The 144,179-nt window shown below is 44.4% G+C and overlaps 3 protein-coding genes across 3 annotated transcripts in view; 2 read left to right on the top strand and 1 right to left on the bottom strand.

Annotated features, from left to right (window-relative positions):
• The first annotated feature begins 5,376 nt into the window (after window positions 1-5,376).
• Window positions 5,377-12,402, top strand: LOC122938961 (M-phase specific PLK1 interacting protein). The gene is made up of 2 exons (XM_044294852.1): window positions 5,377-5,832; window positions 11,070-12,402. Exons 1-2 carry the CDS (start codon window positions 5,452-5,454, stop codon window positions 11,271-11,273), a joined length of 585 nt encoding a protein of 194 aa, XP_044150787.1. The 5' UTR covers window positions 5,377-5,451; the 3' UTR covers window positions 11,274-12,402.
• Window positions 12,403-43,316: 30,914 nt separating this feature from the next.
• CDK13 (cyclin dependent kinase 13) lies at window positions 43,317-103,913 on the bottom strand. Its single transcript, XM_044293130.1, has 14 exons — window positions 102,566-103,913; window positions 95,415-95,990; window positions 92,870-93,034; window positions 90,202-90,341; window positions 65,161-65,331; window positions 64,077-64,266; window positions 58,234-58,290; window positions 57,283-57,384; window positions 56,564-56,641; window positions 55,473-55,589; window positions 53,274-53,405; window positions 49,385-49,587; window positions 48,022-48,474; window positions 43,317-44,750 (listed from the first exon to the last, which is right to left on the bottom strand). The coding sequence occupies exons 1-14, from the start codon at window positions 103,543-103,545 to the stop codon at window positions 43,933-43,935; spliced, it is 4,182 nt and encodes a 1,393-aa protein (XP_044149065.1). The 5' UTR covers window positions 103,546-103,913; the 3' UTR covers window positions 43,317-43,932.
• A 38,160-nt stretch (window positions 103,914-142,073) lies between these two features.
• Window positions 142,074-144,179, top strand: part of LOC122939218 — a 2,838-nt gene continuing 732 nt past the window's right edge. Inside the window, exons 1-2 of the mRNA XM_044295256.1 lie at window positions 142,074-143,156; window positions 143,900-144,179. The exon at window positions 143,900-144,179 is cut by the window's right edge and continues 732 nt beyond it. Coding sequence (XP_044151191.1) covers window positions 142,534-143,156; window positions 143,900-143,915 — 639 coding nt within the window. The 5' untranslated portion in view covers window positions 142,074-142,533 and the 3' untranslated portion in view covers window positions 143,916-144,179. The remainder of the gene's footprint in view (window positions 143,157-143,899) is intronic.

The raw sequence follows: 144,179 nt of genomic DNA, 5'->3' as shown, positions 1-144,179 counted from the left end.
CTTCCCTCCGTAGCCAGTTTTGTCAAGGGTTATCAGAGAGCCTGAAGGACGCTTTAGCCTTTCATAAAACCCCAGTGTCTCTGGAGGCTACTATGTCTCTTGCTATATGCATTGATAGACGCCTGAGAGAGAGAGATCTAGGGGCCCCCACTCTCAGGACATACTATCACATGTTGTATCGTCCTCCTCTGACACTTTGGGTGAAGCTACTCCTGGGTTTATGTCTGGGGACGAACCCATGCAATTAGGGGGAGCTACTCCTGGATCCGCTTTTAAGCATACTGGTAATAGGAAGGCAGTGTGTTTTTTCTGCGGACAGAAGGGACATTTTATCAGAGTATGTCCATACATTCAACAGCAAAAAGAAAAAAGAGGGAAACTTAATTCCCATCTGACTCTTGTAGGGGTGAGAGGAGAGTCAGAAAATGTGCATTTGTCTTTGACTGGTAGTACCCGATTTCTCCTGACTGCTGAGGTGGCGCTAGAATCAAAAACTATGGGGATTGAGGTGTTTAACGACAGCTGGGCTGGGGTGAACCTGATTGATGCTCAGTTCGCCTGTATGCACGGGTTGTCACTGAGTGCATTACATAAAAACATTTCCGTTTTTGCTATTGATTCTGCACCTCTAATTTAGAAGTGTTTATCTCAAGTGGTGCATGATATTAGATTAAGAGTGGGTGACTTTCATCAAGAATTTATCTTGTTTTGTATTAGAGGGACTCACTGCTCTGGTGGTTCTGGGTTTACCGTGGTTAAGCAAGCACAATCCCACCATCGATTGGCAAGCTAGACAGATTCTGGATTGGGGTGATTATTGCATTGCATTGACAATTGTCTAAATACATCTATTTCTGTTTTAACTACTAAGACATTACCCTCTTTTTTATCTGATTTCCCCAATGTATTTTCTGAGAGTGGATGCCAGGACTTACCACCGCATCGGGAATATATTTGTCCTATCAACCTTATTCCCGGAGCTACTGTAAGTTCCCAAAATATAGATTGTATAACCTTTCTGGACCTGAAAGATTGGCCATGAGAGAGTATATTGCAGAGAGTTTGGCTAATGGACGCATAAGACCTTCCAAATCTCCAGTGGCAGCAGGGTTCCTTTTTGTTAAAAAAAAGGACGGAGGTCTTCGGCCTTGTCTGGATTTCCGTGAACTCAATCAGATTACTGTCCATGATCCTTACCCTATTCCTTTGATTCCCGATTTGTTTAACCAGATAATTGGTGCCAAGGTGTTCTCCAAGTTGGACTTAAGGGGGGTATATAATCTGGTTAGGATCAAGGAAGGGGATGAATGGAAGACTGCTTTTAATATTCCTGAGGGTCACTTTGAGAACCTGGTCATGCCTTTTGGGTTGGCCAATGCTCCGACGGTTTTCCAGCATTTTCTATGACATTTTTCATCACCTTGTGGGAAGGTTTGTAGTCGTGTATTTGGATGACTCTCTAATTTATTCTCCAGACGTGGAGATACATCAGGATCACATTAGACAGGTGTTACAGATCCTAAGAGATAATAAATTGTACGCAAAATTAGAGAAGTGTGTTTTTGCGGTACACGAGGTGCAGTTTTTGGGCTACCTGCTGTCATCTTCAGGTTTTTGAATGGATCCAGAGAAAGTCTGTGCTGTGTTAGACTGGGATCAACCAGAAAATCTGAAGGGGTTTTTGGGGTTCACCAACTATTACCGAAATGTTATTCGGAACTATTCGACAATAGTAAAACCCTTAACTGACATGACTAAGAAAGGGACAGATGTTTTAGTGTGGTCTGATTCGGCGTTGCGAGTATTTTGTGCTCCTAAGGAATGTTTCTCTTCCGTCCCTATATTGGTGCAGCCGGCTGGATCACAACCTTTCATTGTGGAAGTGGATGCGTCTGAGGTGGGGGTAGGAGCAGTTTTATCGCAGGGCCCATCACCTGGTAAATAGCGTCCATGTGCCTTCTCTAAAAAACTCTCTTCCGCAAAGAGAAATTATGATGTGGGGAACAGAGAGTTACTGGCCATTAAGTTGGCTTTTGAGGAATGGCGTCATTGATTGGAAGGGGTGATTTATCCGATGACTGTGTTCACAGATCACAAAAAACTGGCTTACCTGGGGTCGGTTAAATGACTGAACCCAAGGCAAGCCAGATGGTCTTTGTTTTTCACCAGATTCAATTTCACTGTCAACTATCGTCCTGGGGTTAAGAACGTCAAGGCAGATGCCTTGTCATGCAGTTTTCCTGGAGGTGGTGATTTTGAAAATTCAAGTCCTATACTGTCGGAAGAGGTGGTTATATTCTCTCTTTACTCTGACCTAGAGGTGAAGGTGTTAGAGGCCCAGGGTGATGCACCAGATTCTTGTCTCTCTGGGAAACTGTTTGCGCCATCGGAATTGCATCACAAGGTGTTTGAGGAACATCACTGTACGGTTCTTACAGGACACCCTGGGAGCAGATCCACTGCTGACCCCATCTCTCGTAGATTCTGGTGGCCGGGGTTGCGTAAGTGTGTTGAGGACTATGTGTCAGCCTGTAGTACGTGTGCATGTGCTAAGGTGACACATACTCGGATCTTTACTTCCGTTGCCCATCACGTCCAGTCCATGGACTCATTTATCCATGGATTTTATCACTGATCTACCTAATTCTTCAGGAAAGACAGTTATTCTGGTGGTAGTTGATCGTTTTATTAAAATGGTGGCCTTTATAGCGTTGCCGGGCCTACCTAATGCTAAAACATTTGCACAAGTGTTTGTTGACAACATTGTGAAACTCCATGGCATTCCATCTGACGTGGTTTGTTTCCAGATTCTGAAAAGCGTTCTGTACTCGGCTGGGTGTACAACTGTCCTTTTCTTCTGCTTTTCATCCTCAGTCAAACGGACAGACGGAGCCCACTAATCAGAGTCTGGAGACTTACTTGAGATGTTTTATCTCTGAGAACCAGGAGGAGTGGTCTTCATTTTTGTCTTCAGCAGAGTTTGCCATAAATAATCGTAGACACGAATCCATTGGGAAGTCGCCGTTTTTGGGGGCATATGGGTTTCTCCCGCAGTTTGGCACATTTTCTGGTTCAGATACTTGAGGGGGAACGTTTTTCATCATCATTGCCATCTATATGGCGGAAAATTCAAGATCGCTTGATGAATATGGGCAACAAGTATAAATGTGTGGCTGACAGGAAACATATGAAAGGTCCGGACCTAAGAGTGGGTGATTTTGTGTGGCTGTCCACAAGAAACATTAAGTTGACGGTACCTTCTTAGAAGTTGGGTCCAAGATTTATTGGTCCTAAGATCACTGTCATTATTAATCCTGTAGCTTTTCGTCTTGAACTCCCTCAGGCACTGAAAATTCATAATGTGTTTCATAAATCTTTGTTGAAGAGATATGTTGAATCTTTGGAGGAGTCTTCCTTGCCACCCCCTCCTGTCATTGTGGACGGTAGTTTGGAATTTCAGATCGCCAAGATAACTGACTCTCAAGTTCTCCGTAGATCTCTTCAGTATCTTGTTCACTGGAAGGGTTATGGACTAGAGGAGAGGATGTAGGTAGCGGCATCTGAAGCTTTTCACAGGTCTCATCCTGGATAAGGAGGTCACCCGTAGAAGGGGGGGTACTGTCATGGACATTCCCACGACAGATGGCAGGAGATCAGTAAGACTGGCAACACATGGTTTGATCTGACATGTTTTCCGTTTGGATCAAATGACGTCTGTGTTGTTTCTGGTGCTTGCCACACCTTCTTTCCCCAGGTGTGGCTATTAGGGTAATTTAACCTTCTGAATTTATAGTTGGTTATCCCACAATGCGGTGCAGTTTATAGCTTCTGTTTGGACAGATTGTGGTTGGATCTCGGTTGAGTTCCTGGTGCTTCCATTGCTCCTTTGAAGTTAAGTTTTTCCTTTCCCTTTTGTATGGGTTCTGTTTGTTGCATTTCCCTATTTTTTGTATTAGGCCTGAATGAGACTCCTGTTTGTCCTTCCTTTTGGAGGAACACATAGTCTCGTCCTTGCCATTAGTACCAGGGTCCTATAGGGTATACGCTAGGTATTCCTGCGTATGAACTCACCTACCTTTGAGGTCTGTTCATACTGGTAGTCAGTCAGGATTTTGGTTAGTGTTTTCACTAGGTGTCCATTTTTCTTCCCTAGTTCTCAGGCCTGATTGCTTGTTCCCCCCTTCCCTCCTATGCTTGGTGTGGTGTTTCCCTCCCACACCAAAGCGTGACAATAATGCTGTCAGTATAATTCTGTAGAAGTAAGGTCATACAGAGGCACACAGCATTATAAATCCATACCTCCTAACTGTCCAGAATCCAGCAGGACAGTCCCGGATTTCAGTGGCTGTCCCGCTGTCCTGGTACGGGGAAGGTATGTCCTCTGATGATGAAGCAGAGAGCCAGCTGTCGGCTCTCTACTTCATCATTCCTACCCGCTGCTGGCGCTCCACACTGCAGGTCTGGGTAGCGGTCAGGGCCGAGGGCAGGGCCTGCCGGGAGCTCCGTGTATTCTGCTGCTGCTGGTGGCGGCCTCTGCTCCCTGCCGGCTTCCACGCTCTAGTGTTCCGTGTGGCGCCCGCCCCCTAGAAGTATGTACCCTGCTTTAGTGACCCCCTGAAATATTCTGGGGTGTAATAAATGTATAGAAAACATCCCTGTCAATTATAGTCCCTGATCAAATAATACAACAGTTCAAGGACCTGAGTAAACAACCCCCCCCCCCCCCCACACACACACATTACACTGCCATAATCCCCACCAGTGCACCCTAATAATCCCTTTGCAGTTTACCCCCATAATCCTGCCTGTGAATGGGGCACTGTACTCAGCATATTACTGTGAGGGGGCACATATCTGGTATAATTAGTGTGAGGAGGCAGAAAAGGTGGAATAATTACTATTTGGGGGCATTTAGGGGACTGGTTGGAATTAGGTAGTGGCGTCGCTAGAGGGGGCGAGGGGCCACCCGGGTGCCCCCCTGCTGATTCCCCCAGGTGAATACTAATGAGCGCTTCCAATTAGTACCGAAGGACCAGAAAGTGGTGAACGCTCTGTTCTCACCACTTCCTGGTCCTCGGCTGTCGGCTGTGCAGGGCTGCGCACAGCGTGAGGTCGCTCTGTGACCTCGGTACAGTATTAATCCAAAGTTTTGAAGGAAGCAACTTCAGATGAAGCATCCAAAGCTCACTAATTGTGATAGTAAATGAGGACTATGGCTGGACAACAAGGAACCATTTTATTGGTGGATTCTGCTAACATTCCGGGAGTGACGTCAATGAGAGAAGCCACTCAGTATCCCGGAACCTTTCTCTCCAGGGGAGGCCGGAAAGACGGGCGTTGCACACAGGCCGGAAGTTCCTGCTCTCGTAGGTACGCTGCGTGTGAGTGAGGACGCTGTACTGCCATCCTGGAAGTCGCGCTACATTTGACCGCGGGCGGTTGTTTTTAACGATGTACAGGCAGAGTTTTAGGTCTCCGAACCCTTCCGGAGCAGGCGGCGGTGAAGGGAGCCCGGGGTCCTTCCGAAGCCCACCGCCGTACCCAGGTCCCGGGGGCCCCATGCTTCCTCCACCGCTGCCGGCCTGGGGGTATGGCTCTCCCCACACACCCACCTACGGACACAGGCCGTACGGCAGCGGGCACTCGTCGCCCTCTCAGAGTCCTTACGGGGGCAGGCCCGGCGGCCATTCCCCAGGTAACACTCCGCCTCGGCGGCCCAGCCCTCGCTATAATTCGTCTCCTTACAGCAAGTCTCCTGGAGGAAGCGTGCAGCATTACCAGCAGCATCACGGCCGCGGCTACTCTTCTCCCCGGCAGCCCATGAACTACCAGGTAATAGGGAGAGAAGCTGCAGCAGCATAAGCATGTCGTGTCTCACGGCGGCCTCTAGGTGGCGCACACCAGCAGCCTGGAAGGGTGTCATAGGCTTAGTCTGTATACATAGAAATACTAGAGGGTGTAATTCGGCTCCGTGCTTTGACCAGCCTGTGTGGGACTTTACTAAAAATGAATTCTTTCTACAGGACAGGCCTTTTCCAGATGTCCGACCTGGTACCCCCTAGGGTGCCTTCTGCCCGCTAGGCTTTGGTGCAACCAGAAGTTACTTGGTCCCCCTTTCATGAGACGCTTAGGGGTTGGCAGATTACCTGTACCGATGACCTAACCTCAGGATAGGCCATTAATATCAGAATGGTGGGGGTTTGAATCCCAGCTTCCCGCCGCTGATCAGCTGTTCGGAGTGCGTCCTGCTCGCTGTTGACATCTGCCTGCTCCGTCCCATTGCTGTAATTACATCTCCTCAGCACTGCGAGCAGGTAACCGGTGAAGAGAAGGCAGTGCTCATGTGAGCACTGCGTTTTCTTTAAACAGTTGATCGGCGGGGTGCCAGGAGTCGGACCTAAGGATAGGTAATCGATATAGGAAGCTGACCAACCACTTTAAAGAGGTATTCCCACCTGGGACATCAATGGCATGTCGCTAGTGTCATGAGACCCCGCTCCTATCTCCTGAATGGAACCCCGAATAGAAGAGAGAGAGAAGCTACACATGTGTGGTCACAGTTACTGGCAGTCACATAGTGGTGAGCGGAGGCCGCACTTTCACAGTTCACTATTCATTCACTGCTAAGGGACTGAATGCGCTTACTCAGCTATTTTTGGAAGTCCCGTAGTGCTGAATGGACAGCAAACTGTGCATGCACTGCGTGGTTCACTTCAGTGGCCCAGCTCTCTAAATATGAGCTTTTCCCGGAGGTGGGATCTGCTCCTGTCTAATATTGATGGCATTTCCAAGCGATATACCATAAATGTCCCAGATGAGCCAGCCCCTTTAAAGCCTTATGAACCCCCCCCCTTTTTTTTATTTATTGCATTTTACTTATTTTGTGCTGAAATCCTTTTTTTTTTTTTTTTTTTCCAATTGGCCTTTATTCAAAATTTTCTGCAGATTTTGTCCTACAGGGTTAAATTTCAGTCTGATTTCAGTCTGTTTTCAGACTTTCAGACGAGCGTGTGCAGACCGGAAATCACACTCCGTGTGTGAGCGTGATCCTCTGTACTGGACACTGGGGCGCACAGCATTGTACTGATTTATAATGCTGTGTGTCTCTGCATGACCATACTGTTACAGAATCATACTGACAGCTTTATGTCATGATCAGTAAGGCCATGCAGAGAGACACGGCATTATAAATCAGTACAATGCCGTGCGCTCCTGCAAGACGAGCAGTGTCCAGTACCGAGGATCACACATGAAGTGATTTCTGGACTGCATACACTCGTCTGAAACAGCCTTACACTGACCCCCATTGTGACAGTGCATGTGTAGCCCATATCTCTAAATTCCTGACTGCTCACGAAACACGTAGTTAAAATCTTACCAAACCACTAAGAATTTAGCTTAAATAAGTATGTATGAATTGTCAGGAGTTCAGAGATGAGGGCTACACATGAGCAATTGGGGCTTATCGACGGGACTCACTAGGAACATAATCCTTTAACCATATCTTATTGGTATGTGCATCTTTAAGAGCAGTAACTTTTTTTTCCCCCTCTTTTGGTTGTGAATAATTTTTTTGCCTTTCTTCTTAAATGGGGCTTTATTTTTGTAATTTATGTCCCCTTACCATAGCGGTTGTTTTGATGTATGAGCTATGGAGGCCAAGGGCAGGGCTACAAGCTGCAGAGCGGCATGCAGTGGCAGTTTTTATTTGTGCCCTCGATGAGGTTAGGGTTACAAGTCCTTTGGGATAGATTGAACTTTACACTTTTTTTTTTTTTTTTATATTGCTAGTTTCTCCTCTAACTTGGGCTGATCTGGGTTTGATAAGGCCCAGAAGGTCACAGACTTCCAGCGATCACATGACCCCTGGGGCCAGAGCAGGAAGCGGCATTGCAACTTCCTGATCCCTATACAATGAAGTCATTGAGAATGATGGGGAAGATGGGTGCGATGAAAAATCATCCCTACCTTCTCTGTGGCGATCAATGCTGTCACTGACCGCTGCCTCCTGATTCTGCAGAAATGGTAAAAATTCACCCCCATTTTCTATGCAAAATAAACATAATTGGCATTGTTACATCTGAAAAGGTCCAAACAGCCTAAAGATAATCTGTCACCACATACCTGGAGATGATTTTTTATTTTAGGCTAATAAACCCAAGGCTCCACTCCTCTTGATTGTTGGCCACGCCTCCACCAGTGAAGAGGGGTGGAAATGACTGGGCACTCATCCATGTACAGAGCCTGATGTCAGTGGTGGAGGCGCAGCCAGCAGGGAAATTGATTGGAGCCTTGGTTGCAACGGTACCACCCTTGTTGCACCCTGGGCTGAATTGGTATAAATTAAAATGCTTGTTTTCTCCACACTGGGGCCACCGATAGACATTGGACAAAGACAATAAGGCCTCTTTCACACAGGCGAGTTTTCCACGCGGGTGCAATGCGTTAGGTGAAATGATTGCACCCGCACGGAATCCGGACCCATCAATTTCTATGGGGCTATGCACATGAGTGGTGATTTTCACGCATCACTTATGCGTTGCGTGAAAATCACAGCATGCTCTATATTGTGCATTATCACACGCAGGCCCCATATGTGAATGGGGCTGTGTGAAAATCGCAAGCATCTGCAAGCAAGTGCGGATGCGGTGCGATTTTCACGCACGGTTGCTAGTAGACGATCGGGATGGGGACCCAATCATTATTTCCCCTTATAACATGGTTATAAGGGACAATAATAGCATTCTTAATGCAGAATACATAGTAAAATAGCGCTGGAGGGGTTAAAAATAAATAATTTAACTAACCTTAATCCACTTGCTCGTGCAGCCCGACTTCTCTTCTGGGTTTGGGTACAAAACATGCCGATTTTTCTCATGCACGTGCAAAACGCATTACAATGTTTTGCACTCGCAACGCACCCGCACCTTTTCAAAAAGTCATATATACTGTAAATTGGTACCACAATCGAAGAACGTCATTTTTTAAAAAAATTTTTTGTGAAGGCCGTAAAAACAACCATGGGGCGGATTTTTTTTATTTTTTTTTACCAAATTTTTTTCATGTTTTCCAACTCAGGATAAAAGAAATGTCTGCATTACAAAATACAACTCGTTCTGCAAAAAACACAGTCATATGTGAACAGAAAAGTAAAAAAAAAATATGCCTCTTGGCGGGGAAGAAAAAGAGAATTGCCAGAGTTCTTAAAGGGTTAAAATTGTTGTGGTGTATCTGTAACAAAATAGGACATTTAACTCTGAGTACTGGTGCCATACAGGTATCATAGAAGAAGATGGTTTAAATAAGGTGCCTGCAAGCAGGTGCCATAGCCTGCAAGTCTTTTCTGTTTCAAACAACGGGCCAAGTCTTAAACCGGCAATAATGCCAATCGTGTGCATTTAACACTTTAGATGCCGTGGTCAAGTGTTACGACTGCATCTAAATGCCGAAAAACCAGAATCACACCCTTCTGGGTAAGAACCAACTCCCCCCACGTGGCAATCGGGAGCAGATCCTTCTCTAAAGAAATTGTGTATCAGAGCTGCAGTTCCTGTAGAGACCTGCAGGTGTCAGGCCTCAATAGGATAACCGCAGATAAAGCTTAGGCTACTTTCACACTGGCGTTTTTCTTTTCTGGCGCTGAGTTCCGTCCTAGGGGCTCAAATCCGGAAAAGAACTGATCAGTTTTATCTTTTTGATTGATCAGGCTTTTCAGAAAACCGTAGCATGTTGTATTTTTACCTCCGGCCAAAAATCCGGAACACTTTGACTGAATGCTGGATCCGGCCTTTTCCACATTGACTTACATTACCTACGGATCTGGCGCCGTGTGTTCCATCAAAACGGATCCGGCTCTTGCATGTTAAACCTGAAAAATGTTAAAGTCCATAAATGGCGGATCCGTCTTTTCCAATGCATTTTTTCATTGTGATGAGTTTTCACACGTTTTTCCGGATCCGGCGGGCAGTTCTGTTGACTGACTTGAACGCCGGATTCAAACAACGCTAGTGTGAAAGTAGCCTTAGACTGTAGTTCTATTAAACTACAGTCTAAGCTGAAATAAATTTGAATGTTTCATATTGTAGCCTCCAGGGGGAAGGAGCCTGAAAAAGTTGTTTTAAAAAAAAAAGATTAAAACTTGTCACCCACTTTCCCCAGAATTAAAATAAAAATATGATCGTGGGCATCACCTTATCCCAAAACATTATTAAAATGTAAAAATATTTATCCTGAATGGCGAAATGAAAAAAAATCACATTTTTTTTTACATCATTTCACTTATCGTCAATAATTGAATAAAATGTGATCAAAACTCACACTCCAAAATGGTATAAATAGAAACTACAAATCGTCCTGCAAAAATTTAGCCCCTACACATCTCGGTAGACATAACTATAAAAAAAAGTGGGTCAGAATATGGTGATAAAAAGAAAAACTTTTTATTTTTTCAAATAGTTTTTTTTAATGTATTTTTTCAGTAAAAGCATATAAATATGGTATCGTATTGTACTAGCCCAGAGAATGAAGCGCACAGTGTAGGGAACGCAGTTATCGGGACTGAACCAAATGTCCCTCATAATTGATCGCCCGCGGAGATGAGAGCTGCATTTACGTGCAGCGATGAAGACGAGAAATTGCTGTTTACACGGCATAATCTGCTGCACAGACGCAACCATTTTAGGTGCCGGCTGAAATACAGGACCACCGCTGGCACCTTTTCCACAAGCGGTCATCACCGATAATTCGCCTGATTGCCGGTCCACGTAAAGGACCCTAACCTTATTTGTAGGAAACGCTTCCCTGTTGTGTGTTGCATGGAAGTTAGAAAAGGGGCGGATTGTCATTTCTGTACATTTATAAACCTCACTGTCTTCTCTCATGTAAGATTAGACGCTACAATATAAGGTAGACATCTCACCTATATATACACCTTTACACCACATTGCACAATTGCTATTTTTAATATACTTTTTATTTTATTTTTTTAACTAAAACTTGATATCAGTTAATACATATGCGCTTGGAAAAGATTATTGAATATTTCTTTACATGATGATTTTTTTTCGAAGGGTTCACCCAGGACATCTTCACCATATGGTGCACCGCATGGCAGAGAGAAAAGAGTGTCTAATGATGTGGAAAACTATTACAGACCTTCAATGCTTGAGGACCCCTGGGCTAACCTAAAGCCATTATCCCTAGCTGACATAGACCAACAAAAGAGCAATGAGCAAACAACATATACTGGTAAAAAAGGGCGCTATTTTAGCTAACACCTAAAATCCAAAGCTTTTCTGGGTAGACTAAAACATAGCAATTGGTCAAGGACTCAGAGTTGCAGCTTTTTTTTTTTTGAACTTAAAACCTTTTAGCAGATTTATTTTTTTATGGCATCAGATAATAACAACGTAAAACGTTGTGGAAGTCTAGAGCTGTGGTAAACAATCAAAGGCCACCAGCAACGAAGAACAAGTTGTTCTATCACCAGCGTATGTCTAGTGACTGTTTTACCTGGGTTTCAGATTCCAAGACTGGTTCCGACGCGGCATGGGTTAGGCTTGTCTTTAAAGCCTAATGTTTTTTTTACTATTTCTTCCAATCGATGGTTTTTATTTTTAGAGATCTCGTACAAAATAGGTTTGTAATTCTTTGTTTATACTGCAAGTTTACAATTTGTAAGCCATTTTGATGTGATAGTTTTTTGTATATGAACATGTCACGTGGCATCATGGTGTCCCCTGGTGCCTTTTTTTTTTTTTTTTTTTCCTCCCCGTAGGTTTAGTTTTAAACATCTTGGAAGGTTGTCTACACTCACCGCAGGACTTGTCATGTACAGAATAGTATTGTAGAAGCCACGTTCCTCCGATATTGACACTGTCAGTGCTGTACACATTTGCTATCTTGTTAACAAGGGAGTGTTAAATTGAGGCTCCTGTATTCTTTGAGATAGAGTATGTATATGGTTACGTATATATTTTGTGTTCTTGGCATTTTTAATTTATAAAATACTATAAGAAAATTGTGTGTTATAAGGCAAAACTGTTCCTTGATTTCTTAATGTTAAAGAAAGCTTTTAAATCTGAAGTGAAGATGGAAACTCCTCTACATACAATGTGTTACTTTGAAAATGACAAATTGGTTATAATTTTAATTGTCTGACAAGTATTTTGTCTTTGGATGTGTCGTCTCTTTAAATGTTGGTCATTATTATTTTTTGCACATTTGCCCCAATTTTAATGACCACAGGCACAGTCCATTTGCAGTGGTGCATGATGACTTGTAAACCATTTAGTGTTTTTTTTTTTTTTTTTGTTTAAATATCCACATACATTTTCCAGATATATATTTTTCCAGTGTTTGTCCAATAAAGTATGATGACCTTATCTGTTTTTTGGACCTTACCTATGCTCTGGATAGATCAGCATCTGATCTGGGACCCCTATAGATCAGCTACTTGAGAAAGCCCCAGCACTCCTGTGAGCGAAGCAGCCTTCTTGCTGCTTAGCCTTGGCCGTTGGTCACATGGCCCCCCTTTAAGTGAAGGGTAAGCAGCGAGAAGGCCACTGTGCTCACAAGAGTGCTGGTGCCTTCTCAACCAGCTAATCAGCAGGTGTCTGATCAGTTACAAAATGTTGGATAACAGCCTTTAAAGTGGCTGTACACAAGGATCGTTTTTGCAGATACTCATTTTAGGCCCGTTCTAGGCATTCAAGCTGGCCGTACATGTTCAGTTACACTGGCTAAAGGACGACGCTCTTTTTGGGTACTTTCTTTCACAGAAGAATTGTTTGCAGAAAAAAAATTGAAAACCTGCAGACTTCTGATGGTAGTCTGTCATCTGTTGGCTAAATTGTCAGTTGTTAAATTTCATCCGATGAACAATTATTATTTTTTAAATCTTTTATGAACTTTAGTGTAAATTATTTGGGCTCAGTTAAAGAGGTTGTCCTATCTGGACTTCTATGTCACATCTACAGGAACCCAACAATGTCTCAAGAATGAGGACCTGTTGTATGCCACCAGGAATGGAGGCTCTGTTTGTGTGGCTCTCTGCATTCACTGTTATGGGTCTAGGTACCATGGCAGTGACATTAGTGTCTATATTCACAACAGCTGTGCTATTACATGAACTTAGACCATGAAAAGGCCCTGTAAGGGTATAAACGTGGTTCTGTAGAACGTGTGCATGTCTTCTTACATCTGTCCTATGAATATTAATGTAGCTGTCCGAAATCAGCCTGAGCCAATGTCTTTCTAGACAAAGTACCCTGGACTGAATGAAGTTAGAACCAGGTAAGTCCAAGGCTGCAGTCGGTTTGGATTTTGACAACATAATTACAGTACACTACCAATAATGTAGTCATAAAGAAACACATCTGTTTAGTAATAAATATAAATGCAGCTGTCCCCTGCAAAAAAAAAAAAAAATCCCCACAAGAATACCTACTTACATGTGCTCCTGAGATAGAGATATAATCAAATAGGCAGATCTAGATAAATACTGATTTGACTAGGAGTGCTTGGGCCTTTAAAGCAAAATTGTGTGGGAGGAGATGGGTGAAATGAAAGCCCTCAGCAGTTTAAAATGGATATGACATGTCATCAGAAAATGACCTATTGTTTAAATAACATTTTTATGTTTAACATTTCTAGGTGTTATTTTCCCATGTCTATAGCTAGATTTAAACACAAACCATAAGTTCTTGCCGTTTTAGCACTGCCCACTAAGCCTAATGGGCACAACTAGCTAGTCTGTACAGATCATATAGCTCCTCTGTGCACAGATAAGACGGGATCCACCATTCACAATAGGTGATTGTCAGAGCTGATCTATTATTTCCTTCTACAATGACCTCAGCACAGGTCACAGAGCATGCCTGGAAAACTACCATAGAAGTCAATAGGGTCTCCTCCTGTCCACTGGGTCTATGGCCCATGGGGCTGCTAGAAAGCATTAAGGAAACTGCTTTACAACTGTTGTTAAAGGGATTCTGTCAGCACAGCAAGATTACGCAAATACACCTTATTACATGTTGTTGGAGGTCTCAGAGCATGTCAGAAATATACCAGTATGAAACTTATGATTTCTGTAGTTTTGCTGAAAAAACTATTTTATATACATGTATATGGAAAACACTTGTGAAGAGAGCCCAAGGGACTGTCCTAATCAACCAGTACCCTCCGTTCCAACTTTACTCTGAGGCCACATTGTAATCTCGTGTGTGCAGGTTTACTTGTCACCTAAGCGTCCGCATGGTCACTTATCCCTGTGCTGGCATCTGCCTCATTGATAGAAGTGCACATAAAGCTGGTGCCAGCACAGGGGTGGGAGCTTAGATGATTTAGAATGGCGTTGGAGGAGCTAGGAGGGAGCTTGAGGATTAGGGGACTATGTGAAGTTAGCCTTAAAGGATTACAGCTATTGATGGACCTATCCTCAGGATCGGTCATTATGACAATCCCTACTCTCGGGTCACGTCACGGGGTTGAATTATACTGGTGAGCTCATCAATTTACCACATAAATTCCCACCCACCCATTCTAGATGACGGAATTATGCTAACTTACTCTCCTAGATTCTAACATCCCAATATTTTCTATCACAATTGATGTTACCACCTATACTATAAGGCAATAGGGGCCTATACTCAGATATTCTATCAACCCCAAATTAACACTATAACACGAGTTATCTATCTGGGACCTAAACTCTTGAAAAACTACTAGTAACGTTATTCCCTCTGAAAGAGCAAGTTCTATAAGACAACAAGGAAGGGACATACCAATTTTTTTATTTAATACACAATAGTGCAGTGCAATACAAAAAGAAAGTGTCAGATAAAAGATAAAAAACTAAAATATCCATACAATAACAATGCAGTAAACAGATGAAATGAAAGGGATAAAATACAGAATATTGGCTTACTAAGGTGCAGTTTTATATTCTGGCTGTGGGGACAGCTGAAGATATGGGCAGTCACGCCAAACGATGCGGATCCCCAAAATGGCTGACAATTACCTGTTCCCAAACAACCCATTCCCCCTCCCCGCTTAGCTGAGGGGGGAGGGGGGGGGGGGGGGCTGTGAGGGAACTTCCCTCCTTTCGGTCTGGCCTTCTGGGACGTCCGATATTCAGGTTTTTTTCCCCACCTTCACAAACAGGTGACCGATGTGGCAATATGAATCATGGCAATTTATCGCCATATGACAGGGACTGCGGGTACAGGTAAAATCCCATAAGCTGAGTCGTCCCGATCATGCAGACACCAAATATGTTCGGGTTATGATTTCCAGAAGGCCAGATCCTGAATACTGAGTAAAGCTGGAGGATGCCTGGTCTAGACTCTCCCCGAAGCCCATGTCAGGCTGAACACAATTACTAGGGTTCTGAGGATGTGGGTGTTATGAGGTCCGAGTTATGGCTTCTGATATTATTTCATTCATCTACTTTATGGCTTAGACCACCTGCTGGTTTGCAGCCACCATGTCTGGGGTTGCCCTGCATTTTTAGTGTCCCCTTCCAGGTCTTCATTAGTATGCCCATATGGCTTGTAAGTAGCAGGCCAGTGCTGAATAGAGTTTCCTCTGAGAAGGTAGTGTGTCACCCTTTTGCAGACTGGTTGGCATCTAGAGGAACAATTTGCATAAGTCCTTAATATATCAAAATACACTGACATACAATCAGCTATTGATAATGCAAGCTGAGGAAAATCTGTCTACTTTAGATTTTGTTAGTTATCAATATCAGATCAGTGCCGGAGACCCAAAAAGTCACCTAATTAAGGAAAACCTCTATGGCTTAAAGAAAAAAAAATTGTGACTGACAGCGCTTATGCAGAGATTTCGGCAAAGCCAGCTAAACTGCCGGTTGTCAGTCACAGCGAAGGGACTGGGAAGGGGGCGCGGTTATCTTGACTTCAAGCATGACTAGAGAAGCGTGCCGGCAGGGGATAAAAGAACGTTTTCTGAGCTTTAGCCGCATCTGCCTTTAGGAAGAAAATTATCGTCTGAAACACGCTGCTGGTCCTGTTGGGTACTGCTGGCGACTTGGGATGGTTTTTGGCGGTGACAGATTCCCTTAAAATTTTATGTAATGGACCTGACAATTGTTACAGTGATATAAAAAAAATATAATCCTTGTTTGAAAAAGAAATTCTGAAAAATTGCAGGTACATGTGTATTGCTATGAAACCCTAATTATGGTCTGGTGCCACCAATTAACATCCTAAGTGACCTAATTAGTTGAATATGGTCCCCCTGTGTGCAGTCAAAGTATGACAAGAGGTGAGTATAAGGGCTGTTTCACACGAGCGGATGCCGTGCGTGACATCTGCTCCGTGAATGACAGCCAAGACCCGATGCAGACTGCAGAGGCACGGAGCAGTAACATGACTGATAATGCTCCGTGCCTCTGTGATCCCTTTACTACGAAATCACAGTGACAACTTTATCTCACTGTGATTTCGTAGTAAAGAGGGCACGGAGCATTATCAATCATGTTACTGCTCCGTGCTTCTGCTGTCCGCATCGGGTCTTGGCTGTCATTCACGCAGCGGATGTCACGCACGGCATCCGCTCGTATGTCAGTTCTGAACGGCCACTAAGCAAGCAACAAGAAGAGTCAAATAGACCAGGGTTGGTCTGTATATCTAATCTCCTGAACGTTGGAACATCCCACGGAGCTCTATTAAATCCATTATAACAGAAGGGAAAGAGTATAATACAATGAAAAAACTTGATAAAACCCGGCAAGGTGACCAAACCAAAGATCAGAAGGAGCTCCAGACATCCACAGGAGACATGAAAGAATTTGTTCAAAGGACCACGATGAGCTGTACACTCCACAAAATAGACTTTTATGGAAGTGAGGGCAGAAGAAAAGTAAATTTCTAAAGAAAAAAAAAAAACATAAGAAAACAGCTAGAGTTTGGCAAATCATATGTGGCACCTTCCCAAGCACATACACCAGTCCTGCAGTGAAGCTTGGTGTTAGGAGCAGCATGTAGGGATCTGCTTCACTGACCTGCCCGGTACTAGAAAACTGTTCACGATTTTAGGACAGCAGTAAATGCAGGACAATTATTGTTTCAGTCTTTCAGAGATTTGAGAACAGGATGGTGGTTCATCTTCGAGCACGAAATTTATCCTAAACGTTCTGCTAAAGTTTTTTTCCTGTTTCCCACCACATTTTATGCAACCGTAAATGGTGCCATTAGTAAGTGCCTCTTATGGCTAAGTGAAAGAAAAAATAAAGTTATGGCTTTGGGAGAAATAAACGAACAAATGGAAAACTTCCTGGTCATTAAAGGCTTAGGCCTCATGCACACAGCCGTGTTCCGCGGCCGAGAGCGGACCGTGGAAACCCGGCCGGGATTCCTCCTGGAAGCATGAGTGCACAGCGTCATTGGTTGCTATGACGCCGTGCGCTTCATGCAGCCGCTCCTGTACAGTAATACAAACGGCGTCATAGCAACCAATGATGCCGTGCGCTCATGCTGTCAGGAGGAATCCCGGCCGGGTTTCCACGGTCCGCTCTCAGCCGCGGAACACGGCCGTGGTGCATGAGGCCTTAAGGGGACATGTTTAAATGACCTGGACTTGTCTACTTAAACCTCAATCTGTGGCATGGCGTGAAGATAGCTGTACCCCAGTGCTTGAAATAATGGCCAAAAATCTCACTGTCTTCATGTGCTAAGCTAATAGAGACATACACCAGGGCAGCAGAAGGTGGCTCCACCACATATCGACTCTCACAGGGGTGTGAGTACTTAGTTTATGTCTTAATTATTGTGTCACAGTAAAGAAAAAAAAAGTATTTTGAAAGTGGCAGGCATGATGTGCAAGTCCAAATTGTAACAACCCCCCTCCCCCTTTCAAAATTTTAATGCAATTTTTTTACATGCAAGTGCAAAAATGCTGCAAGTGCAAGTGTTTTTACATCTCTTTTACTATAGGGGCAAAAAAAGCGCAGTTCACACAACCGTTTAGATTCCATTTTGTAGTGCACTGATGGACTGTAAGGGCTGTTTCACACGAGCGGATGCCGAGCATGATATCCACTGCGTGAAAGAGTGCCAAGACCCGATGCGGACAGCAGAAGCACGGAGCATTAACATGACTGATAATGCTCCGTGTCTCTCTGTGACCTCTTTACTACGAAATCACAGAGACAACTTTATCTCACTGTGATTTCGTAGTAAAGAGGTCACAGAGAGGCACAGAGCATTATCAATTATGTTAATGCTCCGTGCTTCTGCTGTCCACATCGGGTTTTGGCACTCTTTCACGCAGCGGATGTCACGCACGGCATCCGCTCGTGTGAAACAGTCCTAATAAATTTGTCACATCTTATGCCAGCACACTTAAGATTAAGACCGTCTTTTGTGTTTCTTACCATTTTCAACATATTTGATTGCTGTCTGTGAGATTCTTCTATACACTCAGTGGCCTGCACCCTACTGTGATGGTGCGATGAAGAGGAGCAGGACTGTGGCAGATCTCAGCACACAAGGGGAGGGCAAAGGAGAGATTTCCCCCTTTTGATTGCATCACATGGATTTGTAGAGGCAGATAGCTAGCGGTTGATCCTTGCGCTGTCTGTTCAGGATTACTGTAGTTAGGACATATGTCTGAAAAGCCTGTGTACTTTGCATAATAATGTCCTTGCATATATACATATTAAAAGTCATAATTATTAAAATTCTGATTTTGGGATTCATAAATGTTAATAAAATCTGTAAAATATCTGAAAAAAGTACAAATAAAATATATCTTATTTGCTTATAATATATTTTATAGTTAACAGCTACAAACAAATAATATAAACATTGAACATCGTATAATCGTGTCCATCAGTTCTATAAATCTATTACATTATTTAAAGGGCATCTGTGAGCAGATTTGTACCCATGACACTGGCTGACCTGTTATATGTGCACTTGAAGGCACAGCTGAAGGCATCTGTGTTGGTCTGATGTTAATATGTTCCCGCATTGCTGAGAAAAATTATGTTTTAATATATGCGAATGAGCCTCTAGGAGCAACGGGGGGCATAGCCATTACTCCTAAAGGCTCTGCTCTCTCTGCAAGTGCTGCACCATCTCTACTGTGATTGACAGGACCAGGCAGTGAAAACATCAGAGGATGCAGCAGTTGAGAGAACAGAGGCTCCTTTGCATAAATTGAAACTTTTTTCTTAGCAATGCGGGCACTTTAAATATGGAACCAACACAGATGCCTTCAGCTGCCAAGCACACGAGCAATAGGTCAGCCAGATGCCCTTTAAAGGGAATGTCATCAGAAAATGATCTACTGTTTAAGGATACTTTCACACTTGCGTTAAATTTTTCCGGTATTGAGTTCCATCACAGGGGCTCAATACCAGAAAAAAAAACGCTTCAGTTTTATACTAATGCATTCTGAATGGAGAGCATTCCGTTCAGTATGCATCAGGATGTCTTCAGTTCAGTTCAGAATGCTGCAGTATTTTCTCCGGCCAAAATTCCGGAACACTTACCGGAATGCCGAATCCGGCATTAATTTCCATTGAAATGTATTAATGCCAGATCTGGTACCAAGTGTTCCAGAAAACCGGATCTGGTTTCCCGGTCTGCGTATTCGCAGACCTTTAACCATCCCAGGACCGCCGCACGCAGGATTGTGTCCTGGCGGCGGCCCTGTTATTCCTCCTAGACGCGCCGGTGCGTCATCTCACGAGAGGCGAGATTTGAACCGAAGGTAAACCAGTGGATCTACAGCCTGCCAGTGGCGATCATTCGGCTTACAAATGCATCCTTCATTACAAACAGGATTACGTGATGAGATATATCACCTCTGTATAGAAAACACAGAATTCACAATAGGGGATATCACAGCTTACATGCTCCCTCCTGACCGGTCACAGAGCATGCCTAGAAAACTCTTCCACATAAGTCAATGAGGTCCCCTCCCGTGTTTATGGCCCATATGGCTGCTGTAAAAGCATATCTCTAAATGCTGTTAAAGGGATATGCCACCAATGTCAGATAGGTGCAGGTCCCGAGTGACACTATCTCTAGAACTGGGCTCCCAAAGTTAACAAGGGTTCACTGTGCTAGCATGGCCACCCTCTATTCATTTCTATGGGAGTGCTATTTCCAGAACTGTCATAGAAGTGAATGGAGAGTTGGCCGTGCTTGTACTGTGCACTCTCCATTCACCTCCATGGGAGTTCCAGAAATAGCCAAGTGCCCTGGCTTTGCTCTTTTTGGAACTCCTTTACAAGTGAATGTAGCAGGCTGTGCATGTGCAGTGCGCCCTCCTTTGCTTTGGGGGCCCCCATTCTAGAGATACTGTAGGTGTGGGTCCAACAGGTGAGACCCACACCTAATTTAGGGTACTTTCACATTTGCGGCAGAGGATTCCAGGGGTGTTTATTTTTTCCCACTGTTCCTGCCTTCCACATCAATCTATGAGCTTTGTGTATAACGAGAAGTAAGAGGCAAGGCCACTTGCTGCTCCAGTCCCTGCAGTCATGTGTTTGCTGGGGATCAAGAGTCTGCATGAGCTGCTGGGTCTATGTAGACCCAGATCAGCTCTGCAGTAAGTTTGTACTATGATGTACAACCTTTCTAGGAGCTGTATTCCCCTTGTAACTAGGACTAATGTCAGAAATCAGCAATAAATGTAAAAAAAATAAAAATTCAATGGTAAATTTCCCCCAAACGTCTTGTATGATCTTAGGAGGAGGGCACAAAGTATAAAATGAAATAAAAAATGCCACCACAATGCAGCTTTTAGCACAGCCACAATAACGCATACATCCCAGATCTCAAAATAAGCATTGTAGACAGGGGACATAATTTAAAAATATTATATATTTTTGCTGCACATTGTGCTATTACAAATGTGAAACACAGCTTTCCCCCCTTCAACCCCTACTACCTCAGGACAGTTTTCACCTTCCTGCCCATGCCATTTTTTGGCAAATCTGACATGTGTCACTTTATGCGGTAGTAACTTTGGAACGCTTTTACTTACCCAAGCCATTCTGAGATTGTTTTCTCGGGACACATTGTACTTCATGACAGTCATAAATTTTAGTCAATATAGTTCACCTTTATTTATGAAAAAATCCCAAATTTACCAAAAATGTTGAAAAATTTGCAGTTTTCTAAATTTCTATTTTTCTGCTTTTGAAACAGATACCTCATAAAATATTTATTACTTCAAGGATAACTGTCACACTTAGACCCTAATTTCAATTTTCATATATGTAGTTACTAATAACATGATATTCCAGAATCAGTTACTATTAGACTGACTTACCCCATATTTAATAAGTTTCAGTCCTTAGCAACCAGTCTGCATAAAACTGAAATTTCACAATTCAGTTAAGATGGCCGCCACTGCCCTCACCCTGAGGCTAATCCCGCCTGCACTCACTAGCCAGTAACAATAGCCCCCCAAAAGTGTCAGTGACCAGAGCCCTCCCCCTAAAGGGTTAATCTCCTGCAGCACAAAGGGGTCCTCTTACCACATGTTGCTTTCATTTATACACTGAGCAGACGGCAGATCTCCCTTCCCTGCTCTGCGCTGATTCAGCTCTGCATTCTCCAGCTTTGCTGAGTGAGGGAGCGTCTGCCAAGCACAGGGACAGGGAGAAGTGCACACAGCCCAGGCACTGTTATCAGCTGCTGGAGAGGAACTGGCTTTAACCATTTACTTACAGTCCCTGGCTGTCAGTAATGTGACCTTGCAGGCTGCCTGCTTCTGCGTCCTCCGTCCTTTAACAGATAGACTGACCATGCCTAGCAACCTTATTTTAAGCACAGGTAAAAGTAGGCAGTACAGGGAACAAATATGTGGAATTAAGGGGTAATTGAATACACAGTGAAAAGTTGAAATAGGGCCACCAAGGAGATATTAATCACCACAAACCAATACTCAAAAAAATAAATAAAAATATGACAGTTATACTTTAACATTCCCCATATGTCTACTTTATGTTTGCATCATTTTATAAATGTCATTGTATTTTTTGGGGACGATAGAAGGCTTAGAATTTTAGAAGCAATTCTAAAAAAAATTAAGAAAACTTCCAAAACCCAATTTTTAAGGACCAGTTCAGGTCTGAAGTCACTTTGTGGGGCCTACATAATAGAAACCCTCCATAAATTACCCCATTGTAGAAACTACACCCCTCAAGTTACTCAAAACTGATTTTACAAACTTTGTTAATCCTTTAGGTGTTCCACAAGAATTAAAGGAAAATGGAGATAAAATGACTAAATTTAACTTTTTTTTTCCATTTTAATCCATTTCTTCTTTAACACATCAAGGGTTAACAGCCAAACAAAACTCAACATTTATTACCCTGATTCTGGGGTTTACAGAAACACCCCACATGTGGTCGTAAACTGATGTAAGGGCACAGAAGGAAAGGAATGTCGCATGGTTTTTGGAAGGCAGATTTTGCTGGACTGGTTTTTAGACACCATGTCCCATTTGAAGCCCCCCATGCGACAGTAGAAACTCCCAAAAGTGACCCCATTTTGGAAACTAGGGGATAAGGTGACAGTTTTATTGGTACTATTTTGGGGCACATATGACCTCTCTATATTATGTTTTTTGTTAGGCAAAGTAACCAAAAAATAGCTGTTTTGGCACTTTTTATTTCTTACAACGTTCATGCACTATTTTTATAGAGCAGGTTGTTACGGATGCGGTGATATCAAATATGTCTACTTTGTTTCAGTTTTACATAATAAAGCATTTTTTAAATGCCATTTTTTTTTTATTTTTCTGCCAATCGTCTTGTGCAGGGGCTTATTTTTTGTAGGAAGAGTTGACATTTTTATTGGCACCATTTTTGATCATTCATTATTAGACTTTATGAGGCAAGGTGACCCCAAAAAAATGGTTGTTTTGGGCACAGTTTTTATTTATTTTTACAGCGTTCACCTGAGGGGTTACGTCATGTGATATTTTTATAGAGCAGGTCGTTACAGACGTGGCAATACCTAATATGTATACTTTTTCTTATTTATTTAAGTTTTACACAATAATAGCATTTTTGAAACAAAAAAAAATGATCTTTTAGTGTCTCCATAGTCTGAGAGCCATAGCTTTTTTTATTTTTTGACTGATTGTCTTAGGTAGGGGCTATTTTTTTGCGGGATGAGATGACTGTTTGATTAGTTCTATTTCGCTTGGTGTTGCACTTTAAATGATGTTAGGTGACAAAAAATGGCTTTTTTAGCACTGTTTTTATGTAATTATTTTTACGGTGTTCATCTGAGGAGTTAGGTCATGTGATATATTTATAGAGAAGGCTGTTACGGGCACGGAAATATCTAACATATCAAATTTTTTTTACCTAATATGTATACTTTTTTTTATTTTACTTTAACACAATAATTGCATTTTTGAAACCCAAAATATTTTCAGTGTCTCCATGTTCTGAGAGCTATAGTTTTTTTTTATTTTTTGGGCGATTGTCTTAGCAAGGATCTCATGTTTTGCGGGATGAGGTGACGGTTTGATTGGTACTATTTTGGGGGGCATACGCCTTTTTGATCACTTAGCGTTGCAATTTTTGTGATGTAAGGTGACAAAAATGGCTTATTTTTTTTTACAGTTTTAATTTAAAAAAATTACGGTGTTTATCGGACGGGGTGGATCATGTGATATATTTATAGAGCCGGTCATTACGGACGTGGTGATACCTAATATGTGTTTTCTTTTTTTTCCTTTTATTTTAATATAAAATCAGGGGAAAGGGGAGTTTCCTTTATTAGAAACTCTTTTTTAGACTTTTTATTTTTTTAAACTTTATTTCTGTCCCACTCTGGGAGTTTACTTTTGGGGGTCTGATCCCATCTGTATTGTAATGCATTTCTTGTTAGTGTATTACACTGAGTCATACACTAACAGGTTGCCTAGGCGACCAAGCCTGTGGCTGGATCTCTTGGGCACTCATAGAAGGCAGGGCTGCCTTCTCACCCATCAGGGCCCTGCCACAGCAGCGCGGGGACTCGATGGGCTCCCTCACCCGCCTCACATCCCTTCTATGTCGCGGTCAGCACTGACCGTCGCATAGAAGGGGTTAATCCCCCGGCATCGGCTTGTACAGCGATGACGGCGGATACAGCAGGGGCCTGGCTTTCAGGGACTGCTGGACCCCTGCACTGATCTGGTGCGTAATAGTACGTCAAAATGCGGGAACACACCTGCCGCCATGACGTACTATTACGTCATATGTCGGGAAGGGGTTCAAAAATAAAGTACAAATAAAGCCCCATGTATAACAAAACAAAGGTACAAAAATTAAATACCCGATGATTATTTGGAGTCAGTTTTGACTCTGTGTTGCCACATTTATCAATTGTCACATTTTGTTTAATAAATTTGTCTTATCCTAAGGCTACATTCACACGACCGTATGTAATCCGTTCCGTTTGGCGGATCCGCAAATAACGGATCTGCATGTCCGCAATGAGTATATGATGAGTATAAAAAAAAAACCTGAGGGCAGAGCCTTCATTAAAATATTTAAATAAAAAAACAGAAACGGATCCGCAAAAATCGGATGACATACGGAAACCATTCCGTATGTCATCCGATATTTGCGGATCCATTAACTTCTATGGGGGAGCGGACCGATTTCTACGGACAATAATAGGACATGCTTCATATTTTTGCGGTGGATAAAATCGGAAACACGGTGGCGGACAACATACTGAATGTTGTCCGCTAATTTAATTCACCCATAGGAATGAATGGGGCCGATTTTATTCAGCAAAATACTGAACGGATGCGGATCGGACACGGAAACAAATAATACGGTCGTGTGAATGTACCCTTAAACCTAGCACTTTTGTCTAGAAAAGCTACTCCAGTTTTCCTACTTCACCCCCCTCCCCTTTACTGGGAGTGAAATTGCTATTATTTTTATGTTTCAGTGATAAATCTAGAGTTAGGGCTTGTTCACACAACTGTTGCCATATTGCGGACTTATTCACTTGAATGGGTCTGCAAATCCGGAGATGCTGTGCGGAATGGAACCCTATGGAAGCAGTACGGAGTGCTTCCGTGGGTTCCGTTCCGTGCCTCTGCACCGCAAAAAGATAGAACTTGCTCTATCTTTTTGTGGAACGGACGGATCGCGGACACCATTTAAGTTAATAGGGTCGCGATCTGCATGCGGCAGCCCCACGGCCGCTGCCCGTGCATTGCGGACTGCAATTTGCGGTCCACAGCATGGGCACGGAGGGGCAACGTCGTGTGAACAAGTGCTTAAACTCATGAAACTGGAGTGAGTGGAGTAAAAATGAAAAAAAATCTCTTTTGGGCAAAAGCCCCATTTTGCTCCTATTTGAAACCAGAATTCTGGAGAAACAGCATGGTAAATCAAGGCCATAGAGCAGGAATCTGAGGGCATATGACCTGGAGATGTCTTCATGAGACAGCCTGTTTAAACACTTAGGGCCGCTTCACACGAGCGGATGCCGTGCGTGGCATCCGCTCCGTGAAAGAGTGCCAAGACCCGCTGCAGACTGCAGAGGCACGGAGCGGTAACATGACTGTTAATGCTCCGTGCCTCTCTGTGATCTCTTTACTACGAAATCACAGTTGTCACTGTGATTTCGTAGTAAAGAGATCACAGAGAGGCACGGAGCATTAACAGTCATGTTACCGCTCCGTGCCTCTGCAGTCTGCAGCGGGTCTTGGCACTCTTTCACGGAGCGGATGCCACGCACGGCATCCGCTCGTGTGAAGCGGCCCTTAGAGGTTGTCCAGGCTTTTTAATATTGATGACCTATCCTGAGGATAGGTCATCAATATCAAATCAGCGATGGTCCGACACTCGGCACCCCCTCTGATCAGTTGTATGGGGAGACGGTGCTTATTCTTATAGGTGTACAGCTGATTGGCGGGGATGCCGGGTGTAGGCAAATCATGTCCACAATGCCCGCAGGTATCAGCCGACAGCAGGGCATGGTGGGAGCTCTAGTTTTACAACAGCTGGACAGCCTCAGGTTGGCCATCCCTGTTCTAGACACAGAGGACCACTGTGGACATCAAAACAGAGAGTGGTAAAAAGTGAATTGAAGATGAAAGATATTTGAGCCCACTGTGAATGTTAGCCAAAGAAATCTCCTGTGGACTTGCGGGATTGGCATATACAGGTAAAAACCATAAAGGTATATAAGTTGCCAGATAGTACAGCTCTTTCGTGGTGCCCTTCTGGGAAAATTTAAGATTCTCTGTCTTAGGCCTCTTGCACACGAACGTGCCGTGTTTTGCAGTCTGCAAAACACAGATGTCCCCTGTGTGCATTTCGCAATTTGCGGAACAGAAAAGACGGCCCATTATAGAAATGCCTATTCTTGTCCGCAAAACGGACAAGAACATGACATGATCTATAATTTTTGCAGGGCCACGGAACGAATGCGGACAGCAAACAGTGAATAGGTCTGCACCCAAGCCACAAAAAAAATCAGTCTCGGATGCGGAACCAAACCATGTTCGTGTGCAAGAGGCCTTACTCTGAATAAATGATCTGGGAGAAACCTTAGATCCAGACAGTGCCCTATTGGCTTCATGTTTGGTCAAGTTTTATGAATCATTAAAGAGGACTTTTCATGGGTCCAGACTTAAACTAGGTATCAGGGTATGTAGAACATTCAGCGGGGATCTAATAGCGCTTACTATTTTTTCTGGGCGCCGCTCTGTCTGCTCTCCGTAACGCTCTCCGCTGAGATTGGACAGCGCTACAGCCAGGGAGAAGGAGACGCCAATTGAGAAACAGGGCAGTGTCCTCCTCCCTGTTCTCATGCGAAAATTAGCATACAGGGCGGGAGAATTTAACAGGGGCCACAGTGGACAAACGGAGCGGCGCCCAGAAGAAATAGTAAGCACTATTAGATCCCCGCTGTATGCCCTACATACCCTGATCCTTAGTTTATAAAGTCTGGACCCATGAAAGGTCTTCTTTAAAAAGGGTCTCCGGGCTTTTAATATTGATGACCTATTTTCCTGCCGATCAGCTGTTTGAAGAGGAGGCGCACATCGTGCCAGCGATGCCTCCTCTTCACTGTTTACCTTCTCGCCGTCGCCTCTGCATACAAGTGTATGAATGGGACGGCAAGGTAAACAGTGAAGAGGAGGCAGCGCTGGCACTGCACGCGCCTCCTCTTCAAACAGCTGACCGGTGGGGGTGATGGGTGTCGGACCCCCGCCGATCTTATATTGATGACCTATCCTGAGGATAGGTCATCAATATTAAAAGCCCGGAGAACCCCTTTAAGGACCTCAGCATCAAACATGGCAGAGTTTACATGTGTCCAATTCCATGTCAAAGCTGTATTTCCACTTACTGAAAACTAATAAATATGACGTTTTATAAATACATAGAAGTGCTGGTCTTCGCCTTCATTTATAGTAACATTTTATTTTATTTTTATAAAAGTAGATTTTTTTAAAACTATTTTCCTAAAGCATGTGTAATAAGAAAATAATAAACGCTTGGTAATTCTGATGGTTCTCAATGTTCTTCTAGGGCAGGGAGCAGCAAATTGTGAATATAGCTTAAATTCAACTCTAGTAGATGCTTGATCCTAGAGCAGAGATCAGCAACCTTTGGCACTCCAGCTTCTGTGACACTACAACTCCTAGCATACAAATATACTTGGCTGTTCTGACTCCCATAGAAGTAAATGGAATGTTCTTGGAGTTGTACTTTCAGAACAGCTGGAATACCAGAGGTTGCTGATCCCTGCTCTAGGATCAAGCATGTACTAGAGTTGCTTTGAGGCTATATTCACAATTTGCTGCTCCCTGCCCTAAAAGAACATTGAGAACTTTCAGAATTACCAAGCATTTATCATTTTCTTACTACACGTGCTTTAGGAAAACAGTTTTTACACAACTTCACTGTGGTTTTTTTTTATGAATGGAAGCCATGGCTCTGCTGAATCTTACATGCCACCATGTCACATTAGCTAGGGGCATTAGTGGTACCTATTGCAACAAATGAACAATATTAAAAAAATATATACGGCTGGGCTCTGTGACTGGGTAACTTCACCAAGTCCTTCTCACTCTCCAATTGGAGTACTATATTTACTCATAGGGAATAACCGTAGGGATATTGCTGCATATCCCCTAGGTTGCAATGTGGATGCTGCCTAATTGGGATTCGCTATCGCAGCAACCATTTACCCCTATAAATTGTCAGTGTTAGGGGATCAATAGGGTATTATCATTTTCAGGTTCCTCAGCTTGCTGGCTAGATGCCCCTTTGCTTATGGAGTTCTTGACTAGATACCCCTCTACTTTGTTGGCTTAGAGGAGCTATTTTCTGGTTCCTGCGTTTCTATCCTAGGATTGTTTCTATCCTCGCTGCTCTTCCCCTATGAGTACGTTTCCCTGTCGCCTATGTCTGCATACTGTATGCCTGCAGTGCACACAGATGCCTACGCGTCACAGCACAGCCATACAATTTAAAACCTAAATTGCAGCTCCCAGACATGTTTCGCCACAACTGTGGCGTCCTCAGGGGAAATGGATCTACTATCAACACGAGGATGACTTGAAGCTGGATTTTTAACTACTGTGGGCTCCCCAATTTATGGTCACCGCTCGTTTGACAGACAGTGCAATCAGGCCAATGGTCCACGGTCAAGGTGGTTCCACAGTACACTGGATCACCAAAGCTTTAAAAACATATGCGCTTGAACTTATACTCTACAGTAATATTCAGCACTCACTAGGTAGAATACTACCTTAGCACTAGAAGCAAAAATGTCAAACAGCACAATGAGCTTGTTTTATCTTCGCAGAATTTTTTTTTTGAGCACAATTTTTTACAAACAAACCAATGGGACCGCGGTGGGGACCTAACATGCCCCAACTTATGCAAACCTTTTTTTAGGGTGGTGGGAAGATAACAAGGTGTTCATGGAGGGGATGTCGTCATATGTCTGCCACATCGTCTTTTGGGGCAGATATATCGACGACATCCTTATGCTTTGGGACGGGGGTTATTCACTTTTTCATGAATTTACCCAAGCATTAAACGATAATGATATAAGGATGACATACACATATTAAATTCAGGATAAGGAAATAGTGTTCCTAGATCTGAAAATAAAGATAAGACTGGTACTTACCCCAAATCTGTCTATAACATATAGGAGAGGTCCAAATCTGAGGGATCAATTGGTCGATAGTCATCTGTGCGAAGTGAAAACCAGGAACAAGGAAACAAGGGAGAAACATCGAGGCTCAGCACCCTGTGGAGATTGCTCCTTCTGCAAATATATACCCCGCATTAAGAAATGTATCAATCCTGGGGATAAAACGGAATATGAAATTAGACAGATTCTTACATGCAGAACACAGGGTGTTATTTATATAGCCTCCTGCCCATGTTCTAAACTATATGTGGGCAAAACCATACAGGAATTGAGACGTCGCATTTCAGACCACCTAAGTACAATAGAAACTGATAAAGATACATCTATTGCGAGACATTAAATACATACATGGTAATAAGAACTCCCTTCTACGTTTCTGGGGTATCGAAAAAATATCCCTGGGACAAAAACCTCCTACGAAGCAAAGCATGTTGGATTCATAGACTTAATACCATGAGTCCACAGGGTTTGAATGAATGATTTTCCTTCACAAAAATGCATTAACAAAAGTAAAAACTAAATAAAACCTATAATACCAGTTTTTAATAATAGATATAGGTTTACTTAATGAGTTAACAGTGAAGAAGGAAGGAGAGGGCCTATAGTGATCCACGGTCAATATTTGATATACAGCTTATAAAACAACATATCATAAAATAAATAGCAGCAATACATGAAGGTACTATGACAGTATTAGTTCACCCTGGTCATCGAAGGCCGCATTGTCACATCTACATAGGGTATGCTGTACCAGTAATAATTGTTATACACATATCACTTAAATATTTAAAAGTACGCCTATGTACCCATCTAGCTACAAAAAAATATTGCACAAGTCCCATAAGTAGCCATACCAGTAGCTACTGTAACCTTGCAGAGAGAAATCCCAACAGGAATTAACCTGAAGTTGGAATACTATCCCATATACCCTGGTAAGGACAAAACCATCATCAATTGAGAAATAAGTGCAAAAAGTAGCATAAAAGAGCAATACAGACCAGAGGCCAGGAGTGAACAAACCAACCATTGTAGATGTGACAATGACCAGGGTGAACTAATACTGTCATAGTACCTTCATGTATTGCTGCTATTTATTTTATTTTATGATGTTTGTTGTATGATTTGTTCTACTAATACATTTTTGTGTAATATCATATGTGTTCTTTTGAATTGGTGTTTTGTTATACATTTCCGCACATATTGCAGTCCCCTTAGATTGCTATATTTGGTGGTTCTAATAAGGCCTATAAATAAAACAGACCTTATTTCCATATAGGTAAATATATAGAAGAATACTGGGATAAAGTTACCCATCCCTGATAACATGCGCATGAAACCACATAAAAACATACTGAAGGTTAAGCTGGCAATATAATGTATTAAAGAATTTTGAAAAGAAGAGTGGGATTTAAGTCCCTAGGCATGTGTAGTGAATGCTTGAGATGCGAGATATGTTCTAGAATATGTCATCTTGCTGAAAGCTTACCGATGGTTAAGTCAGCATTCATGCGTAATAAAATAACTAGGAAAGGAGGAAGGAGATCTAAGTCCCTGAACATGTGCAATGTATCATGGAGATTAGCGCATGCCATCTCATTGAAGTCTACCGATGGCTAAGTCAGCATTCATGCGCATTAAAGAACTGGGAATGGATGAATGAAACCTAAGTCCCCGAACATGCGCAATGTATCCTAGAGACATGAGATATACTTCAAGTTCTAGCACATGCGCCTTCATCCCTTATCGGGAGATTAAGAGAAAAGACATGCGCAGTAAGGATTATATCCTAGTAGGAGACTAAGTCAATAGACATGTGCAAAAGAAATGACATAATGATATAATTTTATCGGGAGACTAAGACAGAAGACATGGGCAGCAAGAACGATATCCCCCAATAGGAGATTAAGTCAAGAGACTTTCGCAATAGAAATGACATAAATTTGTCTAAGTCTTGGCGCATGTGACCCTACTTTGAAGTGAGAGACTAAGTTGGGAGACGTGCAGTTGGAAGATTAAGACAGAAGACATGTGCAGTAAGAACGATATCCCCTAGTAGGAGACTAAGTCAAGTGACATGCGCAATAGAAATGACATAAATTTGTCTAAGTCTTGGCGCATGTGTCCCTACCTTGAAGAGAGTGACTAAGTTATGAGACATGCGCAGTTGGAAAAAAGAAACTTTAAAGACATGCGCATAGAGCCGAGGACATGGTAATCATATTATAAGTTCGAGCACAAGCGCATATGTTTTAAATGCATTGGCGATCCATTGCACTGTGGAACCACCTTGACCGTGGACCATTGCACTGTCTGTCAAACGAGCGGTGACCATACATTGGGAATTAGAAGAGTAAAAACCGTAGTTAAAAATCCAGCCTTAAGTCACGCTCGTGTTGATAGTAGCTCCAATTCCCCTGAGGACGCCACAGTTGTGGTGAAACATGTCGGGGGTGCTGCAATTTAGGTTTTAAATTGTATGGCTGTGCTGTGACGTGTAGGCATCTGTGTGCACTGCAGGCATACAGTATGCAGACATAGGCGACAGGGAAACGTACTCCTAGGGGAAGAGCAACGAGGATAGGAACAATCTTAGGATAGAATCGCAGGAACCAGAAAATAGCTCCTCTAAGCCAACAAAGTAGAGGGGTATCTAGTCGAGAACACTATAAGCAAAGGGGCATCTAGTCAGCAAGCTGAGGAGCCTGATAATACCCTATTGATCCCCTAACACTGATATACAATTTATAGGGGTACAACTGTATTTATAGGTCCGCATCTGTTCTGCAATTTTGCTGCAAAAGATGCAGACAGCACACCGTGTGCTATCCACATCTGTACTTCCGTTCCACGTGGCTCCGCAAAATAAAATACTGGATTTTTGTACTTACCGTAAAATCATTTTCTCGTAGGATGCATTGTGGTACACAGCACCATGGGTATATGCCCAGCTGACACTAGAAGTAAAAAGTGTTGGCTCCTCCTATCTGGGCTATACCCACTGCACATGCAGGAGCAAACCAGTAGGGAGAAAAGCAGCAGAGGCACAACTGAAAAAAATTAGAAGCCAACAAGTCCTAAACCAGAGAGGATCAACAAAGAGGGTGGGATCTGTGTCCCCCAATGCATCCTATGAGAAAAAATTTTTGCGGTGAGTACAAAAATCCAGTTTTCTCGAGAATGGCATTGGGGGACACAGCACTATCGGATGTCCTAAAGCAGTCCACGAGGGAGGGCAGAAAACAGCCATGCAACGCAACTAACTCACGGCTGCTTTCAGAACCCTGCAACCTAAACTGGCATCAGCAGAAGCCAAGGCGTGGATGTAGTAAAACTTGGAAAACGTATGCACCGAGGCCCAGGTGGCGGCCTTGCAGACCTGGGAAGCCAAGGCCTGATGTCAAACCGCCCAAGAAGCCCCGACCGCCCTAGTGGCGTGAGCGGTCAACCGAAAGAGAGGAACACTACCCTTTGCATCACAGGCCTCCTTGACAGCCGACCGAATCCAACGGGATATGGCGGCCTTGGAGGCTTGTAGGCCCTTGTGAGGGAGGCCCGCAGGGACTACAAAAAGGGAGTCCAACCGGCGGAAGGACTCCGTCAACCGAAGGTAGAGACGAAGTGCCCTAACAACATCCAAACGTTGAAGAGAACGCTCTCTAGGATGAGAGGGGTTATAGCAGAAGGATGGAAGGACAATCTCCTCATTAATATGGAAAGAGGACACCCCCTTAGGGAGAAAGGAAGGGACCAGACGCAGATCCACCTTGTCCTGATGAACCACCAGGAAAGGGGAGCTGCAAGAGAGCGCAGCAAGTTCAGAGACTCTGCGGACGGAAGTAATCACCACAAGAAAAGCTACCTTAAAAGAAATGAATGAAAGAGAAATATCCTGCAAGGGCTCAAAGGGAGAGGTTCAAGTCCCATGGTTCCACAGGAGAACGAAAAGGCGGAACACGGTGAGAAACCCCATGGAGAAAGGTTCTCACTTGGCGGCGAAAAGCCAGGGGTTTCTGGAAGAGAACAGAGAGGGCCAAAATCTGACCCTTGAGAGAGGCCAGCCGAAGACCCTTGTCAAAACCAGCCTGGAGAAAAGACAATATTCTGGGAATAGAAAGGGTGAAACTGACCAGCTTCACGACAGGAAAAATAAGCCCTCCAGGTACAGTGATAAATCTTGGATGATTGGGGCTTGTATGCGTGGAGCATAGTCTGGATAACCGACTCCGAGAGACCGCGGAACCTCAGAAGCGCGGCTTCAACAGCAACGCCGTTAAACTCAACTGAGGTAAACTCGGGTGGAGGGTTGGACCTTGGGAAAGGAGGTTGGGATGTAGAGCAAGACGCCACGGAGCGTCGGCGAGCAGAAACTGAAGATCCGCGTACCATGCTCTGCGATACCAGTACGGAGCCACCAGAATCGTCGGGACCCGGGCCGCCTTCAGGTGTTTGAGGACCCTGGGAAGGAGTGGAATGGGAGGAAAGAGATATAAGAGGCTGAACTGGGACCAAGGAAGGACCAGAGCATCTGAGGCCAGCGCCAGAAGGTCCTAGGACCTTGCGACGTAAGGCGGAAGCTTGTGGTTCAGATGGGAGGTGAAGAGGTCCATGTCCGGTGAGCCCCAACGCTGACAGAGTTGTAGGAACACCTCTGGGTGAAGGGACCACTCGCCCGGGGCGTTGGCTGCCCAATTGTCGACCCTGGGAATATGAACTTCGGAGAGGACCGCAACAAAGTCCTCCGCCCACCGTAGTATGCATGAGGCCTCTTCCATGAACCTCACGCTTCTGGTGCACCCCCCCTGGTGGTTCAGGTAAGCCACCGCAGGGGAGTTGTCCGTCTGGATCTGGACCATGAGACTGGTGAGAAGGTGCGTCCAGTGGGAGAGAGCCAGAAAAATCGCCATGAGCTCCAGGATGTTGATGTGCAGGGAAGATTCCACCGCTGACCACAGGCCCTGAGCAGTGAGGGACCCGAAAACAGCTCCCCAACCCATCAGGCTGGAGTCTGGAAATCACCCGCCAACATGGGGGAAGAAAAGACTTGCCGAGAGAAAGCGTGCAAGGTCGCAGCCACCAGCACAATTCCTTGTGGACAAGAGGGGAGAGTCGAACCAGGCGGTCGAGGCCCGACTGGGACTTGTCCCAGCTGGACAGGATCGCCAGCTGAAGACACCGAGAGTGGAATTGTGCAAAGGGGATCGTAAGGATTCAGGAACACTTGACCGAGGAGAGTATCGAAGATCATGCCCAGGAAATCCATCCTCTCGAGGGGAGCCAGAGAGGACTTGGGATAGTTTACCAACCACCCAAACTGAGACAGGACCGACAGGGTGATATGAAGGCTGGCCAGGTTGTCCTCTAGGGACAGAGCCTTCACCAGCAGCTCATCCAGGTAAGGACTTAACCGCCACTCCCTGAGTACAGAGGAGAGCGATAAGAGGAGCCAGGAGCTTTGTGAAGACCCTCGGGGCAGACGCTAAACCGAAGGGTAGAGCCATGAACTGAAAATGCAGAGAACCCACCGCGAAGCGAAGAAACCTCTGATGGGCCAAAGCAATGGGGACGTGAAGATACGAGTCCTGTATGTCAACAGAAACTCACCCTCCTCCAGGAAGGCAATTACTGACCTGAGCGATTCGATGCGGAAGTGCCGGATCCGGACAAGGCGGTTGAGCGCCTTCAGATCCAGGATAGGGCGGAGGGAACCATTCTTCTTGGGAAGAGTGAAGAAATTTGAGTAAAATCCCTGGAAGTGTTCAGAATCGGGGACTGGAACAATTACTCCGAGGGACTGAAGGGAATGAATAGCCTGAAAAAATATTTGTAATGTTAGGAGTGCGGGTTACAGATGGTGTCAGTGTGAGGGATTTCACAGTAGACAGTCACCCACCGCTAAGTGAAGACTGGAGGGGAAGGGGAAGGGGAGAGTGAGCGCCACTCCAATAAAGAGTACTACTAACTTAAATTGACAGTAGTCCAGTTAGGCAGGTCCATATAGATGAGATAAAAATTGAAATTAAACCGAAATCCAATATACAAGGATGTGGTATAACGTGGTAAAACAATTACTAATTTAAGTCACTTGGTGCCAAGAAGTAGAAATCGTACTGGACATCAGGGGTCGTGTTGATAATGGAATATATATATATTAAATGAAAAAGACATATACAATCATAAAGTATTTAAATGTTAAATTAATAAAATGTTAGATTATTAAAATAATTATGCACTCACTTCACTAGGGGGGTGGTCATCAGGATAAGCACATGACACCTGTGACCTAAAACCCCCTGGCCAGGATCGCATGTAGAGTAGCGGTGACAGATGGCAGCACTTTAGGGAATAACATCCCTAAAGTCCCCAACTTGAACTTTAGGAGGGCTAAAACACTGAAAGAGACCCTAGCACCATGTTGCCCAAAATTAGAGGGAATACAGGACAATCTGCCATCTTCAAAAGGCCTCAAAACCAATTGCAAAATGGGATCCTATAGGTGCGGAAAATCAAGTGTTGCACCATGATTTCCACAACACTAAGGAAGTGAGTGTCACCACCCTTAAAGACCTTATCCGCTCATGACATGAAGTGTAACACCTCATATGTGGCATACCTTTTACACTGCTCTTGCAATATATACTGTGGGATGCACTACCCAAACGTTGCGTGAACGCATGAATGAGCATAGGTCCAACATAAACAGAAAAGTCACTACCCATAGTGTCTTCCACCATTTCTTTACGCATCATGACGGGGATCCCAGCTCTCTCAGAGTAACCCCCATGGAATGGGTGCCTCACTCATACCAGACACTGTGCCGTAAAGAAATGTTTTGGATCTACAAACTCAATACTCTGGTTCCCTTTGGCCTTAATGAGTCCCTAGAGCAGTGTTTCCCAACCAGTGTCCCTCCAGCTGTTGCAAAACTACAACTCTCAGCATGCCCGCACAACCAAAGGCTGTCCGGGCATGCTGGGAGTTGTAGTTTTGCAACAGCTGGAGGCACACTGGTTGGGAAACACTGTCCTAGAGTATGTAAAATAAGACCTTGAGAGGAACACACAAAATGAATTTCAGATGAGGCCTCATAGAGACATATCACTTTTAATGCATTCTAAGGGCCTTTTTTCTCCCTCCATCGAATTTCATTAGGATGATGTTTTCACCCTGATTGAGCTCAGGCCTACAAGCATCTCTATACATCAGTTCAGGTGGAGTTACCCAACATACCCACCACACATGTGAACATGTAGTGCCTCTAATTTGGTGGGATGGTCGTATCTATCCCACACCGAACACTTTATAAATTAAGCTGCATGACTATTAATATATATTTTATGCTATTATGACTCCTCTAGCTAGATATTGCCCCTCTTTTACTATGGTCATGACCCTATAGATTTTTTATTATGCTTGTTATATAGACGCTATTGGTCTGTCGATAGTTTGGGGTGTTTATTTTTTATCCACATTAGTTAGGGTAAGATCCCGCACCAAATCCGAATATGTGCATTGATACACGTGTATAGATGTAAATTCCCTTATCACATGGCTATGGATGCAATTGTAGGCATGGAGATATCCTGCCTCCAATCCTTTGCTCTGACCCTATCTTACTTCATTTTATCGAATGTGATAGTATGACTCTGTACCATAAGCCTGATTTTACTATTGTCCCATTTATATATATTTTATGGTCTAGCTTGTAGCAAATAGACCTTGATATATCCGAATAGATTCCACTATTGATGTTATAATAACATGATTGATATTAATAATATGGAAATATTGTGGATATTATATCACGACTACCACAAGCTCAGTTTTATCCTTTTCTCCCCCTAATGGTATATCTTATATTGTACATTCTGGCCCCTGGTATTTTCTAATAGATTCCATCATTGCCCCATTTTTCCCTTTTCTATTGAAGGGAGCTATCCTCATTTGAGTTCCAGCCTGATTCCGCTACGCCAATTCCAGCTAGTGAAGCGCTTCCTTGCGTTCCACCGGCTGGCTGGGTTGGCACACATACTCCAACCCTCCACTTCTGGTCCGGGTGAGTACTCATGTGTTCCACCCCGAACGGAAGTGATGGATCGTGGTAACAGGGAGACGGCCTCCCGGTCGGGCCGCCATTCCCCTTTCATCTGCTAAAAAACAGTACTGCCCATAACAGGTTATGGACGGTGTCCCTTTAAAATATGTAATTCTTTTTTTACGCCTTTCGATCCAAACCTTGGTGGGGAAGCTTTTGCGTTCCACCATTGATGTCGAGCGGGAGGAGTCATCCTGGAAGGAATTCAAATTTTTCGACCACAAAGCCACCAACGGAAGGCGAGGGCGGCTTTGGGGGAGGAGAGCGCTTTTTCCTACCGTGGCTTCGAAAATAAGTTCCCCCAGGCATTTCCCCATAAAATTTTTCGCCCTGAAAAGGGAGAGTAATGAGCGTCTTCTTGGAGGCAGCATCTGCCGTCCATGTACGGAGCCAGACCATACAGTGGATGGCCACAGAATTAGCAGCTGCCCTGCTAGATTGACAAGCCAATTCCAGGGAGGTATCACATAGGTACTGGGATGCCTGGAGAAGCAGAGAGGCAAGAATGACTTGGGATAGTGAGGCGGCCCAATCAGGAGGGACCAACACCGCAGAGGGGGCCAGGGCATCAGGAGATGGCATGGGGTCAAGGCACTTGGCACAGAGAGTTGGGTTGCGGGGAAGGGCATAAAATGCGGCCGGTATCAGTGTTGCGCAGATCTGCAATTTGCAGACTGCAAAACACATACGGTTGTGTGAATGTACTCTAATAGTATGAAAAATATGGCAATTCAGTTTCAAAGACCTATTTTAGGCTTGAAGGAAGCTATGAGGGTTTATTTATTTCCCACGTATGCACCTGGTAAGATTTAGTGAATGTGTGTAAGGGGGCCCAGTAGCGGCTTTACACAACTGTGCAGCCGAAGCGCGATTCCTCCGACCCCAAGAAGCGCGCACCGCTCTAGTGGAGCGAGCCGTGACACCTAAGGGCGGAACCCTGCTCCTGGTGCGGTATGGTTCAGCACTTGCAGACCGTAGCTATTGTGCAATTGCCACCTTGGAGGCCACCCACCCCTTTCGAGGACCCTCCGGAATGACAAAAAGGGGATCTATACGGCGGAAGGAACCAGAGGCTGCTAAATAGAGCTTCAGAGCTCTGACAACATCCAAATGGTGCAACTCCTTTTCCTTATGGTGTAAAGGAGATGGGCACAGTGAGGGAAGGACAAAATTCTCGTTAAAATGGAAGTCAGAGACCACCTTTGGAAGAAAGGGGGGGGGGAGAAAAAAAAAGTGGCGGAACATTTCGACTTCCACACAAACCCAGAAAGGACCTCCAGGTCCTGAATAGATCCTGGACGATGCAGGCTTGCGGATGACATCCGCCAAAAAAACTATTCGCGTAGAATGGCAGTCTAAATAGCCACGCCGGCAAACGAAGAGACCTGAAATACTAATGGAAGACCGGACTCTGTGAAAAAAGGCAATTTCTGAGTGGCAGTGACCAAGGACGTCTCCTAGAAGGAGAACGAGGTCGGCGTACCACGTGTGACAGCCAATCTCCAGGGCAACTAGGATAGTCAAAATACCCTCCATTCTGATCTTCCGTAGAACTCGTGGTAGGAGAGGGAAGGGGGGAAACCGCAAAGGAGGGAGAGCCCCTGCCAAGGGGAAATCAGGGCTCTGGGCAAGCTTCCTGACCTCTTGCTCAGGAGAGGAAGGTGGGAAGCTTCCGAGTTAGTCTTGAAGCCAACAAGTCCACGTCCGGGCGACCCCAACGCAGACAGATCGCCTTGAACACCTTCCGCAGTCCCAGAATACAAAAGGGAGAGGCCCATAGCCATTTTGTCCGAGGAGGAAGAAGAAACAGAAGGGTGTTCCGTTCCAGGAATGGAATGTCTATCAGCATGGCAAGATGTGACAGCAACTCTGCTCCATCTGGTGTGGGGAGTCTCGTAGCCTACCAAAGGGATGGGTGGTGGAAAGTATGACCACCAGAGGGCTGATGTGACCTAGACATTAGTCATGTCTTAAGGAAGGTAATGTAGATACAAGTAGCACACCCAAGGATTCACCTGTAGAAGGAAAGATGTGGAGTGCGCCACAACCCACCAGCCAGGGTCGGAACTCTGAAATAGAAGGCCACAAAAGGAACACTCCGTGCAAATGCCGATGCAACCAGGCGTTTAGTGACTGTGCCAAAACTCCGCCAGAGGAGGAAGTCAAGCAAGGGGAGCCACAACTGTATCGCTAGCGGAATTCACCACCTGACGAAGGAGCTGAGCAGTGAGAACCATAGTATTCAGTGGCAACACAAATACCACTCCCCCAGAAGTAGCCAGCGCCTGCCCCGTCAGCGCAAAACTGGGGGGGGTTTAGCGAGTGAGGCTATCCTGTAGAAGTCAATGCACTATACTGCCCCAGTTAAGTAGAGCTAGCCTTAAACACTTTACCTCGGAAGGGCTCTGAACAGGAGCAACAGCAATGCTAGCGTGAGGGTAGAACCCCCAGCTGAGGGGGACTACAGAGCCAGTGAACCCTCGACTATACATAAGTGTTGGCAACCCCTGAGACAGAGGATGTCACAACCATGCACCAAGCCAGCACTGAAAGATAAGGAGCACATGTGGAAACAGCTACTGTATCCCCCGGAGGCACCCATACACCAGAGAGGCAGAGCACCAGCACCCGCGGGTATCGGCTGTTGCCACGCCCCACTGTGAAAGAAGCTAAGGCATCTAGAGCCGTGGCGTAATTCAACTGCAGCACAAGATACTTAGGTATGGCAGAAGCTAATGCATACGGTACGTACTGTACCTAGTGGAAATGCAATTCCGTCCCCTCTGGAAGGGGAAATGCCTACGGGCGTCACTGAAAACAGCGCTCTAGCAGTTATAATGCTTAAGGTAGGTATGGTATGCAGCAATGGTGCAAATACTCCACCTTATGAAAGGGGGTAATGCAGACGACAAGAACTGCTGGCTACTGTGGACGCAATCTTGGAAGATTGCAAGGGATTCGAGTTAGAGCCCAAATCACTGATCCCCTCTCCAGGGATGGAAGGGCGCATCTGAGCGGGACCCTTGGGGGTGTGCAGGTGACCGAGAAATGTTCTGCTCTGGCCCGCTAGCGCGCAGTTCTACCTTTCAAAAATGCCGGTGGCAGAGTAGGCCACACCGGTGGGGATATATCAACCAACGACCCAGAGGGTGGAGTGGGAATCTAAAGGTCCATCCACCAGATTGCGTAGGTAGAGCTTATCAACCAAACGACCCTGGAGGGTGGAGTGGGAACTTCCAGAGGTTCTCCATGGGATCGTGCAGGTGGAGAATTATCAACCAAACGGCCCCGGAGGGCGGATTGGGAATCCAGAGGTCCTGTACTGGAGTGTGCTGGAGAATTATCAACCAAACGGTCCTGGAGGACGGATTGGGAATCCAGAGGTCCTGTGCTGGAGAACTGTCAACCACATGACCCGGAGGGTGGATTGGGAATACTCCAGCTGTCCTCCCTGGATCTGCGCAGGTGGAGGAATATCAACCAACGACCCAGGAGGGCTGATTGGGAACTATGAGATGTCCTCCTTTGTCCGCTATAGGACACGGGCCCAGACTGGTACCACACAGACAGGGTGTTCCTGCGGTGATGAGGGGGGCCGTATGAATGCACATTTGACTTTTTTTTTAAATGAAACTAGGATGCCCAAGTGGGCAGAGGCAGGAAGGGGTTAACTGTTAACATTTAAAGGCACATTGTACTGGAGATAAGATCACATAATCTGGTGCCAGTTGCAAAGGTGGCTGGCCAGCTAGAGCGGCTGGTGGTAGAGGGAAGTGAGGTGGGAAGAATTTGCGCCACAGCGCATCCCCCACCCCCTGTCCAGAGATGCGATTAACCCCCTAAGTGCCTAGACATGAGCGGATCGCATATAGGGGAGTGTGGGACCTCCTCCGCATGGTCCCGGTCCACAGCGGCTGAAGCTGCGGCCGGGCCTAAGTTTTTGCACACAGCCGACTGGGAGCTGTCGGTCAGCCGAGGCGTAGAGGGACTGAGAACAGAGAGCGGAAGCGGCCGCATTCGCCCACTGGCCGGGGGATGTCACCCCGGACTGGAAAGATCACGGGCCGAAAATCCTTGCGGCGGCCGGCATCATACCTGCGTTAACCCTTCCGGAGCGGCGCTTGTTGGTGCCGGTCCCTGAGAGGGTAGACGTGGCTGGCCGAGACAGCAGCGCTACGAGGATGTTATCAACCCCTTAAGTGGCCGCGTAGCGGGCGGCCTAGAAGGGAAGTGAGAGGTGGTCCTGGTGCCACAACATAGTGTGGCGCAGATCTGCTGAAATCTAATAACTGAGGGCCCTCAGATCCTGTCTGCTCTCATACTTGGCAGAACCTAGTGAGGCCCCGTGAACAGCAGCAAGTCCGCCCCATATCCTGAGGCAGAGACCCCTCTAATTCTATAATAAAGCTATTGCCACCACGATGGAGGGGGAGACCAACCCAGAAGGTTGAATACTCACCTAGTCCAGTGTACTCGCCTCTCTTCTCTTTCCTGCCGCCATCTTTACCCGTCCTCTGGTCCAGCAGGATCACCCCTTCAGCTACTGGCACCGAAGTGGCAGGCCGCTGGAAAAGGGGGGCTTGGATGGGTGACCCCTTGGCTGGCAGGATGCAGGTGAGCCAGGCTGCCCTGGTCCACCTTGTCTTCTGTGGGGGAGGCAGCAGTGCGGGTGACCGGCGCTGGCGCAACTCGACCCCGGGAGAACAGGGAGGCGAGGCGTCCACCGTTTTCCCATCTGAAAAAGGAAAAAAATAAACTAAAATAAAAAAATCTTCAGGAGCTTCCCTGCAGGGAGGTCTTGCCTCCTATTGACACTAGAAAAAACTGAAGCTCTCTCTCCAGGCTGGAGGGGGTATAGCTGCCAGGGGAGGAGCTAACAGCTTTTAATAGTGTCAACGCCTCCTAGAGGACATAGCTATACCCACGGTTCCTGTGTCCCCCAATGAATGTGGGCGAGAAAGGACAAGTATAGAGCAGTACGGAACAGTATTGATGTGCATAAAACCCTTGAGATAGAAAACTTACTAGTAGCTGCAACAGCCATTGTGCGAGTCTCTGCTTCTCTCTCACTTGGCTCCACTTCCTCCTCCACACTCCATAGACAGTATGTAATTCAAACTTTCAGTGAGCTAACAATCTGTCTGGGGAGGCCAAGACTTCCACTGAACAAAATATGAGCCTGATAAGTGAAGAAGTTTTTTTCTCCGATAAGACAAATTATAATGTCTTATACCATTGATTTATGCAAAGTTTGTTTAAAGTAAAGTATAGTGACCATTTAAATAGTTTAGGCTACTTTCACATCTGCGCTTTCCCTTTGCGATATTAAGATCCGTCATAGGATCTCAATAGAAGAAGAAAACGCTTCAGTTTTGTCCCAATTTATTGTCAATTGGGACAAAACTGAAGGCATCAGAGTGCAACAGAATGCATTCCATTCCGTTCCTAAGTCACACACAAATGCACTGCAAGCAGCGTTTTTGAGTGCGTCCTGGGATGCGGAGCAAGACTGATCCTCACAATGTAAGACACAAAAGAAAACGGATCCATCCCCCATTGACTTACAATGGTTTTAGAGACAAATCCGTCTTGGCTATTTTAGAGACAATACAATCATATCAGTTCACAACGGATGCAGACGGTTGCATTATCATGACGGAAGCGTTTTTGCTGCTTCATGACGGATCCAGCAAAAACACAGATGTGAAAGTAGCCTTATTCACTTTGAGTAATCTTTTTGTTAGAGGAGCCTCTGACAATAAGTTGCTCAAAAATTAGCATACATGTAAAGCAATCATTATATTGTTGCAAAGCAACGGCAGCTGATGTACTGTGTCCCACAGCAATGTACAGAGTATGTAATCCTGCTAAGATGTCCTTGTGAATTTCCAATTCAATGCTTTATTAAAATTGATAAATTATATATACACATATATGCATCTTGTAATGTGCTATAACTGCTACTATGCTATTATAAAAATGGATCACAGTTAAAAAGTGTGAGTGCAATAAAACACTATGTAAGATCAGACTTCAGAATCATGGGCGTTTTAATCAACGTTTATTTCCTTACTTGATAGAAGAAAACAGTTGATAAAACGTTTGCATTACAAGAAAAAAAAAATTGTTTTTTTGTCTGAAATGAGCACAAGTTTCACAATGACACAGAAAGCTGTGAAAGAACTGACAGTGACCTTTGACTAAAGGACTAAAGATAGTTTTGTACAAAGAAAACATATCAAGGAATTAAAGCACTGCCCTGGCGTTACCAACATTGGTCCAAATGTACAAAAAATAAGCACAAGTGTGCTGGATTCTTCAAAATTTCTGCAAGTGCGAGGGGACAAAACTAAAGACGACATCCTTAAAATTAATATCTAACTAAAAATGAAAGTACAAAATAAAGATTTCTGCTAATATTTGTCAAGGTGTAAATTACTTGCTTTCAAACGTAGAATCAATTGCATTTATCCCCTTTCAGTACCTCCCACTGTTGGCTGTTGTATTGCAAGACCATTTTTTTATTTTATTTTTTTACATAAAAATAAAGCTGTTGTCCAATCAGTTATCAAGTCTAGTATACAGCTGCTGTAAAACGCAGCCATGCTGAAAAGTAAAAAGTCATTCCAGATAGAAATATTTTGCCTGAGGGAACAAAAATTAGAATGGTAAACCCCTCCCCCGTCCTCTGATATAGGTACCCATATGTCCTCCATGTCCTTGAGAGAAGGGTGGACCATGGTGAGGAGATGCCCACGCAGGTCTGTGCATTATAGCAGGTAAACCAAGATGCTCTGGTACATTAGTGCTGAAACCAAAGTTAGGCATTTTTGTTGGCAAATTTTGACTGTCCAACCCTGCAGAGAGATTGTTTCCCAGAAGTATTGTAGGGCTTTGACTGTACTCAAATCGGTGGTCTTTGTCACCACTGAACAACATAGAGCCAGCACTGAGGTAGCTGTCCCTGTAAGTGGTGGCAGAGTTACAAAAGGGCTCAGGAAAAGCCGTATGTACTGGGAGCTGGTTACTAATCTGAGATGAAGAAGTACTGTAATTGTCGACAGGTTGATTTTCAAGATGTCCTTCCAAAACAGCAACACCAGGCACATTAGCAGCCAGGTCATTACTGTACGTGGCTGGCAGGAAAGTTTGTCCAAAATTTTCAGTGCAGTCTGGTGCCTTCAGAAAAGATGCTCCCCCAGTGTAATCTGTACCAATTGTGTCCTGTTCCTGAGCCTGGTGCTGAGCAATAATCTGCAAGAGTGCCGCTTTCACTTCTGCATGAGGGTCACCAGCAGGATTGCTAGTGTTCTGCACCTGCTGCCTCTCTGTCCGGTAATCAAGGTCTTCTTCGCCTACAGGAGGTGGTTCTGGTGGCTCAGGAGGCCGCTGATCTGGAGGCAAGATGTGAGTAAAGTTTTGTTCATTTGGTAGATCTTCGAGAGTCGGCTGAAGGCTGGCCTCACTGGCATCTTCAACTAAATAAGGAAAAAAAAAAATTATATATATATATATATATACACATTTTGTAGACAATATTGTACAACTAAGGCTACTTTCAACTAGCGTTGCCTTTTTCCAGTTCTGAGGTCCGTCATAGCGTCTCAATACCGGGAAAAAAAACGCTTCTGGATTAATTGTCAATGGGGAAAAAAATGTAACTGAACAAAATGGAATGCTCCAAAATTCCGTTCCGTTTAGTTCTCATACCGGAGAGGAAACCACAGCATGCAGCAGTTTTCTTTCCGTCATGGGATGCAGAGCAAGACGGATCAGTCACAATGCAAGTCAATGGGGGACAGATCCGTTTTCTATTGTGTCAGAGTTAAAAGAGGACCCTTCATGTGTTTTTTTTTTTTTTTTTTTTGTTTAGATAAATACCTTTCTTTGCGGGGAACTGATGCTGCCACCCTGCATGTTTTTTCTTTTAAATATCGCTCTTATGCCCCCCTGCAGTTTTCCCCGCTCAGTATGTTAATACTGAGCATCAGTACAGGGAGGAGGAGACGCCAGGGTTTCTCAATGTGCCACGATCCAATCACAGAGGAGAGTGCCAGGGAGAGAAAAAAAAGCTCACCTTCTCCCTGGCTGTGACGCTCTCCGCTGTGATTGGATCGCAGCACAGCCGGGGAGAATAAAAAGCCCAGTTAGATACCCTGGCATCTCCTCCCTGTACTGATGCTTAGTATTAACATACTGAGCGGGAAAACTGCAGGGGGGGGGGGGGGGGGGGGGGGGGGTCTGAGAAACATTTATAATATAATATTTATAATAAAAAATAAAATAAAAAAAAGGCAGGGTGGCAGCATCAGCAGTGTGTACCCTGCAAGGAAAGGTATTTATCTGAGCTACAAAAAAAAAATGTAAACATACATGAAAGGTCCTCTTTAACTCTGACAATTTAACACAATAGAAAACTGATCTGTCCCCCGTTGACTTTCAATAGAATTCATGACGGATCCGTCTTGGCAATGTTAAAGATAATACAAGCGGATCCATTCATAACGGATGCAGATTGTTGTATTATCAGTAACTGAAGGGTTTTTGCTGAACCCTGCCAGATCCAGCAAAAACGCTAGTGTGAAAGTAGCCCAAGCCACATTCAGACTTGGTGGAATTGCTGCAGATTTTACACACCAAAACCACAGCAATTTACAGTTTAATACACGTGGATGTGGGGAAAAACTTACTAATCTGCAGCATGCTCATTATTTGGCAGAAAAGCCATTGGTTTTCCCTGAAGATTTCACCTTTTGCAATGAATAAGGCGAACTCTGTGACAACATTTGCATGAAACATCCCTTAAAATCTCAATTAGGGCTCATTCAGATGGGACAGATGCCGGCCCGTGTGCTTTCCGCATTTTGCAGACTGCACATGGCCGGCACTATGATAGAAAATGCCTATTCTTGTCTGGACAAGAATAGGACATGCTCTAAATTTTTTGCAGGGCCGCAGAAAGGAACAACGAATGCGGGCAGCACACAGTGTGCTGTCCGCATCTTTTGCTGCCCCATTGAAATTAATGGGTCTGCACCTGTTCCGCAAAATTGTCAAGCAGATGCGGGCACGTTCATACGTTCATGTGAATGGGTCAGTTGGCACCTAAGGGCTCAATCTTTAGAACCTGTGCAAAAAAATAAAATAAAAAAGTCCTCGGTCACACCCCCTTCTGGTCCCCGCTGGAACATAAGTTGCTTGGTCCTGTGCACGGCAGTCAATTAATGGACTCAGCAGTCACATGCTAGAATAGTACATTGTTAGCATGTCACAAGCAGTGATTCGCCACAGTGGTCATTGGACGCAAAGCGACACACAACAGTCGCGGTTGCGGAATGGCGGGACTGCGGATTAGGGATCGACCGATTATCGGATTTACCGATATTATCGGCCGATATTCAGGATTTTGAACACTATCGGTATCGGCATTTATTTTGCCGATATTCCGATAGTGTATGGGGAACACAGATCGCGCTGCTGACAGCGCTCTCCGTGTTCCCTCAGCAGCAGCACAGGGGAGAAGGAGCAGTGTCTCCTCCCCCTGTGCTGCTCCTGCCGCTGCAGCCAATGAAAGTACAGGGGACAGGAGGAGGGGAGGAGCTATGGCCACTGCGCCACCAATGAAGATTAATCTATCATTCATTCATATACAGGAGGCGGGAGCTGCAGAATCACATAGCCGGCTCCCGGCCTCTATGAGCTGTAGCTGCGATCTGCGGTAGTTAACTCCTCAGGTGCCGCGGATCGCAGCTACTGCTCATAGAGGTCGGGAGCCGGCTATGTGATCCTGCAGCCAGCTCCCGCCTCCTGTATATTAATAAATTAGAGATTAAGCTTCATTGGTGGCGCAGTGCGCCCCCCCAAATCAGACATTGGTGGCGCAGTGCGCCCCCCCAGTATCAGACATTGGTGGCGCAGTGCGCCCCCCCTCCCCCCCAGTATTAAGCAGTGGTGCAACCCCCCCCCCCCACCCCAGTCGCAGTGCGCCCCCCCCCCCCACAGGATCCCCTGCTCCTCCGATCGGAGCCCCAGCAGTGTAATGCTGGGGTTCCGATCGGTTACCATGGCAGCCAGGACGCTATTGAAGCCCTGGCTGCCATGATAAGCTCCATGCTGCTGTGTGCACAAAGCACACAGCAGCAGGGACAGTGTGAGCTCCTATTCACCCTGATAGATCTCTATCAGGGTGAATAGGACAAGGGTTCTAGTCCCTAAGGGGGCTAAAAGTTAGTTAAAAAAAAAAAGTTACAAAAAAAATAATAAAAACACCAAAATATTAAATGTAAATGAAAAAGAAAGATTTACAAAAAAAAAATACACATTAACAATAAACATTAATTTTCAGCAGATTTGTGGGAATTTTTTTTTTTTTTCAAAAATGAAAATTCCCAGAATATCGGTATAAATTATCGGCTATCGGCCTGAAAGTCCACAAATTATCGGTATCGGTATCGGCCCTAAAAAATCAATATCGGTCGATCCCTACTGCGGATAGCGTTTTTTTTTATTGGGCACAGACTCTGAGAATTGGCTCGGTCAGCTCTTCTAACTGAGCCTCAATTTTATAGTTCATCTTCAAAACTGCTTAACTGTAGAAACTAACTCCAGGCAAAAATGTAGTTCAATAACAGAGCAATATTCTAGTCCATATAATGTGCATTTTTTTTGCAGGACACAATAAAGTGATAGACTATTCTATTCTAACGTACACAGATGGAACCAGCTGAAATTAGATGCCACAATACATACCAATGGGTGCAGGGCTGGGCGGTCGCCTGGGCTTTAGGGGCTCCTCATTTGCATTATTTTCAGGAGCCACTTGTGCCACCTCATCAGTGCTTTGCTGTTCCTGATCTTTTAACAGCTGAGACAATAAGACTCCAAAGGGGCTTTGAATAGTAGTTTGAGCCGCCTCTGCCGTTGTCTTAGGTAAAGTCAATGATGGGATGGAAGGCAGCTCAGGAACAGGTACTGCAGCTGGAGCACAAGGCTCTTCTTTAGGTTCTGGTGGTTTATTGGTAGATGCTAGAATACCAGCTGGAAGATTCAGATTACTCAGCTGCTGCTGCTGAGTTTCAGGATTCACCTTAATGTTCATACCCTGGGCAAACTGTGCCATGCTGACACTGTTCTGAGACTGCAGTAAATTCAGCAATATAGCCATTTGATTCTGGTTCAGCTGCTGTCCAGTACTGGAGTGACCTTAGGAAATACACAGAAAATTATATCAATTATTGTGTGTACGGGTATTTGAATGTTTGGTGAGAACAAAGCTTCCTTTCATTTAACTGGTTTTAGTAAATCAACTTTGTAAAAATGGGGGTCGTATATACGAAAAGCATTTACTTTTAGACGTGGTTCGATCTTGTTATATTAATACCATAATAATAATCTTTATTTATATAGCACCAACATATTCCGCAGCACTTTACAATCAGGGGGTACAAACACAGTTACAAATAACCTAGCAGCAAATCAACTTTTAAAACATGAGGAATGAGGGCCCTGCTCGAAAAGCTTACAATTTTTGAGAAGATAGGGGTGACAAAGTGCATGTTTGATACAATGGTCTGGCCATCTTAAGATAGATATGTTGTGAATTATCCTAATTGCTTGGGGTAGGGCATTCCAAAGAACTGTTGCAGCTCCAGAGAAGTCTTGAAGACGGGAGTGAGAGGTTTGCAAATTATTTACAACTATCCTCCATATGGTAGACAGAGATGAGAGAGGAGATGTGGGGGTGCAGCACTGTAGAGAGCTTTGTGGGTGAGAATAAGGACTTTACATTGAATTCTGTACTGTTTGGGTAACCAGTGCAATGACTGGCACATGGCTGAGGCATCGGAGTAGTGGTTAGAGAGATTGTAACGATGAGCGTTTTGGTTGTTTCCACAGTAAGAAAGGGGCAGATTCTAGACATGTTTATTGAGGCAGGCTGCATGAGCGGGCTTGAATACAGGGGGAAAAGGAAAGATCAGTGCCAAACATAACAGCAAGACAGTGGGTGTGCTGCCTAGGCATGATGGTAGTGCCGAAAATTTGAGATGGATATATCAGGCTTAGGTAGGCTAGTAGATGGAGAAAAAACAAAACTGTAAAAACACATTCTCACCTAATCCAACACCAGGAAATCCCTGAGTTTTTTGAGAAGATGCCTGTACGCCTTGGGGTGTGCTATTTCTGCTATCATCCAGGCCCACAGACAAGTCTTTCCTTGGTAATTTTGGTGCTGTTACATCATCGACCATACCCATTTGTTTCTGCCTTCTACGTTTCTTACTCCACAATTCATGACAATCTTGCCAAAGAGGAAGGCTGCAAAAAACAAACCCTGCATTACATGTGAACTAAAATTCCAAAAGTTAAAAATGCTCAAGAATGGCGACATTTTATCAATCATGATGGCCCGATTAGAAAACAAAGGTATAAAGTTAAAGTAACTCGCAGACAGGACCCTCTCTCCTTCTGTACCAGTTTGTAACTCGTCTTGTTCATCTGTATTAGGTATGTATACCCCTTCTCATACAATAATTAATTATAAAGTAATATCATTTAAAAAGCTTGAAAACAAAGAGGGAGATTTATTATCTCCCTGCACCCGATCTCTGATGTCAAAGTGTAGCAAACCTTGTGTTTGCAACTCTCCATGCACCATTGTCACAAGTGCCATTTTTACACCACTTTTCTGAAAGGCGGCATTGCCAGGAGACTCAACAAATGTATCTTAACCATTTCACATCTGGGCCATTTACCCCCTTCCTGACAGAGCCTAATTTTGCAAATCTGACATGTGTCACTTTATGTGGTAATAACTTTGGAACCCTTTTACTTATCCAAACCATTCTGAGACTGTTTTCTCGGGACACATTGTACTTCATGACAGTGGTAAATTTGAATCGATATATTTCATATATTTATAAAATAATCCAAAATTTACCAACAATTTTGAAACATTCACAATTTTCAAAATTTTCATTTCTCTGCTTTTAAAACAAAGTGATACCTTATAAAATATGTAATACTTAACATTCCCCATATGTCTACTTTGGCACCATTTTGTAAATGTCATTTTATTTTTTTTAGGCTGTTAGAAGGTTTAGAATTTTAGAAGCAATTCTTAAAATTTTTAAGAAAATTTAAGAAACCCACTTTTTAAGGACCAGTTCAGGTCTGAAGTCACTTTGTGGGGCTTAGTGGAAACCCCCCCATAAATTACCCCATTGTAGAAACTACACTCTAAACTGATTTTACAAACTTTGTTAACCCTTTAGGTGTTCCACAAGAATTGAAGGAAAATGGAGATGACATTTCTAAATCTCACTTTTTTTTTTTACATATTTTCCATTTTAATCCATATTTTTCTTTAACAGCCAAACCAAAACTCAATATTTATTACCCCGATTCTGCGGTTTACAGAAACACCCCACATGTGGTCGTAAACTGATGTAAGGTCACACAGCAGAGCACAGAAGAAAAGGAGCACTGTATGGTTTTTGGAAGGCAGATTTTGCTAAACTGGTTTTTAGATGCCAGGTCCCATTTGAAGCCCTCCTGATGCACCCTTACAGTAGAAACTCCCAAAAAGTGACCCCATTTTGGAAACTAGGTGATAAGGTGCCAGTTTTATTGGTACTATTTTGGGGTAGATATGATTTTTAATTGCTCTGCATTACGTTTTTTGATTACCATGTTCTGAGTAACCAAAAAATGGCTGTTTTGGCAATGTTTTTATTTTTTATAACATTAATCTGACAGGGTAGATCATGTGCTATTTTTATAGAGCAGGTTGTTATGGACGCAATGATATCAAAATATGTCTACTTTCTTTGTTTCAGTTTTACATAATAAAGCGTTTAAATATTTTTTTTTTTAAATTATGTTTGTGTCTTTATTTTCTGAACGCCATACCTTTATTTTTTTATGCCGATAGTCTTGTGCAGGGGGCTCATTTATTGCAGGAAAAGTTGATGTTTTTATTTGTACAATTTGTGATCATTCATTATTACACTTTATGAGGCAAAAATTGATTGTTTTAGCACATTTTTATTTATTTATTTTTACAGCGTTCACCTGAGGGGTTAGGTCATGTGATATTTTTATAGAGCAGATCGTTACGGATGTGGCAATACCTAGTATATAAACTTTTTCTTATTTATTTTTTACACAATAGCATTTTTTAAACAAAAAAAAAAGATGGTTTTAGTGTCTCCATAGTCTGAGAGCCATATTTTTTATTTTTTTTTGACCGATTGTTTCCATGTTCTGAGAGCTATAGTTTTTTTTTTATTATTATTGAGGAATTTTCTTATGTAGGGGCTTATTTTTTTTGCGGGATAAGGTGATGGTTCTATTGGTACCATTTTGTCAGACATACGCCTTTTTGATCACTTCGAGTTGCACTTTTTGTGATGTAAGGTGACAAAAATATTTTTTTTTGACAGTTTTTATTTTTATCATGTTTATCGGACAGGGTAGATCATGTGATATTTATAGAGCTAGTTGTTGCGGACACGGCAATACCAAATATGTCTATTTTAATAATTTTTTCTATTTTTAACAGTTTTTTTACTTTTAGAAGGTTTAGAATTTTAGAAGCAATTCTTAAAATTTTTAAGAAAATTTAAGAAACCCACTTTTTAAGGACCAGTTCAGGTCTGAAGTCACTTTGTGGAAACCCCCCCATAAATTACCCCATTGTAGAAACTACACTCTAAACTGATTTTACAAACTTTGTTAACCCTTTAGGTGTTCCACAAGAATTGAAGGAAAATGGAGATGACATTTCTAAATCTCACTTTTTTTTTTTACATATTTTCCATTTGAATCCATATTTTTCTTTAACAGCCAAACCAAAACTCAATATTTATTACCCCGATTCTGCGGTTTACAGAAACACCCCACATGTGGTCGTAAACTGATGTAAGGTCACACAGCAGGGCACAGAAGAAAAGGAGCACTGTATGGTTTTTGGAAGGCAGATTTTGCTAAACTGGTTTTTAGATGCCAGGTCCCATTTGAAGCCCTCCTGATGCACCCTTACAGTAGAAACTCCCAAAAAGTGACCCCATTTTGGAAACTAGGTGATAAGGAGCCAGTTTTATTGGTACTATTTTGGGGTAGATATGATTTTTAATTGCTCTGCATTACGTTTTTTGATTACCATGTTCTGAGTAACCAAAAAATGGCTGTTTTGGCAATGTTTTTATTTTTTATAACATTAATCTGACAGGGTAGATCATGTGCTATTTTTATAGAGCAGGTTGTTATGGACGCAATGATATCAAAATATGTCTACTTTCTTTGTTTCAGTTTTACATAATAAAGCGTTTAAATATTTTTTTTTTTAAATTATGTTTGTGTCTTTATTTTCCAGAACGTCTATTCAGCGTTAACCATCCACCCCTAGGACGTTTATATCCTATGGGCATATGTGACGTGGTTAAAGTTCACCATTTGTCTGGCACAAAAGGAGATAGAAATCTACATTAATTCTGAGCTGCTGTAGATATCTGCTTAGGCACACAGACTGCCGGAAGATGTGCCCAATATATGAGGAGGCACGCACCACGTCATAAATTAGGCACATCTTCAGGCAGAGCAGCGGATATTAAGACCGGCACAGAAAGCACTGCTCTTGAGAAATCTCCCCCTAAGTGTGAAAACATGGCAGTTATGTTCCTGTTCTAAAATGTGTCATAACTCTGGCACAACTCGCATCTAAAACTGGTGTACATGTTTGGCTGACAAGGGGGGTGTGTGGCGAAGCTATGGTGCACAATTCTGCCATAAAAAAAAAAAAGTCAACTGATAGTTGGTATAAACTTAGACTTTACTGTCTAAAAGTGTGGCAGATTTATCATCCTGCATAAGTCACTGCGATAGATTTGGGGCATTTTCAGACACTAGTCATAAATCTGCCCCAATGTTATTGCTCTCAAAAGTTACAGGATTTAAACTGGAGATAATCAAAACAATTGAAGAGAGCGGTAAATATTACTTACTCAGGTGGCGCCATTTTTGTTGGATCAACTTCCCGAAGGAACTCACACTGCAGAGCCTGTTCCGCTGTACAACGTTTGCTGGGATCCAATGCTAGCATATGATCAAACAAATCTAACGCTGCAATGGGTATGCTGTAAAATAAATCAATAGGATTTACGCTTTATATTATTATGGTCTGTATTTTCACTGTATAATAAATCAGTCTCAGGGCGCTATTACACATACATGGTGAAGCCACAGATACTGCTTCATTGTTACCACCAATTGCCATGTGTTAAGGGAAATATGGCTTTCAGCCAGAACCTCATCCTGATGACCACACAAATGCCTAATAATTGGATCCAGTGGTATTATGGCCAGTAGCATTGTGTCCCTTGTTAGCATATCTAAGGCAGGAAGGGCACATTGTAAAAGCAGTTGAACAACATTCTCTTGTCCAAGAGTTGGGGGAAGATATTTGGGTGGTCACAGGGTAGAATCTATGGTGGGGGGCTGGGACACAGGAACATATAGGTGAAAGTTGGGAGTCGGGCTGGCCCTGCTCTTCCTGATCATCCATGGATGAACAGCATTTCAGGAGCAAGCTAAGTTATATGTGTGCCTATGTGGGTATGTATATAGGTATAATATCCCAGTAGACTTTATATGTGTACATATAGATATTTGTAGTTGGCGATTGTATTACCAGTAGATTATATATGCCGTTTATGCACAAATCTCTATATGTACATGTACTAATGGTCAGGTACTGGATGTGAGTTGGTTAGAAGTGTATATCCAGTAGACTGCAAATTGGTGGACTCTGGATATAGTGTATATACATACACATTATTAGCCACATTTGCTTAGCATCCAGGGTGGGCAGGAAAGGAGGTGGCTGTGTGTGGTGGTGTCCTCTATGTATTGTGTTATCTGTATCTTTATGTATAATGTCCATTGCTTTGTCATCTCTATGTTATCAGTAAACTATTTTTTATATGTAAGTATCTGCGAGAGTTGTGTGTTGCTCCTGAGGTATATGAAGGACTGGAAGAGGTGTAATAATACACAGAATAAAATCGGGTTATGTGGGAAACAAGGGCAACATGCTAGGAATAGAATAGAAGGGACGGAAAACAGAGATATACATAAATCTCCAATTTCCAATAAGCAAAATTCCCCTCATCACCATGGTTCCAAGATTCTAGCAGAGGTGCAGTAACTGTGGTGCAATGCCGCTGGCTAAGCCACATGTGTAATGGTAACTTTGCAACACTAAAGTCTATAAGCCAAATATCAAGTTTTCTTTACATAATTAAAGTATTTTAAGGGATTGTCCAAGTTATATTTATTGATGACTTATCTTTAGGATAGGTCATCATTATCAGATCGGCTGGAGTCTGACAACCAGCACCCCCGCCGATTAGCTGTTTGAAGAGGAGGCGCGCGCAGTGCCAACCACTGTTTACCTTCTCGCCGACGCCTCGGCAGCGGTGAGCAGGTGGAATTACACCTAACCGTCCCATTCATTTCAATGGTACGGATCATTCCCATACACTTGTATAGGAGAGATCCGTCCCATTGAAATGAACGGGACAGCTTGGGTGTAATTACACCTGCTCACCGCTGCAGATGCAACGGCGAGAAGGTAAACAGTGAAGAGGAGGCGGCGCTGGCACGGCGCATGCCTTTTCTTCAAACAGCTGATCGGCTGGGGTGCTGGGTGTCGGACCCCCGCCGATCTGATATCGAGGACCTATCCTGAGGATAGGTCATCAATAAATTAACTTGGACAACCCTTTTAAGGGGGATTTCCGAGACTTACTTATCCTCAATATCTGATTGGTGGGGGCCTGACACCCAGGACCCCTGCAGATCAGCTGTTTGAGAAGGCATCGGCGCTTGCAGTAGCACCACAGGCTTCTCTAACTCACCAAGCTCACCTCCTTCCATTTGACAGTGCCTGTGCTTGGTTTCGCAGCTCAGCCCCATTCACTATAATGGAGCTGTGCTGCACCCATGTGACCAATGAACGTGATGCCACATGGCCTAGGCTAAGCTGTGAGAAGGCTGCAACACTACTGCGAGCGCTAGTGCTAATTGATGGGGGCCTCAGGAGTCGGACCCATAACGATGAGCTATTCAAATGATAGGTCATCAGTAGAAAAGTCTCGGAAAACCCTTATAACAAAGTTTAAAATCTATCAAGCTGTGCTTACAAAGCAAACTCTTCTCTGAGTTTTCGGCGATATTGCTTCTTTGGTTTCATGGTGTTGAAATAGGGTAACTTTATCACATCAGGCCACACAGCAGGACAGGGACTTCCACACATGCGGCTTAATAAAAGAAGCAGAGAAATACAAAAAGGTAAGGATTCATACAAATTTGTACTGCAAACGAACATCAATTTTGGATACAGAAAGAAATGTACACTGTAACCCTATTTTTTCCCCAACTATAATTTATCTAAATTACAGGTTCAATGTGTTAATGAATTCTAGTCCATTTTATTTCCACCTAGTAAAGTTACGGACTATACCCCGGAGAGATGCAGGTCCCACACCATCTCCATCAAACGCATCCAGCTGCTGGAGAATGAATAGAGAGGTGGCTGCACATGAGACTGTCTCTTTGTTAACTTCCATGGGAGTTACAGAAACAGCCAAACACGGCTGCAAATGACTAGTATATACTTCAACTAAGGGTACTTTTACTTTCACACTTGCGTTGTTTGATTCCAGCAGGCAGCTCCGTTGCCTGAACTGCCTGCCTGATCAGGCAAACTGTATGCAAAAGCATGTCATTTTTTCTGACTGATCAGGCATTTTTCAGACTGATCAGGATCCTGATCAGTGTGATAAATGCATTGCAATACCGGATCCTTTTTCCGGTGTCAGACAAAACGGATCAGTTATTTTATTTTTTTCACATTTTTAAAAGGTCTGCGCATATCGGATCCATGAATGCGGCAATATGAACACCGGATCCGGCATTCAGGCAAGTGTTCAATTTTTTGGGTGGGAGATAAAACCGCAGCATGCTGTGGTTTTATCTCTGTCCTGAAACGTCAAAAAGACTGAACTGAAGACATCCTGAACAGATGCTCTCCATTCAGAATGCATTAGGATGAAACTGATCAGTTCTTTTCCCTAGGACAGAACTCTATGCCGGAGAAGAAACCCGCTATTGTGAAAGTACACTTATAATGCAATACTGATGTGCGGAGATGACATTTGGACAGTTTATGTTAATTATGACATAAAAAGGGCCTTTTACATTATAAATATATTCTAGGATATCCCGCCCTCACCTTATGAGTTCAAGTTGTGCTAATTCTTGATTTGCTTGGAAGATCGGCTTCTTTGTAAACAGCTCTCCAAGAATACACCTGAAAAAGTATTTAAAAAAAAAAAAGGGGGGGGGGGGCATATTCCAGTGTTAACCACGTTACGCATTCAGTAAAATTATCCTCACAATGTGATTTCTACAAGTCAAATGTCTTACAACTGAAAAAAAAAAAAGTTCAAACGTTAAAGAAGGACTAAATTCTGATTTATCCTACATTATTTCATATATATTTCAGACAGACTAGCCATATGTAATAAATACACTTTAATGAGTTTAGGTCCTTAGAATAGGCCATCAATATCAGAACAGTAAGGGGGGGGGGTCTGACTCCCGGGACTCCTACAAAACAGGTATCGGAACTATGCAGCTCTGTCCGTCCACTTTTGTAGTGGCCCTGCCTGGTTACTGTAGCGCTGCTTCAATTCACTTGAAAACAGATGATCATAAGATTGGAGGGAGTCAGACCCTCAACGATCTGATATTGATCCTACGGATAGGTCAACAATACTTAAAAAGAGGACCTGTCACCACTCCTGACATGCCCGTTTTAATAGCTTCACGCATTCCCCATGTAACAACAATTCTGGAGCATCTAGGAGGGTGATAGAGTCAAACATCTTATTAACCCTGCACACAATGTGTAATATGGGGTCCATATTCATAATGGATGCTTCTACTCACCCACAGCTCCAGACATCAATAGCTGGTGTATAACGTTCTTCTCCAAGCAATAACTCAGGAGGGCGATACCATAACGTAATAACCTTATTTGTGTAAGGTCGACTAAAAGTGAAAATAGATGGGGGGGGGGGGAGAAAGATTTATAATTCCAGCACTTACAAACCTTTGACTCAGCACTGTGTAAAGTAATGCTTCAGATTAGATACATTATCACTAACAGTAGGTTACCAGCAGCCTAATGGACTACATTTTCACGTTAACATTTTTTACATTGCATCTGCGTCAGTTGGACATGGTTGCTTTTCAGTTTCTGAAAGCAAACTAATATTTATTTTCCCTGACAGCAAGGAAATGAAACAAAAGCATAATTCCACTTTCAACCTTCCATATTTTGGTCACAATTTTTATTAGTATTTGTAAGCAAAACTGGGAGCAAATTATATGCAGGAAAAAAAGAATTGTACCTCTTCCGGAACCAGCCCGAAATATAAATGTATTTAATTTTTGAAATTTTAAGGAAATTTTATTTTTTTAGCAGACATAATTCTAAACTGGTGCCTGGCCTAAGTGTGTGGAGGTCACTGTCAATGGGGGTGGGGTGCTGTGGCACTCACTTTTAAAGGGGCAAGCTGTTGTGAAGGTCAAAGTTAAGGGGATTGGCTGCTGTGGAGATCCAATTTTAAAGGAGGCGGGGCACTGTGAGGGGGTCAGTGTTAAGGGGTGGGGGGCTGTAGAGGTCACTGTTAAGGGGGCGGGTACTGTAGAGGTCACTGTTATGGGGGATACTGTCTATCTTTTAACGAGACACACAAACATTAAATGAAATACATGAAATATACCCGTGCAAAGCCGGGTCCTTCTGCTAGTACATAATATATGGTAGAACAGAAAATCTGTCACAGGGAATGTAGCCTGGATTAGGTTTCACTATAGTTCTGTTCAAGAGCTCACCTTTCTTCTGAACTGTATAGTCTTGCAAGTCCAAAATCTGCCAGCTTGATCTGCCCCCTTGTGGAAATAAAACACACTCATGAGAATACACATTATAGGCAAGTACCAACACAACAAACACATTGCTATTAGACCCCATCCTGTTCAACCATTTCAAGACCCTGGGATTTTCTGTTTTTTTACTCCCTGCATTTCTGAAGCCATAACCATTTTTTTTTTTTTTCACATAGCCGTATGAGGGCTTGTTTTTTGCGGGCCAAGTTCCACTTTCTAATAGCACCATTTAATATAGCCTACGGTGTAGGGGGAAGCTGGAAAAAAATCCAAATGGGGAGTCTAATAGTTCGGTCATTTTGAGACGCAGTGGTGCAACTGATCTTAATTATTTTATTTTATTCGGGTGCATTCACACAACTGTATTTTGTGGTCTGCAAAATATATATGACATCCGTGTTGCATAGATTTTTTTTTTTCTTCCCGTGGACACTGACTTTAATGGGTCCATGGTCCACATTTGTGGCCAAGAATAGGACATGCTCTACCTGTTGCTAAATGGACATACAGATGCGGAAAGCAGACCTCCACCGATCCGATACTGACTTAGGCCTCATGAACACTAGCATATATTCTTTTGTATGTCCGTTCAGGTTTTTTGTGGACCGTATACAGAACCATTCATTTTAATGGGTCCGCAAAAAAAAAAAAAAAAACACCCGGCAGTTACTCCGGGTGCATTCCTTTTCTGTATGTCCGTACTTCCGTTCTGCAAAAAAATAGAATATGTCCTATTCTTGTCCGCATAACTGACTAGGATAGTACTTTTCTATCAGGGGACAGCTGTTCCGTTCCGCAAAATAAGAAATGCACACGGACGTCAGCCGTATTTTTTGCGGACCACAAAAAGGAGATTTTTGTATAACTTACCAGTAAAATCTCTTTCTCGCTCTTCATTGGGGGACACAGGAACCGTGGGTATAGCTATGTCCTCTAGGATGCGTTGATGCTAGTAAAAGCTGTTAGCTCATCCCCTGGCAGCTATACCCCCTCCAGCCAGAGAGAGCTTCAGTTTGTGAACACGCAGAAGGAGAAGAAAGTAAACCCCCCCCCAAAAAAAAAAAAAAAAAAAAAAAATGGAACACCAACCAAGCCAAAAGACCCAACAGGGTCCTAACCAGCAACAGCCACACGGTGGCCGGACAACAATACTGGGCGGGTGCTGTGACCCCCAATGAAGAGCGAGAAAGATTTTACTGGCAAGTTATACAAAAATCTCCTTTTTTCGCCCATATTCATTGGGGGACACAGGAACCGTGTGGAGGGAAAAAAACACAGACCCATGGAAGCAAGCATCCCTGCTGGTAGCTAAGAACTGCCGCCTGCAAGACCCTGCGGACTAAGCAGCGGCCGCCGATGCATAAGAATGCACCTGAAAAAATTTGGGGAATGTGTGTAAGGAGGACCGGTAGCCGGGTTACACAACTGCTCAGCCGAGGCGCGATGCCTCATAGCCCAAGAAGCGTCCACCGCTCAGTGGAGCGAGCCATGACACCTAAGGGCGGGACCCCGAACCGGTGTGGAATGGTACAGCATTTGCAGACAGAATCCATTGTGCAATTGCCACCTCAGAAGACAAAAAAGGGGTTCCGTACGCCGGAAGGGACTGGAGGCTGCCAATAATGACGCAAATCCCTGTCCTAGGGAGTGAAGGAGAGGGACAATGAAGGAAGGACAATTTCTACATTGATGTGGAGACCACCTTCGGGAGAAAAAAGGAATGGGCCGGAGAAACACCTTATCCTTGTGAAGACCCAGGAAGGGTTCTCTACAAGAGAGCACCCCCAACTCGAACAGATGTGAGAGCCACAAGAAAAAAGAAAAACTACCTTCTAGGACAGGAGCCGGAGAGATATCTCCCCAAGGGCTCAAATGGAGAAGACTGGAACGCTGAGAGAACTATATTCAGATCCTAAGACGGTAAAAGGACGGTACGGAGGAACCGTATGTGCCACTCCTTGAAGGAAGGTTACCATGGGCACCAGGGAAAGCCATGCCATCAACCAAGACCCTAACTGCCGATGTAAGACCGGAACCTAAAAGAAGGTCATCACTGAGTGGCGGTGACAAGGGACATCTCCAGAAGGAGAACGAGATCGGCATACCACGCACGACGGGGCCAATCCGGAGCGACTAGGACTTGTCAGAATGCCCACTATCCGATCCTCCGTAGAACCCTGGGCGAGAGAGAAGAAACACGCAAGGAGGGAGAACTCCCGCCAAGGAGATGTCAGGGCATCCATGTTGTATGTTTCTAGAACTCCTGCTCGGGAGATAAGGTGGGGAGCTTAGTGTAGATACCATACCGCTAGCACCCCCAGACCTATGGGAGGATAGCGCGACAGTCAGACCGTATCCAGTGGTGGTGCAATTACCCTACCTATGGAAGGTGTAAGGCGTACGGAGTACTTAAGCCAGTGGTAGGGAAAATACCCCACCTAAGAAGGAGGGTTAATGCCCACGACGAGAACTAGTGCATATGGCGAGTCCTGTACCCTGTGGGAGTGCACTTAACACCTAAGTAAGGGGGTAATGCATACAGCACACCTCGTAACCAGCGAGGATGTCTGTGGAAGGAGCTAATGAATACGGCAGGTACTGAACCCAGTGGAGATGCAATTTCACCACCTACAGAAGGGGGAATGTATACATCCGGCACTGAAATCAGTGTTATTGTACTTAGTCCACCTATGACCGGGGACAATGTATAAGGTCAGTACTGTATCCCAAGTAGTGCAATTACTCCGCCAAGGAAGGGGCTAATGCCTACGACATGCCGGGAGGGCGGATTGTAATGTTAGAGGTCCTTATTGAATTGCACAGGTGGAGAATTATCAACCAAACGACCTGGAAGGGCGGGTTGGGAATCCTTCATATCGACCAAACAACCCAGAAGGGTGGATTGGGAATGTCAGATGTCCCCTATTAAATTGCGCAGGCGGAGAATCATCAACTAAACGACCCAGGAGGGTGGATTGGGAATGTCAGAGATCCTCTATTGAAGTTGCGCTGGTGGAGAACTTTCAACCAAACGACCCAGAAGGGTGGACTGGGAAGTCAGAGGTCCTCTACTGAATTGCGCAGGGAGAGAATATAGGCCAAAGGACCCAGGAACGTCAGAGATCCTCCTTGATTGCGCAGGTGGAGGATTGTCAGCCAATGGCCCCGTAGAACGTATTGAGAATCCTGCAGGGTTCCCTGTATTGTGCAGGTGTACGCAGAAGTATCAACCAAGCAGCCGAGTAGGGCGGATTTGGACTATGAGAGGTCCTCCTGACCGGAACAGGGTACGGGCCCAGTCTGTACCGCACATTCATTATATGTGCTGAGGGGGGCCGGGGCCCGTATTAAATGCTCCCTTTTGGTGTATTTTTTTTTTTTGTATGGAGAAGTATCAAGGGTTACTTCTATAGTAAGAGACCGCACTTATATCCAACCCTTAGATGACCCAGCGCAGGCCTAAGAAAAGGCTGGCCAGGAAGGGTTAAAAAGTGCCTGAGACAGGGGCGGTGCTCAGCTGGCTTCTGGGGGAGGGGAGAAGCTAGGCGGGAGAATTCACACCAGTCCACCGCGCCCCCGCCCCAGCAGGGATAAGTTTTGGCTTAGTCTTGCAAAATTCACACATGCGGCCGACCGGGGACACTGCCGGACGGCCGGGGGGGGGGGGGGGGGAGACAGCGGCGAAAGGAGGCTAGAGCGGGGAGTGAGCGCATCGCACCCGCCGGATCCACACTCCTTGGGTATTCTCCCCCGCAGCCGGACCTGACGAGCGCTCCGCGGCGCGAGACGTCCGCCATTAACCCCTTCGGAGTGGCGCACATAGCCCCCGTTACTGACAGGGGCGGAATATGAGGAAGCTGCCCCAACCGGATAGCGGGGGGGGAGGGAGCCTCTCTCTCCCGCTGTAGTTTGAAGTGACTCTCACCAGCGTCTATTAACCCCCGATGAGCCGTACTGTCGGCCCAGAGGGGGAGTGAGAGGGACAGATTTAGGGGTGATGTGCTCCCTTTTCCAAGATAAGAAGCAGGCAGCCTTGTGCCTTGCTGTGTCTCCCTCAAAAAATCCTGAGCTGTATTGTTAGCTCCATTGGCCCCAGGGGATCTATGCAAAGAGGGAGGGGGAAGAGGTTGATACTTACCTAGTCCAGTGTACTCACCTCATCTTCTGTCCTGCCGGCATCTTCACCCTTCCAGCAGGGTCACCCCTTCAGCTACTGGCACCGTAGTGGCAGGACGCTGGAAAAAGGGGCTTAAAATGGGTGACCCTTGTGCTAGTGGGATGCAGGGGAGCGAGGCAGCCCTGGTCCACCATGTCTTCTGTGGGGGAGGCAGCAGTGCGGGTGACCTGCACTGGTGCAACTCGACCCCGGGAGAACAGGGAGGCGAGGCGACCACTGTTTTTTAATCTGAAAAAGAAGGAAAGAAATAAACTAAAATAAAAAATCTTCAGATCTGCCTCCTATTGACACTAGAAAAAAACTGAAGCTCTCTCTCCAGGCTGGAGGGGGTATAGCTGCCAAGGGAGGATCTAACAGCTTTTACTAGTGTCAACGCCTCCTAGAGGACATAGCTATACCCACGGTTTTATTGCCCCCAATGAATATGGGCGAGAAATACATACGGTCGTGTGCATAAGGCTTTATCCTGAGGACAACATCAATATCTGTAGCCCGAACAACCCCTTTAAAACAGCTTGACCATAACCACTTTCACACCCACATGCAGCCAACAGAATGCTGATATTGATGCCAGCAGACCCATTATAACGAATGGAATTCATCTGCACCATCGGTGACAGTCATATTCCAGATATACCAGAACAGAATATTGGCATTAGGAAGGCAGATGTGGACTCCGCCTTAAAGGGATTCTGTCACCTCCCCTCAGCCAAAAAACGATTTAAAAGCAGCCATGCAGCACAGCTTACCTGGATTAAGCTGTGCTGTTTAATCTTGAAATCCGTCCAGCAGTTACTTTAAAAAACGACTTTGATCAATAAGGAAATGCGTCCTGAAGGTGCCCAGAGGGGCGTTTTTTTCTTCCTAGTGAGCCCAGTACCGCCCCTCTTTCAGTGCCCAGCCCGCCTTCCTTGTATTTTCTAACTGCCGCCCCCAGCCTGCCACAGCCTCTCCTGCCTCTCCTCCCCCTCCCTCACGCCGAACGAAGTCTCGCACAGGCGCAGTACCCACTGAGGGCTGCGCCTGTGCGATCATCAGGAGACTGAGGGCGGCAGCTGGGCTCGGCGCATGCCCAGTGACGAAGATGAAGCTGCCGCCCTCAGTCTCCTGATGATCGCACAGGCGCAGCCCTCAGTGGGTACTGCGCCTGTGCGAGACTTCGTTCGGCGTGAGGGAGGGGGAGGAGAGGCAGGAGAGGCTGTGGCAGGCTGGGGGCAGTTAGAAAATACAAGGAAGGCGGGCTGGGCACTGAAAGAGGGGCGGTACTGGGCTCACTAGGAAGAAAAAAACGCCCCTCTGGGCACCTTCAGGACGCATTTCCTTATTGATCAAAGTCGTTTTTTAAAGTAACTGCTGGACGGATTTCAAGATTAAACAGCACAGCTTAATCCAGGTAAGCTGTGCTGCATGGCTGCTTTTAAATCGTTTTTTGGCTGAGGGGAGGTGACAGAATCCCTTTAAAAAAGGAAGTAAGCACTACAAAATCGGATTATGAACTCCACAAATTTCTTCAGTCGTCTATTCAAAACATTCTGTTCACAATGTGCTCTGTACACAACGTTAATGCCAAGGAATATAGCAAAACACAGCAACAAGGTTCAACATGCAATACCTGTTGTTTAGTAGAATATTAGAGCATTTAATGTCTCTGTGCAAAAAATTCTTCTTGTGACAGTAGTCCAAACCTTCCATAAGTTGCCTCATGAAAGACTTAATGTGAACTTCATTGAAATGCACTAGTCCTGATTCCAGCAGACCCATCAGGTCGTGGTCCATATATTCAAATACCAGGTAGAATGCACCTGCAGCAATCGAAAAGGAGTTTACAGTTATATGGAGACGTATAATACAGCTGGCACTCACAAGCAATGACACGGAGCATTAAAAGGGGTTGTCAGAGTTATGTAAAAAAATAAAAACACTGTAAATCGGATGGTAGAAGTATATACATAAGCTAATCAAGTTTTAGGCAAAATAAATAAATAAAAATACTCATGTTGTATGTGTAGGACTGCAAGTACCAGCCGTACAATGACATTGCTGATACCCACAGGATCTTTCCCTCAACTGTTCTTGTGCAATGCCCTGCAGACACTTCCTCACAGCTAGCAGAAGAGAACAGAGGAGAGAACTCCCCCAGTCTATGTCTATTCTGTGTTTTCAGGGGGAGGATTCTGTGCACAGCATTTGTCTCTTCAGTGCCTGGAGAAGAGGAAACCCTGTAGCTGACAGAACCTGAGGCAGAGCCTCTAGTCTCTGCTGCTGATAGTAGAAGGGGTTAAACTGTGCTGAAGAATCCAGTGGGAGGAGACACAGGGCCGTTTCATGCACAGAGGCAGACCTGCTCCTCCTCCCCCCTCAGGCTTGTTCACGGAACCTCATCAGAGCAGAGAAAGATGACATGACAGGTTATGTGACACTCAGCTAACTAGGAGAACGGGGCCACTGTAGATGAAGGAAGTGAATACAAAATCCCTTACATTTGATTAGTTAGAAACATACAAAAGAACAAAAAATAAAATAATAACTTGAACAACACCTTTAACTCACTGTGTTCCATGACATCAGGGTGGAAAAATGGTTAAGTATTTTGCATAAAAATTCATTTTCTGAACACTCAATTTTATTATTCTACCAAGTAACTTAAACTATAATACTTTTTGGTACTAAAAGCAAATATTTCTGAGAACTCAAACCTTTATCTTTCTTAAAGTCCACAGCGTCCTCTTTGTCTGTGACAATCTCCTTCATGTTAATAATGCTCTGGTGGGTGAGCTGTCGGAGAATCTTAATTTCACGTATAGCTGTGATAGGGAAACCTTCTTTCTCATTGTCCAAACGTACTTTCTTTAAAGCCACCATTTCTCCTGCAAAGAAAAGACACTTCAGAGATACGGCAGTGGGCAGAAAAAATAAAAATAAAATCCTTCATACAAAATAACTGGCCATTGCAAAACAGGCATTACTAAGCCGAGGGCATGATGTCATTGGATATTTGCTGAGCTCCCTTTTTTGAAGGTCATCAAGGCATGTCTCTTAGGGCTCTTTCACACGAGTAGGTTTTCCGTCCAGACGCGATGTGTGTAGTGAATGCATAGCACCCGGACTGAATCCTGACATTAGTGTGTGTTTTTCCTGCAGTTCCGGCTCCATAGAATTGAATGGGGCTTGCGTTAAAAATGGAAGGAAGGCATCTCGATACAATGTGCCTTTTACAGATGTATTCTAGGAATAGTTTGTCTTTTTTTTTTTTTTTTTTTATGCAAGCAATCTGCATACAATGCAAAAACGCTGAATGCAATTGCATACAAAACTGACTTGCGTGCAAAACCATCAGTTTTTTCCTGAACAGATCCTGACACAAACTGTATCGCTTATGTGAAAGAGGCCTTAGGGACAGGCCTTCAATATCAGATAAGTGTGGGTGCCAACTCTCACTTTAAAAAGGGACAAAGTTGCAATACCCAGAACAATCACTACTAAATGTACAGCACGGAGTACGAACAGTGCCCTATAACATCTCAGTTTTAGTTGTAAAATGACAGCTGAGCAGGCACATTGACAACAAGCTTCAGTTCTGCAACAGCTGGAAAGCCACTGACCTAGAATGTAAGGTTTCGATTTGACAGAACAGAAGCTACAAATCAACTGTTCCACGCTGTTGTGTGTGTTCATGTTCCATGTTCTCAACCAGCTTGCCCAACCAGTGGCTCAGCAAGCTATTTCATCACAAATAGAGAATCTGCTCTCCTGTACGTCTTTTTAGATCACAGGCATGGCTCAAGGAAGAGGGAAACATTCCTAATGATTTTCCATTTCGCACCCTGATCCCCCTCAGAAATTGAATACAACAGATCCTCCATATGAGATGTAAAAGAAGCCAAACTCCCTGGTTAAAAGCTGCAGCTCTGTGAAGCATTGAGACATCTGGGACAGTCTATTGATCTGACCCTGGTGGCGTACCAGGATCACTACAAAACTAAACTTCGTTCTAACATAACATAACTCCCACACGGTATGTCCACAGTGACTTTTGGCTCTTTATTTATTTCTATTCGTATTTGGTTACACATTATTAACTCTTTCCAGACAGAGCCAGTTTTCACCTTCCTGACAGCCTAATTTTGCAAACCCGACACATTACTGGTGGTAACTTTGGAATGCATTTACTTATCCATACGATTCGGAGATAGTTTTTTGTGACACTTTGTACTTAATGTTTAGTGGTATTTGGGTTGATGTACTGTATTTAAAACACACTTTACAGAAGATTTGGAAAAATTTGCAGTTTTCTATAATTTAATTTCTTAGCTTTTAAGACAGATAGTGATACATCACAAATGGTTATTAACATTCACCAAGTTGGCATTATTTTGTGTCTTTTTTTTTATTTTTTTTTTAGGATGTTAGAAGGCTGGGCATTTTTGAAGAAATCTGTCAAATTTTCAAGAAAATGTCCAAAACCAACTTTAAAAGGACCAATTTAGGTCTTGATGGGGGCTTACATAATAGAACCCACATAACCTCCTTTTCAAAACTGCACCTCAAATTAGTCAAAGCTGATGATTTTAGAAAACAAAAATAGGCAAAATTTCATTTTTTTTTTGCAGATTTTACATTTTAATACATTTTTCATGCAACCCGACAAGGTTACAGAATTTAGAAACATTTTGCTGTGAAAAGGAAAAAAGTAATTTCTTTGACTAAAAAGGTTTCCTTAAGCCCCAAATTTTTTATTATTTTTTTCAGAAGGGGAAAGAGGAGAAAGGGTTTTGGGCATCATGCTGCATTTGCCCCTGACGTACCGAAAACTGTGTAAAACCCCATATATGTACCAAACTATAGGTGCAGTAATTCACATGACCCCTAAGGTGTTTCATTGAATTATTTTAAAGAGGACCTTTCATGGTTTTATATTAACTGAGATAAATACATTTACTTGCGGGGTACCCCCTGCTGATGCTGCCACCCTGCCTGATTTTTTAAAATATCGTCACAGCCAGGGAGAAGGTTGTTAAATATAATATAACCTTGAATCTACTGAGGTTGTGAGTATGGAAATAAATTCTATTGCTGATAAGAGTAGCTTACAATTTACGTTTAAGCCTAGTGAACAGTTAGATCTGTAAAAGATAAGGTTTGGTTTATATGCAGAATGTGAACAGGATATTAAGAAGATAGGACTGTAAATGTATTTTAGTCAGTAAAGAAAAAATAAGGAATATTGTCCATATGGTGAAGGTCTTTCACAGACTAGTGTCAGATAGATCCATAGATAATTGTACTAGTGAAGTTCCAACCACAGATGCTGCCATCTGTAAAGATGCATTTACTGTAGAGTTGTTGCGATACCAAATTTTTTATTCAATACCATAAAAAAAAGTATTGTGATACTCGATACCACGCAAAAAAAAAAAAAACACGTGCATTTCGGAAAAAAATATAAAAATAATTTTAAAAAAATCACGCAGTTTTATATATTTTTTACTAATTTTTTAATAGTATGGACTTTTTGGACGTGGTGATGTTTATTGATTTATTGTTTATATATTTTATATGTGAAATTGGGAAAGGGGGTGATTTATACTTAATAATTTGGTGTGTTTTTTTAAACTTTCTTTTTTATATATTTTTATAACCTGAACCAGAACCAGAACCTGGGACCTTTTCATCCCTTGTCCTATTCACCCTAATAGAGCTCTATCAGGGTGAATAGGACTTCACACTCACCCTGCTGCCCTGTGCTTTGTGCACAGGGCAGCAGGGAGCTGACTATGGCAGCCAGGACTTCAGTAGCGTTCTGGCTGCCATGGTAACCGATCGGAGCCCCAGGCTTACACTGCCGGGGCTCTGATCAGAAACTGCCACCAATGAGAGGAGGTGAGGGGACCCTGTGGCCACTGCCACCAGTGAGAAGGGGAGGGGACCCTGTGGCCACTGCCACCAGTGAGAAGGGGAGGGGACCCTGTGGCCACTGCCACCAGTGAGGGGACCCTGTGGCCACTGCCACCAGTGAGAAGGGAGGGGACCCTGTGGCCACTGCCACCAATGAGAAGGGGAGGGGACCCTGTGGCCACTGCCACCAATGAGAAGGGGAGGGGACCCTGTGGCCACTGCCACCAATGAGAAGGGGAGGGGACCCTGTGGCCACTGCCACCAATGAGAAGGGGAGGGGACCCTGTGGCCACTGCCACCAATGAGAAGGGGAGGGGACCCTGTGGCCACTGCCACCAATGATTTTAATACTGGGGAGGGGATGGTTTGAGCGCACTGTGCCAAAGATTTTAATGGGGTGGGGGGGGGGGGGGCGCATTTCGCCACCAATGATAATTAACCTTTAATACAGGAGGCAGGTACTGGCAGTAGATCAGCGTCAGTTAACACCTCACCTGAGGGGTTAACTGCACCTGATCGCAGCTCCCTGGGTGTCGGCTATGCGATTCTGCTGCCTGCACCTGCCTCCGGTATTATGTGTTAAAGACTACCTTATATGGGTCCGGACTTGGTTCAGCAGCCCAGAGATGTCCCTGCACCTACTATTATTCCTGGGCGCCGCTCCGTTCGTCCGTTGTGCCCCCATTACTGCCCCCTGCTCCATATGCTAATTACTATCGGAGCAATGGGGAGGAGTGCACAGCCCAGTATCGGGAAAAAATGGAAATCCCGGTATCATATCGATACCGGAACAAAAGTATCGATTAGGTATCGAAATTTCGATATCCACAACAACCTCTACTGAGGGTGCAATAATAATACTTTTTTCTACTTTATTGCTAAGTAGTAAGAATAATGAGAATTTCAGAACTCAACAGGATGAGATGAAACACATATGTATGACCTCTGCTGAAGGTGACCATAACCTTATAGATGAGGAGGGGTCAGTACAAGAGAAGACATTGCAGATCTCTGCTGAAGGTGACCTTGTGTCAGAGAATGACAAGTCTATACACCAGCAGACATTGCATATTAAAGAGGTCAGCTTAATGATGCAAACCTTAATGTGTACAGGAATGCTGAGATTTTTGAGAGCCATGCAGACAGATTTGAATTATCAAATGAACAAGGGAATCTTTTAGATTGTGGCTTCCTGTAAATTTTTCTAGGAGTCTAGCAATGAAACAGGCTGATAAGGATTCAAACTTGTGGATTCTTCAGAATGATGTACAAAGATTAAAAAGGGCTGTTTGGTGCACTAGAAGTGACAGCATGCCCACATATAAAATTATAAAGGAATTAAAAATTGGCAGAAAGGAATCCACATTTGGATTTACGTCCATGTTTGAACGGACATACAAAGCGGTTATTGAGAATGCCAAACTTTCACATATCATCCACATGTTTGTCAGAAAGTTCACATTTTTAGAGAATCTTCTATATTAGTTGGCATCAGAAAAACAAACATTATTTCAGGCTGCAAAGTTTCTGGACATTATGAGAAAGCACATGAAGCAAGACTTGTCTCCATCACACAAAAGTATAGAGAGAACACAGGCGGATGCAAAAATAGAATCCGGCCTAAGACCCAAATATCATATACATGTAAAAGAAGCAAAGATAATCTTTATGGGGAACGCAGAAAATTATATGTAATGTTTAGACCCCATCATATGATAAAAGTAGAAATTTTCTTAACCAGCATTTGACAGAAATGGCCAAAATCTTCCTTCCATAGCAATTTTCTCCACATTACTAATTAAGTTTCATAATTGCATGGAATGTCAAGTAATCAAACTGTTAATCTATATAACAATGTTTGACTAACAGAATAATACTAAATATAATAAAATAAAGTGTTTGAACTTACTTGAGCATGGTTTTCCTTGTGATTAAAGCGTGTAGTTAATTGACAGGGGCACATGATGACATTTGAGATCTTTTGTGTAAAAATAGTATAATGGTATGGAAAGACCAAAATTCTAGAAATTCTAAGTTCTTAAGTTTATTCAAAATACCAAATTAACTGAAGTATTTCAGGTTTAGAACTGAAATTTCTTTTATAATGCGCATTACAAAATATACAAACGTATGGGTTCTATTACATTTTATTAATTTAAATTAATTGGCTATACGTGATGATGTAAGAGTAATGTGAGCAGCTGCTATGTTATGCGAGTATGCGCCATGTGAGTATGTATGAATGCCATTCTAAGACGGAGCATAAAATAGGAGTTAGAAATGAATAAACAATTAGTTAAAAGATGGTCATTATTTATAAATTACCGTATTTTTTGCCCCACAAGATGCACTTTTTCCTCCCCAGAAATGGGAGGAAATCTGTGGATGGCACAGTTAAGGGGTGGGGGTCTGTGGATGGAACATATATAACAGTGCCATCCACGGGGGGGGGGAATCTGTGGATGGCTCCCTGTATTTAATGCAGAGTGTGTGTGTGTGTGTGTGTGTGTGTGTGTGTGTGTGTGTGTGTGTGTGTGTGTGTGTGTGTGTGTGTATATATATAATGCACACACTCTGCATTAAATACAGGGAGTTAGAGTCAGACTCCCATCAATCTGAGTCACCCTCTTGCAGATGTGTGTATATAATGTAGAGTGTGCATTATATACACATACACTCTGCATTATAGCTGCATTTCCCACCCTAGTCTTATACTCGAGTCACTAATTTTTCCCATTTTTGGGGGGTAAAATTAGGGGCCTCGGCTTATACTCTGGTCGGCTTATACTCGAGTATATACGGTATATTAAGTTGATTATTTCATGATCCAGTATATAGAATCATAAAAGTTTCATGTTTCAATTTAATTTACAAATGTTTCATGGTAATATTTTATGGGATTTACTTGCTATAAGATTGTTTTATTTTTGTTTTTCAAAAGTGGTTTTATTTGTAGTGATAATTTATTATTGATAACACACACACACACACACACACACACACACACAGAACTATATCTTCATATATAGGAAGATATACATTTTATACAGGATAGTAAAATATTGGTCTTAATGTGAAAATTATATATTTATATTTTCACATTAAAACCAATATATTACTCTTGAGAGACATGGTCTGCCTTGACCATCTGTGAACATCACTCCTGTATGAACAAAACACGAGTGCTTTACCATAAAGTAGGAATCTTGAAAACCTTACAAATGTTCAGTTTTAGTATGTATGGTAAAGCACTCACGTTTTGTTCATACAGGAGTGATGTTCACAGATGGTCAAGGCAGACCCATGTCTCTCAAGAGTTAAAGTCTAAGAATAGTCGTCAAATTTAGTTAATTTGAGTCAAGTATTGGTATATGGAAGAAAAGTATGCAAATACAAGGGTATAACGAAATATTATGTAGTTATCTATTACGCAATTGTATGAATCATAATCAGGATAAGCGAGTATGACATAGTCGTGGCCAAAAGTTGAGAATGACACAAATATTAGTTTTCACAAAGTTTGCCCGCTAAACTGCTTTTAGATCTTTGTTTCAGTTGTTTCTGTGATGTAGTGAAATATAATTACACGCACTTCATAAGTTTCAAAGGTTTTTATCGACAATTACATGACATTTATGCTAAGGGTCAGCATTTTCAGTGTTGGCCCTTCTTTTTCAGGACCTCTGCAATTCGACTGTGCATGCTTTCAAACAACTTCTGGGCCAATTCCTGACAGATAGCAACACATTCTTTCATAATCACTTCTTGGAGTTCGTCAGAATTAGTGGGTTTTTGTTTGTCCACCCGCCTCTTGAGGATTGACCACAAGTTCTCAATGGGATTAAGATCTGGGGAGTTTCCAGGCCATGGACACAAAATGTCAACGTTTTGGTCCCCGAGCCACTTAGTTATCACTTTTGCCTTATGGCATGGTGCTCCATTGCGCTGGAAAATGCATTGTTCTTCACCAAACTGTTGGAAGAAGTTGCTGTTGGAGGGTGTTTTGGTACCAATTCTTTATTCATGGCTGTGGTTTTTGGGCAAAATTGTGAGTGACGAGCCTTTTTCCCGATGCCCCAAACAATTGAAAAGAGGCTTCATAGAATATGACTTTGCCCCAGTCATCGGCAGTCCATTCACCATATTTTATGCAGAAGATCAATCTGTCCCTGATGGTTTTTTGTTTTTTTTGAGAGAAGTGGCTTCTTTGCTGCCCGTCTTGACACCAGGCCATCTTCCAAAAGTCTTTGCCTCACTGTGCGTGCAGATGCGCTCACACCTGCCTGCTGCCATTCCTGAGCAAGCTCTGCACTGGTGGCACTCCGATCTCGCAGCTGAATCCTCTTTAGGAGACTATCCTGGCGCTTGCTGGACTTTCTTGGACGCCCTGAAGCCTTCTTAACAAGAATTGAACCTCTTTCCTTGAATTTCTTGATTATCCTATAAATTGTTGATTGAGGTGCAATTATAGTAGCCACAATATCCTTGCCTGTGAAGCCATTTTTCTGCAACGCAATGATGGCTGCATGTGTTTCTTTGCAGGTCACCATGGTTAACAATGGAAGAACAATGATTTCATGCATCACCCTCCTTTTAACAGGTCAGGTCTGCCATTTTAACCCAATCAGCCTGACATAATGATCTCCAGCCTTGTGCTCATCAACATTCTCACCTGAGTTAACAAGACGATTACTGAAATGATCTCAGCAGGTCCTTTAATGACAGCAATGAAATGCAGTGGAAAGGTTTTTATGGGATTAAGTTAATTTTCATGGCAAAGAAGGACTATGCAATTCATCTGATCACTCTTCATAACATTCTGGAGTATATGCAAATTGCTATTATAAAAACTTAAGCAGCAACTTTTCCAATTTTCAATATTTATGTAATTTTCAAAACTTTTGGCCACGACTGTACATGAACTACATGGTGATCATGGAGTTACTGTAATTGTTATTTGGGATATTGTATTCCACAGAGGTTCCAAATATGGAGGGAGTTAATCCTGGATTAGGGATAGGAATTGAAACTCATTAATGGTCATTTAAAAATAAAGGTCAACTATATTGGAAAGCATATCCTACTATAGCAGTGATGGCGAACCTATGGCACTGGTGCCAGAGGTGGCACTCAGAGTGCCCTCTGTGGGCACCTGTCCCCTGGAAAAAGTCTATGGTGGACCAACATGCCTTGGACTTTTCCTGCCATTCATCAGCCCCAGGACAGACTATGAACGGCACAGGCAGCGCACTGAATGTAGGCAGGGTGTTATAGCTACATGATAAAGTGGAAGATATACAACATTGGTATTCAGGTTATTGTTGTGTTGGCACTTGGTGATAAATAAGTGGGTTTTGGGTTGCAGTTTGGGCACTCAGCCTCTAAAAGGTTCACCATCACTGATCTATAGGGATTATGTTAATACATATTTGTTGCTTTTCTAAACAAAGGTTTAAATTTAAAGCTATATTTTAAAGAAGAATACAATGCAGAATATTACTTTATTTTAAAAAAAAAAAAAGGTAAAGATTTTGTTTTACTGTAGAAATAAATCCACTCAGAATGCATTAGGGCAGTACGGATGCGTTTGAGGCCGCTTGCGAGAGCCTTGAAACGGAGCCCCGAACGCTAGTGTGAAAGTAGCCTTATGTTGAAACATAATATGGTAATAAATAAATGGTATACTGTGATATTATAGGTTAGCTATAATCACCAACTTTGGTGTAGTAATAGGAAGGAAGGAGAAGAAGAGATCTTCAATCAAGACTAAAGTCAACAGGAAATGTAATGTTTTAGAGACTGCGATATTCATGAAGTCTATAAACATAAAGACTGATGTACACAGAGTCCCAGGAAAAGATTTGAAGGTAAAGAAATCTGTGTTATATTCTGGGAAAGGAGTGAAGATAGAGGGTCATTGGAGAGTGACCCAAGACAAGGGTGAAGAGCACCTGAAGCACACCTGTCCATAGACAACTCCAGAGGTAGTTCACAGAAAAAGTTCTGTCCACACAGAAAGGAGGTCCTGTGACAGAAGGACTGGCATACAAAATGGAGAATTGAGCTCAAGAAGAAGAGCGAGTGCTGAAGAGCTTCAGTAAGTGATTTAGAGTTAGAATAGTTAGGGTTCCAGAAGTTAAGACATTTAGCGCCTATGTACGGCCTAGGGTGTTTTTTTTTTTCCCCCTGAAAAAGCTATTCCATTGGATTGCCATAAATACCTCTGTGAAGCTCAGGAATCTGCTACTTATGATACTGCAGTTAAAAGCTTTGTTAGGGCCGCTTCACACGAGCGGATGCCTTGCGTGGCATCCGCTCCGTGACAGAGTGCCAAGACCCGCTGCAGACTGCAGAGGCACGGGGCAGTAACATGACTGTTAATGCTCCGTGCCTCTCTGTGATCTCTTTACTACGAAATCACAGTGACAACTGTGATTTCGTAGTAAAGAGATCACAGAGAGGCACGGAGCATTAACAGTCATGTTACTGCCCCGTGCCTCTGCAGTCTGCAGCGGGTCTTGGCACTCTGTCACGGAGCGGATGCCACGCAAGGCATCCGCTCGTGTGAAGCGGCCCTTAAAGGAGTTCATTTTACTTGATTATCAACAATCATGCTAAGAGGGTGAAATTCTTCATATGAGGCTGGACAGTTACTTATAATTTGATAGAACTTTATAAGCAATTTTTACCGACGAGAAAGAAGGGAAATGACAAAGAAGTCACAGCTGTTCACAGACGCTTCTGAAGATCAAGGAATTCCTGATATGCAAGTAAAAAAATAAAATAAAATCTGTGCTCAGGAAAGCTGTGTCACCACAAATAGTAAACTGTGATAGATCTCGTACATGAACATCATTGGAAGATATGATACAATTCAATTGAAGGACTGCACATCATCCACATACAGTTCTATCAATCTTATCAGACTTTATGCGAGTCAAATTTAAGATGAATAAGTGAAATTACAGTAACAAGATAATGACGACACCAAACGGAAGATGGAGAAAAAGATGCCTAATAAATTTAAGAACTAATCGAATATCTATTTAATTAGTATTGAATCAGTTTACCATATGTTCAGCAAATATTGTTATAGTGTTGTAAAATAAATAATTGCTGGACAATTAATTTACAAAAGAAGAATGAAGTGTTAAAGATAATTGTAAAATCTGATGTTGTAGGTTCGAAAAGATTATCTCACCCTCAAGAGGGGGAAGGGTTAAATAATATGTGATATAATAGTAATTGGTATTTAATATAAAGGCTTTATTAGGGCTCATTCACACCTGCGTTCTTTTCTTCCGGCATAGAGTTCCGTCGTCGGGGCTCTATGCCGGAAGAATCCTGATCAGTTTTATCCTAATGCATTCTGAATGGAGATAAATCCGTTCAGGATGCATCAGGATGTCTTCAGTTCCGGAACGGAACGTTTTTTGGCCGGAGAAAATACCGCAGCATGCTGCGCTTTTTGCTCCGGCCAAAAATCCTGAAGACTTGCCGCAAGGCCGGATCCGGAATGAATGCCCATTGAAAGGCATTGATCCGGCCTTAAGCTAAACGTTGTTTCAGCGCATTGCCGGATCCGACGTTTATCTTTTTCTCAACGACGCTAAAGTCCCGGCAGCCATGGTAAAGTGTAGTGGGGAGCTTACAGTCTGAGCGGCTCCCGGGGCGCTCCAGAGTGACGTCAGGGCGCCCCAAGCGCATGGATCACGTGATCGCATGGCACGTCATCCATGCGCATGGGGCGCCCTGACGTCACTCTGGAGCGCCCCCCGAGAGCCGCACGGACTGTAAGTATACTGCTCCCCCTCTCCCCACTACTACTATGGCAACCCGGACTTTAATAGCGTCCTGGCTGCCATAGTAACACTGAAAGCATTTTAAAGACGGATCCGTCTTCAAATGCTTTCAGTTCACTTGCGTTTTTTCCGGATCCGGCGTGTAATTCCGGCAAGTGGAGCACACGCCGGATCCGGACAATGTAAGTGTGAAAGAGGCCTTACACTACACACTGACACCATCTATAGTAATACACAAGGGTGATGGGATGTCTGTATGAGAACGTCAAGAGTATATTTGAAGTCTCCATATATGACAATGTATAAGCCATACATTAGTAAGACATGCCTGTATCTATGGTATAAATGACTGAGACAGGGGGGGTCATCTTCTTACACTCACTGTGTTGGGGGTGTTTGCTGGCTAGAGATGGAGACATAGACCCTGAAGATTCCTAACCTTCAACAATGATACTTCAAGGACATTAAGACTTTTCCTAAACTATTTCTGTAAATAATCAACTCTCATGAAGACTGAAAATAAATCACATTATTCATTTTTTATATAACTCTTGTTGAGTCCTCCAGGTGTTCTTTACGTCAAATAAACCATACACTATATTTGGAGAGGATTAGGGTTATTCACTTTAGAAAAAAGACGACTGAGAGGAGATCTAATTAATATGTATAAATATATCAGGGGACAGTACAGAGATCTATCCCATCATCTATTTATTCCCAGGACGGTGACTGTGACGAGGGGACATCCTCTGCGTCTGGAGGAAAGAAGGTTTGTACACAAACATAGAAGAGGATTCTTTACGGTAAGAGCAGTGAGACTATGGAACTCTCTGCCTGAGGAGGTGGTGATGGTGAGTACAATAAAGGAATTCAAGAGGGCCATGGACGTATTTCTGGAGTGTAATAATATTACAGGATATAGCTACTAGAGAGAGATCGTTGATCCAGGGATTTATTCTGATTGCCTGATTGGAGTCGGGAAGGAATTTTTATTCCCCTAAAGTGAGGAAAATTGGCTTCTACCTCCCAGTTTTTTTTTTGCCTTCCTCTGGATCAACTTGCAGGATGACAGGCCGAACTGGATGGACAAATGTCTTTTTTCGGCCTTATGTACTATGTTACTATTACCAAATCAGGTTGATAAATACATAAATATATTACACTTGGAGACATATTACAAAAAGGTGAGCTTTTTTTTCTACCTGGCTGTGATGCTTTCAGCTGTGATTGGATCGCTGCACAGCCAGGGAGAAGGAGACACCCATTGAGAAACCCTGGCGTCTCCTCCTGCCTGTACAGATACTCAGTATTAGCATATTGAGCGCGAAAAATACAGGGGGTGGGGGGGGGGGGCACAGGAGCTATTTAAAAAAAAAAAAAAAAAAAAAAAAGGTATTTATCTCAATTAATATAAAACCATGAAAGGTGCTCTTTAGAATTGGGACATGTAATGAAAAATTACATCTTATTTATATTACCTTGTTTTTTGGACTATAAGAATTTTTTAGCATGTAAAGAAACTGAGGTACCTGTAGAGTGAAAACTCACAAAAAGTGGCCCTTTTTGGAAACTACACTCTTCAAGGAATTTATTGATGGGTGTAGTAAGCACTTTGACCCAATAGGCTTTTCATAGAATTTAGAAAAACTTGGCTGTAAAAACCCCCAAAATTTTTTTTCCAATAAATGTTGCTACAAAGGGAGGAAAAAACATCCCACAATTTGTTACCCACTTTCTCCAGAATACAGCAACAAGTCGTAAAATTTATGGCCATAAACTGCTATATGGGCACACTGCAGGGCTCAGAAGGGAAGCAGCATCATTTGGCTTTTGAAGGGCAGATTTCATGAGAATAGTTCTTAAGCCACCACGGCAACAACTGAGGTACCAGTACAGTGTAAAACCACAAAAATTTACCCACATAGGGGTATAGTGATTGACTTGAACCCAAGAGTATTTCATAGATTTTATTTATTTTTTAATTGGGACATGTTAAAAGTTACATTTTATTTCAAGTACCATATTTTGGATTAAAAGGCACTTTTATTATATGTGCAATTTTTTCTTCACAATTCTGGCAGCGCGCTCATTCAGCACTCTGCTTTCAGTGAGCAAGACCAAGGGATGGACTCTTCAGCTACGGAGGTGAACGAGCAGCATTATCCTACCAACTCAAAGGCATTTCTCAGAGCTGCCCACATCTTCCAATGGAGGAGCTACAATTCCATGTGTGCTCACCATTGAAGCTCTATAGGTTCTGGTTTGCAGTGGAAGCTCAGTGCTGTTGACTGACAGTCCCTGCCGGAGCCCACATCAGGCTCCATACACTGGACAAATAGAAGATGCAGACTGTTCGTGGGAAGCATGCGGGCCAATTTAGTCTGCTCCTACTTTGCTGGAATGAACAGACACAGCCAGAGTCTTCTCTTCACACACGTGGCATTTCTGTTTCAGACATCGTGTCAATGCACCAAAGTCTGCTCCTCACGTATTATGGTAACAGGTGACTGACTCCAGAGTCTGCTTCTACATTACTGTGGCCAAACACAGCAGAAACTCCAGAGCCTGCTTTTACTTTACGGTAGTGAACAGACCTGGCAACGCACCGCAAACTTCTCCGACTGCATTGTATTTGCAAGAAAGAGACTAGACTCCAAAGGTTGCTTCTTAAGAGCTCTACTGCACAGGCGGAGCACATACACTAGTAAGGAGATAAACTCTTCGACTGCAGCTGAAGGACCTTTGATTACAATACGTCAGTGATAAGCCGGACCAGGATGGGAAGGTATGTCAGTTTTTATTAAAGTGTGTGTGTAGCAGAGCTGTGTGTGTATAATGTGCGAGTATATGGATACTATAGAGCTGTGTTTGTATGTATTTGTATCATGCCATAATCATGTAGATTTAAACAAAAATAATCTAGCAGAACAAGAATGGCAGGATACTGCAGGTCAATTTGAGGCACATTTACTTCGATAGGTAAATTCAATGAGGTGACCACATGCGCCATTGTTGTTTATGTAAATAGCACACTAAGGTTAACAGAATATTTTATGTGTTGCTACTTTTACAAAATTAGAGCATAAAAAAAAAAATCATGTTTTTGTGTCGCCATTTTCTGAAAAACAATGGTCTTTTGTGAGCACTTGTATTTTGCAGGATGAGATGACATTTTCATTGGTAGCAACCTGGCGTACATAAGACTTTTGGATTGCTTGATGGGAAGCAAGGTGACCAAATTATGGCTGTTTTGACAGTTATTTTTTTACGACGTTTACCTGACTGGGTAGATCGTGTAATATTTTTTATAAAGTCAGGATGATTTATATACTTTTGAGTTTAGCCTTGTGCCTTACCCATCTTATATTGTGGTTTATACAGTTGGGTTGGTTATCCACCATGCACTAACATGATCTGGCCACTGGGTCTGCCTGCTTTGTAGGTTGGATAGGTAACTTTTTACCTAGCTATATAAATCATCCTGACTTTCAAAATTAGTGTACTGATGGATATGATGGGCCCCTCTGATTAGTGGGCTTTTACAGGCATTCTTTGATACGCATAGATCGCTGTATGTTTTAATTTGTGACTTGCCACATGCTGCTATATGGGATCATTTTTTAACCGTCTCTCTGATTGCATTATACTTATTATATGAAATTCAATAAATATTTACATTTTTGTAGTGTGGCTTTTTGGGCGTTAGCGAAACTGCAGGACTGAATAGACAATTATTTTAATGTGAATGCATTTGTTTTGTTTTTAAACTTTGACAAAAAGTAAAATTAACAATGATAGCAAATACAGTGTAATCTTGCATGCCATTTCCTCAACTTCTTTTGTTCATTAGTAAATAATAAACAGTAACATTTAGCAATCACTTCCAATCAGCCAATGCAATTTCCCTAACCCTCAAGTTCTCCGTCTAGCGTGCTATCAGGTAGTAGAGGCACACAGCCCCATTAATCCCTCTGGCTTAAGTTACCCCTATGTGTACATAGTGTGTGGTGACTCGCACCAGAGACCCCTGACTATCAAATTTGTGTGGCTTATTACGATGTTTGAACACTAGTACTGAATATGGTGAGATCTGGTTAATCTGTGACTTTCACATAGTCAGAGTTGGTGTATTGGGACTATACCACCTCAAAGCAATACATTTCCTTGCCATAGACAGTGCTTCTCTTAAGAATAGTGTCATATAATGATCCCAATTTTCTTCGTTCAATATCCCAAATCAAGCAGAAGTCAGGGATACAAACCACCCTTGCTGGCAACAAAGCAGAAAGAAAATCAGTAACTTCCTTCCAAAACTTGCTACCGGATTACAGCTCCACATCATATGCCAGAAATCTGCTTCCAGTTCTCCACATCACGGGCATGTCGTGGATGCAGCTCTGCTCTGCCCATTCTAAACATCCTAGTTGGTGTTAAATATCATTCAGATAATCAGATTTCCAGCACGAAGGAGATAAAACCTTGCATGTTCTTTATTGAATATTTCAAACGTACACACGGTGCAGTGAAAAAGGTCCCTCCATGTCTCTGGTCAGACCGACATGTTTTCGAGCCAGCCCTGTCTGTCTGACCAGGGACATGGAGGAACCTTTTTCACTGCACCGTGTGTACGTTTGAAATATTCAATAAAGAACATGCAAGGTTTTATCTCCTTCGTGCTGGAAATCTGTTTATCTGAATGAAGTTTACGCTGGGCTGACCTGGCTTTTCCGTCGCACGACTGAACTGGTGAGCAGGATTTTTATTAATTTATACAAGGCCTTTGGTGTTCAGCAAGTCTGATGCATGATATAAAAGTTGGATTATTTTGTTGTTAACAGCTGGTGACACATGTAAGTGTAATTCTAATAAAGTCGATATGGACTCTTCTGTGAGTGTGGGTATCAATCTTTTCCATTTATCTATTACTGGAAGGGGATTTGTCTTGATCTTTGCACATACTAGATGTGAGTAGATTGCTGATACTAAACCCTTGGGGCCCTGGGGTTTTGACAACTCCTATAAGTGAATATTTGGAGATTCTAGTGCTGTTGGTTGGGTACTTACTCTGCAAGGCTGCCCTAAGTTGTAAATATGAAAAGAGTACGAGGAATAATCTACTTTTGTGACAAAGTCTCAAACATCATTATTGCTCCTTGATCATAAACATCTCCAAGGATTTTTGCCCCTGCTGTTTGCTGTCTGCTCCCATTACCATCTGTACCTGTGGCAAAGATGGGCTATTCCATAAAGGTTTGTCCGAAACTACTTCAGTGAATTTGGCCAATGTTTTAGCCTCCTTCCACACAGTCTGGCTCAGTTTGTGTATAGGCAACAATGGTCTCTGGAATTTTGGGGACCCCTCCAACACCGACCACAAAGTGCTACAATTTAGGTATAGTGATAAAAAGTACTCTGAGGTAGGCAGGTCTTCTGTTGTATACCATGAATTAATAAGCCTTAATTGACCAGCTTAACATATAAAAAAGTCTGGTAAAGCCATGTTTTGGAGCAGTGTATCCAGTGCAGTGAGTTTAGCCTGTGACCTGCCCCAAATGAAGGTTCTAGTCATAGAATCTAATTCTTTAAATATCGATTTGGGTATATGTGTTTGAGTGCTGAACTACACTCCATAGGGAGTATTACCATTTTAATTAAAGGGGTATTCTCATCTTCGACAAAGGGGTCATATCGCTAGGATATGCCCCCATTGTCTGATAGGTGCGGGTCCCACCGCTGGGACCCACATCTACAACGAGAATGAAGCAGGAAGCACTTTGGCTGGAGGACCCCAGATTTCCCAGGATCCGTCCACCACCAAGCACTGCTTCCATAGAGGCAAATGGGAGCGCACAGCCCATGCGCGTCCCATGCTCCCATTAATTTCTATGGGGCAGACGGCAATAGCCGAGCCAGCGCTTGGCTATTTTCGGCGGCCCCATAGAAATGAATGGAGGGCAGCTGCGCATGCACAGTGTGCCCTCCGTTCATTTCTCAGCTCTGTTCTCATTGTAGGTGCAGGACACAGTCCTAGTGGTATGCCCCCATTGTCTGAGATGGGAAAAACCCTTGGAGTTGATGCGCCCTGCCACTGATATGGGTAGCATTTTCCAACTTTTGAATTTGTTCCGTATGTGACCAATTAAGGGGCAAATATTGAGTGATATAGCCAGAGTATTGTTTAGTGATCTTGACTCCTAAGTACTTAAATGTGTCCACTACTTTTAATTGGGCAACATTGGATGGCCCTTTCCAATCTGACTTACCCAGAGGCATGTAAACTGATTTTTCCCAGTTGATTCTCAGACCTGAATAGTCCCCAAACTCATCAATTAGGGCCACCGCACCTCTGAGAGACGAATCAGGTGATGACATGTATAGGATCATGTCATCTGCATATAGTTCAAGCCGGACTTCCCTCTCTCCCATGGTAACTCCATGTATAGTGTTACCATTTCTCACTCTAATGGCCAGAGTCTCAACTGCCTGGGCAAATAAGAGTGGTGACAATTCAAATCCCCGTAGGCATCCAATCAAATATGGCCATTCTATTGAGTCGAATGCCTTAGCTGCCTCAAGTGATGTCAAAGCCCAATCTGCATTCAGGGAGTAACCCATCTGTGTGCCCACCTGGAGCCTTCTTATATTCTCAGTGGTGGATTTTCACAGCATAAAACCTGTTTGGTTTTGATGAACTAATGACGGGATTACCTGTTTGAGGCGAGCCGCCAATATTCTGATCTGGATTTTATAATCCACTTTTAAAAACAGAGCTATGGGCCTATAAGATCCACACTCAAGAGGATTTTTTTCAGGTTTGAGTAAGGCTACTTTCACACTTGCGGCAGTGTGATCCGGCGGGCAGTTCAGTCGTCGGAACTGGCCGCCGGATCCGCCGATCTGCCGCTGACTGAAAGCATTTGTGAGACGGATCCGGATCCGTCTCACAAATGCATTGCAAGGACGGATCCGTCTCTCCGCTTGTCATGCGGACAGACGGAACCGTCTTGTACATTTTTGCCGATCTGCGCATGCGCATGCCGGAACGACAGATCCGGCATTCTGAATGCCGGATCCGGCGCTAATACATTCCTATGGGAAAAAATGCCGGATCCGGCGTTCAGGCATGTATTCAGTTTTTTGGGCCGGAGAGAAAACCGTAGCATGCTGCGGTTTTCTCTTTTGCCTGATCAGTCAAAACGACTGAACTGAAGACATCCTGATGCAAACTGAACGGATTACTCTCCATTCAGAATGCATGGGGATAAAACTGATCAGTTTTTTTCCGGTATAGAGCTCCTGTGACGGAACTCTATGCCGGGAAAGAAAAACGCAAGTGTGAAAGTACCCTAATAGAATTATAGTGGCCTCCATAAAAGAGTCCGGTAGTTTCCCTGTCCCCAAGTAAAGAAAAAGAGGAAAAGTCCAGCTCGATTAAATGTTACCTTTATTTTTCAGTGCGGATTAAAAGCCAGTTACACTCCAGTCAACTGGACTTTTCCTCTTTTTCTTTACTGAAGTTACGCTGTGGTTCCCAGCATGGTCTGTGCAACAGGGTTTGAGCACACCTACCTCTTTTTGCTTTCCCTGTCCCCAGGGCCGAATGATATGTGCCCAACATTAGGGGAGCCAATACCTCTGCATATTTGGCATAAGCCTCCTTGGGAAGCCCGTCTGGGCCTGGAGATTTCCTGTTGTTAAGGTCGGTTATGGTTTGTAACACTTCTGAGCCAATAGGATGATCTAGTTGGTCGCTTTGTGTTGTAGCAAGTTCTCTGATTCAGATAGGGTTATGCTGGATCTGTATAGATTTTGGTAGAAACATGTGAAGATTCGAACAATTGCCTCCTGGGTGTTGTATTTTTGCCCCATATGGTCTCTAATTGCTAGAATCACTGAGGAGGGCGAGTCATGTCTGATCATTGAGCAAGTAACTTAGCTTTTGAGTTAGGCAACCAATCTGCTGTTTGTTTCAGGAAAAATAATTTCCAGTCAGCTTTGTCTTTAACCACTTCCCATCTGGGCCATTTGCCCCCTTCCTGACCAGGCCTAATTTAGCAAAACTGACATATCTCACTTTATGTGGTAATGACTTTGGAACGCCTTTATTTATCCAAGTCATTCAGAGATTGTTTTCTCGTGACACATTGTACTTCATGATAGTCATAAATTTGAGTCAAAATATTTCACCTTTATTTATGAAAAAATCCCAAATTTACCCAAAAATTTAAAAAATTGGCAATTTTCTAAATTTCAATTTCTCCGCTTTTAAAACAGAAAGCGATACCTCATAAAATATTTATTACTTAACATTCCCCATATGTCTACTTTATGTTGGCATCATTTTGGAAATGTCATTTTATTTTTTTAGGACGTTAGAAGGCTTAGAAGTTTAGAAGCAAAACCCACTTTATAAGGACCAGTTCAGGTCTGAAGTCACTTTGTGGGGCCTACATAGTGGATACCCCCATAAATGACCCCATTGTAGAAACTACACCCCTCAAGGTATTCAAAACCGATTTTACAAACTCTGTTAACCCTTTATGCGTTCCACAAGAATTAAAGGAAAATGGAGATCAAATTTAAAAATGTCACTTTGTTGGCAGATTTTCCATTTTAATCCAATTTTTTCTTTAACACATCGATGGTTAACAGCCAAACAAAACTCAATATTTATTACCCAGATTCTGCGGTTTACAGAAACACCCCACATGTGGTCATAAACTGCTGTATGGGCACACGCAGAAGAAAAGGAACTCCACATGGTTTTTAGATGCCATGTCCCATTTGAAGCCCCCTGATGCACCCTTACAGTAAAAACTCCCAAGAAGTGACCCCATTTTGGAAACTAGGGGATAAGGTGCCAGTTTTATTAGTACTATTTTTGGGTACATATGATTTTTTGATCATTCATTATAACACTTTATGGGGCAAGGTGACCAAAAAATTGGTTGTTTTAGCACAGTTTCTATTTATTTTTACAGCGTTCACCTGAGGGGTTCAGTCAAGTGACATTTTTATAGAGCAGATTGTTACGGACGTGGCGATACCTAATATGTATACTTTTTCTCATTTATTAAAGTTTTACACAATAATAGCATTTTTGAAACAAAAAAAATTATGTTTTAATGTGTCCATGTTCTGAGAGCTATATTTTTTTTTATTTTTTGAGAGATTTTCTTATGTAGGGGCTAATTTTTTGCGGGATGAGGTGACGGTTTTATTGGTACCATTTTGTGGGACATGCGCGTTTTTGATCACTTGGTGTTGCACCTTTTGTGATGCAAGGTGACAAAAATTGCTTGTTTTGACTTTTTTTTTTTTTTTTTTTACGGTGTTCATCTGAGGGGTTAGCTCATGTGATATTTTTATAGAGCTGGTTTTTACGGACGCGGCAATACCCAATATGTATACTTTTTTTACATGTGAAACTTTTTATTTTATTTTTTCAACCCTTTTTTTTTTTTTTTTTTTTTTACACTTTTCGTCCCCCATAAGGTCATACAAGACCTCTGGGGGACATTTGCTTCACTTTTTCTTTTGCACTGTTGATTTCTCCTGTAACTGGGGCTGACATAGTAGCCCTAGTTACAGAAGAAATGCACCCCCCAGAGAGGCTGTACAGCGTGATTCTGCGCTGTACAGCCTCAGAGCAGGGCTGATTGAGGTCTCTGAAAGACCTCACACAGCTCCTGCACTCTCCGGTCCCGGCGGTCACAGGACCGCCGGGCCGGAACAGTAAGCGCACAGTGCTTCCTGCTCTGCATACACAGCGCTCGGTGAGCGCTGTGTCTGCAGCGATCCGGAAGGCAGGGACACCTGGGAACTGTCCCTGCCTTATCTCTGGGTTGCCCTGCTGTCACTGACAGCGGGCAACCCGATCAGCCTGCAGCTGCTGTTTCTGAAAGGACGTTTTAAAACGTGCTTTCAGAAATAGAGGTCCACCCATAGGACGTTTATATCCTATGGGCGGACGGAAAGTGTTTAAGCACCGCAAGATTTGTCTGCCCGCCTGAAGCCAAGCTGTCCTATGGGCATCAGTTGGGTGACTAATGTATTGTTGTTCCAACACGGTGCACTGAGATTCTAGCTCCATTTCAGATCACTTAGGGCCGTTTCACACGAGCGGATGCCGTGCGTGGCATCCGCTCCGTGAAAGAGTGCCAAGACCCGCTGCAGACTGCAGAGGCACGGAGCAGTAACATGACTGTTAATGCTCCGTGCCTCTCTGTGATTTCTTTACTACGAAATCACAGTGAGATAAAGTTGTCACTGTGATTTCGTAGTAAAGAGATCACAGAGAGGCACGGAGCATTATCAGTCATGTTAATGCTCCGTGCCTCTGCCGTCTGCATCGGGTTTTGGCACTCTTTCACGGAGCGGATGCCACGCACGGCATCCGCTCGTGTGAAACGGCCCTTAGTGTCTTTTTTTAATGTAGGTTATGTTAGAGTGTAACGCCCCACACCAAAGCTAGATTGGATTCAAGAATTCCTGCAGTTGGTATGAGGTCCCATCTGTTGAACCCATAAGGCTCAGCCAGAACAGGTGTATAGTTATCCTGTACATTATTAATGGAGCTCTGCGCATTAACATGCCTAGTATTGGGGAGTGATCTGATATTCCCTGGGGTAGGTAGGTTATGGATCTCATATTTAACAATGTTATTCCATTGCCTAGCATGTAATCTATCCTGATTAAGGAGTCGTGACCACCACCATGACATGAATACACCCTAGATTCTGGATGTTTAGTTCTCCATAGATCAAACCATCTGAATTCAGCTAAAAATCTATTGAGTTTCAAGATATTTCCTGTATATGACTGCAACTAGTAGTCGGTCCGAGAGGTCTAACTATGTTTAATTCTCCCATACATATACGAGTGTGCGGCCCATTGTGCCCATGGTCTCTTTAGGGCCCCAGAGGTGTTAGGTAGTAGATGTGTCTCCTGGAGGCACAAAATTCGCAGGCTGGAATGTCGGATGAAAGCGAACACCATTGATCTTTTTTGTGGGGGTACCCAATCCTCTGACATTCCAAGATAGGATTTTCAAGTCTGCCTTGGTATCCAGGGTAAGCCTATAATACCAGGGGTTGCACTTACTGCAATGGCATATATTGTAGTGTGGTTAACAGTAGGTAACCGAAAAAAAATTAAACAAATTGAACAACCCATGTTCGCGAACAGTTAAAATCATGTAAACATATACTACATCTGGTATAACCTGCCTCTAACCAGACTATAGGCCAATAAACCGGGATGCCTCTGTCTTTGATGTTTTGACATTGGCATGTCGGCTGTGGCCACTACTATGATAAACTGGTGTCTCTCTACAATGTTTGCTTATATTTATATAGGTGCAACCAGAAACTGTAATTCACTATAGCTGGAACAGTTCAACTTATCCTAGCCAGTCCATTGGCGCCAATCGATTTTCCACCCTTAGGCTCTGCCAGGAGTCTAAGGCTCTATTCACACGTCCGCAATGTGTTTTGCGGATACACGGAGACACGGATCCGCAAAACACGGAAAGCGGCAATGTGCTTTCCGCATTTTGCGGACCGCACATTGCCGACATAATAGAATATGCCTGTTCTTGTCCGCAATTGCGGACAAGAATAGGACATGTTCTATTTTTTTGCGGAAACGGAAGCACGGATGCGGAAGTGCAGATCCGCAAATGTGGATGCGGACAGCACATTCCGTCCCCATAGAGAATGAATGGGTCCGCACCCTTTCCGCAAAATTGCGGAAAGGATGCGGACCCATTTTGCGGACGTGTGAATGGAGCCTTAGCGTCTCTGTGAGCTTCGCCTCATAGCTAGCCATTCAGCGACTTCTCCAGGGGAGGTAAAAATATACCACTTGGTCGCCATCCTCCATTCGTAGTTTTGCAGGATAGCCCATGGAGTATGGTATGCTGGCTTCTCTCAGGTGTCACTTGACATCCATAAAAAAGGTGGCTTATTGTTTCTGCAGTTCCATAGAAAAATCCAAGAATATGGATACTCTGGTGTTGCCGTATTCAATTATTTTTTTCTCCTGGCAAGAGCCAATATCTTATCTCTGTTTTTGCAAATGAGGAATCTTGCGAGCATGAATCTAGGAGTGGCTCGAGGTGGAGGTGGTTTTTCGGGTACTCTATGAGCTATTTCCACTGCAAAAGCCGACGAGAAATTAGCATCTGGAAAAAGTTCTTTCATCCAGGTTTCAATAAATTCTTCAGGTTTGCAGCCTTCCACTCTTTCAGGCAAGCCAATGATCCTGATGTTATTTCTGCGGAGCCTATTTTCTAGGTCATCTGCTTTCTGTTTCCAGAGCTCCGCTTTAGTGTTAAGGTCAGAAATAGATCTGGCGGTAGCGTCTTCTGTGCCTGGATTTCATAATACACGCTCTTCAGGGTGTTGAACTCTCTCATAAATTGTGCATGTCTTGACGCAGGAAGCCCAGGTCGATCTTGACTTCGTCCAATTTCCCTGTGAGAGATATTTTACATGCAGTAATAGCTTCTAGAACCTGAGCTGTTACTTGCTTAAGAATAGGTTCATCTTGGACTTCGCCAGAAGCATTTACAGGAGCTTTTATATATGATGCAGTGCTGGCTCTGGTATGCATATTCCTCTGCGGTAGAGGTGACCGTGAATTCTCATCAGGTTGTCTGGCAAATTCTTTTAATTTGTCTGCAGCACTTGGTGCTTTTTGTGGCCCCATTGTTACAATCGATGATTGAGTAATAGACAGTGAGTATAGTTGTGTCTGGGGCTGATATATTGTAGTGTGTTTTCCTGTTAGTTCTAAAGCTGCCAGTGGATCTGGCAAGTCCTTTCCATGGAGCAGAATTATGCTTCTATGGGTATATCTCGTCCAGGAAGTCTGGGGTTAACCCTTATTCTTTGTGTGAGGGAGCTTAGCCGTACTGTGTAGCACAGGATGATCAGTGGGCTTCACTGTGGGTAGGCTCTGCGCTGACTGGAGTTCTTTCCTTCTCCCAGTACCAAGGTCGAGCTCCCAATATGGCTTTTTGGCGAGAAAACTATTGGAGGTGTGCAGCTTCAATCGTGCCCCGTCCTCGGCCACAGCAGCACTCTGAATAGTGTTCGCTTTGCGATCCCCACTTTCTCTCCTCCTTATCTGTGCTCCTTCTGCCTTTCCCCGCTGCTCTCACTTTGTCTCGTGCACCGCAGCGCTCTGTATAGCCGCAACTCTGCCTCCTCCTCCACCCTCGTCTCACTGGTCCCAACTCTGCACGCTCCGGTGGCCGCTCAGGATGTTTCTCGGGGCGTCTTGCTGGCAGGTCAGTACATTACACCCTCAGAAGTCGCGATAGACTGTTGGAGACTTTACATTTCTTGAGGTCTGCAGGATTTATCCCAGTAGTGCCACGCCAGCCTTGGAGCACCGCTCAGATGAGTCTAGCCATCTTGGCTTCTGGCCACGCCCCCCTGAATGCATTTTTTGAATATCTTAATTCATACTTTGTGTCTAAAAACCACAAGCAGCTTTACACATAGTGCTAAAACCATTTACTGTATAAGAAATCTCAGTACGGTGTCATCAAGATAGATACTGAAGACCTATCCTCCAGACAGATCATCAATAATAGATCTGTATGGGGTCGGACAACCGACTCCCCATTAGTAAACTGTTTTGGCAGCCACCAGCACAGAATTAAAGATGAGCCGGGAAGCAGAAGACTCTTCACTGTGTGTAGGCTCTGCTGGCATATTGTTGCTCAGCGCCCATTCAAGAGAATAGGAGCTGAGCCGACACAGCCACAACAGTGGACAGTCTTCGGCTTCTGGCCCCATCCATGATTGTGTTTCCAACAGTAGACCATAGGGGTGTCAAAGCCCAATCAATCCGATGTTAATGACCTGCCCAGCTGGATAACCCTTTACACAGGCACAATGGCTTGTCCATATAGGTGGCTGGACCTGGTACTACAGCCCCTTTATTCAGCAGGGATCCTAAGGAAAGATCATCAATAACCAAGTCCTGGAAAACTCCATTTACAATAAATTTGATAGATTTGTTTCTTACCGGTGTCTTTATCTCTGGCTTTATACACTTGTCCATAGGTACCTTCCCCAATGATTCCAATAATGTCAAATTTGTCCACACAACGCTTGCCCCAGTCTATTTCATTCTCATGGATTTCACCACAGCGAGGACCACAGATCCTTTAAGATAGTTAGAAGCAGAAACAATGAAGACCATGAACCTCCACTTACTAAAATTAAGCACAAATCTAACAGTCTTATTTAAAGGGCAAACTCTGTACTGTAATGTGCTGTAAAATAACAATCTGAAAATGCATGCTCTAAGGGCTCACCCAGACGACCGTAGGTTTGTGTCCGCATCCATTCTTCAATTTTGCAGAACAGATACGGACCCGTTCATTTCAACGGGCTGTAAAAGATGCGGACAGCACTCCGTGTGCTATCTGCATCTGTAGTTCCGTTCCGCAGCCCCGGAAAAAAGATAGAACATGTCCTATTCTTTTCCGCCTTTGCAGGCAAGAATAGGCATTTCTATCATAGGGCTGACTGTTCTTTTCTACTGGATTTGCAAACCGCAGAAATGGATATGGTCATCTGAATGAGCTCTAACATTAAGAAATGCATTCCTTTTAATTCTCCGGCTGCCAGCACAATTTTCACAGGTTTGACAAACAAAATATGACTTATTAAAGAAAACAAAAAAGTACCATAGTTTTGCATCAACGCAGAATGTTTTGTACAAAATGCATAAAAAGTCAAGTTTGAGGCTAAAGTCTGACAACACTGTCTGAAAATAAGAGTACAATATGTGCAGAGTTGTCTACCTGCAGACAGATGAACAAACCGAAAAATCTCTATGATTCAGATGCCAGTAGTTAAAGTCGACATATGCCCTTTTTAAAGGGAACCTGTCACAAAGAAGATGCAGTGCACTATGGTGGCAGCATGTTTAGAGCAGAAGGAGCTGAGCAGATTGATATATAGTTGTGCTGGGAGAAGTTCCAGAGAGATTTATTCAGTTAAATCTCTGCTCATTCTGGTCTTAGAGTCCAGTGGGCAGTCCTATCAGTGATTGACAGCTCTCTCTGTAAGCAAAAGTCATACAGGGCAGACTGCCGAGCACTGATCAGCCTGCCTACATGACTACTGGGATCTAACTGAGCAGGGATTTTGGCCTGACCTAACATTACAATAATGTGTAGTGCTACAGATGGATTTGAACTATCAAGCTGCAGTCCAATGGAATAGATTGGGTTGGATCTTGTGGACTGCAGCCATTGCGCGAGAAACTTAAAATCAATTGTGCTACAAAAAGTCTCAGCATTAAGGTCCTTTACACAATGATTTCTCAGACAGGCATCTGTCTGAGGCATCCATTAACATACAGGCTTTTTTTTTGTATACGTTAAACATATGACAAAAATCCAACACTTCCATTATTTTCATTGTTCTGCTCATCCAACGGAGCAGAACAACAGTATATAATAAATAGTTGTGGTGTGAACGTGGCCTAAGAGGTGGGTTTGCAGGGAACCATTACTGGTCTAAATAACAGGAAGCAATTATAGCGAAGTGATAAAGTCCAGTCCAATAATATGGCAGATCTTCCCTGTACTTTATCACTTGGCTATAATAGCCTGCTGTGCACTTACATCAGTGTGAGATGTGTGTGATATATGTGGTTGAGTGTGTAGATCGCACACTGCACAACATACATTACACATATGGATACATTGCTGGACTTTCACCTTGTGGTGCAGGTCAGACTGGAAGTCCGGGCTCCCCCGCAGTGGTCCAGCACTCCATTCCTCTTCAGCTCTCCTCATACATCGGGACTCCGGTGCCAACCTCTCCTCCTTTCAGCTCCCGCCAGCTTCCCCTGCTGCAGGGCGCTATATCGCTCCAGCATCCGCCCAACCTAACCAATAGCAAAGCTCCTTACTGTATGGAGCTTAGCTATTATTTATTTCAGGCACGGGCAGCATCATTGCGCTGTCTGTGCCGTTCCCTGTGCTGCTGAATGTAGAGTAAAACAGCCTGAACAGATGTCTATGACGCTTGTACAAGCGTTATTGCGATCTCTGATGCCCTCTATTGTTCTCGGCTTGTACCAGGGCGAGCTGCTCCTCTGGTATGTGTGTACTGTACAGGATCCTGAAGAAGCTCCTGTCCTCATCATAGAAAGTGATATACAGCGTCCATATGTAAAGACTTGCTTTAATATTTCGTATATCTTCATTTTCTCTTATCTTGGGATGGCATTTTGGAGCTATGGAAAACTGGTAATTGGTTCCAAAAAGTTATGGGTCTCAACTTACAACAGTTGTCCCAGAACCAATTATTATTGGAACTTGAGGGACCGCTTGTATTGACATTTTCAGACGTGCCCTGCAACCCTGGGTCATCTCACTGGTGCATAAGCATAGCTTTAGATTGAGTGGTGAAAACTCCAGGGAACTGAAGCTCCCCAACATCCTTGAATAAAATGTATTGGTCTAGGCGGGTCAGAGCCAAAAATGAAAGCACTATTTAGACTAAGAAGAGCTGGTCAAACAAGTCACCTGAATCTAGCATGGGAACAGCTCGCTATAAAATTGCAAAAGCTTATCCATGGAAATCATGAACTGACAGTCAGAATACTTTTAAAAACTCGCTTTTACACAAAACAGTTATTACTAGAATGATTCAATCTGATAAGTTTCTCATACTTAGGCCTCCTTCGGTTCTTCGATTGTGTCTTCTTCCCCTCTGGGCTACAAGACAAGTCCCCGATTCCAGTATGGACAGGTGGGAGGGGTAAGTCAGACAGCAAGTGCCGAAGTTTTCTCTCCATTTCCTTCTTGACAGATTTTCCTGGGATACAGCCTCGGAAACTAGGAGACAATGGTAAAAAGGTGGAGAATTAAATGGGTTTGAACTCAAAAATGTTCCCTTTATTCCAGACAGATTAACAACCCCCCCCCCAATATGGTCAAAGTTGTATATGATGTATAAGACTATGTGCCACATAATGCGGCTGATGTGACGCAGCAACACAACCTGCAAGCAATGCAGAGCGCCAATGGCCCCATGCAAAGGCACCCGAGCAGCACCAGAGGACGGCGGGCCGGCAAGTCTCAGCGCAGCAGTCTTTAATTGGCCAGCGCATGTGCAATATGAAAAGTTGTTACTCTGCCCATAATAGGCAGAGCAGTGCGCAGGAGCGGGCTAACTGCTCTGAGATTTGCCGGCTCGCCGTTCTCTGGTGCTGCCTGAGACTTCCGCTGGCTGGAAACAAGGGCGGACCAGAGGGCGAAAAGGTGTGTTTTTCTGGGCACATCGCCGAGGCACCTGGGCACTTGCGGCAGTTACGCCGCCCCTGGGCACTTGCAGAAGCTTATTTGAATACGTTTAAAGTGTCTTTTTCAGGATCTCGACGAGGGACACAGAAAAGAAAGGCACCATTGTAATGAGGGTCAAAGAGTCTATAACCTGATCTGAGCGGTCTAAACGCTCAGATTAGGTGACAGACTCCCTTTAAACAAGCACTAAGGTGAAAGTTTTTCTAGCACTACTGAGACAGAGCTGCCATTATTACCCTTAATAATAATAAAATGTGTCTTTCCCTGAAAAACAGTGTTCTTATTTCGAACCTGTTGGGTCAGAAGTATATGGTAACCCCTGTGCTTAACGGTTGTGTCTGCAGCAGTCGGGGGTCATCAGCCTGTGACACCCACTATTTGAAGCCTACCTACTTGCTATCCAAAGCAGCACGGTTCAGAGGCAGGACATCTATTCTACATAATAGATGGGGAATGGAGCTTTTTAAACAGAAAACAAAGCTATGATCACAATATAGATATTACACAGTAGAGGAACCGCTGGTATGGGATGAATTCAGGGTTTCATAAGGAATTGTAGCAATGTTTTGTCCTTCTTCAGACTAGTTGCAGAGGCTGGGTGGCCAATTTAGCCTAATTGCCCCCATCCCAATAATCTGCTGGGATGTTATGAGATGCAGCAATGTGACTGTATCCTGACAAGTAGCTCAGTACATATAACAGAATGGATCGGTCTGGGTACTTCTAGAGGAGAATCCAGGCGCTGGGACAGAGGTAGTGGACGCTTGTGACTAGACTGTATTACATTTTATTTGTTGCTTATAATTACATATGACAAATAAGTAAAGATTATCTTTAAAAATGGAATAAACACGAAATGTAGGGAACGATATGGTTCACCTAGTGGCCAAGATGAACTGCTGTGTCTGCGTCTAGAATACAGACATAAGGTGGAGCCAATTGGTACAACTAGAGTTTCTACAACTTATTTCAACTTGCTCGAAAAGGGGCAGGCCACCTAAAATTCTGCATCAAAGTAAGGCTACTTTCACACTGGCGTTTCTGGGCCCGCTTGCGAGATCCGTTTCAGGGCTCTCACAAGCGGCCCAAAACTGATCAGTTCAGCCCCAATGCATTCTGAATGGATAAGGATCTGTTCAAAATCCATCAATTTGGCTGGATTTGGTCTCCATTGCGTTTTTTTAGACAGTCACTAAAACGCTGCTTGCAGAGTTTTGGTGACCGTCTGATGATGCGGTGCCAAACGGATCCGTCCTGACTTACAATGTAAGTCAATGGGGGCGGATCCGTTTTTTCACTGACACAATATGGTGCAATTGAATACGGATCCGTCCCCCAGATGGATCCATTTTGACTTACTTTTTTTTTTAATGAATAATGCAAACGGATCCGTTCTGAACGGATACAAGCGTTTGCATTATCTGTGCGGATCCGTCTGTGCAGGTACAAGACGGATCTGCACCAAACGCGAGTGTGAAAGTAACCTAAGCCAACCAATAGTCATCAGCACATTTACCATCCGGCTTGTGATACCATCAGACCATCTATAGGATTGTAAATGGGCCCCAGCGTTTCCGTGGTGAAAGCCGCTTCATTGGTTCTATTACATAACAGAGGATAACACTTATCTCCACATGACTTTTTCATGCACATCTAACATATAGCCATAGCACTTGCTATGGGGATCACAAGTTGAGGGACCCTGTCAGGTGCAAGAACATTATAATGGCTTTTTGGCTATATAGCGCTATTATACACATCTTTAATTATTGCCACTTATGCCGCTGTTCTAATTTTCTTACAGTAGGTGTTGGGGGCCCGTTCTTATTTTGCTCTGGGGCCCTAAGAATTATAATTACAACCTTGCAGAATGCACTGCCCATCCTCTGTAATTATCCACAATGTCACATACCTGTGAGCATCATTGGAGAGGACAATGGGAAGAGGTAGTGCTGAAAAAGTTGCTGGTGACGAGCCCGAACTTTTAGCCTTCTCAGCATTTGCAGATGCCACCTTCTGGACCTTGCTTTTCTCTTTCTGACTAGACGTCTCCTCTTTGACAGTGTCCGTCTTATTTGGCTTTCCACTGGTCTTGGCTGCTTTGTCTACATTTGAGCTATCCGCAGCGGACACCTGGACCGACGCCTTGACTCTAACTTTGTCGCTTTTTGCAGTTGGAGATGGTGCAGCGTCCGCTTTTGTTTTCTTTTGCTCCTTGGCATGATTTGCTTGTTGGGCAATACTGGCAGCGTCTGAATGCCCTTTGGTGGGAGTGGAAGTGCTGGAAGCCTTTGCTAGGGCTCTGGCAGCCTCAGCTTCTCTAGCTTTTTTGTTCTTGTTCAGTTCTGCAGCTAGACTACTCTTCAGGGTGAGAGTACTTGGTGAAATGCTGGACTGTCTGCTTCTAGACCTGGAAACTCTATGACGGCTTCGAGAACGAGAGCGCCGTGATTTGTAAGGACTTCTGCTCCGTGATCTTGCATTTCGCCTGAGGGAAAGTATAAAGAAAAAATAATGAATTGCTAATCCAAAATACATAACCGCAATGCTCTAACAAGATGTACGTTTCATTCTGTTATTTTCTGAGTCAAGTAACATGAATCTCAGCTTGTACATCAGGTAACTATTCCAGCACTTCTCTTACAGGGTATTTACAACGAGTCATTGATGCATCGCTGGGCGCCGGGAATTATTAGAATGAAGGCACATGCACCTTACATGGAGAACATGTCGCAGCACAGAAGAACCCATCTTTTGCAATATCTAATAGGACATTGTGACTCCCTAGCCCAAGGTTTCTTTTTTATTCGCTACCTAATGTGAGGAGATGGTTTAGCACCTCAACAATGGAGAAATTTAGTAGGCCCAGCGTTTAGTACATGTTGCTACTGTGACAAATAAGAGATGTATGCCTATTAAGAATTGTGAAATCTCAGGCTGCCCCTGCGCCAGAACTAAAATCACAGCAGTTGGGAATGTAATGGCAGTTTTCTGTCTTGTTGCGATGGTCCCGTCTACAGCAAGAGTATTTAAAGTGGCAAAGAAGCCACACATTAGGGAGAAAACCAGAACTTGAGTCAAGATCTGTGACTTTTCTATGCAAGAAAACTGGGGTAGAAATGTCAAATCTCCCACTCAGTGACTGATGTCTACATGGCTCCTGCTTTTTACTCAACTCTGGTTCCAGCATAGTCATGCATTTGTCACAGTATCAGACAATAATCCTGTAAATGGTATGTGATGTAAAGGCAATATTCATTAACAGGCACTCCTAACAACCAGTATAACCAGCTACATTTTTTACCTGGCATCTCTCTGACCCAGATCATTCCAGAATGATGCTCACCGAGTGGCCATTATGCAAGGACGCTACATCCTACAGCTAATTGCTGAGTACCTGGCTTGTCCTATACATCACACATTCCATTGGTACAATGACATTTGCTGCTATACCCATTTCTCTCTTGGCTCCAAATGAACACATGTACAACTAGATCACTGACGGCACCTCATGTCCCACTCTATAGACTGGTGATATCCGGTCACATACTGAAGCAGCTGTCACAAGGTCATTGGTCTCTGACCGCTGAATTTAGCAGCTGGCTTAGAAGTTGTTCACCAATTTAAAATACAGCAACTACACTCCACATATACAAGTGGACAGAGACCTAGCAGGAACCTGCACTGTAATCTAAAAAAATAAATGTAATGTCTACTAGAACGTGAATCATCCATTAAAAAACACCACACGTTATGGAAAGGGGACATGATTAAAAAAAAATACAAACCCATTCAGTTGCAATGTGAAAAACTGACCATTTCCCCCTTTCTTGTTACAATTTGACAGTTATCAAATAAAATACCAACATAAAATCACAAAAACAAAGTCCCATTTTTCACCATAAAAAGGTGCATGTACAGAAAAAACGGAACATGTGCCTGGTCAGGAAAGGGAAGTAAATGGCCCGATCTTGAACTGGTTAAAATACAGAATGTGGCTTGTTCCATCTACGCCTACCTCTGTACTGTGTCAATTTTTATGCTCCACGAGCTCTGATTTTTCAGACACTTCACATTCCCAGCTACAAAATAAAAGAAATAAGAGGCTGTAAATGTATTCAGCCTCCATGTAAAAATGTCACAGATGTAAAACGGACGCTAAAACGCTGTCAGGTTACGGGCACGTGCGTCCACACATGGAAAATACTCTGTGGATCTGCATCAAAATCCACATGAGTTCCTTGCAGATTTTGGATTGCCAAGGGCGAAATCTGCTGTGGAATTCCGCAGCGTAAATTGACAAACTGTGGATTTTAAATCCAAACTGCAGGTCAATTTCCGCTGCAGGTTTTTTTCCCCGCTTACACAGATGTGATTTCTTAAACTCTCACCCACTTTGCTGGTTCTGTAGAATCCACAGTGTTTCGGCTAAGTGTGAACATACCCTTAGGGCTCATGTACATGACTGTTTTGAGGTCCGCACACCGGCGTGTGCCTTCCATATTTTGTGGAATGAAAAGTCCGGGCCCTAACAGGACAGTACTATCCTTGTCTGGGAGGCGGACAATAATAGGACATGTTCTATTTTTTGTGGAACAGTCATGCAAACTTACAAAAATGGAATGCACATGAAGTCTTTACAAAACAAATTATGGAACGTGAAAAATATATGTTGGTGTGCATGAGCACTAACTGTATGTATGTGACAGGGAAAGAGGGCTGGGTGGGTGATTAAACTGCACATGGAATATGTGTTGGTGCTATAAAAGCCACATGAAATAGTAAACTGTCCAAAAATTACAACATGTGAGGAAGAGAAATAACTTTTTTTATAGGGCTGCCAGAAAGGTTTCTAAAACAGTTCAGCAAACCCTACTGCGTATGGGGGCTCGGAGGCAGATGGACGGTCACTGCACCTCTGCTAAAAGAAATTGCATCGGAATAAAAGGCTTCAAATTTCATGGTAGTGACCGAACTGGACCTCCGCTGATTGGAGAAGGCAACCCTTTGCCAATCAGTTACATGTTCTGCTTTATCGAATGGATGGACGTTGGCGTGTCAGGTGAAAAACATCCTGCAACCACTGCTGGAAGAACACAAGCTGGTGGTGGCAGCTTTATCATCCCGGGAATATCTTTTCTGGCATTCTCTGAGCCCAATCATCCCTGAGGAAGGCATTCTCAACTGATCTGGGTATGAAACTAGATCATGTACACCCATACTTGCTGATTGTCTTCCCTGGGGGGGGGGGGGGGGGGATTCCCCAGACTGGAACCCAATTGAGCATTTCTGGGACCACCTCGATCATGTTCGCTGTATGGATCTTCCCACACGCACCCTCCAGCAGCTGTGGGATGCACTGCAGTTAGTATAGCCCCCGATACCTGGGACAACCTACCGGCTCCAGACTACACACGGCGGTTACTCTGGATGACAGCGTCTGTATTTCCAAGGCAAGCTTAGCTGGAATATTGTAAGGCTGGTCACCCAGGAAATCGGGTTAATATTCTGGAGGTGGTGTCAGAAATGTTCTATTCTGGCTTCTTAAAGGGAACCCGTCATCAGGTCGATCTACATGACATCCCGATAGGCTGCCTCACCACAGAGCTTGTGCTGGTTCAGCAATGGTGATGTTTTACCATGAAACTGTTCAGCATTCTCAGGGCGAATTTACCAAGGCTGGTGGACTCGTATTCCTAACTCATTTTAAACTAAGTTTCGGGGGAAGCATAACTCTGTTATCAGGGACCATTCGGGGATTTCGGGAACGACAGGCAGCATGAACCTGATGACAGGCTCAGTCTGGTTCTTGAAGAAGCAGCTGTGGTGAAATCAAACTCCTTAGTGCCCTTTTACACGGGCGAGTTTTCCGCACGGGTGCAATGCGTGAGGTGAACGCATTGCACCCGCTCTGAATGCGGACCCATTCACTTCATTCAATAGGGGTGTGCAGATAAGCGGTGATTTTCATGCATCACTTGTGCGCTGCGTGAAAACTCGCAGGAGGTTCTATATTCTGCATTTTTCACGCAATGCAGGCCCCATAGAAATGAATGGGAATGCGTGAAAATCGCTAAAAATCCGCAAGCAAGTGCGGATGCGGTGTGATTTTCACGCATGGTTGCTAGGAGATGATGTTAGTAACTAGGGATGAGCAACCCCGGACCCCATTAAAGTTAATTTACTGTATTATTTTCCCTTATAACATGGTTATAAGGGAAAATAATAGCATTCTTAATACAGAAAGCATAGTAAAAATGTGGCTGCCAAAGGACCTTTGATGACGTGGTAAGCGCGGTGACGTCAGCGCAGGTCCTGCTGAATGAAGATAGAAGATTTATATCTTCATTCAGCAGGACCTGCGCTGACATCACCACGTGGGAGCGCGATTACGTCAAAGTTTTTTTTGCAAGTCTTGAAAGATGGGAAAAAAAAAAAAAAAAAAAAGAGAAGCCGCCTGCGCGATCAAGTGGATGAGGAGAGTTATGTTTTCATTATTTTTTTTTAACCCTCAATGGACATTTTAGTTACCATTCTGTATTAAGAATGCTATTATTTTCCTTTATAACCATGTTATAAGAGAAAATAATAAAATCTACAGAACACCGAACCCAAACCTGACCTTCAGTGAAGAAGTCTGGGTACCACATTCAGTTTTTCTCACGTGTGCGCAAAACACCCTGAACGCATCCAGCCCTCACCCGCAAGAAGGGGGGCTAAGGCTTCGTTCACATCACCATTCAGCCTTTACGTTCTCTTGCCCCGTATAGGGGCAGGAAAACGGACAGGACGGATTCGGCACATAACAGAGCCCACAGACACCATAGACCAGGCATCCTCAAACTGCGGCCCTCCAGCAGTTGTAAAATTACAACTCCCCTGCTGTAGGCTGATACCTGTAGGCTGTTCAGGTATGCTGTGAGTTGTAGTTTTGCAACAGCTGGAGGGCCGCAGTTTGAGGATGCCTGGTCTATGGGGTCAGTGGGCTCTGTTATGTGCCGAATCCGTCCTGTCCGTTTTCCTGCCCCGTTTATGGAAAGGCTGAACGGTAATGTGAACGAAGCCTGAGGGGTACATTCTCCTTTAGGGGCACCTAAGTACAGCAGATCCAATGCCATCTCTGCTATACACTAGAGGTCCGTGCACAAGGCTGTAGGGATCAGTAATTCAGCGCAGACAGCAAAGGAGGGGGCACGGGGTTTTACAATGGCAAGACCCCCGCTGATGGCTGTCACATTCATTCTATTCAGCCATCTCTTTCTGGGAAAGCTGGGTGGTAAGTATTAGGGTACAGTATGTCCACAGCAGCAAACTGTGGACCAAATGATTGGGGAAAACACAACAGAAAGGCTACATTGCACACAACCATGCCGTGTTTTGTAGGTCACAAATTGCGGAAAGGAACAATGGAAAGGCCCCTTTTCCGCAAAATGGACAAAAATAGGACATGTTCTATCTTTTTTGCAGGACCATGGAACAGAGTAACAAAGTGCTGTCTGCATGTTTAGCGGCCCCATCGAAGTGAATGGGTCCGCATCCGAGCCGCAAAAATGTGGCTCGGATGCGAACCCAAACAACGTTTCTGTGCATGAGGTCAAATACTGCAGATTTGCCAGAGTCGCCCTCGCCAAGGGCGAGACCTGCAGCATAAAGTGACAGTGTGGATTTAAAGGGGTATTCCGGGTGTAAGAAGTTATTCCTCATTCACAGGATAGGATATAGTGGGGTCCCTACAAGTGGGACAACCACCGGTCCTGCACCTTCTGGGGCCCCCCAAAATAAAATGGAGTGGGAGGTCAGGCATGTGTACTGCCAGAGAGTTCTGGAAAGAGCTGACCACTGTAGTCCACCTACCTCTTCATTCATTTTGGGAGGCCCCAAGGGGTATGGGTCCCCCCAAACTGAGGGTGCATTCAGTGTTGCGGATCCGCAAAACACTGATACCGGCTGTGGTGTGTTCCGCAATTTGCGGACCACGCATGACCAGCGCTATATACAGAATGCCTAAGCTTGTCCGCGGTTGTGGACAAAAATAGGACAGGCTCTGTCTTTTATTTGCGGGGGTCACGGAACGGAAATACGGATGCGGACAGCTACCCGCATCTTTTGCGGTCCCATTGAAATTAATGGGTCCACACCCGTTCCGCAAAATTGCGGAACGGATGATTGCGGATCCATTTATACGTTCGTGTGAATGCACCCTAATAGTTATCCCCTATTCTGTGACTAGAGGATAACTTGTCACAACCGGAATACGCCTATAAAAAAAAAAAAAAAAAAAAAAAAAAAAAAAACACTGCACCACAGGTCCAGTCAGGGGGTGGCTCAATCGGAGGAAATTTGGCCTGCGACAAAACCTGCTGCGTATCCCTCGTCCACACTGAATGAAGCTAAACCGCGAGAAGGCTTCCGCAGCGGATTCGCAAGGGGTCCATGCGGTAACCACACCAAGAATGGACCTGTAATTCCTTGGCGTATTAATTCTCAAACCGCGAGGCAAAAGTCCTCGGTTGTCGCAGCCGCCCACTGAAAACATTGGGTTTCGGCCTGGTTTTCGGGACAGGCTCAGTCCTGAAACCCGCGCCCGAAATCCTCTGTCTAAACGACGAAGTGTTGAGCGAACTTGTGTTTTAATTCGGTGTCTAAAGTTCGTGTTATTGAAGAATTGCTTTATCGCGCCACTGACCGTAGCAGAATTTAGAATCCAGAACGCAATTCTTCGATAACTCGAACTTTAGACGCCGAACTTGAAACACAAGTTGGCTCAACACTAAACACGACCTACGTATTTTCAGTAAATCCCTTTAGTGTGGTGCCATCACTCAGCTTTCCCAACCTTCAGCTCCCCCGCAGGGACACTCCGCTTTCCCAACCTTCAGCTCCCCCGCAGGGACACTCCGCTTTCCCAACCTTCAGCTCCCCCGCAGGGACACTCCGCTTTCCCAACCTTCAGCTCCCCCGCAGGGACACTCCGCTTTCCCAACCTTCAGCTCCCCCGCAGGGACACTCCGCTTTCCCAACCTTCAGCTCCCCCGCAGGGACACTCCGCTTTCCCACACTCACCTGGTGACCGGGCTGTAAGGGCTGCGGGACCGGCGCCGGGTCTGGGGCGACGAGTTGTCCGTCCTGTCAAAGCCGCCATAGTTGGGGGAGCGGCGGCTCGCTCGGTGCCCGCTGTAGCCCGGGCTGGGGGAGCTCCGGGCTGGGCTGAGGGACTTCTTGCGGTGGTTGCCGGGGGAGGACGCCCTGTGAGCCCGGTCCCCTCTGTAGGCCTTGGGCGCCTGCTTGCTGTGCACTGAGGCCTCCTCTCGCTTAGGCCTGTACGAGGCCCCGGCCCTGAGTTCCGTTCTCTTCGCCGGCTCCTCCTGAGGCCTCCAGGTCGGGGCGAGCAGCAGAGGCTCCGGCAGCAACAGGTTCCCTACCCCGAGTCTACTCCTTCTGTCGTCAGCGCGGCCCCGAGCGCTTCGTGCTTCGTCCCTCCGCCGGTGGCCCGACTCCTGCCTGCGGGCGCCCCTCTTCCTCCTACTGTTCCTGTCAGCGTCCCCGGCCTGGCGTAGAAGCGATAACGGGGCCGGGTGCAGTCCGGGAGGGGAAGGACATCTATCCGAGGCTGGGGACGGGATGAGGCCTAGTCCGAGCACCGGAGGAAACGGATTGCCCGGGCCCTGCTCGCCCTCTGACAGCGCTCCTTCCGACAGGGAGCTGACGTCGTCGTACTCCACGGTGCTGGCAGCCAGAGCCCCGACCCTCCTCAGCATGTCCCTCCTGCGCTCTTTCTGCCGCTTCTTCCTGGCCCGGTGGCGTCTCCCCGCCCGGGGAACAGCCGGGACCTCGCCTTCCTCCACTAGGCCCATGCCGGGGGGCAGCGTGTCCTGCTCCTGCAGCCTGAGCCTCTTTCGCCTGTGCCGCTCCTTCCTCCGCCTTCTCCCTGAAGAGTCCCTGGGCCCCTGCTGGTGGCCGGACACTGACGAGGCGGCTGAGGAGGAGGTGGAGAGGGCTGGGCCAGGCTGCTGAGTGATCGGGGGGCACAGGGGAGAGAACATCCCGCTCTCTGACGTGCCGTCTGCCTGTGGTGGCCTGCGCCGTGCGCTCAGTAAGTTCCTCAGTGACTCCCGGCTATAAAGTCATCTAATCTCCTCTCCATAGGCAGGAAATCAGCGGGTGCCCTTTAAGAGCGCAGTGGCAGTGCCCTTGTAGTCCCCAGTCAGCCCATGATCAGCCCACAGACGACACACGGCAATCCAGCGCCACACTTCCCCAACTTCCTATGTGAGGTGAACCAGGAGGCAAAGTCTCTTCATGGTGCAGCACTGGAGATTGGCAGCTGCCCAGGAAGCGAAGTCACCCAGGCCTGAAACAAGGAAGTAACACCGGCTCCATGGTCCTCATCCCATCCACACCTCCCACCTCAGCACATGGCAGGGAGGGGACTGCTCCCGAAGGTGGCATTACACCACGCCACACTCTGGGGGCCCTCGATGTGGCCCCTCATGTATAACCTTCTTCACTGGGGTCCTGTCTACTTAGGACAATCTCTTTTTGTTTGAAGGACCTTCAGTGGTCAACTGTAATCTGGGGGGGACGACTGTTTAATATCCCCAGAGCGCCTCCACAGGGGAAAAAAAGTATTACATACCACTTCTTATTGAAATCAATGGGCTCTCTGACATCTGGAGTCATCCACAGTAAGGATGCCTTCACAGGTGGTGGGGAAATCTGCCAGAAAATGTGCAGGTGTTACAGATGTTTACATCCCTTCTTGATGAATGGTGTCATTCTGCTTCAGAAAATCTGCACCACGTCCTTTTTTACGCAGCACAACACAAGGCCAGGACTGTCACTTTTCAACATAACGGGTGAAATAATTATTCATATCTCTGGCAAATTTTGACTTAAAGTTACTTTTATTAAACCAGCAAGTAATTTTTTGACGGGAAATGACATAGGTGTCTCCCAAAAGATAATAAGACCATGTACAAGAGGCATTATTGTAAAAAATAAAAAAACAAATTTCTCAGATTTTATTTACATTTGAGCAAAAAAGTGTCCAGTCCCAAATTATTCATACCCTTCACAAACTGTCACAGTCAAAAGTTCTATACCATTCCAAATAGTCCAAGCTGTTCTAAAGCATCCTAATTACCCTGATTAATTGGGAACAGCTGTTTTAATCAACTCAACAGGTGAAAAACAGCAGCTCTCTGCAGTTGGTTTGTGAACAGTCATGTTTAAGACAAAGGAGCTCAGTGAGGACCTGCGGCTGTGCACATTGTGGCTGCTCACAAGTCAGGAAAGGGCTACAAGGCCATTTCTAAATGTTTTCAAGTTCCAGTGGCTACAGTGCAAAGTATTATTAAAAAATACAAGATGTTCCGCACTGTGGAAAATCTCAGAGGATGTGGTCAGAAGCCAAAAGTGACACCTGTGCTGGCCAGGAGGATAGTTAGGTGAAAAAGAATCCAAGGATCACCACCAAGGCCATCCTGGTGAATCTGGGCTCTGTTGGTGGCAATGTCTCAAGGCAGACAATCCAACGGACAGTGCACACTGCTGGGTTCCACGGATGCAGACCAAGGAGGACGCCACTTCTCCAGATATGGCACACAAAAGCTCGCTTGGCCTTTGCAAAAGCTCATCTGGACAAAGAAGAAGACTTCTGGTCTTCTGTGTTATAGTCAGATGAAACAAAAATGTAATTGTTTGGTCACAATGATGTTTCCTTCATTTGGCGTAAAAAAGGAGAAGCCTTCAACCCAAAGAACACCATCCCCACTGTCAAACATGGTGGTGGGAACTTAATGCTTTGGAAGTGTTTTTCAGCCAATGGACGAGGGAACCTAATCACAGTAAACGGCACCATGAAAAAAGAGCAGTACATGAGGATTCTCAACGACAACATCAGGCAGTCTGCAGAGAAACTTGGCCTTGGGCACCAGTGGACATTTCAGCATGGCAATGACCCAAAACACACAGCAAAAGTGGTGAAGAAATGGTTAGCAGACAACATTAACATTTTGGAGTGGCCCAGCCCGAGTCCAGACTTAAATCCAATTGAGACTCTTTGGAGGGAGCTAAAGATCAGGGTGATGGCAAGAAGACCCTCCAACCTGAAACATTTTGAGCTCATTGCTAAAGATGAATGGGCAGAAATACCTGTGGAGACATGCAAAAAGCTGGTCTGCAATTATAGGAAGCGTTTGATTGCTGTAATAGCCAATAAAGGCTTTTCTATTGATTATTGACAAGGGTATGAATAATTTTGGACTGGACACTTTTTGCTCAAATGTAAATAAAAGCTGAGAAATGTTTTTTTTCCACAATAATGCCTCTTGTACATCGTCTTATTAACTTTTGAGAGACACCTATGTCATTTCCTGTCAAAAAATGACTTGCTGGTTGAATAAAAGTAACTTTAAGTCAAAATTTGCCTGGGGTATGAATAATTATGGGCAGCACTGTAGATCTGGGAGGGACCGAAACGTCAGCCATTTTCACTGTGTGGACCTTTTATTTATGTTTCTTTCCTGGATCATCAATAAAAAGCATCTCTATAAATGCATTCGTTTTGGAGTGCCATGGTTTTTAATATCAGGACTTACGGCAGTGCTACCCTACCACCGTGCACCTATTACATTCCAGAGTGCCAGGCAAACCGACTGGTATCGCTTTTTACAGAAGACACAACAAAAGGGCTTGTGTGAATACAGACATATAGCACCAACATCCGGTATTCCACAGTGATGTACACAGAATAAAATGACATCAATTCTGTCCCCAATGGACAACCTTTCAGAGTTGTGACCTAGGGCTGTATCACATGGGTCACACCTCTTTCCCTGACGCTTCACGACCCCTCAATGCATGTTTGCTTGCCGGGGCTGAATCTGATGTTGCAGGATCCTTGCGCCACATACAGTGGGGAAAATAAGTATTTGATACAATGGCGATTTTGCAAGTTTTCCCACCTACAAAGAATGGAGAGATCTGTATTTTTTTATCGTAGGTACACTTCAACTGTGAGAGACAGAATCTAAAAAAAATCCAGAAAATCACATTGTATGATTTTATAATTAATTAGCATTTTATTGCATTAAATTAGTATTTGATACAATAGAAAAACAGAACTTCTTCCTCCAAACAGAGCGAGTGGAGTTGATACCAAAAAGTTCTATTTTGGTCTCATCTGACCACATGGCTTTCTCCCATGCCTTCTCTGGATCAACCAGTCATTTGTGAACTTCAAACAGGCCTGGACATGTGATGGGGTGAGCAGGAGGACCTTCTGTGCCCTGCAGGATTTTAATCCATGACGGCGTACTGTGTTAGGCTACTTTCACACTAGCGTTCGATCGGATCCGTTCTGAACGGATCCGATCATAATAATGCAGACGGAGGCTCCGTTCAGAACGGATCCGTCTGCATTATATTAGCAAAAAAAAGCTAAGTGTGAAATTAGCCTGAGCGGATCCGTCCAGACTTTTACATTGAAAGTCAATGGGGGACGGATCCGCTTAAAGATTGAGCCATATTGTGGCATCTTCAAACGGATCCGTCCCCATTGACTTACATTGTAAGTCTGGACGGATCCGCACGCCTCCGCACGGCCAGGCGGACACCCGAACGCTGCAAGCAGCGTTCAGGTGTCCGCCTGCTGAGCGGAGCGGAGGCTGAACGCCGCCAGACTGGATCCGCATCCATTCAGACTGCATCAGGGCTGGACGGAAGCGTTCGGGTCCGCTCGTGAGCCCCTTCAAACGGAGCTCACGAGCGGACAGCCGAACGCTAGTGTGAAACTAGCCTTACTAACGGTAATCTTTGAGACTGCGGACCCAGCTCTATTCAGATCATTGACCAGCTCCTTCCGTTTAGTTCTGGGCTGATTCCTGACCTTTCTGAGAATCATCCATACCCCACAAGGCGAGATCTTGCATGGAGCTCCAGACCGAGGAAGATTGACAGTCATCTTTTGTTTCTTCCATTTTCTAATACTTGCGCCAACAGTTGTTGCCTTCTCACCGAGCTGCTTGCCCAATGTACTGTAACCCATCCCAGCCTTGTGCAGGTCTAGAATTGTGTCTCTCTTGGCCATGGTGGAGAGGTTTGAGTGTGTGGACAGGTGCAGTTAATACAGGTAATGAGTGCAGAGTAGAAGGGCTACTTGAAGAAAAACTAACAGGTGAGAGCCAGAATTCTTGCTTGTTGGTAGGTGATCAAATACTAATTTCATGTAATAAAATGCAAATGAATTATTTAAAAATCATGCAATGTGAATTTCTGGATTTTGTTTTTTAGATTCTGTTTCTGACAGTTGAAGTGTACCTACGATAAAAAAAAATACAGATCTCTCCATTCTTTGTAGGTGTGAAAATTTGCAAAATCCCCATTGTATCAAATACTTATTTTCCCCACTGTACAGTTAAAGTTCATGAAGGGCTGTTTTCTTGGAGAAAGCAGCCCTCCATGCATCGCCAGGGGGATTTGCCAGCTCGTTCTTAAAGGGAACCTGTCAGCAGGATTTTGTGTATAGAGCTGAGGACATGGGTTGCTAGATGGCCGCTAGCACATCCGCAATACCCAGTCCCCATAGCTCTGTGTGCTTTTATTGTGTAAAAAAAAAACAATTTGATACATATGCAAATTAGCCTGAGATGAGTCCAGTACATGAGATGAGTCAGAGATAGGACTCATATCAGGTTAATTTGCATATGTATCAAATCAGTTGTTTTTTTTTGCACAATAAAAGCACACAGAGCTATGGGGACTGGGTATTGCGGATGTGCTAGCGGCCATCTAGCAACCCATGTCCTCAGCTCTATACCCAAAATCCAGGTGACAGGTTCCCTCCCCTTTTGTCAGGATCCTCCCGGACATTCCAGTAGAGTTGGCAAGTATGCTAATGGGTCTTACACTTTAACCACTTCAGCCCCGCTAGGTGAAACCCCCTTCATGACCAGGCCACTTTTTACACTTCGGCACTACACTCCTTTCACCGTTTATCGCTCGGTCATGCAACTTACCACCCAAATGAATTTTACCTCCTTTTCTTCTCACTAATGGAGCTTTCATTTGGTGGTATTTTATTGCTGCTGACATTTTTACTTTTTTTGTTATTAATCAAAATGTAACGATTTTTTTTGCAAAAAAATGACATTTTTCACTTTCAGCTGTGAAATTTTGCAAAAAAAAACGACATCCATATATAAATTTTTCGCTAAATTTATAGTTCTACATGTCTTTGATAAAAAAAAAATGTTTGGGCAAAAGAAAAAAATGGTTTGGGTAAAAGTTATAGCATTTACAAACTATGGTACAAAAATGTGAATTTCCGCTTTTTGAAACGGCTCTGATTTTCTGAGCACCTGTCATGTTTCCTGAGGTTCTACAATGCCCAAACAGTATAACTACCCCACAAATGACCCCATTTCGGAAAGTAGACACCCTAAGGTATTCGCTGATGGGCATAGTGAGTTCATAGAACTTTTTATTTTTTGTCACAAGTTAGCGGAAAATGATGATGATTTTTTATTTTTATTTTTTTCTTACAAAGTCTCATATTCCACTAACTTGCGACAAAAAATAAAAAATTCTAGGAACTCACCATGCCCCTCACAGAATACCTTGGGGTGTCTTCTTTCCAAAATGGGGTCACTTGTGGGGTAGTTATACTGCCCTGGCAATTTAGGGGCCCAAATGTGTGAGAAGAACTTTGCAATCAAAATGTGTAAGAAATGACCGGTGAAATCCGAAAGATGCACTTTGGAATATGCGCCCCTTTGCCCACCTTGGCAGCAAAAAAGTGTCACACATGTGGTATCGCCGTACTCAGGAGAAGTTGGGGAATGTGTTTTGGGGTGTCATTTTACATATACCCATGCTGGGTGAGAGAAATATCTTGGCAAAAGACAACTTTTCCAAATTTTTTTATACAAAGTTGGCATTTGACCAAGATATTTTTCTCACCCAGCATGGGTATATGTAAAATGACACCCCAAAACACATTCCCCAACTTCTCCTGAGTACGGCGATACCAGATGTGTGACACTTTTTTGCTGCCAAGGTGGGCAAAGGGGCACATATTCCAAAGTGCACCTTTCGGATTTTGCAGGGCATTTTTTACACATTTTGATTGCAAGGTACTTCTCACACATTTGGGCCCCTAAATTGCCAGGGCAGTATAACTACGCCACAAGTGACCCCATTTTGGAAAGAAGACACCCTAAGGTATTCCGTGAGGGGCACTGCGAGTTCCTAGAATTTTTTATTTTTTGTCACAAGTTAGCAGAAAATGATGATTTTTTTTTCTTTCTCTTTTTTCCTTACAAAGTCTCATATTCCACTAACTTGCGACAAAAAATAAAAAATTCTAGGAACTCGCCATGCCCCTCACGGAATACCTTGGGGTGTCTTCTTTCCAAAATGGGGTCACTTGTGGCGTAGTTATACTGCCCTGGCAATTTAGGGGCCCATATGTGTGAGAAGTACTTTGCAATCAAAATCTGTAAAAAATGACCGGTGAAATCCGAAAGGTGCACTTTGGCATATGCGCCCCTTTGCCCACCTTGGCATCAAAAAAGTGTCACACATCTGGTATCGCCGTACTCAGGAGAAGTTGGGGAATGTGTTTTGGGGTGTCATTTTACATATACCCATGCTGGGTGAGAAAAATATCTTGGTCAAATGCCAACTTTGTATAAAAAAATGGGAAAAGTTGTCGTTTGCCAAGATATTTCTCTCACCCAGCATGGGTATATGTAAAATGACACCCCAAAACACATTCCCCAACTTCTCCTGAGTACGGCGATACCAGATGTGTCACACTTTTTTGCTGCCAAGGTGGGCAAAGGGGCACATATTCCAAAGTGCACCTTTCGGATTTTGCAGGGCATTTTTTACACATTTTGATTGCAAGGTACTTCTCACACATTTGGGCCCCTAAATTGCCAGGGCAGTATAACTACGCCACAAGTGACCCCATTTTGGAAAGAAGACACCCTAAGGTATTCCGTGAGGGGCACTGCGAGTTCCTAGAATTTTTTATTTTTTGTCACAAGTTAGCAGAAAATGATGATTTTTTTTTTTTTCTCTTTTTTCCTTACAAAGTCTCATATTCCACTAACTTGCGACAAAAAATAAAAAATTCTAGGAACTCGCCATGCCCCTCACGGAATACCTTGGGGTGTCTTCTTTCCAAAATGGGGTCACTTGTGGCGTAGTTATACTGCCCTGGCAATTTAGGGGCCCATATGTGTGAGAAGTACTTTGCAATCAAAATCTGTAAAAAATGACCGGTGAAATCCGAAAGGTGCACTTTGGAATATGCGCCCCTTTGCCCACCTTGGCATCAAAAAAGTGTGACACATCTGGTATCGCCGTACTCAGGAGAAGTTGGGGAATGTGTTTTGGGGTGTCATTTTACATATACCCATGCTGGGTGAGAAAAATATCCTGGCAAAAGACAACTTTTCCCATTTTTTTATACAAAGTTGGCATTTGACCAAGATATTTATCTCACCCAGCATGGGTATATGTAAAATGACACCCCAAAACACATTCCCCAACTTCTTCTGAGTACGGCGATACCAGATGTGTCACATTTTTTTGCAGCCTAGATGCGCAAAGGGGCCCAAATTCCTTTTAGGAGGGCATTTTTAGACATTTGGATCCCAGACTTCTTCTCACGCTTTAGGGCCCCTAAAAAGCCAGGGCAGTATAAATACCCCACATGTGACCCCACTTTGGAAAGAAGACACCCCAAGGTATCCAATGAGGGGCCTGGCAAGTTCAAAGAATTTTTTTTTTTTCGCATAAGTTAGCGGAAATTGATTTTTTTTTGTTTTTTCTCACAAAGTCTCACTTTCCGCTAACTTAGGACAAAAATTTCAATCTTTCATGGACTCAATATGCCCCTCAGCAAATACCTTGGGGTGTCTTCTTTCCAAAATGGGGTCAGTTGTGGGGTGTTTGTACTGCCCTGGCATTTGAGGGTCTCCGCAATCATTACATGTATGGCCAGCATTAGGAGTTTCTGCTATTCTCCTTATATTGAGCATACAGGTAATGAGATTTTTTTTTCCGTTCAGCCTCTGGGCTGAAAGAAAAAAATGAACGGCACAGATTTCTTCATTCGCATCGATCAATGTGGATGAAAAAATCTCTGCCAAAAAAAAAAAATGGAGGGGAAAGGCGTCTGCCAGGACATAGGAGCTCCGCCCTACATCCATACCCACTTAGCTCGTATGCCCTGGCAAACCAGATTTCTCCATTCGCATCAATCGATGTGGATGAATAAATCATTGCCGGGATTTTTTTTTTTATATATATATATATATATATATATATATACAAAGTGCTTGCCAAAGCATAGGAACGCCGCCTCCTCCTCAGCTCGTATGCCTTGGCAAACGTATCTGTCACTGCAGAGGAGAAAATCCTGTCTTGCAGCGCCGCATACACCGACTTGCGTGTAATCTGACAGCAGCGCAATGCTTCTGTCAGAATGCACATCGGTGCTGCAGCTAGTAGATCGGTTGGTCCACCTGGAAGGTAAAAAGACAAAAAAAAAGAAAAAGAAAAAAACAGGCCACAACGCAATAATTTTATTAACTTTGGAACAGAACATGTAACTTTAACTTTTGGAACTAAACATTAACCTGTTTGCTTACCTGTTTTTTTTTTTTTTTTTTTACCTTTATAGAACAAACCTCTCCTTCCCCATGGGTCAATGTGCAAAGCGCAAATCGCCCAAAGATGTGGCGAAGTGCGTTATGCACTTTGTCCCATGTGAAAGGAGACGTTTGCAGCAGCAGTGAGTGAATGGGCCCTAATAGCCCTGTGTGCCTGTCCTGGTGAGATGATCCCTATGCTAATAGTGTACCTGTGAGTGGTACTTCCGGAAACACTCTCCAAAGCATAGGGCAGGGTGGTCCATCTTTTTCGGGGTGACGGTTGGGTTGAGGTACCAGGAACGACATTGGGGAAATGTCGCTCGTGTAGACGGCTAACTACACTGGTGGTTGGGGCCACGGAACCTCCTGGATACAGGAGGTTCTCGATGATCTCTTCCTGAAATTTGAGGAAGGATCCAGTTCTCCCAGCCTTACTGTAGAGAACAAAACTATTGTACAGAGCCAATTGAATTAAATATACAGACACCTTCTTATACCAGCGTCTGGTGCGTCGGGAAACTAAATACGGAGACAACATCTGGTCATTGAAGTCGACCCCTCCCATGTGGAGGTTATAGTCGTGGACTGAGAGGGGCTTTTCAATGACACGGGTTGCTCGCTCAATTTGTATTGTCGTGTCTGCGTGAATGGAGGAGAGCATGTAAACGTCACGCTTGTCTCTCCATTTCACCGCGAGCAGTTCTTCGTTACACAGTGCGGCCCTCTGCCCCCTTCCAAGACGGGTGGTAACGAGCCGTTGGGGGAAGCCCGCGCGACTAGTTCGCGCGGTACCACAGGCGCCAATCCGTTCTAGAAACAAATGCCTAAAGAGGGCCACACTTGTGTAAAAATTGTCCACATAAAGATGGTACCCCTTGCCGAATAAGGGTGACACCAAGTCCCAAACTGTCTTCCCACTGCTCCCCAGGTAGTCAGGGCAACCGACCGGCTCCAGGGTCTGATCTTTTCCCTCATAGACCCGAAATTTGTGGGTATAGCCTGTGGCCCTTTCACAGAGCTTATACAATTTGACCCCATACCGGGCGCGCTTGCTTGGGATGTATTGTTTGAAGCCAAGGCGCCCGGTAAAATGTATCAGGGACTCGTCTATGCAGATGTTTTGCTCTGGGGTATAAATATCTGCAAATTTCTGGTTGAAATGGTCTATGAGGGGCCGAATTTTGTGGAGCCGGTCAAAAGCAGGGTGGCCCCTGGGACGGGAGGCGGTGTTGTCACTAAAGTGCAGGAACCGCAGGATGGCCTCAAAACGTGCCCTGGACATGGCAGCAGAGAACATGGGCATGTGATGAATCGGGTTCGTGGACCAATATGACCTCAATTCATGCTTTTTTGTCAGGCCCATGTTGAGGAGAAGGCCCAGAAAAGTTTTAAGTTCGGAAACTTGGACTGGTTTCCACCGGAAAGGCTGGGCATAAAAGCTTCCCGGGTTAGCGGTGATAAATTGTGTGGCATACCTGTTTGTTTCGGCCACAACTATGTCTAAAAGCTCCGCAGTCAAGAACAGCTCAAAAAATCCCAGGGCCGAACCGATCTGAGCCGTCTCAACCCGAACTCCAGACTGGGCAGTGAAAGGGAAAACTACAGGTGCGGCTGAAGTTGGGGACTGCCAATCAGGGTTTGCCAGCACCTCTGGGATTCTAGGGGCTCTACGGGCACGTCTTTGCGGTGGCTGCGACGGGGTCACTACTGCACGTGCCACCGTACCAGCTTCAACTGCCCTTCTGGTGCTCGCTACTTCACCAGGTTGTACGGCAGTGCTGGTACTAGGTCCAGGGAGGGCTGGGCTGCTGGTGTATGCCTCACCACGTAATCCGACAGCACCAGCCCCACTCTGCTGCTCTTGAAGCGGATCCTGCGCAACCTGCGGTCTAGCGACACGGGGCCGGGTACGCCTGGTGGTATCAGGGACCTCAGCCTCCTCGTCCGAACTTTGGGTCAGAGAGCCACTGCTTTCTACAGGTTCGTATTCTGACCCGCTGGATTCATCAGATGAGGGTTCCCACTCCTCATCCGACTGGGTCAGAAGCCTGTAGGCCTCTTCAGAGGAATACCCCCTGTTTGACATGTGGGCAACTAAATTTAGGGGTATTCCCTGAGACTACCCAAGAAAAAAAAAGCAAGCCTGTCTTACAAAGGGGAGGCTAGCGAAGTACCGGAGGCCGCTGCGGTTGATAAAAAATATCAAAACTGATTTTTTTATCGCCGCAGTGCGTGTAAAGTGAATGTGCAGTGATCAAAAAAAAATTTTTTTTTTGTCACTGCGGTGGGGCGGGTGTGGGCGAACGCACGTGTGGGCGACCGATCAGGCCTGATCGGGCAAACACTGCGTTTTGGGTGGAGGGCGAACTAAAGTGACACTAGTACTATTATAGATCTGACCGTGATCAGTTTTGATCACTTCCAGATACTATAAAAGTACAAATGCTGATTAGCTAATCAGCGAATAACGGACTGCGGTGCGGTGGGCTGGGCGCTAACTGATCGCTAACTACCTAACCAAGGGACCTAAACTATACCTAAAACCTAACAGTCAATAACAGTGAAAAAAAAATGTGACAGTTTGCACTGATCACCTTTTTCTTTTCACTTGTGATTGACAGGGGTGATCAAAGAGGTGATCAAAGGGTTAATAGGGGTTCAGGGGGGTGATCAGGGGCTATAGTGTAGTGTTTGGTGTACTCACTGTGAAGCCTGCTCCTCTGCTGGATCCAACCGACGAAAAGAACCAGCAGAGGAGCAGGCAGCCATATAACAGATCATATTTACAAATATGATCTGCTATCTGGCACTTTGATTGGATTTTTTAAAAATCAGCAACCTGCCAGCCACGATCATTGGCTGGCAGGTTGCTGACGAAATACCTCTCGATGAAATGCCGGCGCGAACTGCGCACGCGCGGGCGCATACTCGCGTCATCTCGCGTCTCGCGAGATGACGCGTATATGCGTGACTGTGCGCCAGCCTGCCACCTCCGGAACGCACATGTGCGTTAGGCGGTCCGGAGGTGGTTAAACAGGTTGTTATGTTTGGAAAACACTTTATATACTCAGTTATCGAATTCTCCCTTAACCACTTCAGCCCCGCTAGGTGAAACCCCCTTCATGACCAGAGCACTTTTTACACTTCGGCACTACACTCCTTTCACCGTTTATCGCTCGGTCATGCAACTTACCACCCAAATGAATTTTACCTCCTTTTCTTCTCACTAATAGAGCTTTCATTTGGTGGTATTTTATTGCTGCTGACATTTTTACTTTTTTTGTTATTAATCAAAATGTAACGATTTTTTTGCAAAAAAATGACATTTTTCACTTTCAGCTGTAAAATTTTGCAAAAAAAACGACATCCATATATACATTTTTCGCCAAATTTATTGTTCTACATGTCTTTGATAAAAAAAAAATGTTTGGGCAAAAAAAAAAAAATGGTTTGGGTAAAAGTTATAGCATTTACAAACTATGGTACAAAAATGTGAATTTCCGCTTTTTGAAACAGCTCTGACTTTCTGAGCACCTGTCATGATTCCTGAGGTTCTACAATGCCCAAACAAATGACCCCATTTCGGAAAGTAGACACCCTAAGGTATTCGCTGATGGGCATAGTGAGTTCATAGAACTTTTTATTTTTTGTCACAAGTTAGCGGAAAATGATGATGATTTTATTTTTTTTATTTTTTCTTACAAAGTCTCATATTCCACTAACTTGCGACAAAAAATAAAAAATTCTAAAAACTTGCCATGCCCCTCACGGAATACCTTGGGGTGTCTTCTTTCCAAAATGGGGTCACTTGTGGGGTAGTTATACTGCCCTGGCAATTTAGGGGCCCAAATGTGTGAGAAGAACTTTGCAATCAAAATGTGTAAAAAATGACCGGTGAAATCCAAAAGGTGCACTTTGGAATATGTGCCCCTTTGCCCACCTTGACAGCAAAAAAGTGTGACACATCTGGTATCGCCGTACTCAGGAGAAGTTGGGGAATGTGTTTTGGGGTGTCATTTTACATATACCCTTGCTGGGTGAGAAAAATATCTTGGTCAAATGCCAACTTTGTATAAAAAAATGGGAAAAGTTGTCTTTTGCCAAGATATTTCTCTCACCCAGCATGGGTATATGTAAAATGACACCCCAAAACACATTCCCCAACTTCTCCTGAGTACGGCGATACCAGATGTGTCACACTTTTTTGCTGCCAAGGTGGGCAAAGGGGCACATATTCCAAAGTGCACCTTTCAGATTTTGCAGGCCATTTTTTACACATTTTGATTGCAAGGTACTTCTCACACATTTGGGCCCCTAAATTGCCAGGGCAGTATAACTACCCCACAAGTGACCCCATTTTGGAAAGAAGACACCCCAAGGTATTCCGTGAGGGGCATGGCGAGTTCCTAGAATTTTTTATTTTTTGTCGCAAGTTAGTGGAATATGAGACTTTATAAGGAAAAAAGAAAAAAAAAAGAAAAATCATCATTTTCCGCTAACTTGTGACAAAAAATAAAAAATTCTAGGAACTCGCCGTGCCCCTCACGGAATACCTTGGGGTGTCTTCTTTCCAAAATGGGGTCACTTGTGGCGTAGTTATACTGCCCTTGCAATCAAAATGTGTAAAAAATGGCCTGCGAAATCCGAAAGGTGCACTTTGGAATATGTGCCCCTTTGCCCACCTTGGCTGCAAAAAAGTGTCACACATCTGGTATCGCCGTACTCAGGAGAAGTTGGGGAATGTGTTTTGGGGGGTCATTTTACATATACCCATGCTGGGTGAGAGAAATATCTTGGCAAAAGACAACTTTTCCCATTTTTTTATACAAAGTTGGCATTTGACCAAGATATTTTTCTCACCCAGCATGGGTATATGTAAAAAGACACCCCAAAACACATTCCCCAACTTCTCCTGAGTACGGCGATACCACATGTGTGACACTTTTTTGCAGCCTAGATGCGCAAAGGGGCCCAAATTCCTTTTAGGAGGGCATTTTTAGACATTTGGATCCCAGACTTCTTCTCACACTTTCGGGCCCCTAAAAAGCCAGGGCAGTATAAATACCCCACATGTGACCCCACTTTGGAAAGAAGACACCCCAAGGTATTCAATGAGGGGCATGGCGAGTTCCTAGAATTTTTTTTTTTTTTGCATAAGTTAGCGGATATTGATTTTTTTTTGTTTTTTTCTCACAAAGTCTCACTTTCCGCTAACTTAGGACAAAAATTTCAATCTTTCATGGACTCAATATGCCCCTCGCGGAATACCTTGGGGTGTCTTCTTTCCGAAATGGGGTCACATGTGGGGTATTTATACTGCCCTGGCTTTTTAGGGGCCCTAAAGCGTGAGAAGAAGTCTGGAATATAAATGTCTAAAAATGTTTACGCATTTGGATTCCGTGAGGGGTATGGTGCGTCCATGTGAGATTTTATTTTTTGACACAAGTTAGTGGAATATGAGACTTAGTAAGAAAAAACAAAAACAAAAACAAACAAAAAATTTCCGCTAACTTGTGCCAAAAAAAATGTCTGAATGGAGCCTTACCAGGGGGGGGGTGATCAATGACAGGGGGGTGATCACCCATATAGACTCCCTGACCACCCCCCTGTCATTGATCACCCCCCCCCTGGTAAGGCTCCATTCAGACATCCGCATGATTTTTTACGGATCCATGGATACATGTATCGGATCCACAAAACGCATGCGGACGTCTGAATGGAGCCTTACAGGGGGGTTATCAATGACAGGGGGTGATCAGGGTAATCAGGGTGATCACCCCCCTGTCACTGATCACCCCCCCTGTAAGGCTCCATTCAGACATCCGCATGATTTTTTACGGATCCATGGATACATGGATCGGATCCACAAAACGCATGCGGACGTCTGAATGGAGCCTTACAGGGGGGTTATCAATGACAGGGGGTGATCAGGGTAATCAGGGTGATCACCCCCCTGTCACTGATCACCCCCCGGTAAGGCTCCATTCAGACATCCGCATGATTTTTTACGGATCCATGGAGACATGGATCGGATCCACAAAACGCATGCGGACGTCTGAATGGAGCCTTACAGGGGGGTTATCAATGACAGGGGTGATCAGGGTAATCAGGGTGATCACCCCCCTGTCACTGATCACCCCCCCTGTAAGGCTCCATTCAGACATCTGCATGATTTTTTACGGATCCATGGATACATGGATCGGATCCACAAAACGCATGCGGACGTCTGAATGGAGCCTTAGGCCTCATGCACACGACCGTTGTGTGCATCCGTGGCCGTTGTGCCGTTTTCCGTTTTTTTTCACGGACCCATTGACTTTCAATGGGTCCGTGGAAAAATTGGAAAATGCACCGTTTGGCAGCCGCATCCGTGATCCGTTTTTCCTGGCCGTGAAAAAAATATGACCTGTCCTATTTTTTTCACGGCCAATGGTTCACGGACCCATTCAAGTCAATGGGTCCGTGAAAAATCACGGATGCACACAAGATTGTCATCCGTGTCCGTGATCCGTGTCCGTGATCCGTGTCCGTTTTTTCCTATCATTTCAATGGCAAACTTGACTTAGATTTTTTTTTCATTTTTCATGTCCGTGGATCCTCCAAAAAACAAGGAAGACCCACGGACGAAAAAACGGTCACGGATCACGGACCTACGGACCCCATTTTTGCGGACGTTAAAAAAAAACGGTCGTGTGCATGAGGCCTTACAGGGGGGTTATCAATGACAGGGGGTGATCAGGGTAATCAGGGTGATCACCCCCCTGTCACTGATCACCCCCCCCTGTAAGGCTCCATTCAGACATCCGCATGATTTTTTACGGATCCATGGATACATGGATCGGATCCACAAAACGCATGCGGACGTCTGAATGGAGCCTTACAGGGGGGTGATCAATGACAGGGGGTGATCAGGGTAATCAGGGTGATCACCCCCCTGTCACTGATCACCCCCCCTGTAAGGCTCCATTCAGACATCCGCATGATTTTTTACGGATCCATGGATACATGGATCGGATCCACAAAACGCATGGGGACGTCTGAATGGAGCCTTACAGGGGGGTTATCAATGACAGGGGGGTGATCAGGGAGTGTATATGGGTGATCACCCGCCTGTCATTGATCACCCCCTGTAAGGCTCCATTCAGACGTCCGCATGTGTTTTGCGGATCCGATCCATGTATCCATGGATCCGTAAAAATCATGCGGACGTCTGAATGGAGCCTTACAGGGGAGTGATCAATGACAGGGGGGTGATCAATGACAGGGGGTGATCAGGGAGTGTATATGGTTTATCACCCGCCTGTCATTGATCACCCCCCTGTAAGGCTCCATTCAGACGTCCGTATGCTTTTTGCGGATCCGATCCATGTATCCGTGGATCCGTAAAAATCATACGGACGTCTGAACGGAGCCTGACAGGGGGGTGATCAATGACAGGGGGGTGATCAGGGAGTTTATATGGGGTGATCATGGGTGATCAGGGGTTTATAAGGGGTTAATAAGTGACGGGGGGGGGGGGTGTAGTGTAGTGTAGTGTGGTGTTTGGTGCGACTGTACTGACCTACCTGAGTCCTCTGGTGGTCGATCCTAACAAAAGGGACCACCAAAGGACCAGGTAGGAGGTATATTAGACGCTGTTATGAAAACAGCGTCTAATATACCTGTTAGGGGTTAAAAAATTCGGATCTCCAGCCTGCCAGCGAACGATCGCCGCTGGCATGCTGGAGATCCACTCGCTTACCTTCCGTTCCTGTGAGCGCACGCGCCTGTGTGCGCGCGTTCACAGGAAATCTCGCGTCTCGCGAGATGACGCATATATGCGTGACTGTGCGCCAGCCTGCCACCTCCGGAACGCACATGTGCGTTAGGCGGTCCAGAGGTGGTTAAAGGGCATCTGTCAGCAGATTTTTACCCATGACACTGGCTGACCTGTTACATGTGCACTTGGCAGCGGAAGGCATCTGTGTTGGTCCCATGTTCATATCTGTCCGCATTGTTGTGAAACATAATGTTTTAATTTATGCAAATAAGCCTCTAGGAGCAACAGGGGCGTTGCCGTTACACCTAGAGGCTCTGCTCTCTCTGCAATACCCACTCCCTTTGCACATTGATTGGCAGGGCCAGGCAATGAAAACATCCCTGTCAATCAAAGTGAAGCGGGCACGGCCATTGGAGAGATTTCCAAATGTCAAACAGTTGAGTTCAATAGGAACTATGTAAGGCTACTTTCACACTAGCGTTCGGGCGGATCCGTTCTGAACGGATCCGCTCATAATAATGCAGACGGAGGCTCCGTTCAGAACGGATCCGTCTGCATTATATTAGCAAAAAAAAGCTAAGTGTGAAAATAGCCTGGGACGGATCCGTCCAGACTTTCAATGTAAAGTCAATGGGGGACGGATCCGCTTGAAGATTGAGCCACATTGTGGCATCTTCAAACGGATCCGTCCCCATTGACTTACATTGAAAGTCTGGACGGATCCGCACGGATCCGCACGCCTCCGAACGGCCAGGCGGACACCCGAACGCTGCAAGCAGCGTTCAGCTGTCCGCCTGTCCGTGCGGAGGCGAGCGGAGCGGAGGCTGAACGCCGCCAGACTGATGCAGTCTGAGCGGATCCGCCTCCATTCAGACTGCATCAGGGCTGGACGGCTGCGTTCGGGTCCGCTCGTGAGCTCCTTCAAACGGAGCTCACGAACGGAAACCCGAACGCTAGTGTGAAAGTAGCCTAATACTCAGTTTCTACTGATGTGGCGCAACAAGGAAATTAAACATTAAGGACTCATGCACACAACCATGTTCGTATTGAGGTCCACAAATCTGCAAAATAGACACCTTCTGTGTGCAATCCGCATTTTTCTCTCATCGCTAGATATGACTCTTCTTGTCTGCGATACATACAAGATTAGACATACAGCTGCAGACAGCACACGCATGATATCTGTGTGCTGTCGTTTTTTTTACGGACCCATAGAAATGATTAAGTCCAAGTGCAATCCATAAAAATAAGTGGATCGGACATGGATGCAAAATTCGGACGTGTGTATAATTCCTAATGGACAGATGACATTGCTGTAAGGAAAGAAGAGTGATATTGTGTGATCTGCTCATTGCCAAGGAACCCCACACAAGGCAGAAAGCAGCAGGTTTGCTGCCATGGACTTGCATGTGGCATATCTGCAGCAGCTTTGTACAGTACCAGCCAAGTGGATGTGGATTTGAAGAAGACTCATCCACATGCTGTGGACAGAATATCTGCAGCGCCTTACATCTCTGTCAAGCAGATCTGGCAGAGAGCAGCCTGCTGGATTTTCTAGTTGATCATCGGATCCCCATTGACTGTAATAAGGTCCAGTGGTGATCCGGTCACTTTCCGGCCTATTTGCTGGGTTTCAGCCGGACAGGCAACGTTTTTTTGTACGGCTAACAGCCAGCATTTGTGCCGCATGTGGAAATGTGAATGAGGCCTAAATTGACCTGTGAGGCAGATTTTAAATCAGCAGAATGTTAATTTATGCTGTGGATTTCCATCCCACATTTCACCTTTTGTGATGTGCTTTGTTTGCCTGCAGTGATGATGTGTCATACAAGCCTGTGACTGATATAGCCAGTCACTGGCCTTAGGCTCCTTTCAGACGAGCAAGTTCCACGCTCCGGACTCACAGCGTGAGTATGCGGCAGCTCCAGTCCTGACCTCCCAGCACTGATGAGGTTGCATTATTTTGACTTATGATGCTATGTAACCTTTAGGCCCCTTTCATACGGGCGAGTATTCCGTGCGGGTGCAATGCGTGATGTGAACGGACCCATTCACTTCAATGGAGCTGTGTACATGAGCGTTGTCTATCATGCAGCACTTGTGCATTGCGTGAAAATCGCAGCAGGTTCTATATTCAGCGTTTTTCACGCAACGTAGGCCCCATAGAAATGAATGGGGATGCGTGAAAATCGCATAACATCCACAAGCATGTGCGGATGCGGTGCGATTTTCACGCATGGTTGCTAGGAGATGATGTTAGTAAATAGGGATGAGCAACCCCGGACCCCATTAAAGTCAATTCACTGTATTATTTTCCCTTCTAACATGGTTATAGGTAATATGTCTATTGAGGGGTTAAAAAATAAAAAAATAAACTCACCTCATCCACTTGATTGCACAGACGGTATCGTCTTCTTTCTTCTTGCAGGACCTGCAAAAGGACCTTTGATGACCACGTGGTGAGCGCAGTGACGTCAGCGCAGGTCCTGCTGAATGAAGATAGAAGCTCCTTCTATCCCTATAACACTGACAGCATTATGTCATGTTATTCAATAAATTCCCCCCAAACATGACCATAAAATATGTGAATACATCTACCCCATCGTGACGTGTTAATATTCAATATCAAAAGGAGAAATGAGGATCCAGCTTCCTAAAAAAGTGACAGCCTTTATTCTAAACAGTGCAATCAAAACTGACATATAGTCCATATCTACGTGTTCCGGATCACCCAATACTGATCCTTACTCATGACACAGGATGAACGTACACACCTGAGGTCAGCTGGGTGCAATCAATCATAGCCACACCTCCACATTTACATTTAAGATCAATACCAAAAGATATATCTTAAAAACGAAAAAAGAGAGAAATATTAGTAAGGATCAGTAATGTAAATTAGACCATGCTTGCAATTTAAACCATTAGGGATACATGAACCCTGTTCAATAGTAGTTTTCTATGATGTCCACCCCAAATGGGGTTAACGCTCTCCAAGCCCTGAACCTGGAAACCAGTGACATCTCCCTGATGAATAACCGCATAATGTAAACTGAACGCAGACACATTTCTGACTTTAGCATATGGAACATCAGAAATGTGTTTGCGGATCCTGACTTTAAAGGGGTTCTGCAGTTTGTTTAAACTGATGATCTATCCTCTGGATTGATCATCAGCATCTGATCGGCGGGGGTCCGACACCCGGGACCCCCACGATCAGCTGCTTGAGAAGTCAGCGGCGCTCCAGTGGCATTCTCACTGTTTACCGCTGGCCCAGTGACGTCGCGACTAGACAGAGCTTAGCCGCTGGAGTGCTGCTGCCTTCTCAAACAGCTGATTGGCGGGGGTCCCGGGTGTCCGACCCCCCCGATCAGATGCTGATGATCTATCGAGAGGATAGATCATCAGTTTAAACAAACTGCAGAACCCCTTTAAGACTACTGGTAGTACAATCAACATATTGAAGATGGCACAGGGAGCAGGTGATGCAATATACTGCGAAACTAGTGTTGCAATTGATATATTGTTTTAGCTCGTAAGACTCACTATAGAAAGAATATGGCCACCTATTTGGACATATTTGCAATATGTGCAAACTCGATGTCCATATATATAGCCTTTACCTTTATATTTTAGCCAAGTCGGCTGTTTACGTTTAATACTATAAAACATACGGGGACTTACTTTTTTAGCTAAAGTTGGTGCACGGCCAATAACACATTTTATTCCAGATTGAGCAATATCTGACCATTGTTCATCATAATTCAGAACAGACAGGTGTTTTTTTATGTGTGTACAAGAGATGTTGTGCAGGATGTACAATCTGTATTTGTAGGTTTGCACATGGGTTTTATTCCCTGAACTCAGGGCAGAGACAATTCTTGTACATTTAAGGGAGCAGCAGTTGGCCACAATGACGCCGCCTACCTCACCTCACTTAGCAGGCGCGCGGGCCAGCACACAGTGACGCAGTAGCTTCAGGCAGGCTCTTCTTCCTTCCTCTGCTGCCCAGATGGGAACACTCCCTCTCCTGTCCTGGCTGCGTGCGCCTGCACGCACATCGTACGGCTCTGCCTCTGCTCCAGCTCCGCCCCCCCTATGTACAGTGAATTTAGCCGATACCCGCGGCACAGGTATTGTAATTTATAGTACGGGGCAGGATGGGCGCGGATAGCGTTAGGGCACGGGAATCAGCAAAACTATATTCTCGGGGGAGGGGGGCAATTGCCAATTCTAAACTGTAATTGGTGACAAAAACTGGAATCACCTCCCTAGTTTTGCAAGTGTCTTTCTTTTGTTTTATGGTCTTGGGAAAAACCAAATCATGTTGGGATTTTTTAAGGACACTTATCGTGGCTTGTTGTATTGTTCGAGTAGGGTATTTCCGCATAGAGAGACGGCTGGCAACTGTATCCGCCTCCTTTAAAAAAGCTGCATCATCAGAGCGTCTAGCTCGGATAAATTCACCTTATATTCCGAACTACATGAAGGGGATGGCAGGATCTAGCAAGGAGAGTGATTTTGCCAGCAGTCTCTTTGCGGAAAGTGTGTGCAATTACTGCAGATTTATTTGTGTCACCTACAAGGTGACACAAAGATCTAAAAATGAAATGGTGGAGACATGACTATGAACAGTAAATTTTAAGTTGACCTTATTGTGGTTGAGGAAATTATTAAAGAGGGGCACGGCTGCCCGATTGCCCGACCATACAAACAGCAGGTCATCGATGTAGACTCTGTACCACTCCAACGAGGCTCCCCAAAGATTGTCAAAAGAAAATAAATGATGATGCTCCCATCATGCCATGTATATGATAGCCATTGAGGGCGAGAATTTTGCCCCCATGGAGACACCCGTAAGTTGTAAATAGAAACGATGGTTAAACATAAATACATTGTGTTTTATCAAAAACAAAACCACCAAATGAAATCCTGAAACATGATAGAAAAATCCACATAAATGCTCAAAAACCACTTGAGAGAGACAATAGCCAAATTATGCCGGATGACAGTATATAACGACGTGACATCAGCTGTGATCCAAGTATAATTCGGCTTCCAAGTAAAATCATGGAACGTTTGTAAAACAGACCTAGTATCTAACAGTAAGCCGGGAATAGATTGGACTAATGGTGGCAATATAGCGTCAGCCCAAGCAGAGTCTTTCAGTAAAGGAGTCAATGCCCGCCACAATAGGATGCATGGAGGGGGGAAAGCTACCCTTATGAATCTTAGGCAGGGAATGGAAGATAGGAGTGACGTTGCAAGGTGTGACAACCCGGGGTCACTTAGCTCTCCAGGATCACCGTCTTCTCCGCTTAGACGGTTGGCACACCTCAAGAAGCCACTCCAACACTGCAGATTTGGGTATAAACTGGCCACGGCCAGCTTTATTATCACTTTTACAGCAGACCAAAACATAGAGCAATAAGCATAAAACCTTGGCCGTCTAGCCACTGACTATACAGAAGTTCTCCCTCTCTATCGGGATTTGGGTCTACCACCCAGCTCCACAGAACACAGCAGTACTTACCCCACACAATGTTCGAGGGTCCCAGCTCCCACTAGCCTTGGCGCAGCCTGCCCCTTTCCCAGACAGGGAGCCCTGATTGAGGAGCTCAGCCCACATTTACCTGAGCTCCTCAGCTGGCTGCTAATTCTCTTAATTACCCAGCCTTTCCTGTTCTCACCCAGGCTCCTTTGGGTGAGATACACCATTTCAATGGCCTTCATATGGCCCTCTGGCAGCTCCACTGCCACAAAGGTATAAATTAAATCTCGATATTGAGACAATGGAGTTGCTCAACCGAGGATAGTGTGGTAAAGGTGCAGCTGCTAGTGGTACACCCAGTCCAGTAGATAAAAATATAAATAAATGTTAGCAGGCACACTTTCAATTGGAGTATCGTAGTATTTAATATATATAGAACAACACATAATGCAACAGCACTCTACAAACCAAATAAAGTACAAAGGTATTGCCAATGCTATGCTAATAAATTAGAGATACTTAGCAAATACATTTTGTACAAAATTATTTGAGCCCGTCTGCCGCACACCAAGGCGATCTCTATAAGACGGGTCCTAACACTAAACTCACCTGTTGGTCGCCATAACAGCGACCATGAAATTCAGGAAATGTAGGTCCCACATGCATGCTGGGCGCCTTTTGGTTTATATCTCTATGGTGCCAAAATGGCCTCCAATAAATACCAGGGACTACAAATACCAGCATGCATGCTGAGCAAACTATGTACTCATGCTAATTAAAATCAGCCCATGACGCAAAACAGGCCACAGGAGTGCACGACCATCTTTTTGCAGAACGGGTGGATTGCGGACCCATTAAAGTGAATGGATCCGCAATCCGCTGCCCCGCAGTCGGTGTTCGTGCATTGGGGGCCGCAATTTGCGTGCCGCACGCAGCATGGCCACAGGGCGCACACGTTCGTGTGCAGGAGGCCTTAGACACACCCAATGTCCAGAAGAAAGGGAAAAAAATGATAGTATAAAATAAATAGGCTGGCACTCTTTATCCGGACTGTATGGATAAATCAGATGTAATGTATATATCATTTTTTTTTTATATACAGTACATTATATAGTCATCTGATTAATCCATACAGTCTGGATAGAGAGCGCCAGCCTATTTATTTTATACTATAATCTTTTAAATTTCTGTGGATGAGCAGCAGCTTGTTACATGTGACAACCAAGCACTGGCATCTCCCAGGATACATTGCAATTGGCTCTTTCTTAACCCACTCCTCCCCTGCTTAGAAAATAGTCCCTGGCACTCTGCCCTAGAGATTCCCCTAATAAATAGCACTGGTATGATATGAAATCCTTCTCCACTGTTGAGAGAGAAATATATCTATATATTTCGATGAAGTAGCGAGGAATGAATGACAGGTGCCTTGCCCGCTCAATCTGCTTGTCTATGTGATCACTGCATGGGCACTGAGATGGGAGACGGAGTAGGGAAGTCACTGAGCATGTCGATTCACCACAGAATGCAGGAAAAGAATTTCTGTCACAAGAGAAACATTAGGGGCCGCTACCAGAGAGGAAAATATACATAAAAAAAAAAGAAAAAATACATATATTTTATTGCATGTATATTGCAATAATACTTCATTTGAAAATACATATTCAGCTGATAGTAATATTCTTCTTGGGACTAACTCCATTAACAGCCTGACTAATAGCATTCACTGATCCAATGCGCTTGATAAAATATTATATACCCGATTAACCCTTTCAAGACTGTGATTTTCCGTTTTCTCATTTTAGTTTTATACTCCCAGCCCTCCCAAAGCTATAACCTTTTAGTTTTTTCATTCACATAGCCTTAGGAGGGCTTATTTTTTGTGGGACAAGATGCACTTTCTGCACTTTCTAATGGCATCATTTACGGTTGCATACAATGTGGTGGGAAATTCCAAATGGGGGGTGGAATTATAAAAAAAAAACACCATTCTGCCAGTTTTATGGTTTGTTTTTTTACACCCTTTCCTGTGCGGTAAAACTGACCTGTTACTTTTTTTTACTTCTCCAGGTCAGTGTAATTACAATGATACCACACGTGTATAGTTGTTCTTGCATGTTAATACAATAAAACAACATTTTTAACATTTTTTTTCTTTGCATAGCCATATTCTGACCCCCATAATTTTTTTCTTTTTATGTGTTCGGAGCTGTGTTCGGGCTAATTTTTTTGTGGGATGATCTGTACTTTTCATTGATACCATTCTGGAGTGCACAACCAAAAAATACAAATCGGCCATTTCGACTCTTTTTTTCCATTTCGTCTTTTGCCGTATGGGATAAATATTTTTATATTTTAATAGTCCAGGTGTTTTCACACACGGCGATGCCCGTGATATTAATTTTTTAATTTTTTTCTATTTTTTGTGCGATGCGGAGGCACAGACTGAAATTTCGCAGAAGAGCTTTGTAGTCCTCTGTTCCGCACCGCTCCATATCTTGCAGATTGCGGACCCATTCAAGTCAGTGGGTGTTTGTGGTCTGCAATATGGGCACAGAGCACACACACTCATATACACTAAGTTCTAATGGAGCCCTACCACAGACAGGGGCTCCATAGGAACTAAAGTGTGGCAGCCCTGTACCCCTCCTAAGTACAGAGGCTGCCACACACTGCATCCGGCTCCTCCAATCCTCGTCTGGGGGAGCCAGTACACGTCCGGGAGCACACACTCTTGGTCTTTAACTTCCCAGATGCCAAGGTCAAATTTCATCAATCACATACATTATACCTGGATGCCTGCTGTTTAAAACAGCAGGCACCAGGTGGCTATTCCGCCTCCTCCACTCGCGAGCAGGTGCCATTTTTTTTTAAATCAGATAATTTTTTATTATCATTTTTTCTTTTTCATCATCAAATGACAGTCACATCAAATATCCAATCATCAAAAAGACATCAGGTACAAAGGATAAATGTACAAAATATCACATATGCACATTGTACATAATATACATCCTAAGACCGTAGGACATCGTAGGAATTTACACAATAGATCTAGACTTATACTTATCTATTTTTTCTCCCTCAACGAACATCCCTGTAAACACCCCCCACCCCTCCCCTCCCCAACCTTCCAAGAGCAGGACATCATTGCAATAGGAGCATAACTACCTCCTAATTCTTTTTCTCCTCATCATATCGGCACCTGTTCCATTGATTTTAATATATATTACAGGCAGTGAGCCCCAAGAGACTATACTCCCATATAGTTATGGCACTCATTCCACGGTCACACATCACATATCAGACACCAACAAACGTACACCACACATTTCACATATCACCGTCATTTCCCCAGATCAGCCTTATCGGGCACTCAGAACACTCCTTGTTAATGCTAGCCAAGGACTACAGCATCCCGACCTATCTATCCAGCTACCCCAAATAGCCTCAAATTTAGTCAAGCATTTTCTTTTCTGGTACACACCCCTCTCAAGGCGCACCACCACATTCATTCTAGCAACATATTCCGATACCTCTGGGGGTATCCCCTGTATCCATTTTGCTGCGATAGTCTTCCTCGCCTGATACAGCATCCTTTCTATTCCCGTAACTACTGTAGACTGCAAATTTTCCTCTGGCAGCAGTCCCAGAATACAAATTTTCGGATCCATTTTAAATTTAGTACTGTGTACCTTATTAACAAGATGTAATATTGCTCTCCAGTAAGAGGTCAGTGAAGGACATGACCACAACATATGCATGAGATCAGCTTCAGCGTTACCACATTTCGGACAATTGGGACTATCCCTGCAACCCACTTTATGTAGGAATACCGGAGTCCTATATACTCTATGCACTAAATACAGCTGGGAGAGACGTGCCGCCTCACTGAGAGATAGAGTGGGAGTAAGCGCTACTACCTCTGACCATTGTACATCTGTAAGCCCACCCAAATCTCTTTCCCATTGCTGTCTACATTTTAGCGGGTATCCTTTAAGAAAATCCTCTAGTAAGGCCTGATACATCACAGAGATCGCCCCTTTCACCGATCCAGCAGCCACCACTGTGTTCAGTGCATGAGTGGATGTAAATACTATTGGAGCCACTTTAGCCTGAGCATCCAATGCATGCCTGAGCTGAAGATATCTATAGAACTGCGAGGAAGGAAGCCCAAACTCCGAGCAAAGCTGTTGATATTGTTTTAATACCCCACCTGAGAAGATATGGCCCAAATTCCATACTCCCTTGTTATTCCACCCAGAAAACCCAGTTAGATCTTCCAACTCTGGCAGTGCTGGGTTCCTCCAAATAGGTGAGATATTGACATACCCCTCTAATCCCAAGATATGCCTGGTTTTACACCAAACTTTCCTCATGAGCACTAGTATTGGGATACATGTGCCATTTTTAAATGCCAGCACCACCTCCCAAAGGTAAGATCTCCATTTAAGCTTTTGTTCAGTCCAAAGCACACAGCGTTTTCTTCCTTCTCACATTTTGGATTATATCAGGATGTTGATAATAGATTTTGAGGGTTAAAATCATCCACTGAAGAGATGTAGGCAAATTTGGTCAAAAACTACTTGCATATGTCAGCAACTTCATTTTTGAAGTTGCTGGAACTGGTCAACCCATTTATGAAGAAACAAGATACCATAATGCGATAAGGAATTCCCCAGCAGCAACGTCTACTGGCGACTTTACATTTTCTGGTAACAGGAAGGAATCATTTGTTAATTCCAGAGATATGTGAGGCCATAGTGTCTGCACTGCAAGAGGAAGATTTCAAGGTAAACATCTTTATGAGATTGACACATGATGAAAAATGTAAATCACATGGATGGCAGTGAATATGTAGAGATTTAACACGGAAGTTTTCAAAATGACAATATGTTCGGGTGCATATACCGGGTCAGCAAGATGACGATCAATGAGAATTGAACGATTTTAACTATTACACAGTGTGAAGATTGTTCTTTTGTGAACTATATTGGGATTTTTTGTTTGATTCTTGCAACATCTAATACAGTTCTAACGACTTCTCCTCTGCTGAACAAAACTACTCCATCAGGGACTATGAGCTACTGGCTATTAAGTTGGCCTTAGAGGAGTGGCATCATCTGTTGGAGGCAGCCCATAAGAATTTGAACCATTGTTATAGGCAAAATGAGTGTGGTCCCACTGTACCATTCAAACGGTTTGGCATAGAGCTTACTTTAAGGACATTATCTTATTCACCTATATTCACCTTTTGACCCCTTTATTGGGCTCTGAACTTCGCTGTGGTGGGCTACCAGGCCGCTACTTCTTCATTTAGTCTCTGAGTGGTTGTTGGCTGACCCAGAGGTCAGAAACCCCCAGTGTGAAGCACCGAGGGGTTCAGGCAATATGCGTAGCCTGGAGATGGGCTAAGGTCAGGGCAGGCAGTGTACATGCATTTCTGTGAGACAGGTCCGAGGTTAGGGCAGGCAGCAGTAGAGAAATCTGAAAAACAGGTCAGGTCAGGTCACTACCCTAAGGTCAGGGTAGTCAGAGAGAGTGAACACACGCCCTAAGGACAGGCATGGAGGCCTTCATAAAAGCATACAGGCTGCAGCCTGCAGAGGACACTGTCAGTGCTAGTGTCTAGCAGCACCACCGGCTGGAAGAGGAGCAGCGGGACTGCAGCAACAGGCCTGGACTGGCTGGAAAAGTAGCAGGGCGGCTGCGCCGGCAAGGAGCACACAGGACACCTATTTTTAACCTGACTCAACCCTCGCCAAGCACGGTGTTCTGTTTTTGTTGCCAATTTTACTTTTTTTGTTGCATTTTCACCTGGAAGATAACAATGTAAAGCTGGATACCCTCTCTGTCCTGTTTTTTTTTTATTCTGCTGATCGGGAGGTGGAGCCTCCACATATAGTTGATCAAACCTGTATTGTACAAGTAACTCTGTTCCAACTGAAGGATATTCCACCAGGCAAGACCTTTTTCCCTTCAGTTAAAGGGATTGTCCGGGTTCAGAGCTCTCCTTTGCCCTGTGCTGAATCATGCAGGGGAAAGGCTTGTCCTGGAGATCTGGTGATGTACCGGGCTATATCGCGCAGGGCAAGGTCTGTTTGTCTAGATTTTTTACACTGCTAGGTTGAGGCTTCCGCCTAGCAGTGTCCCAGTGACATCAGCAACACTAACTGGCGGGCTTTAATGCTGCCCTAGCCTGTAAAATGGCTAGCTCAGTGCTAAAGCCCGCCCATCAGAGCCAGTGATGTCACCGGTAACCCTGCTAGGTGGAAGCCTCTGCCTAGCAGTGTAAAAAATATAGACAAACAGCCCTTGCCCTGAACAGTACAGCACGGGGCAAGGGAAAGCATCAGAGCATCAAATGCTCCGATGATCATGTCAGAGGGCCTGCCTGGGTGAAAATGGGGATTTTCTTTAAGAGAAAATAAGTGCTGGCATGGAGTCATTGCTCTAGAGTTGTGGGCCCTCCTGGCCTCCATAAAACAATAATGGTAGCCTTCTATGTCCTGAGACATCCAGGATTTTGTTTCACTTTGTACCACCTGTGCGCAAAACAAGCCTCCGAAGCAAAAACCTGCAGGCTTGCTCCTTCCTCTATCGGTGCCTGAGGTCTCTTGGAATCCTATCACCATGGACTTTATTACAGGCTTGCCTTCTTCCACAGGCTGCATGAACATCTGGGTGGTAGTAGATTTTTTGAAGATGGCTCACTTTGTGCCTTGTCTTCCATCTGCGAGCCAGCTAGCTAAATTGTTTATTTAGAACATCTCCCGTCTCCATGGGTTCCCTTTACACATCGTGTCTGACTGGGGTGTGCAATTTATGTCCAAATTTTGGAGAGCTGTTTGCAACCTTCTGGATATCTTAGACTTTTCATCTGCATACCATCTGCAAACCAATGGTCAAGGGGAGCGCATTAACATGGTTTCGACCAACTACTTGCACCACTTCACCAATACACATCAAGATGATTAGGCTGCTTTGCTACTGTGGGCAGAATTTTTATATAATATTCTCGTGAGACTATTGGCAAGCCTTCTTTTCCTCATTGTGTATGGTTGCCAACTACAGGTGCCTCTTCCTGTCACTGTTTCATCTGGTGTACCTGCAGCCGAGAATATTCCAAGAGGTGATGGCCTGGTGGCCAGATCCCTGTATAGGGGTTAAAGGGTGAAAATCCATGGACCCCCAGGATAACGCCCCTTTTAGTCCAAAGTCAAACTGGTGATTTGGTACAGTGAATCCATTCCCACTGCCAGTTACAGTGAAAGAGGCCTAATTTACACAAATTAGTGACATAAATTCAAATTTGCAACTACAAATACAAAAACTCAGCTCTCTATGTGTAAGGATGTGAGGCAAGAGACCTTAAAGGGAACCTGTCATCAACTTTATGCTAACCTCACTGAGGACAGAAATGCCAATTTCAGCGGCGTGTCACTTCATGAGCTAAAAGTAAATGGTTGCCGAGAACCAGCATCATAATCATTGCAGTACAGGCCTTGAAAAGAGTCAAATCTACCTGAGAAGAGTCATGGTTATTCATAATCTCCTGCTCTCCCCTCCTATCTGCTAATGATTGGCAGTTCACTTCTAGAGAGAAAGGGAGAAAACTAGGTAGAAGGCTGTCAGTCATGAGCAGGTGGGCAGGGAGAGCAAGAATTCATGAATAACCAGGACTCTTCTCAGGGGGGCGTGACTCTTCCAGGTCCAGTCTGCAATGAGTGTGATTTTGGTTCTCGGCAACCACTTACTTTTTACTTATAAATGACAGACCGCTGAAATCAACTCACCTGTCTCTACTTTATGCTGTCGTTAGTATGGCAGCATAAAGTTGATGACAGGTTCCCTTTAAATGTATTTCTTTGCATGTGTAAATTGTATAATTTCTGCAATGTCTCACTTTGGTCAGTAGATGGCAGCAAAGGTCTACAATTAGCTGCCTATCAGAGATTTAGGAATAACCTGTTTTGTTTACAAAGTTGGTAATTGTCTAATTTGTGGGCTGTGTTTGACTTATATAGGTGCGATAGTAGGCTGTATATGTAGGTTGTACACTGCACTGAGCAAATCACTTATTGCATCACACTTCCCTGGGTAAGGGGAGGGGCCAAGAGGAGCAGGAAGTGAACAAACGGAGGTTGTGCTTGGTGCCTCTGGAGACCTGAAGAGATCTTCTTTGCAAGATTCTGGAAGGGACTGGACCGGCTCACAGTGAAGACTGGTGACTGTACGAAGGGGGGTTTCCAGCGACGACCCCAGGAGTGTCGTCTATGGAGGATCCAGTTCGGGAGTGGACCAGGAAATAAGTTAAAGCACCAAGAACCTGCTCAAAGAACTGTAAGTGCGGCTCTGCCGCGTCACATTGCACCACACTGGTAAAGCGGCATTTAGACAGGCAAATACGCTCCAAACACAGTGCATTGCGATGTACGGGCTGCAAGTATCGCCCTAAGGGACTCATAAGCTAATACCTTCCTAGCTCACTGGCTGTCCATAGTGTGTTATATACTGGGACCTGGAGTAAGGATTAAAGCTGCAATTAAAGCAGAGCCTGATGTGGATGGCTGTGTGCGCTTGAGCTCCGTCTAACAGGCTCATCTTTAATGCTGCTTGATTTAGCTTTGCTGGCAAGCAATTGTGAAAATCGGTCACCCTAGGTCTGGGCATACTTCCCAACACCAGAAGACCCCTGCTGCCAGCGGAGAGATGGATAAATTCACAAAAAAAGCGGCGGCTGGTGGCACAGAACGAACCCAAAGATGGTGGACCTGACGCTGCGGAGAGAGAGAGACTCAGAGGACACAGGGAGCCGCCAGAACCTCCCGATTTCAAGGGAATACCTGAAAATGGCCCTGACAAGAGCCTTTGAACCGCTGGTGAGCGAGCTATCGTCCCTCTGTCAGGACATCAGGCATGTGGGAGGAAGGGTGGAAGACCTAGAGACCGCACATACCGCCATGCTGGAGTTCCAGTCTGCTTCTTCTAACAGCCTGCACTCCATCCAAAATCACCTCAACTCAATGCACACTGCACTGGAGGATCAGGAAAATTGGGGTAGGAGAAACAACTTAAGATTCCGTGGCTTCCCAGAATCCATATTAACCTCTGAAATCCCAGAAGCAATATTGGCTAAAGAAACAATATTGGCATGCTCTAGGAAGATACCAGAAGTTCTGTTCAGAGATGAGAGAATCTTCATCTATCAAGACCTAGCACCCATCACTCTTAAAAAACTTAAAGCTTTCAACCCTCTAACGGAGTGGCTTATAAGTCACAAAGTCTTATATTGGTGGGTCTTCCCATTTGGTCTCTCATTCCTTTTCAAGGGAATTCAGATCACCATATGCAACCATGCTAATCTCGAACAAGCTTTCCATCATCTAGAGATCCCAAGCTGCCGAATATTTCCTTATGGAGTGAAGGAAGTTTTGGAACTCTATTTGCAGCCCAGAGTATACTCTTTGAAGGACCTTTGATCTTTTCCTCCCCCCCCCCCCCCCACTTCTCCCTTCCCTCTTTCTTCTCAGGGTTATTCTTGCGAGTGTGCACAGAGAAAGTGAGGTTCAAGACATAATCGGCTCTCTTTCCCAGGTCCTGACCTGGACTAACCGTAACTCCTCACTCTGATTCACACTTAGCTCTTTAGACTGCCGGAGACCCAGAATTGGGAATGGGCTACCTTTGGCCTGTCCCTATTATTTTGGGTCTTAACTGTTGTCTACATCTAACAGTAAAGATATAGTTGATTCAGGGTATATTGCTGAATTTTCTCCTCATTAATGCAGTTGCAGTTATACTGCTTACTTTATTTGTTTTTTCATCTTAGTTACAATGTTCTTTGTGAATTCACATCACCAGCACGTCTTCTGAGGCGGGTATTGGATTGCAGTAAAGTCCTAAGGTTAGATCTACTTGTAATTCTGAAGGTGGAGTATGTTTATCAAAATACAGTGGTCTTCTTTATATACACACTTTGTAGCTGGCTCGGCCTCTCCTGATGTCCCGAATGGCTGACACATGTATTGCCTCCTACAATGTATGAGGTTTTAATTCTCCTTCCAAAAGAAGACAAGTATTCGGGATGTTGAGAAGAGATGGAGCCACAGTGGTATTTCTGCATGAAACACACCTGAAACCAAACCACTTTCTTAACCTCACGCGTCATATTTCTCACATAGTGGTTTTCACTCATCAAACTCCAGAGGGGTTAGCATAGGATTCCAAAAGAAAGTTCAATTCCAATTGTTTGATCAGCTTACGGATTCTGAGGGAAGGTATATGTTAAAGGGGAAGATCCATCAACACCTCTATACATTTGTGAACGTATATTCCCCAAATAATAGGCAAAGTCCATGGCTTAAAAATGTCTTAGATAAAGTTAGCTCCTTCAGAGAAGGCACACTAATACTAGGTGGTGATTTAAATCTTGTATTAAACCCCCTTCTCGTGTCATCCTCTGGGAAATCTGTCCATTCCCAATAAGCCCTACGATCTTTGACCTCCTAGATGTGGAGGGCTCATCTTACTGATGTATGGCGAACTATGCACCCTGAAACTAAGGACTACACATTTTATTCATCAGTCCACGGCTCTTACCAGTGTCTGGACTATATTTTCATTTCCAAGGAACATCTCCAGAACTGCAAGGGGACATACATAGGTTCTATTCTCCTCTCTGACCACTCCCCAATATATTTGTCCTTATCCACCCCGAGAAAACTTCGCTCCTACACCACATGGCGTCTAAACGAACAACTTCTGGGTAACCCCGAGGCCAAATACAAAATACGAAGAGCTTTAGTGGAATATTTCCATCTAAATGAGAAACCTGGAGTTTCCCCTCAAATTCTTTGGGACGCTCATAAAGCATTCCTTAGAGGTCAATGTATTAGTATAGGAGTTTACCTTAAGAAAACAAGAAACATGGAGATTGATGCCCTACACGAGAGCCCATAAAATCTCTTTATTGCAATCACATTTGAAATGCATTAATTAATAATGGCAGACACACTCTTAAGAACCTTCTGAATACCCAATCAGTGAAATACTATCTCCATTCACAGCAGAAACTTTTTGCTCATGGAAATAAAGCTTCTAAATTTGTTATCCAGAGGGTTAAGAAGAGGAAGTCGAACAATTATGTGCATAAACTTAAAGAGGACCTCTCACCGATCCTGACATGTATATTTAGTTCACAATGTCAGGATCGGTGAAAGGTCCTCTTTAAGAACCCCTCAGGATCACTTATATTTGACTCGAACCAAATTGCCACACAATTCAGAGACTTTTACGGGTCCCTCTATAACCTTGACACTGATCAACATGTACAAAATGCAAATGTGTCTCCTATTCCCCCCACCTCCTTTTTGGAGAGGCTGCAACTCCCCTCACTCTCTAAGGCCTCATGCACACAACAGTTTTTTTTCACGGTCCGCAAAAACGGGGTCCGTGGGTCCGTGATCCGTGACCGTTTTTTCGTCCGTGGGTCTTCCTTGATTTTTGGAGGATCCACGGACATGAAAAAAAAGTCGTTTTGGTGTCCGCCTGGCCGTGCGGAGCCAAACGGATCCGTCCTGAATTACAATGCAGGTCAATGGGGACGGATCCGTTTGATGTTGACACAATATGGTGCCATTTCAAACGGATCCGACCCCATTGACTTTCAATGTAAAGTCTGGAGTTCTTTTATACCATCGGATTGGAGTTTTCTCCAATCCGATGGTATATTTTAACTTGAAGCGTCCCCATCACCATGGGAACGCCTCTATGTTAGAATATACTGTCGGATATAAGCTACTTCGTGAACCTCAGATCCGACAGTATATTCTAACACAGAGGCGTTCCCATGGTGATGGGGACGCTTCAGGTTAGAATACACTACAAACTTTGTACAAGACTGCCCCCTGCTGATTGGCAGCACCCGATCTCTTACTGGGGGATATGATAGCACAATTAACCCCTTTAGGTGCTGCACCTAAAGGGGTTAATTGTACTATCATATTCCCCTGTAAGAGATCAGGGCTGCCAGGCAGCAGGGGGCAGCCCCCCCCCAGTTTGAATATCGTTGGTGGCACAGTGTGCCCCCACCATCGCCCCCCCTCCCTCCCTCTATTGTATTAAATCGTTGGTGGCACAGTGTGCCAACCACCATCGGCCCCCCTCCCTCCCTCTATTGTATTAAATCGTTGGTGGCACAGTGTGCCAACCACCATCGCCCCCCCCTCCCTCTATAGCAGTAACATTGGTGGCAGTGTGCGGTCTCAACAGTAGAAGATTCATACTTACCTGCTTGCTGCTGCGATGCCGTTCACAGCCATCGCAGTAGCAAGCAGGTAAGTATGAATCTTCTACTGTTGAGACCGCACACTGCCACCAATGTTACTGCTATAGAGGGAAGGGGGGGGGCGATGGTGGTTGGCACACTGTGCCACCAACGATTTAATACAATAGAGGGAGGGAGGGGGGCCGATGGTGGTTGGCACACTGTGCCACCAACAAATTAATACAATAGAGGGAGGGAGGGGGGGCTATGGTGGGGGCACACTGTGCCACCAACGATATTCAAACTGGGGAGGGGGGGGTCTGCCCCCTGCTGCCTGGCAGCCCTGATCTCTTACAGGGGAATATGATAGTACAATTAACCCCTTTAGGTGCCGCACCTGAAGGGGTTAATTGTGCTATCATATCCCCCTGTAAGAGATCGGGTGCTGCCAGGCAGCAGGGGGCAGTCTTGTACAAAGTTTGCAGTGTATTCTAACTAGAAGCGTCCCCATCACCATGGGAACGCTTCTGTGTTAGAATATACTGTCGGAAATGAGTTTTCACGAAGTGAAAACTTAGATCAGAAAAAGCTTTTATGCAGACGGATCTTCGGATCCGTCTGTATGAAAGCAACCTACGGCCACGGATCACGGACACGGATGCCAATCTTGTGTGCATCCGTGTTCTTTCACGGACCCATTGACTTGAATGGGTCCGTGAACCGTTGTCCGTCAAAAAAATAGGACAGGTCATATTTTTTTGACGGACAGGATACACGGATCACGGCCTCGGCTGCAAAACGGTGCATTTTCCGATTTTTCCACGGACCCATTGAAAGTCAATGGGTCCGCGAAAAAAAACGGAAAACGGCACAACGGCCACGGATGCACACAACGGTCGTGTGCATGAGGCCTTATGGAGATAAACAACTTTTGGCATCCCCCTTTACCTCAGATGAACTTATAGAAGCCATACAAAATGCCCCAAAAGGTAAGAACCCAGGGCCAGATGGTCTTCCAATGTCTTATTACTCCTCATTTCAAGACACTCTAGTCCCATACTTACTCCCAATATATAATCTAGCCCTGAAAAATAATCCCCTGTCCAGTGAAATGACCAAAGCCCATATAATTATTTTACCGAAAGAGGGTAAAGACCATACACTGTGCCCAAACTACAGGCCCACCTCTCTCCTTAACATTGACCTGAAACTGCTTGCCAAAATGCTGGCCAACCACCTGGCTTCTATTCTCCCTTCCCTGATTCATAGAGATCAGACAGGCTTTGTTAGGGGTAGAGAGGGAAAAGACAATACATCTAGGGTTCTTAATATCCTACATTACGTCAAAAAGAAGTCTTTGCCTCTAGTCCTTTTCAGCACCGATGCTGAGAAGGCCTTCGATAGAGTTAAATGGTCATTCATGAAATCAGTCCTGTCATCTAAAAAATTCCCAGGCTCCTTCCTCTCTGCGATTGATGCCATGTACTCTAATACCTCTGCTTCAATCTCTATTAATGACACTATATGTTCCCCTTTTCAGATACGAAACGGTACCCGTCAAGGTTGCCCCCTTTCCCCCCTTATTTTTGTCCTGCTTATGGAACCCCTTTTGCAAACAATTAGATTATATATTAAGATCAAAGGAGTGAAATTAGGGGACCAGGAATATAAAACGTCCGCTTTTGCAGATGACTTACTAATCATGATCAGCAACCCCGCTATCACTCTTCCAAAAATCTACCAACACATAGAGACCTTTGGCATTCACTCTAACTTTAAGATTAATCATAGCAAATCATTGATTATACACACTTTTATACCCATGTCCCAGAAAGCTCGATTGGAACAAAACTCCCCCTTCAATTGGTCTGATCCCTCCCAATTATTTTTGTTAAACTACACCCCTCTTCTGAAACATATCTTTGATACCCTCAAAAACCTAGATCTCCCGATACTTTCATGGTTTGGGAGGAAAAATATTCTAATATATTCATATATTGCCTAAATTTATATAACTGTTACAAGTCCTCCAAATTCCAATCCCAGCTTCTTACTATGCCTCTCTTAGATCATTATTTAGCTCCTTCATTTGGAACAAAAAAAAAGCTTGTTCTAAGACAACAGGGGGGATTGCCCTCCCAGATCAGGAATTGTATGGCAAAGCTGTCCTCCTCTCTAGACTTGTAGACTGGTTGAGGGCTCCACCCCACAAATCATGGGTCTCCATGGAACAGTCGTTAGTTAAAGAGGTATTCTCATCTTAATGATCACCGTTAAATCTGTTAATGATTTGACAGTGATAATTTTTCTAAATACATTTTATTACCCAATTCCCACGCTTTTTTAGAAAATAAGTCCCCTCTTACCTGATGTTGTCTTTGGTCAATCCTGTCGAACCCCGCCGGGCCGCGCTTGCGCAGAAGACTGAAGATTCTCTCCCGGCGGGGCCGCGCAATGTCCGGGACGCGCACGCCGATGCGCATGACCCATGATGACTTCTTCCTGGCCAGTATAGTACAGAGCCCGCCGGCTCTGTACTATACAGGCCAGGAATAAGTCACCATGCGCATGCACGGCAGCGTGCGCGTTCCGGACATTGCGCGACCTGGCCGGGAGAGAATCTTCAGTCTTCCAGGAAGTGAACATCGCGCTCAAGGAAGGTAAGTATGAGAATACCCCTTTAAAGGGCTTCTGTCACCCCCCAAAAGTCATTTTTCATTTTTGGGCTAATTAAAGGGATTCTGTCATCAGATTTTACCCCTATAACCTAAAGATATCCTCATGTCCGGACTAAGAAGAAGAATCCTAAACTGGCCTTATTAAACCTCACTGAGGCTCTATTTGTCCAAAAAACAGGTTTTTATAACAGGTTTTGAAGACACATAAGGCGCAGGGGCGGGATTTGAAATGCTGACAGGGCCAGCCGGAGGAGGAGAGTGCTCACTGGCCCTGTCAATCAACAGGAGGAGGGGGTGTTTTTTTTTTAAAGGAGGATGCGGCGGCTACCCTACTTGCTGGTAGCGAGGTAATTAACATATTATAAAAGTGCGGTTTTTAAAGAAACTAAGCCACAGAAAAAGGTAAGAGCACTATATATTGAATAATCGCACTATAAGGATTTTAAAGGGATTCTGTCATCAGATTTTACCCCTATAACCTAAAGATATCCTCATGTCCGGACTAAGAAGAAGAATCCTAAACTGGCCTTATTAAACCTCACTGAGGCTCTATTTGTCCAAAAAACAGGTTTTTATAACCTGCCAATCACTTACTTAAGGTGCCCAAGGAGAGGTCCGTTAATACAGGGTGCCCGTCCGCACCCCTCGCCGTCCGGTGCCCAACGCCGCCTTCCGTCTTCATCGCCGCCTTCCCTGTCTTCAGCGCCGCCTTCTACAGCTCAGCACCGCCTCCGCAATCCTCCCCGTCCCTCTGCCAGATCCCGCGCCTGCGCACTAAGCTCAGACAATCTGCAGGTCTTATTAGGGTTGAGCGAAGTGCGCATCACGCCGGCGCATGCGCACTTCGCTCAATGAAGCCGCTGCCAGGAGTCTGCACGGGTGCATCAGGCCGAGCCTAGTGCGCAGGCGCGGGATCTGGCAAAGGGACGGGAGGATTGCAGAGGCGGCGCTGAGCTGTAGAAGGCGGCGATGAAGACGGACCGGATGGCGAGGGGTGCGGACGGGCACCCTGTATTAACAGACCTCCCCTTGGGCACCTTAAGTAAGTGATTGGCAGGTTATAAAAAACAGTTTTTTGGACAAATAGAGCCTCAGTGAGGTTTAATAAGGCCAGTTTAGGATTCTTCTTCTTAGTCCGGACATGAGGATATCTTTAGGTTATAGGGGTAAAATCTGATGACAGAATCCCTTTAAAATCCTTATAGTGCGATTATTCAATATATAGTGCTCTTACCTTTTTCTGTGGCTTAGTTTCTTTAAAAACCGCACTTTTATAATAGGGTAGGGTAGCCGCCGCATCCTCCTTTAAAAAAAAAACACCCCTTCCTCCTGTTGATTGACAGGGCCAGCGAGCACTCTCCTCCTCCGGCTGGCCCTGTCAGCATTTCAAATCCCGCCCCTGCGCCTTATGTGTCTTCATTCGGCGCAGGCTGTCATGTCTCCATACAGCTTCTCATAAATGTGTGCTAATTCATATAGGGTTTGTCCTGTATTAAAACATGGTCAATTAGCGCCACCTTCTGACCACTTCTATATTGTTCTCTGTGTATGTTCAGCCTCTTTTGTTACTCCTCCCCTTTGTGACCTCACTTATCTACAAGAAGGGGAGTAGTCTTCTAGAAGTTGCCATCTTTCTTCACATGCTCTGCTGTACAAGATTATCTAAACTTCTACTATAGGCTGCATAGCCGGTAAGGCATTATTTCTTGCTGTTTTTTAATGCCTATGTGATTATTACTAGCTATAGACATGCATTATGTGTATTTCTGTGTAGGCAGCTAGTTAGCAGTTCAGATGTAAAGTAAGGGCCTAGTCAGCTACCCTTGCAGACATGTTGTATGCTGTTCTATGATATGTATATTTGCAGTTCATGTACTTTCATTGCATTCTTTATGTTACTGGTTCACAGTTTCACACCAACTTACTTCGGCTCATTAAAGCTACAGATCATTACCTGGTCTCAATTTACTGAGTAGTAGGAGGGTGTTTATCTGCCTGCCAAGTCCATACACACCCCAGGGGTACACGTGGTAACGAGGACAGGACAGTGAAACGGCTGCGACCTAGCCAGTGAAACGGCTGCGACCTAGCCAGTGAAACGGCTGCGACCTGGCGAGTGGAAAATAGGATACAGACTTCAGAGGCCGCTTTCCCACCACGCAGCTACCTGCATATGAGAACACAGCAGTCTCCTCACAGCATCATGTCACAAAGCCAAACTTCTTACAAGACAAGGTCTAAGGCCAGTCGCTCTGCAAGGTCCTCAGCAGTCAGCAATGCCGCCGCCATTGCACGTGCAGAAGCGGAGGCAGCAAAAGCACGCGCTGCCTTTGCAGAGCAAGAGATGCAACTAAAGCTACGTCAAGCAACATTTGAAGCTGAAAAGGCAAGTCAGCAAGCGGCACTGGAGAAGCTCTCAGCGCAGAAGGAAGCTGCTGCAGCCATTGCCAAAGCAGAGGCCCTGGAAGCACTCTTTTACCCAGACGACGAAAGATGCAGCGGTCCAGCCAACCTAGATCTCATCCATCAAGATTCCCTGCAGCGCACTTCAGAGTATGTCCATCGACATTCCAGAATGATCGACACTCTCCAGCCGACAGAAGATCTTCAACAAGACCTCATCGACGGATTTCATCAAACCCGCCTCACAGCAACCCCGGAAGTCCAGGATAAGTCTCTAACCCGCAGGCCAGAGGACAATCCAGGAAATGAACTAAGTAGGGACCACCCGCCTTCTCATCAGGAGTTCCAGCCTGCGCATAATGTTCCAGAAACATCCTTTTTCGTGCCTAGAAGGTATGATACAGTCCAACCTAAAAGAGAGACTACTGACAGGTATGATTATACACCATTTTCTCACTATCGCAACACACTGCCAGCTTACTCTCCTCCTGATCAAACCAGCATGGACATTGTTAAGTTCCTCACAAGGCGTGAGCTGGTTGCCAAGGGACTTGGGAAGTTTGATGATCACCCTGAGAGTTATAGGGCCTGGCGTTCTTCCTTTAAGAACACAATCAAAGACGTTGGACTATCCCCCAGCGAAGAGATAGACCTCTTAGCTAAGTGGCTAGGGACTGCATCTGCTGAGCATGTAAAAAGAATCAAGTCCATTAATATAAGAAACCCAGATATCGGACTAAAAATGGTTTGGGACAGACTTGACGAATGTTATGGTTCAGCAGAGGCAATTGAAAACTCTTTCTTTAAAAGGATAGAGGATTTCCCTAGAATAGCTCCCAAAGGCTTCCAGAAACTTAGGGAACTTAGTGACTTATTAATGGAACTACAAGTAGCCAAATCTGACGGTGATCTGTCGGGACTCACATTCTTTGACACTGCCAGGGGTGTTAACCTCATAGTACAAAAGTTAACCCCCGGCTTACAAAATGAGTGGGTCAAATGTGGTTCTAACTATAAGAAAAAACACAATGTTTCATTTCCTCCATTTTCTGTGTTTGTAGACTTCATACGTGACCAGGCTAAGATAAGAAATGATCCTAGTTTTGATTTTACACTGGCATGTACTTTTGTTCCAGGTCTTCCTTCACGTAGAGCTTCAGTGGCGGTTCACAAGACTGAACTGTTCCCTTCAGACTCTCTCCACAGGTCTGCTGGTTCCTACCATGCAACAAACAAAGTTAGAAACCCTGGTAAGCAGTGTCCTATACACCGAAAACCACATTCTCTCCTGACATGTAGGGGCTTTAGAGAAAAACCCATTGAGGAGCGTAAAGCCTTCCTTAGAGAAAATAACATCTGCTACAAGTGCTGTTCTTCAACCACTCATTTAGCCAAAGACTGCAAGGTTAGTGAAAA

This window comes from Bufo gargarizans, chromosome 5 (assembly GCF_014858855.1).
Source record: "Bufo gargarizans isolate SCDJY-AF-19 chromosome 5, ASM1485885v1, whole genome shotgun sequence".
NCBI classification, from domain to species: Eukaryota; Metazoa; Chordata; class Amphibia; order Anura; family Bufonidae; genus Bufo; species Bufo gargarizans.
The sequence above is the reverse complement of the archived record's forward strand: the minus strand, read 5'-3'. Positions and strand labels throughout refer to the sequence as shown.

Bases quoted from the DNA above. Each gene is read 5' to 3' on its own strand.
- LOC122938961 (XM_044294852.1), top strand. From the start codon at position 5,452: ATGTACAGGCAGAGTTTTAGGTCTCCGAACCCTTCCGGAGCAGGCGGC. The intron at 5,833-11,069 runs GTAATAGGGAGA...TTTTTTTCGAAG, and splicing joins GGCAGCCCATGAACTACCAG to GGTTCACCCAGGACATCTTC.
- CDK13 (XM_044293130.1), bottom strand. From the start codon at position 103,545: ATGTTCTCTCCCCTGTGCCCCCCGATCACTCAGCAGCCTGGCCCAGCC. The intron at 65,332-90,201 runs GTAAGAAACAAA...TTTTCTTTGCAG, and splicing joins AGCCAGAGATAAAGACACCG to GAGAAATGGTGGCTTTAAAG. The intron at 53,406-55,472 runs GTAAGCACAGCT...TTTATTTTACAG, and splicing joins CTCAGAGAAGAGTTTGCTTT to CATACCCATTGCAGCGTTAG.